At 44.3% G+C, this 144,179-nt stretch overlaps 5 protein-coding genes across 5 annotated transcripts in view; 3 read left to right on the forward strand and 2 right to left on the reverse strand.

Moving 5' to 3' along the window:
* Window positions 1-5,195: 5,195 nt before the first annotated feature.
* TRIM15 (tripartite motif containing 15) lies at window positions 5,196-14,375 on the reverse strand (the record flags this gene model as incomplete). Its single annotated transcript, XM_084228165.1, has 7 exons — window positions 5,196-5,713; window positions 6,502-6,534; window positions 6,893-7,008; window positions 9,006-9,028; window positions 9,908-10,138; window positions 12,108-12,203; window positions 14,007-14,375. 7 exons carry the CDS (start codon window positions 14,373-14,375, stop codon window positions 5,196-5,198), a joined length of 1,386 nt encoding a protein of 461 aa, XP_084084291.1.
* Window positions 14,376-18,199: 3,824 nt separating this feature from the next.
* TRIM10 (tripartite motif containing 10) lies at window positions 18,200-25,701 on the forward strand (the record flags this gene model as incomplete). The annotated part of the gene is made up of 7 exons (XM_084228456.1): window positions 18,200-18,628; window positions 20,047-20,142; window positions 20,726-20,956; window positions 21,982-22,004; window positions 22,329-22,444; window positions 24,102-24,134; window positions 25,184-25,701. The coding sequence occupies 7 exons, from the start codon at window positions 18,200-18,202 to the stop codon at window positions 25,699-25,701; spliced, it is 1,446 nt and encodes a 481-aa protein (XP_084084582.1).
* Window positions 25,702-36,202: 10,501 nt separating this feature from the next.
* TRIM40 (tripartite motif containing 40) lies at window positions 36,203-50,645 on the reverse strand (the record flags this gene model as incomplete). The annotated part of the gene is given in 7 exon segments (XM_084259393.1): window positions 36,203-36,301; window positions 37,181-37,299; window positions 37,302-37,388; window positions 37,589-37,611; window positions 37,891-38,114; window positions 38,739-38,846; window positions 50,301-50,645. Coding segments are annotated over 7 exon segments (1,005 nt in total).
* Window positions 50,646-85,567: 34,922 nt separating this feature from the next.
* On the forward strand, window positions 85,568-98,720 carry LOC311188248 (E3 ubiquitin-protein ligase TRIM31-like; the record flags this gene model as incomplete). The annotated part of the gene is made up of 6 exons (XM_084259394.1): window positions 85,568-85,984; window positions 86,996-87,091; window positions 89,171-89,401; window positions 90,487-90,509; window positions 91,036-91,151; window positions 98,194-98,720. 6 exons carry the CDS (start codon window positions 85,568-85,570, stop codon window positions 98,718-98,720), a joined length of 1,410 nt encoding a protein of 469 aa, XP_084115520.1.
* Window positions 98,721-135,074: 36,354 nt separating this feature from the next.
* The window catches only part of LOC311188249 (E3 ubiquitin-protein ligase TRIM31-like), a gene marked incomplete at both ends in the record, with an annotated part of 11,472 nt that continues 2,367 nt past the window's right edge, over window positions 135,075-144,179 (forward strand). The window contains 5 exons of the mRNA XM_084259395.1: window positions 135,075-135,128; window positions 138,007-138,237; window positions 141,372-141,408; window positions 142,985-143,059; window positions 143,956-144,099. Coding sequence (XP_084115521.1) covers window positions 135,075-135,128; window positions 138,007-138,237; window positions 141,372-141,408; window positions 142,985-143,059; window positions 143,956-144,099 — 541 coding nt within the window. The remainder of the gene's footprint in view (window positions 135,129-138,006; window positions 138,238-141,371; window positions 141,409-142,984; window positions 143,060-143,955; window positions 144,100-144,179) is intronic.

Raw genomic sequence — 144,179 nt, forward strand, 5'->3', positions numbered from 1 at the left:
GACACTTGTACCCCTACGTTTATTACAGCACTATTTACAATAGGTAAGCTATGGAAACAATCCAAATGCCCCAGAATAGATGACTGGATCAAGAAGATGTGGTACAGGGCCTCCCCTGGTGGCGCAGCAGTTGAGCGCTGGGCTGAGAAGTTGCCCGCAGCATCTGCAGTTCTGGTTCGATCCCCGGCCACTGATGAGGGTCCCACATGGTGCGCAGACTTCTCCTGCCACGCCCACTGCTCCCCTCAGCAGTGTATTTCGTCTGTCTGCCTGTTCTGTTTCCCTCTCTGGCTCTGGTGAATTCTCTCACCCTCCCGCGCTTCTGACTGTACCCAGTGCTTGTATAAATAAATAAATAAATCTTAAAAAAAAGAAGATGTGGTACATATACTCAATGGAATATTATTCAGCAATCAAAAAAAGATAAACTCATGCCATTCACAGCTAAATGGATGGAGCTGGAAGGGATCATGCTCAGTGAAATAAGCCAGAAAAAAAAGAAAAATACTGGATGGTTTCACTTAGAGGAGGAATGTAGAGGATCCAAATAAGGGATCAGGAAAAAAAGTTATTATAATAAAGTGAAAATCAAAATCGGAGACATTCTGCAGTGGGGGAGAAAAGAGTAGTATCAAAACAGGTGGGAAGAGCACAAGGGACCATGGTGATGTTGCCCGGGTGAATTGGTGGTGGGAATTTCACGAGGACTATAACTGTGATGAGAAAACATACACTGTAACAAAAAAGAAGAATGATTAAAAAATATATTCAAAATAAATTATTAAAAAAATAAAAAAACTATATTAAAAGTAATTGTGAACAATAAAAGAACAAATAAAAAAAATGTCTGGCTATGATGTTTCAAGCTAATTAATTGCAATTAATTTTTTCCCCAATTAATTGCAAACTGAAACCATCTTTTTTATAAAAGACAACCTTGTCAACTTCGGAGACATCACTAAAATGGCTGTAAAGCATGGCCTGTGTCCTTGTAGTTGGTCTCAAGCCTCAGATCAATGAAGGGTGGGCTTTATTGTCCCACACCAAGGTTCAATTCTTGCCTGTTTAACCTGTGGACAACATTTATATTTCCCATTTGTATAACAGCCTTGCTTGGTCCAACTACACCTAGCACTCTCTGGTGAATTATTTCTCTAGAGGGCAAAGGACTCACTCTTTTTTGTTGAGGTCTGTAAACTATCAGACCAGACCAGAGAGGGGCCCTGGGGGGATTCTGCCTTGCTGCTGGTACTGATGGGATTATCTAGGTGGATTAAATTGTAGCTGGCAAGAAGGATTTACCTAGCATCCTGCTTTAAACAGATGGATTAAATCATAGATATTGTCTAAATGTCTTGTTTCAGCAACTTGCTTGATATATACCATTAGACTAACAAATGGCCACATACTGATGATTCTGCAACTGATGGTCTCCCAATTTCTTGGAGGGGTGGGTGCTGAGGGTCTGCATACAAAAACAGAAAAACAACAACAACACACAAACCTGCCCTAGACGTGACCTAGGTCTTATTGGAATGCTAAAACACACACCCTTAGGTGGAGACTTAAGCTGTTAATTACACACGTAAAGTATGAAGAAACACATACTCCTTCTGAGCATGTGCCCTGTAAACCACCCCAAAACACGCTATGATGCTGCTCCCTTCCACCCCGCCCTTGTGGTGAACAGCCTTAAAAACCTTTTCCCAACTGACCTCAGAGAGGAGCTTGGAAACTTCCTATTTCAGTCCTGTCTCCCTTGTGCACAGCCTAATTAAAACAACAAACAACCTTGTCTGGATCTAGTTTGTCTTGCTTTCTTGTTAAATTCTTTTATAAAGAGCCAGGTCCACTAAAGAGTTTAAAACTCTGATAACTTCTTGCTTTGGTTCATCTACGATGATTTTGCCCTTGAAGTCCCAGGTCCTGATGCTGGCTGATGGGGGTACAGATCCACAGATCAGGGGGCCTGAAGCACGTGGTGTGTTGCCCTCACCATTTAGCATATAAAGCTGCTTGCCTTCACTGAGGCCCCACGCATACCTGGTGTCCTGGCCTTTGCTCTGAGGCACTTTAAGTGTGCAGTTGCTCCTCATGTCATCCAGCAGTCTGACAGTTCTTTTGTGTTTTTTTTCTTTTCTTTTTTTTTTGTGCCTTCTGCCCAGTAGTGGACAGAACTCAGTCCTTTCACATGCCCCAGATTGGCAGTGCTTACAAAGCAGTGAGACCAATGTAGATTGCGAGGAGCATCCTGCAGTGGAGATAAAGAAGGGTTTTACTCACAAACACTGCAGTCCAAATATATTCAAACTCTCCTGCCACCAAGTGGATTATTTTTCTCCAGGTAGCTCCCAGTCTTCATTCTTGGATCTTGACTGCTCCTAAACTTTCCCTTTCATCTACAACTTTTTTTTTCTTCCTTTTGCAGGGCAATTTAATTTTGGTTCAGAGCATCCAAATGTATATATCCACACCCTTAAGTTACGTGGACCACTGTAAAATTAGAAGTATACTGGAGGCTTACAAATACAGTGAAAGTTGTTTGTTTTTCTCTTTCACACTCAACCAAAAAGGGCTTGTCTGTCTAAAACACTAGTCTAGTGCAGAGGTAACAAAGCCCCACTGGCTTCCCTAGTGGCGCAGTGGGTTAAGCGTCAGCACTGTGAAGCAATCTGCAGCAACTGCAGCATGAGTTTGATCCCCGGGCAGGGAGGGGACACACATGGCGCAGCAGACCTCTCCTGACTCACCTGCTGCTCCCCTCAGCAGTGTATTTCAGTCAATCTGCCTGTTCTGTTCCCCACTCTGTCTCTGGTGAATCCTCTCACCCCCCCAACCTCTGACCTACACCCCAGCTCTTATATGTATAAATGAATAAATCTTAAAACAAAAACCCAACCCCCCCAAAAAAAGGTCAAAGCCTCACTGAGATCTGTCTGTCCAGGAAGTCTGAGCAAGGTGGAAAGGCCACCAGACTGAGCCACTGAGACCAGGACAGGTAAATTCTAATTCCAGTAGGTTCCAAACACTGGCTGTGAAACTAGATGGACAAGTTCATTTAGCTGTGTGCCAGTTTCCTCAACTACTGAGTGAGAAAAGCAAAATATGTCCTATGTATTTCACATGTTTGTTATAGGGTTCAAAGGAAAGATATGCATTTTTTGGAAAAACACTGTTTTTACTTCCTTTGTGTTTGACACGTTATAATTTAACATGTGTTACATACAGTTTTTCTTCTAGGGTCTACAAAGAATATTTGTGGTGTAATCTCATTCATGTAAAAAATTAAAACTAAATATACTTGTATACAAAACTGGCAAGTTACACAAATAGTTAATACCAGTGATTATTATGGACTGCTTATTCAGAGAATTTTTTTTAAACCTATGCTCTTGAAAATGTTGTAATCTTTTTTTAACCATGAGTGTATACGACTTTTATAATAAACATTAAGCAATACTACTACTACTACTACTACTACTACTACTACTACTACTACTACTGTTACTGGATTGGCCCACCAAACAACTTGATTTTTTTCCAAATCAAGAAAACCTCAAGTCCCCTGGCTTCTTCTTTTTTTTTTTAAATTTATTTATTTATGCATACAGGAGCTGGGGTGCAGGGTGTGGGGGATGAGAGGATTTACCAGAGACAGAGTAGGGAGCAGAACAGGCAGATGTACTAAAAAACACTGCTGAGGGGAGCAGCAGGTGAGACAGGAGAGGTCTGCTGCGCCATGTGGGTCACCTCCCTGGCCTGGGATCGAACCCGTGCTGCAGTGGCTGTGGACTGCTTCACAGTGCTGTTTCTCAACACCTTGTACAACCAGGGAGCCCCTGCCCTTTTTTTCTTACCAAGGATATTTGTTCTATTAAATTTGGAGTAATTGTCCGTATCATAATGATTGATATTATATCTGATAATGAAATTCACATGGTACAAGCACTTAGAATGTCTAAAACAGCTGATCCCACACTTCAAGGGTTGGGGTCATAGGTTATAGAAGGTTATCTTGTACATTTACTCATACTGAGGATAAAGGTGATTGGATTGGGGATTGAACACCTTCAGGGGGTGCATTGGGAACATAAACAGGAGGGAGTGTTGAGAGAAAGGGAAAAAGCTAGAATCAGAATGAGGTGGTAGTGGTGTGGACACGGTTGTTACAAAGATTCATAGTTTGCTTTGTAAATCCATCTTAATGTGTGGTCTGTTTCTGTGTCCAAGAGTAATAATAATAATGGTGATAATAATAAATATTTGAGAGGTTGCTTAGACCTGAGCACAATGCTGTTTTACTGAACAGCGGGGTCTGGTGTCCACTGCTGTTAGGCAAGTCTCAATGACAGAGGTCACAGAGGTGCCTCTGGCTGTAAGACTGTCTTCCTCCCACCCAGTCAGCACTGATCAGACACACGAAATGCAGAGTCTGGCTGAGTCCCACACTTTATTAGGACATTCTGTACAAGAAAATGACCTGAAGGGTGTCAGAAAGGAAGGGAACCTGGATCCACACAGGGTTGAAGGAATATGCCTTAAGTCCTATATATATAAGGGTGGGAAGCATCCTCATGTGCATGGCCCAAAACACACACACACACACACACACACAAACCATATAAATTAGGGCAGTCCAACAAAGTCCTGTTTTTTCCCATGGTTCTTTTGCATCTTAAAAACAAATTTTAAAGAATAACTATAAGAAAGAAAAAATCAAAATCAACAAACAACTATGAACCAGAGACACACTATGGGGGGGGGCAGGGAACGGAGGGGTTGGGGTCAAAATCAGGGGGTTGCAAATGTGTGGGGAATATAAAAATTAAATTAAATTTAATTTAAAAAATTTTTTTAGTTTTTTTTTTGTTGTTGTTGTTGTTGCTGTTGCTGTTGTTATTTCTTATTTCAAAAACCCCTTGGCACCCCAGCATCGCTGGTGTCCTAGGAGCAGTCCTGCCTGCCCCTGGTCCTTCACCCAGAACAGAGAACTGGAGAGTCAGCAGAGAGACCAAGAAGACAGGGACTTGAGGGACATGCGATAAATAAAAACAATCACAAAGCTGTGTGGACTCAGACATCCCTGTCCCCTCGCCCCACTTGGGCACAATGAGGAGTCCGAGGTCACCCCGCTGGCCAGGGGTCCTGCACCCCAGGGTGCTGCTATCTCCACAGGATACTTGCAACTGTCCGCCTCAGCCTTTCAAAACAAGGCAGGAACCTTTTTTCCAGACTGCAAAGAAAGGGAAGATTTTGCAGGAGAAGGGGGCGTTGAAAGTGAAGATGGAAGCCTCCGTCTCGGCGTTGAGCAGGGTCACCAGCCCCAGCTCGTAGTCCAGGATGACACACACCTGGCGCGGAACCTCACTCAGCGCCAGGTCCTTGATGGGGCAGGTGCTGGCCCAGCACCCCGTCTGCGACAGGAACACGGCCCAGATGCCCTCGTCGGTGCTCAAGACCTGCTCTCCCTTCCTCCTCACGTCTTCCCGGGCCACCCCCAGCATGCAGCCTCCGCCATCTCCCAGCTGCACCTCCACCTGCCAGCGGTGGCGCCCCGTGGTGAAGCCGGGGGAGCCCAGCACGGCAGGGAGGTCCGTGAAGCGCAGGGGACTGTCGGGCGGGTTCTGCTTGCGCCGGGTGTACCTCACCGACCTCCAGTCCTCCGAGAGGACCAGGCTGCGGTTGGCGGTCTGGGGGTCCAGAGTGATGAGCCCTGGGGAGGAGAGAGACTCAACAGAGCTGGCAACCGCTCTGTGCGGGGGAGGCAGCAAGAGCGCACGCAGCCCGCCACTGGCCTGACTTCCTGAACCCCAGTGTCCCCTTCTGTTCCACCAGGACAGGGGATGAAAGCTCTTCTACCCGACCTGCCAGGGGTGCTGTACTGTAAGGCATTGCTCCCAGAGCTCTGGCCACCGTGGGCCAGAGGCAGGTTTTGCCTGGAAGCTTGTGAGAAATGCCATCTAGAGCCCCATCCCCTACCTGCTGAATCAGGACCCGCATGTTAACATGACCCCCATGTGATTTCCTGCACATTGAGTTTGAAAAGCAGACTGAGGTGATGCTTGTGGAAACAGTTTCTAAGTTAAGCACCGATTTAAAAGTAAATGCTATTTTTAAAATCATACAGTATTCATTCAATTCAATTTATCCAAGTCTAGCATATTGCTGGGTAAAAAGCAAAACCTTGATACATTTTTAAATTAAATAATGACTTAATCGTGCCAGTACTACAGGAAACTTTTTGTATGTATTACTCCGTTTACCTCACAGCTACTTACAGAGTAGGTACTATTACATCTTCCATTTTTATACATGAAACTATGGGACAAAGAGGTTTAATAAGTTTCCCAGTGTCTCTTAACAAGCAATAGCTAGAACAGAGAACCCAAGCCATCAGGTCCCAAGTTCATGCATTTAATTGCTCTGCTTGCCTTGGGTTGAATGGGTAAATTCAGGAGTAGATGGATTAAAGAAAGTTTCCCCTAAACCCCAACTGTTTACCTGAATCTGTTTCCAGATGACGCACCAACTTTTCTGAGGAAAGCAAAAATAGAAAGATCTGTGACATCTTGTTTCTTACAGGTAAGCCCCCCAGGGCAGCATGTTCTGGGAACAGTGTGAGGACAAGAACAGGAGAAGTTTCAGCTTCTGCTTTGGGTCTATTGAAAGAGAGGCAGCTGTCACCCTCCTGGACTCTCAGTCCAGTGCTGTCCTTGGGGAACAGAGGAGATGCTCCAGGGAATGGGCCCCCGGGAAGAGTGGAATCACTAAGGGGAAGTTTAATGAAGGAAGATGTCTTGAGCCAGGTTTGGAAGATAGAAAAGATGAAAATGGACAGCAGGCAGAGAGGGCTGCTAATGTGAGGGGGAGGCCACTGCCCATCCCCCTTTACCTGAGAAGGCCTTCATCATCTCTGGGAGGGTAAGTATTTTCCTGTGAAGATCTCGGATCCTCTTGATGAGGTCAAGAGAAACGGCCTCTGGGCACACGAAATTCTTCATCTCACACCTGCAGGTCGTTGGGAACCAGTTAGATTCTAATTCCAAAAACAACATTTGGGGACCTTGCTGGTGGCGCAGGCATTGAGCACAGAGCTGTGAAGCTGTCCACAGCCTCTGAAGTGTGGGCTCTGAAGCGCGAGCTCTATCCCGGTCAGCCACAGAGATACCCGCATGGCGTGGCAGACCTCTCCTGTCTCACTTGCTGCTCCCCTTAGCAGTGTATTTCAGTCAGTCTGCCTGTTCTGTTCCCCACTCTGTCTCTGGTGAATCCTCTCACCCTCCCACACATCTGGCCTGTACCTCAGTTCTTGTGTGCATGAATAAATAAATCTTTAAAACAAAAACAAAAAAGCCCCAAAACAACATTTGGGTCATAGAGACCAAGTGAAGCTAAAATCTTACTAAAGAATTTTGGTGTCTGTGGTGACTAATTAGATCGATAACTTTGATCTCTTAGCTTTGCTGAAAATGTAAATGTAGCTTCTAAAGCCAGAGATATTTCAGTTAGACCTAAGGGAGACTAACAGTAATCACTCCTCAAAACCCAGATGTAGGTTCCTTCAAAGGACAGGTGGAGTTGGAAAGCAGCAGAAGTCATTACCCCTATTTGCCTCTAGAGGGCAGTAAGGTACCACCTGAAGAACACTTTAACTTATTTATTTATTTATTTGTTTATTTATTCATTCATTCATTCATTCATTCATTCAAGCACTGGGTACAGTCAGAATCGAAGGAGGGTGAGAGGATTAACCAGAGCCAGAGTGGGGAACGGAACAGGAAGACTGATGAAACACACTGCTGAGGGGAGCCGCGGGTGGCAGGAGAGGTCTGCTGCACCATGTGGGACCCTCTCCGGTGGCCAGGGATCGAACTGGCGCTGCAGAGGCTGCGGGCAGCTTTGCAACCCAGTGCTCAACCTCTGCGCCACTGGGGAGGCCCCTTAAACTATTTCTGGTTTATGTGCTGTTCATTACAAGATGGAAAGGGATGGGGAAAGAAAACGAGATGAAAGAAAACATATATTGCAGTGAAAAGGCCCCTGATTCTGGTTTCAGCTCAGTCCTTGCTTGTCACTTGCTGTGTGACCTTACGCAAGCACTTCCCCCTCCGAGTCTCAGCTTCTTCCTCAGAGTAGAAGGCATCCAAGGCCCTTCTAGATTTAAATGTCTGGCACTCTTTAAAAAGTATGTTTAGAAACACTTCCTGATTCATGGACACCTACGTTCAATTCTGCCCCATGCTAGGCACATAGTATATAGTAGTGTTGCCCACTTGTGTGTTTCCGCTCCTCCCCCCACCCCCCACCGGGACTGGCAATCCTTAGGGCAAGCTCCTTGTGGCTGCACTTTTATAGTAGCATTTGAAATTCTGAAGGAAATGGGGAAGTTGAATGGGAAATGATTGAAAAAGCAGGCTGGGCTTCCCAGGTTCTGTGCTTATCATATTCTACAAAAAAAAAAAAAAATTCCATCTAGGATAATATATTAAATGGTGTTAAATGCTAACTCTAGTGCTAATAATTTCAAGGATTAAATAGATGTTACTGGATAAGCCCCCAAACATGATTATTTATTTATTTATGCATACAAAAACTGCGGTAGAGGCCAGAGACACGGGGACGAGGTGAGGGGATTCACCAGAGACAGAGCAGGCAGAGCTACTGAAATACACTGCTGCGCCATGTGTGTAGCTCCCTGGCTGGGGATTGAACTCATGGCGATAGCTTGATAGTGCTGAGACTTAACCCCGTGTCACCAGGGAGGCCCCAATGATTATTATTTATAACTTCACTTTAAAGGGGAAAAAAAGTGTTCCCCAAACCAATCAGTCCTACATTTAAAAATGAAACTTTAGTACATAAACTTTTAGGTTTGGACTGTTCACGTGTGAGTGAATGTGTGTGAGTGCTTTTGCTTTTCTGTGCAGCCATGCATGGGGCGAGGGGTCTGTGGGTCCCCCTCCACCCTCAGAGTGTAAGGAAGTGGCACTGGGGAGTGGCCCTACCTGCTGTGGTTGCCTCGGGCATCCTGCAAAAGAAAGAGAACATGCATTTAGTTCCCATACCCGGTTCCCGTCAGAGGGTCTATACATTCTTTCTTTCTTAACATATCAGCTCACAATTCACTTCCTCCAGAGAGCTGTACCTGTTTAATTGCCTCTTCATCACACTGCTATTTTACATCCTGTTTCCTTGCTAACTGGAGGCTCCGTAGCCTGTTCACTTGAGCTGCTTTTTCTGTCCCAGCCTTTCCTGGGGGGTGTATTCTGCCTCCAACAATTAAGAGGTGGGAAGAGCAGGGACCCGGCTTTGCCTTATGATCCAGACCTGATGTGAAATAGGATAATGTAATATATAATGATAATCACAACAGGCATCCTGCATTGAGTTCTTTCCATGAATTAGAAATCAGGCTAAGCATTTCACATGGATTCTTCCTTAATCTTTGCAACATCTCTTCGAGGGAGGAGCTATTATTATCTCCATGTTTAGAGAGATTACAAGACCTGGGCCTTCCTGGTGGCGCAGCTCTGCTCCCCGCTCTGACTTTGGTGAATTCTCTCACCCTCCCGCACTTCTGACTGTACCCAGTGCTTGTATAAATAATTAATTAATAAATCTTTAGAGAGATTACAAGACCTGCCAAGGTCACACAGCTGGAAGGGCTGACACTCAACCCAAGACCCTCCTCTGCCACCAAAGCCTTGGCATGACCCCAGTGGGTCACATGTAGAGCTCATCCAGCCTTTCTGGGTCTGCACATCTGTAATTTCTTTTAGCGAAAATAACTGGATAACCTCTACTTCCCCTTCCTGCCTCCCATGTCCTCCCCAGCATCTTTTAGCCCTGAGTACGGTGTTCCCTTCCTGTGGGGTCCCTCTTCCATGGGGTGGTGGGTGTCTCTCACTTGCAGAAGCTCACTTGCTGGCTGCTGACACTTCTCCTCCAGCTCCTTGACCTGGACGCCAAGCCGGGAGACCTCCTCAGAGACCGTGGAGATGTACTCCTCCCTCTCCTTCCAGACCTGCTGCTCCAGCTCCCTCAGGCTGGCCAACAGGAAACTCTGCTGATCCCCCAGCTCTTGGCGCAACTTCTCAAAAACTGCTTCTACCTGTTTCTTTTTGCTTTCGATCTGATTCTGCAAAGGATTAAAAAAAAAAATGACATGGTTAGGAGCTGGCTTCCAGGAGGATCATCTATACGCTTACTGTTGATTAAGAGAGAGATGGTGTAACTAGGTCCAAGACTTTCTGTCAAATAATAGCATGGTAGAAATAGGTAGGTCTCAGGCTAAACACCCAATGCTGAGGGCTATGCTCTTATCTTATTTAGAGATTTTAATAATGATGCCACTTTATGCCCTCAGAGTCATATTGGACTTTTTGAAAAGTTTGCATCCTTCCACATTTATGATGGCATCCTAACTCTACACATCCTTCCCTAGAATCAGGTGGCGATTGTTATAGTGGTTTCTTAAAGAGCAACTGAAGCAAAAGGAAGCTGTGATTAGAGTCCACCTGAGTTATTAGAAGAGTGAGTGAGGGGCTTCCCTTTTGGCTCAAGGGATTAAGTCCCAGCACTGTGAAGCTGTCCACAGTCACTGTAGCACGAGTTCGAGCCCAGCCGGCCAGGGAGATACACACATGGCACAGCAGACCTCTCTTGTCTCGTCCGCTGCTCCCCTCAGCAGAGTATTTCAGTAGATCCATCTGTTCTACTCCCCGCTCTGTCTCTGGTGAATCCTCTCATCTCCTACCCTGCACCTCTGGCCTATACCCCAGCTCTTATATGCATAAATAAATAAAATAAAAATTTTTTTAATTTAATTTTATTTAATTTATTTATTTATACAAGCACTGGGTACAGTCAGAAGCGCGGGAGGGTGAGAGAACTCACCAGAACCAGAGCGGGGAGCAGAGCAGGCAGAAGGACCAAAGTACACTGCTGAGGGGAGCAGCGGGCGGCAGAAGAGGTCTGCGCGCCATGTGGGACCCTCCCTCCGGTGGCCGGGGAGCACCCGGGGATCGAACCGGCACTGCAGAGGCTGCAGGCAGCTTCACAGCCCAGCACTCAACCACAGCGCCACCAGGGGAGGCCCTAAATAAAATAAATTTAAAGAAAAAAAGAAGAGTGAGTGGCTCGGGTCTTAGCTACCGAGGTCACCATCTACAGATCATATTATTTAAAAAAAGAGATTTATTTATTTATGCATACAAGAACTGGGGTACAGGCCAGATATGCGGGGGGTGAGAGGATTCACCAGAGACAGAGCAGGGAACAGAACAGGTGGATTGACTGAAATACACTGCTGAGGGGAGCAGTGGGCGAGTCAGAAGAGGTCTGCTATTCCATGTGGATAGCTCCCTGGGTGGGGATCAAACTCATGCTGCTCTAGCTGTGGACAGCTTCATAGGCTGTGTCTCAACCCCTTGTGCCACCAGGGAGACCCTACAGATAATAGTTTGATGGGAATTGAGAGATGCTAGAGAGAGCTTCCTATCTTAAAACTCTGTCTCTTTGGTCAGAGTGCCAGAAAGCCCCACACTAGGAGTTACTCCTGGATGACTCTGTAGCATGAAAAAGGTAGGAGTAAGCCAGAGATCGCCACACCATCAGTCTACTGTCCTCAGGTCAGCCTGGGATCAGGGCTAGAATGCAGATGCCTCTGGCCCCGAGCTCCCCATGTGATGACATCGCTTTCACACAGACAGACTGGGATGGAAAGAGGAATGCACTAAGGGGGGTCAAAAAATCTGGCTCTAGGGCCTCCCTGGTGGCGCAGCGGTTGAGCACTGGGTTCATTCCACCGTGAACTTGGGCTTTGCCAGATGGCCTTGGGAACATCACTTTCCTGGATTGTATTTTCTGCTGCAGTAAAAAAAAAAAAATGGCTGATAAAATCTTGTATTAGAAAATGTCAGAACCACTTCTAACTCTGATATTCTGGAATTCCAAAGGCTTGTCTCCAAATGCCCTTGTACAGGGGCAGGGAGGGAGGTAAATGAAAACAGTTTGCCAATTCTTCCCAGCGAGGCAGATACCAACAAACTTCCCCAATCTGTTGAGAAGCCCCTGAAGGAAAAGGCAGTCCTTGGATGTGGCTTTACCAGAAGCTTTTGGAGCTTCTGATCTTCCCGCTTCTTCACATCTTCAATCTCATCTCTCTCCGTAGTCAGAGCTTCCAACCGACTCCTGAGCCGCTCCTGCAGGAGAAGAATGGGCAGAAAGCTGGGGTCTCTTCCTAGTTTAACACACAGATTTTAACTTTTACCTTCCGGTGCACTGCTGAGAGCTGAGGACTCAGAGGTGGAAAAGGTGCCGTCCTTGCCCCTGAGGAGCTGGGCTTGCAGGGCAGGGATGGGTGACAAGTGCTTAAAATGTATGTAGACAACTGCTGTGCTGGAGGAGGGCAGTGCAGAGGAGAGGCAGGCAAGGTTTTAGAAAGAGGGGACCCTTAGCTCTGGGCATGGAAGATAAATTCCCAGTGGGAAAGAGACAGGAGGCGTATACTCAATGCCCAAGTTGTAGACCTAACAATTAAAAGTGTAAAGAAACAAATGATAGAGTGAGGAGAGCATTCCGGGAGGAAGGAACTACCTGCAAATGTATTAGAAACAGGGAAGTAGACTTCCTGCCCACGGCGCCCTCCTTCCCCCGCCTGCCCCAGTCTGCAGGGCTGGTGGCTTCAAACTCCCACCCCACCCCTCCCCAGTGCCAGTGACCCCACCAGAGTTTCAGTGACCTTGTACTTCAGTTTCATTTTTTCACTGTGGGTAGGACAAGGAAAGAAGCCATAAGGCAAATGATTCATGTGGAGCAAAATTTAGAAAATTCTATTAATCAGAAAGACAAACATTAAAGATACCGGATGGTCTCACTCATAGCAGGAATCTAGAAAACTTAAATAAGGGACCAGGAAAATGAATAACTATAAGAAAGTGAAAATCAAAATCAACAAAAAACTATGAACCAGAGACACTCTATGGGGGGTGGGGGGCGGGAGGGGAGGGATTGGGGTCAAAATATGGGGGTTGCAATTGTATGGGGGAATATAAAAATACAATTTATTTAAAAAAATTAAAAAAATGGTAGGACAAAAAAAAAAAAAAAGAATCGCAGTTTGGCCTGCGTGAACTCCTGGTGCCTCGGGTAGGGCTGCTGGGACCCCAGACAGGACAGGGAAGGGAGGGTCTGGCTGTGAAGGGGACGTGCACTCCTTGCTGAAGACACTGAGCTTTTTCTGAGCACTAGGGATCCATGCAAGTGTTGTGAGCAGGAGAGCAAAACCACAAAGCTGGGAGCTTTGTGTTTTAGGAAGATCTAACTCGAAGCACATTAGAGGGTGGCTGGAAAGGTGAGGGTGGAGGCAGGGAACACAGAGGCGATGCAAGGTCTGAGTGTGAGGTGGTGAGAGCGGAGCTGGTCATGGCTGTGGGGCTGAGGCAGAGGTAAAGATTCGGCAGATGCTTCTGAGGAGACCACTTTGTGACCTGGTGACTAGATGACAGAAGAAAGATTTGAGGTGACAGGAATAGACAATGTCCCCAAGATTAGATGGGCTACGCCACCCCTTCCTTCCCCAAAAGGAACAGCAGTGCTTATAGGTCACCCCTGCCCGCCCCACATTTCCCTCTGAGTCCAGAGTTAGGGCGTTGGCAAGTCCATATCCAGGCTGGGCCCTGGGTTTCCCTGCCCATAACCTGCAGGAGGCCCTGCTCTGCGTCCCTTCCATGGTGAGTGCAGTAGTAGACACGGCTCAATTCCTGCTGCTCCATCACCAGGGGGTCCCTCTGGCAGCTGGAGCTGAGGTCCCTGCTAAGGCTGAATGCCCACATATCCAAGTGAAATGTGGCTGGGACAGTCTGGGAGTGTCCCCAGTGTCCCTACAGCCTTGGGGTCCCCTGATATAGAAACCATGGTCCTTCATCCAGATTCCCAGCCCAGTCCCTTCACTATGACAGGACATTGTCCTGCCCAGAGGCCTGAGTAAAAGCCAGGCTCCTTACCCGGTAAGGCTGAATGGCTTCATCCAGGAAGCCCACAGTGTGGGCCTGGTGGGAGGGACCCTCCCGGCAGAGCACACAGAGGAAGTCGGCATCATTCTCACAGAAGTAGTAAATCTTCTCACCGTGCTCCTCGCAGTAAGTCTCTCCCAAAGGGCCCAGGGGCACAGGAACCAGGAGGTTCTCCTTCTCCTCCTTCTGGTTGCAAAGGGGACAGAGCAGGACTCTGCCAGAGGCCTGGGCCCCCATCTGGGAGGGTGGGGGAAGGCACAGCCGGCAGAAGGTGTGTCCACAGGTGGCAGTCACTGCATCCTCCAGGGGTCCCTTGCAGGCAGGACAGGCAGCGCCCCTATTGGAGGGGGTTGAGGGCATCACGGTATCTTCCCCAGCCTGTCTGCTCAGGCCTCTGCCTCAGGCCACACAAATTCCCTTTGCCTGAAATTGAGTCACTTTTATGTGAATCACAGAGGGAAAGTACTTGGAGGCTAGGAGAGAGGAGAGCAGGGAAGTTACCTGGCTCCACCTCTTGTGCTTCCCCAGAGTGCTGGCCAACACCCATCATCTGAATGGGTTCAAACTCCAGGCTTCTCCAATTACCCAGCATTTCCCAGCAGTGGTCTGGTCACCCCATTCTCCACAACAACTGCCTCCTTCCCGCCTTTCAACTGGGGACAAGCATGCCATGAGGTCACAAGGAGATGGAGTTTCCTGGAATCCCTCCCTTGACCACAGTGGGGTGGGGAGACATGGGGAAGAGATGCTGTTTCCTGTCCACCTGAGCAGGTGGGAGCCATAAACTTCTGGCTTTGAGGCGTGACCCTATGGCAAAGTCCAGCAGAGGGGGAGGTGAGTGACATCTGGACACACCAAGGACTCTGCCAGATGCTGTAGGCCCTCTGTGTGATACGTGCTGTCGGGCTCCTCTGCCCTCCTTCCCACACCTCACCCAGTCTGCCTGGGCCAGTCACTTCTAAACTCCCAACTCCCATCCCAGTGACCCCACTAGACTTTGAGTAACCTTGTTCTTCAGTTTCATTTTTTCACTGTGAATGGGACAAGGAAGGAAACCATAAGGCAAATGATTCATATGGTGCAAAATTTAGAAAACTATTAATCAGAAAGATAAATATTAAGCCACATTTATCCAAGGCTTAGTATTTTTATGTTACATCTAGTCTAATAACAACCCTTTGGGGCAGTATGAGTATGTTCATTTTACAGAGAAGGAAATGGGAGACTGAAATGCGTGACCTCCTCGAGGTCAGTAGAGAGCTAGAAAACCACAAGGCTGGGGTCAACCTAAGGCCTGCAGCTCCCAGAGCTGTGCTCTGCCCCTGCTCTGAAGCAAGGTAATGATCCAGACACCCACATTCTTCCTCCGCTCACCTGATGATTCCCACACTGAATGATCAGCCCCTTACCCTGCCTCACTCCCCTTTCACACTATTTTGTACATTCCCACCTTACGACCTCCCTCACCCACTCCTAGAATGCAGCCCCTGGAGCTCTGCTCCCACCCGCAAGCCTGCAGCCACATGTGCCAAGACATGGCCTAATAATCAAAACTGCATGGTATTGGAACAAGAACAGACACACGGACCAATGGATCCGAATAGAAAATCCAGAAATAAACCTACAGATTTATGGTCAACTAATCTTTGACAAAGGAGCAAAGAATATGCAATGGGACAAAGAAAGTTTGTTCAATAAATGGTGCTGGGAAAACTGGGTCGCTACATGCAAAAGAATGAAGCTTGACCACTACCTCACACCATACACAAAAACCATCTCAAAATGGATTAAAGAACTAGACATAAGACCTGAAACCATAAAATATATAGAAAGAAATATAGGCAAAACACTACATGACATGCACCTCAAAGACATCTTTACAGACACATCACCCAAAGCAGTATAGTGAAGGCAAAGATAAACAGCTGGGACTACATCAAATTAAAGAGCTTCTGTACAGCAAAAGAGACAGAAACCAAAACAAAGAGACACTCTACCGATTGGGAGAAAATTTTTGCACACAACACTAACGATAAAGGACTGATCACAAAAATCTACAAACAGCTTATGAGGCTCAACAAAAACAAACTAAATAATCCAGTCAAAAAATGGGCAGAAAAGCTAAAAAGAAACTTCTCCAAGGAGGAAAAGCAAGTGGCCAACAGACTTATGAAAAATTGTTCAACATCACTTGTAATCAGGGAAACACAAATCAAAACTACCATGAGATACCATCTTACACCAGTGAGAAAGGCACATATTAAAAATACTAGCAACAACAAATGTTGGTGAGGATGTGGAGAAAAAGGAACTCTCCTGCCCTGCTGGTGGGAGTGCAAACGGTCCAACCACGATGGAGAGCTGTGTGGCGATTCCTCAACCTGCTAAAGATGGAGCTTCCATATGATCCAGCAATTCCACTCCTGGGTATTTACCCCAAAGACACAGAAACATTAATTCAAAAGGGCACCTGCACCCCTATGTTTATAGCAGCACTGTTTACAATAGCTAAGCTATGGAAACAACCCACATGCCCAAAAATAGATGACTGGATCAAGAAGATGTGGTACATATACACAATGGAATATTACTCAGCAATCAAAAAAGATAAACTCATGCCATTTGCAGCAATGTGGATGGAGCTGGAAGGGATCATGCTCAGAGAAATAAGCCAGAAAGAAAAAGAAAAGTACTGGATCATCTCACTCATAGCAGGAATTTAGGAAACCTAAACAAGGGACCAGGAAAAAGACTAATTGCAATAAAGTAAAAATCAAAATCAACAAGGAATTATAGACCAGAGACACACTATAATAGGGGTCGGGGGAAGGAGAAGAAGGATTAGGGTCAGAAAAAGAGGGTGGGAATTATATGGGGAATATAACCAAAATGAAAATGCAAACATTATGCGAAAATGAAAAATGATGTAAGAATTACATAAAATAAAATAATTTATATGTATATGTGTAAAAGAAAAGTGTCTATATAGAAGGAAAATTGAAATCTCACATGTGATCTGTATTGTATTTCTGTTGGGATGGCACAGCTCTGAAACACCCAGAGCTGAGTGTAGTATACCTTCCTTCTTGTGTGCCGTGTGCAAGCTAAATAACCTGCCAGAAGCCGATAATATCCCAATAGGGTCAATGTTATAGAAAAGACTGGAGGGCTCAATAAGATTATAATTCAAATTGCTTACACCCAAATGAGGTATATATCCATCACAAGTAAATACTGGTGGCGGGCCTCCCTGGTGGCGCAAGGGGTTAAGATGCAACCTCTGCAGCATAAGCTCGATTCCCTGCTGGGGAGCAACCCACATGGCACAGCAGACCTCTCTTGACTCGCCCACTGCTTCCCTCAGCAGTGTACTTTGGTCAATCTGCCTATTTTGTCTCCCACTCTGTCTCTGGTGAATCCTCTTACCCCCCACACCTCTGGCCTGTACCCTAGCTCTTGCATGCAAAAATAAATGAATCTTAAAAATAAATAAATAAATACTGGTGGTTGCTATTTTTCTTTCTCCTCCCAACATGGGTACATTCCAACCTCTTTGGAACCCTAGGGCAGATGGCTGGTGCATCACTGGTGAGGTTGACAGTGCAGTGTTCCCCTTGGGCACCATGAACTTATCTGGGTCCCCACACACTCCTGGACTGGTTGATAACTCCAATCTCCCTGGAGACAGTTGGTCATACTGCAGGGAGACTGGGGTGGCATCACCCTCCTTATCTCAACTCTCTCCTGCCCCCAGAGAACCATCTCTTTCAACTTGTGGACAGTAAAGACACCACCACTGTCCTTCTCCTGTGAGTGTGCTCAGATGGACGGGAAGGAGCAGTGAGCCCAGGTCCTGGGCACCAGTACAGGGAGTAACTGAGTCATCTTGGAGACCGTGAGCCCTTCCTCCTCCTCCGCTGCTACTTCATCTCCGCTGTTGAAGGCTGTGCCTGTTCCTCTGGGAGGAGAACATCAGAGCCTTGGCTGCCAGAGCAGCCAGTGTGTGTCTTGCCCTTGCACACAGTGTTTACATGTGTGACTATGAGGGTGTCGGTGTGTATTTAAGATGTGTGTGAGTGCATGCGTGTGCTATGTGATGCGGTGTGTCTTCTCACTGTTATCCCAGCCCCTTCTCCTCCAAGCAGAGGGGGTGACCCCGAGGAGACGGCAGGTGCAGCGGCTCCATGGCCTCGGCCGCCTCTGTGACCAGCCTGGCAGATGAGGTCAACTGCCCCATCTGCCAAGGGACCCTGCGGGAGCCGGTCACCATCGACTGCGGCCACAACTTCTGCCGGGGCTGCCTCACCCGCTACCTGGAGATCCCCGGCCCGGACCCTGAGGAGCCCTCCACCTGCCCGCTGTGCAAAGAGCCTTTCCGCCCAGGCAGCTTCCGGCCCAACTGGCAGCTGGCCAGCGTCGTGGAGAACATCGAGCGCCTGCGCCTGGTGGCCGCGCCAGGGGCCCAGGAGGAGGACGTGTGCCGGGATCATGGGGAGAAGGTCTACTACTTCTGCGAGGACGACGAGGCGCAGCTGTGCGTGGTGTGCCGCGAGGCCTGGGAGCACCGGGCCCACACCGTGCGCTTCCTGGAGGACGCGGCCGGGCCCTACAGGGTAGGAACCGGGGCTGGCTCTCTGCGTGCGCTGGGGCTGGACTGGGCTAAGAACCACAGCGGAGCTGGCAGTGATCTGGGCCTCTGAAGCCAAACTCTATCTGCCTATTTCTATCATCACGCAGGCAACAGACCCAGGCCTGGAAGATCACGTGTTTGTATTTTAGCGAGTTTTATCTTGTTTTTTTGTGACCAACACATAATAGGAGCTCAGTAACACCTGTTGGATGAATGAACAACTGAAGAGTGTGTGTGTCTGTGTCATGGGTTGATCAGGTCTGTGTGAGGACGTCTGGGTTTGTATTCGAGGGAATGATTGTACAAATGGTGTGAATATGTATTGATGCTTGCATGTTTATTGCATGTGGGGTGTTAATGGGAGGTCTGACTGTCTGAGTATGTAAATGTGTAGCTGAATGCTCATATTGTGGGAAAATAATATTTACGTATGCACGTTGTGTAATATATGTGAGATGTAATTTTCTCATTAAATGAGTATGTGCTGGGTTTTTGTTGTTCATGTATTATGAATTCATGTATTATGTTTTATAACAAGTGGGTATCTGTGTGTTTGTGTCAATCTGTTACTGATCTTTGATGGTAAGAACTTTATATATATTTCTGAATGTACCTCTGAGGACATTTATGCATGTGTACCGGACTTAACGCTATTCTACAGCATGCAATTTTTAAAACAATTCATCGATTATTTTAGCATCCAAATTTCTTCTCCCCATCCAGAATCATATACAGAAAATTATTCCATCCACCAAAAGGCCTGTTTGAATGTTCTTTTTAGGACATGTGAGAAAGTTGAAATAATTTCAGAGGTTATTTCTAGCTCAGGACAGACCCTAGATATAACTTGCCAAAGGCAAAAGAGATTAGTGTGTTTACCTAGGAACAAGGAAGGCTTGGGTGAAAACAGCAAGTCATAGCCTGTGATGGCACAGGATAGAGGGGGAGAGTTCTGATCAAAATCGGTGGAGGACAAAAGCAAGAGGAACAAAACCCAAAGAGAGTAAACTCTCAAGGGCAGTGCAGGCCCAGGCATTGTCCCTTGGGTCACCCCCACACCCTCCAAGCAGAGTTGGGTGACATGGCACCTCTCAACAAATCTGTTTTTTTTTTTTTTAAAGATTTATTTATTATGCATACAAGAACTGGGGTACAGGCCAGGGATTCACCAGAGACAGAGTGGGGAGCAGAACAGGCAGACTGAAATACACTGCTGAGGGGAGCAGTGGGTAAGACAGGAGAGGTCTACTGTGCCATGTGGGTTAGCTCCCTGGCCGGCTGGGGATCAAAATGGTGCTGCAGAGGCTGTGGATATCTTCACAGTACTGTGCTTAACTACTTGCGCCACCAGGTAGCTAATCTTTGTTTCCATCTTAAGTATGTTATGTTCTTTTTCTCCAGGAACAAATTCAGAAGTGTCTTGAGTGTCTAAGAAAAGAGAGAGATGAGATTCAAGGAATCCAGTCAAGAGAAAATCAAAGGATACAAGTCCTCCTGGTAAGTCATCATCCCTTCCCCAAGCCTACCCCTTCCTCGGGGCCAGATGCCTCCCTGGAACACAGGCTTGAGTCATCTGCATGTGAGTCCCGACTCAGCACTAACTCAGACTAGATCACTGACCTCAAGCAACACTCTGTCCTCACTTTACTTATCTGTAAAGTGGAGATTAATAATCATGGCTACTGCACTGACTTGCTGTAAGGATTGAAGGGGCTGTGCCTGTAATGCAGCTTGGTACCATGCAGAGGGTGTGTTTTGTGCCACTTGGAGGGTAGGGTATAACCACCACCTCCCCTACACCTCTTCTGAACCCCACTCTTTTAGAAGTTGCAGTGTGGGTAGTCTAGCTCCCAGAAATGTCATGGGGTGGAAAGGAAACCAACCACAGTTCCCAGTCTGTTTGGGGACCCAGGCAGCAAGGTGGGGGTTCTGATTTTACTACCAAGCTTCAGAGGATGTGCATCTGGGTCATATAAACTAATTAAAAAAGGAAAGAGAGGGGAAAAAAAATTGGAGGAGGTAAGAAAGTGAAGAAGGAAGGGGAATAACTTCTTTCTGGCTACTCCTCCTGCCCACTCAGACTCAGTTGGCCACCAAGCGACAAAAAGTGATTTCTGAGTTTGCACATCTGAGCCAGTTCCTGGAGGAACAGCAGAGCATCCTCTTAGCCCAACTGGAGAAGCTGGATGGGGACATCTTGAAGCAACGGGATGAGTTTGACATGCTGGTCACTGGGGAGATCTGTCGGTTTAGTGCTCTGATTGCAGAACTGGAAGAGAAGAAAGAGAAGCCAGCAAGGGAGCTGCTGACGGTGAGACCTGGCCCCGTCCCGCCCACCTGGGTTTGCGTGTAATTTGCTGCAGCCTCGCCTTATCCGAGCCCGCACTCCTTCCTGCATATGTCTCTGCATCCCAAGTGGAAAATGTGTCACAGGATCAGAAGTCCTGATGCTAGTTCTTGCTTCCCCAGGTCACTTTACTCCCCGGTTTCAGTCTCTCCACCCCACCATCCATTAAATAGGGAAGATTCTTTCCTAATTCACTCCCAGAGGATTTGTGAGGACCCAACAGTAAAATGCAAGTGAAAGTATGACTCTGAAAAGCTTCACGTATTGTGCAAACAAGTGTCAAGTGCTCCATTCAAAACAAACTGTCTCTTGTTCCTTCCACCAACCAGGAAGTTCCTCCTAGTTTGTTTCACTTTCTTGCACCGGAGGGGAGATATTGGTGCCCCAACAAGGCATCAGAAAGGCAGCCTGATTTGGCAAGACACACTCGGAACTGAGAATCTGAGATCTTGGGATGGGACTTGCCTTTGCCTCTGACTAGCAGGGGCCAGTCACTTCACCATGTGGGTCTATAAAATAAAGGGGTTGAGCTTAAGAGCCCTGAAGCTTTGTGAACCCCCAAATGCTGTGACTCTATGGCACTGATGTTTTCTCCCTCTCTACTTAACATTGCTTTACATCATTGTCAAAAGTGTTTTGGAGGTATAAGATTTCCCCCTCAGGTGTAGTCATCATAGTGCTCCCACCACAGTGCTCCCACCATAGTCCTCCACCATAGTCCATTGTGCTCCCCCAACTCTCTTCTCACCCCTCCTCCTCCCCCTTCTCCTCTGGATGTCACAGATTTATGGTTGGTTTTCAAGGGCTGGTTTTACAGTTTGTTTTTTGTCTGATCCTTTGTTTGGTTTCTCTATATTTCACATACAAATCTGGTGTCCTTTTTCTATCCAGAGCTAGGAATATGGTATTTTGTCTTTTTTTTTTTAGTTATAAGAAAAGTGGACAGGGGAGGTTGGAAACTGAATCCCTGCCCTCTCTCTTTCTCCTAGGATATCAGAAGTACTCTAATACGGTAAGCGATGTAATTGTTCTCTTTTCCCACCTACATGCACCTACATGCACAACATCCTAATTACTGCTATACAAATGTACAGCATTCTCATATTTAGGATAAAAGCCACAGGTAAAGTTTCATCTACTCAACTGCACTCCCCACATTCAGCTGTAGATATACACCCCTGCATAGCATTGCCCAAGAGTAGATAATGGGGTCCACTCTAATGGAAGGATGTCCACCTGGGGTCCTTCATGCCCACCTAGAAGAAGACAGCTGGCTGAGTCTGAAGGCATTGCTCAGGAGGATAATTCCCAGGCCCTGCCATTTCTCTGCCTCCAGATGTGAAACCAGAAAGTGCCGGAAACCAGAGGCTGTGTCACGTGAGCTGGGCCAAAGGATTCGGGACTTCCCCCAACAGGCCCTCCCACTGCAGAGGGAGATGAAGATGTTTCTGGGTAAGAACACCCCAGGCCTCCTCAGAGCACAGGCTCCGTGAATGTCCTCCCTCTTGGTGCTCCACTGCCCAGTGCTGTGTGACTTATGGCAGGGCTTGTACACTTTCTGTGCCCTGGTTTCCTTCTTTGCGAATCTTTCTAAGATCTCCTTATCAGGATAATGTAACAGTGAGGAGAGATAATAAAGGTGAAGATTTCTGGGGAAAATTTAGCTGATTTGAAAAATACTTAAGCAAAAAAAAAAAAAATTGAAAATCATACAACAAATCTGATCAATTGGCATTAAGCAATATAAGAAATAATGACTAAGAGGATCTGTCATTCTCAAGAACTTAAAAAATCCACAGGGGCATTTGTAGCATAAGATAATTTTTTCATAGTGAACATTCTTAACTAAGAACAAGCAGCATTTCCTGTGCCCTATGGTAACTGGCTTCTCTCCCTCCTCCTTCTCTCACTTCCTGTCAATCTGGGTCTGAGTTGGACTGCTCCTTTGGGGGCTGTGCTCCCGTTTGTTGAACAGGAAGTTGTGTAAGAAAGGGTGTGGTGGGTTTGAAATGAGACCAGGAATGTGACTCTCTGACAGCACCTCCCCATCCCTCACATGACATCATGAATGATGCCACCTATTTCTAAATGGTTCACCCACAAAAATATCACCCTGCACGAGCTTCTCCCACAGGTCCACTTCCTGCAAGTACTCCCTGGCAGTGAAGGACTTCTGCTTATCAGAGACTGACCTTTGACTATCACTAAAATTATGTCCAAGCAGAATGAGAAATATATTAACCCACTTACCATTCAGTCAGCAGGTGTTTCTTGAGCATTTACTATGCTAAGACAAGGTGAGCATGCACAAACACATGTGCGTGCACACACACACACACTCACTTGTGCCTGTGGAAGGCCTTTGAGAGAGCCATGAAGAGAAGGTACACACATACCACACAGCTGGCAGGAAGCTACCATTCTGATCTACGTTATGAGAGGACAGAGCAGGACAAGGCCTATTAGAAAAGGCTTCCTCGATGTGGGGAACTCTGGGCTCTATACGAGACACTGAGGATACGAAGGTGAGCAGGCAGACATGGTCCCACCAACACAGAGTTAGGGGCCCCAGAGTGGCACTCACAACCAACCAGCAGTATTAACACCGCTGGAAACTTGTTAGAAAAGCAGATTCCCTGCCCCATCCCATCTGAATCAGAAATGTGAGGGTTTTTTTTTTTTTTAAAGATTTATTTATTTATGTATACAAGAACTGGCGTACAGGCCAGCAGTGTGTGGGGTGAGAGGATTCACCAGAGCCAGAGCGGGGAACAGAACAGGCAGAATGATGAAATACACTGCTGAGGGGAGCAACGGGCAAGATAGGAGAGGTCTGCTACACCATGAGGGTAGCTCCCTGGCCAGGGCTTGAACTCTCACTGCAGTGGTTGCAAACAGCTTCGTAGGTTGTGTCTTAACCCCTTGCACCACCAGGGAGGCCCCCAGATATGTGAGTTGTAGCAAATGCTAAATCATAGGTCTAGGGGGTCCCAGCGTCCATTCTTCTCTTCATTCTTCCCTTCTCTGGGTCTTAGTTTTCTCATTACTAAATGTTCTATGATTTTGTGAAATTAATTAAATCTCATCCTGTTTTATTTCCTCTTTACAGAAAAACTTAGCTTTGAGTTGGACTATGAGCCAGGTACGTAGCAGCCTGTGTCAGATGGGAGGGAGTGAGCAATCTAAAATGGAAGAAGACAAGGTGGGCATGCACAAACACATGCATGTGCACACACGCACACACACACTTACTTGTGCCACTGGAAGACCTAGAGAGAGCCATGAAGAGCAGGTACACACATACCACACAGCTGGCAGGTAGCTCCCATTCTGATCTTGCATGATGAGAGGACAAGCAGGACAAGGCCTATCAGAAAAGGCTTCCTGGATGTGGGGAACTCTCATCAGGGCTTAGAATCCATTATTAGGGCCATCCTAGGTGAGACTTAAGAGGGCCAGCCTGTGGGTGGGGAAGGGCTGGCAGAATGGGCCCCATGGTGGGGGTGGTGCCCAGTCTCCTAGGGAGGTCCGAGCTCTGTAGGAAGGAGCTCTGTCATTAGGGCACTGAGTTTATGATTGTTTCTTAGCTTGTGGATAGTAAAAATAACACTATGCAAGGTCTACAGAAGTTTTTGATGTTAAAAAAAAACAGACTATTTAGAATTACCAAGGCAGAATGAATAACCTCGGGAGAGCCAGGAGCCTGCCCTGGGCAAAGACTATTAATGAGTCATTAAGTGCCTGGGGAGGAATCGTGAAGTTTGGACCAAGAGGGAGAACTCTCGCCTGCCTGCCTGCCCTGGGAGATAAGAGATACAGCGGCAGGAGGCGCCCCTAGTGGAAGCCACACTGGCAGCGGACGGGTCTGCAGGGACAGGCGGCTTCCCAGAGACCTGCACAGAACAGACGGGGGAGGGCAGCGCAATCCGGGCTACCGGGGCTCGGAGGCGGGCATTAACACGTGCTCAAATCACCTGCCATCTTAGTCAGATGCGGGTTCTGTCGCAGGTGGTGAGGGTGAAGTCTGGAGTCTATTTCTGGCAAGTTCCCAGGTGATACCTGCGCTGCCTATCCCATGGCCTCTGACGTTGTTGGTGATAACACCAACATGTGGCGTCATGGGGAGTTCTAGGCCTTTCCTGGGGGTGATAACGTGTCTGCTGATGTGTCCCTTTTGGTTTTTCCCCACAGCTCAGCTCTCTCTAGACCCCCAGACTTCCCACCCCAAGCTCCTCTTGTCCGAGGACCTCCAGAGGGCTCGGTTCTCCTATAAATGGCAGAACTCACCAGACAACCCTCAGCGTTTTGACCGGGCCACCTGTGTCCTCACCCACGGTGGCTTCACGGGGGGGAGACACACGTGGGTGGTGAGCGTAGACCTGGCCCACGGGGGCAGCTGCACCTTGGGCATCGTGAGCGAGGATGCGCGGCGGAAGGGGGAGCTGCGCATGCGGCCCGAGGAGGGGGTGTGGGCCGTGAGGCTGGCTTGGGGCTTTGTGTCGGCCCTGGGCTCCTTCCCCACGCGGCTGGCCCTCGAGGAGCAGCCCCGGCAGGTGCGGGTGTCGCTGGACTATGAGGTGGGCTGGGTGACCTTTGTCAACGCTCTCACCCAGGAGCCCATCTACACCTTCACTGCCTCCTTCACCCAGAAGGTCTTTCCCTTCTTTGGACTCTGGGGCCGAGGGTCCAGTTTCTCCCTGACCTCCTGAGAGGGTATAATTCTAGTGGTGTAAGAGAGGGCCATATGGACTTGACCATGGCTGGATCACCTGGACTATTTGGAACAGAAAGTACTGCTTTAGATGATGTGGTGGAGTCAGGACTTCGGCAAGAAGGCATGGTGGGCTGCTGGTCCAGCCCTTCCCTCAGTGCCCAGTGGATGGCAGGATGTCTGGGGAAGGTGCTGACAACCCCACCCCTCACCAGCAGCCCCTCCAGGCACTGAATCAACCGTGAGAGGAAGGAACACCCGATTTGGAGCCAGAAGACCCAATTCTAGACTGAGCCTTGTAACCAACCAACTGTATGATATTAAACAAAGCACCCCCCGCCTCTTCATCTTGTTGCTGCTTCTCAAAAAAAAAAGGGGGGGGGCTTCATTTTACTCATATCCTCAGGAAACACTGTGTGTTAACTATAAACCAATCAGTATGGTAGCTACTAGTGTTATGAAATTAAAAGAAAAAATGTGTCCTGTATATAAAAGAGCCAATGGGACGAGACATGGAGAAGAAATTACACCACAGCCTGGTGGTGCTGCGATAAGGGTCTGACCTGGTGTCAGTGTGGGGGTGTGACCCAGCCTGGGGGTGTGACCCAGCCTGCGGGTGTGGAAGGGAAGTGGGTTGGGATGGATTTCTGAAGTCTTAAAGATGAGTCTAGTGTTTGAGGGAAAGAGGGAAGGAGCATCTTAGGAAGAAGGAGCAGCAGAGAACTGGTGGCTGGTCTGTGACCCATGGGCCACCAGGTCATGTCCATTGCCCCTGATGGGTGCCCCCCAAGCCTGACCCCTCTCAGTGCCTCCTGCCTCCTGGGAGTGTCACACCTAACTGAAATGAAGATTTGGAGTCTTCGTGGGAGAGAGGACAGGGAGACTTGAGCATAAACCACAACACAAGGGCCACACTCAACCCCTCAGGAAGATCTTCCCGATCTGCTAATCACCAGCTGAGGTGGAGGAATGAGATGGTGAAAGGAATGAGTCTCAAATAGCTCAACTGTGGGGGCAGTGACAGCACCATTGGCACCCTTGAGCTGGGTAGAAGAATCCCAGGTGGAGGAAGGGGATGAATGGATGACCTGTGACCTTTGACCCAAAAGGCTGTCAGAAGTCGATATGAAGGATAGGTGGAAGAAGGGAGAGGATTAGGGATTTGAAGATGTGTGGCTCTGGGGTGAAGAGCTCTGGGAGAGACAGGAAGCCAGGTGGGAGGTGTGGCTGTGTGTGTGATGGAGAAGCTGAGTATTGGTGACAAGAAATCCCCTACCCTGGTGCTGATTCTAGGGTAGAGATGAACAATAAACATGGTTGCCTAGAATTTAGAGAATTATTTCAGTCATCTGAAGTTGGACTATTAAATCTTTTTTTTTAAGATTTATTTGTTTGTTTGTTTGTTTGTTTGTTTGTTTGTTTGTTTATACATACAAGCACTGGGTAGTCAGAAGCATGGGAGGGTGAGAGAATTCACCAGAGCCAGAGCAGGGAGCAGAGCAGGCAGGAGGACCAAAGTACACTGCTGAGGGGAGCCGCAGGCGGCAGGAGAGGTCTGCGCGCCATGCGGGACCCTCCTCCGGTGGCTGGGGAGCAGCCGGGGATCTAACCGGAGCTGCATAGGCTGCAGGCAGCTTCGCAACCCAGCGCTCAACCGCTGGGCCACCGGGGAGGCCCTTAAATCTTTTTTTTTAAAGATTTATTTATTTATGCATACAAGAGCTGGGGTGCAGGTCAGAAATGCTGTGGGTGTGAGGATTCACCGGAGACAGAGCAGGGAGCAGAACAGGCGGATCTACTGAAATACACTGCTGAGGGGAGCAGCGGGCAAGACAGGAGAGGTCTGTCACGCCATGTGGATCAGCATCCTGGCCAGGGATCGAACTCATGCTGCAGTGGCTGCAGATAGCTTCATAGTGTTGTGTCTTAACCACCAGGGAGGCCAAGAGACTATTAAATATTAAGCACAATAAATGTATAGTCGTCCCTCAGTATCCAAGAGGGGACTGGTTTCACAACCCACGACAAGCTCACAAATCCAAGGATGCTCAGCCCCTTACATAAGAGGGCATAGTATATGCATATAAGCTATGCATATTCTCCCTATACTTTAAGTAAGCTGTAGAATACTTATAATAACTAATACAATGTAAATACTCTGAAAATAGTTGTTATACCATATATTGTTTAGGGAATAAGGACAAGGAAAAATAGTCTGCACATGCTCAGTGCAGATGCAATCACCACAGGCCAAACAAAGTAGTATATATTTTCCATCCATGATGCTTAAATCCATAGATTATCAACACATTCTATTTTCTAGTTCTTGTTGGTTATGTCTTTTTTTTTTAATGTCTAAACATATCTTTCACTGGCATTCTCTTTAATATTATCTCTGCTTATCCTGCTGAGATATAAATTAAAAAGTCCTATCATCTTCCTACGGAGGCCCCTGGAAAGATTGAACCATGCAGGGTGCAACCTCAAAGGGAGAGGGCTCAGGCTATTGAGGTCCAAGCTTAAAAGTCACCAGAGTTCTACTCTTTATCTTGAGTTCAGCAGGTGGAAAATTTATGAAGATCAGGAGACAGGGATTGTAGAGGAGGTGAATTTTTTTCCCTGGGAGTGCTTAGTATTTCATATGAAATTTTGTATATTAAGATAGACACACACATGTTCCTATTAATGATAAAACATATCCAGAGACCCCAAACCTGAGAGTCCACCAAAAAGTGGATTTTTTTTCTATTTGTTTTTATTGGTTATATCTTGGTCTTTAAAAATGGTTCTTATGGGCCTCCCTGGTGGCCTAGGGATTAAGTTTCAGTGCTGTCACCCCTACAGCCTGAATTCCATCCTCAGCCATGGAGCTGACCCAAATGGCACAGCAGACCTCTCCTGTCTTGCCCGCTGCTCCCCTCAGCAGTGTATTTCGGTAGATCCGCCTGTTCTGCTCCCCATTCTGTCTCTGGTGAATCCTCTCACCAACACCGCTGCCCCTCTGGCCTATGCCCTCATTCTTCTACGGAAATAAATAACTAAATAAATAAAACAAATAAATTTAAAAAAACAAGCAAATAAATAAACAATTCATTTAAAATAAAAATGGTTGTTAGCCTCTAGGGTAAAAGTGTATGAAGCTTCTGCCCAGCTAGAGGGCTTTGCATTTATTAGGGCACTTAATCTTGGTAACTTTACAAGATAATTCCTATTTTTTTAAAGATTTATTTATTTATGCATACAAGAACTGGGGTACAGGCCAGAGGTGTGGGGGGTGAGAGGATTCACCAGAGACAGAGTGGGGAGCAGAACAGGCAGACTGACTGAAAATACTGCTGAGGGGAGCAGCGGGTGAGACAGGAGAGGTCTACCGCACCGTGTGGGCAGATCCCTGGCTGGCTGGGATCGAACCTGCGCTGCAGAGGCTGTGGATTGCTTCACAGAGCTGCACTCAACCCCCTGTGCCACCAGGGAGGCTGATAATTTCTATTATTGACCTGATTTTGAAAAGAAGAAAGATGCAATCAAGTGAATTTTGTTTAGTTGTTGAGCGAAGATCATGTAGCCAGGATTTTAATCTATGTCTGACTTAAGACTCAGTCACTGCCTTGTTTAGAAATAGGTGCTCCACAGGCCACACATCAATATACAAAAGTCTGTTTTATTCCTACATGCAAATAATGAACTGAAAGAGAAAGAAATCAAGAAAACAATCCCATTTAAATTACCATCAAAATGTATCAAGTAGGAATAAACCTAACAAAGAAGGTAGAAGATCTAGTCAATAAAACTTATAAGACATTGCAAAGAGAAATAGAAGATACAAGGCCTATCTTGGTGAACATCAATAAGCCCTCTAGACTCTGGACTCAACAAGTTCTATGGACTCCATCTCTCCTCCAGCGTGACACAGGACCATTGGTGCTGTGTCTACATCCAGTCATGTAGCTGCCAAGAGCGGGCTACCAGACTATGTAATACAAATGGGGGATATGTGGATTTTTATGAGTTGACCACTCATGGGCAACTGTGACCTATTTGCTATCTGCAAATCACAGCAGAGCATTCCTTAACTACCTATGGAGCATAGCCCGTATCAGGAGGCAGGCCAGGGGATGCCTAGGCCACTGTTGACCTGATTACATGGCTATCTCTATGGCGGTCTCGGGATACCTCTGCCTTTGATAACATCATACTTTGCTGGCGCAAGTGTCTTTTGACATATGGCCACAATTTCCCCTTCCCTGTCCCTTGTAAAACTTTGTCCCCCATTCTTATCCCACTCTCTGGACCTTATTCCTCATACCATGTCGCATGATCAGCTTTTACTAGCCTGTGTGCTTTAAATAAATGGCACAAGAACTTCTGCTCAAGAAGCAGGTTTGCCTTGCAAAACTGCTCCACGACTGTTGTGTCCCTCATCGAGTTCTCGCCGCAAATCGGCAACAAAATTCCTGTTGCAACAAGGAAATGGACAGTGTTTCCTACTCATGGATTGGAATAATTAACATTATTAAAAGGTCTTCTCACACAAAGTAATATACAGATTCAATGCAACCTTATTTTTTTAAGATTTATTTATTTATGCATACAAAAACTAGGGTGTAGGCCAGAGATGTGGGGGGTTAGAGAATTTACCAGAAAGAGTGGGGAGCAGAACAGGTAGATCTACTAAAACACACTGTTGAGGGGAGCAGCGGGCGAGACAGGAAAGGTCTGCTGCACCATGTGGGTTAGCTCCCTGGCAGGCTAAGGGAACTTGTTCTGCAGTGTCTGTCAATAGCTTGATAGCGGTGTGTCTTTAAACCCTGTGCCACCAGGGAGGCCCCCATGCAACCTTATTAAAATTTCAGTAGACTTTTTCAAATCAACAAAGCAGACATTACTGAAACTAATATGGAACCACAAAGACCCCAAATAGCCAAAGCAATCTTGACAAAAAAGAAAAGGAATGGAAGTATCATACTCCCAGTATGGTATTGGAATGAAAATAGACACACAGATCAATGGGCCAAGACTGAGAGTCCAGAAATAAACCCTATATGAACAAATCTGTATGAACAGTCAATCAACAACAAGGAAGCTAAGTGTATACAGTGGAGAAAAGAAAGTCTCTTCAACACATGGTGCTAGAAAAACAGGACAGTCACATGCAGAACAATGGAATTAGACAACTCTCTAACATCACGCACAAAGATCAACTCAAGAAGGGTTACAGACTTAGATGTAAGACCTGAACCCATCAAATTCATACGAGAAAACATTAGCAAAACACTTCAATACTGGCTTCTGTGATGTCTTTGGGGACTTGACTCCAATGACAAGGAAAATAAAAGCAAAAATAAATGAGATCATATCAAAGTAAAAATTTCTGCACAGTGAAAGAAACTATCATTGTAATGAAAAAACATCCTACTATGTGGGAAAAAATATTTGCACATCTTACATCTAACAAGGGATTAATACTCAAGATCTAGGGCCTCCCTGGTGGTGCAAGGAGTTAAGACGCAGCCTATAAGGCAGTCTGCAGCCACTGCAGCACTGGTTCGATACCTGGCCAGGGAGATACACACGTGGTGCAGCAGACCTCTCCTGGCTCACCCGCTGCTCCCCTCAGCAGTGTATTTCAGCCTGTCTGTTCTGCTCCCCACTCTGTCTCTGGTGAATCCTCTCACCCCCACACCTTTGGCCTGTACCCCTGTTCTTGTATGCATAAATAATTAAATCTTAAAAAATACTCAAGATCTACAGAGAACTCATGCAACTCAATTAAAAGAAAGCAAAGAATCCAGTCAAAAAATGGGAAGAACTAAATAGACATTTCTCCAATGAAGAACTGTAGGCAGCCAATGGGCACATGAAAAAAATTCATTCTAACTTATCATCAGGGAAATGCAAATCAAAACCACAATGAGATACCACCTCACACCAGTGAGAATGGCCCATACCAAAAACAATAATAACAACAACAAAAAAACCCAGAAACAAATGCTGGTGATGGTGTGGAGAAAAAGAACCCTCTTACATTGCTGCTGGGAATGTACATTGGTCCAGCCCCTATAGAAAACAACATGGCGGTTCCTCAAAATATTAAAAATAGATCTACCATATGACCCAGTAATTCCACTCCTGGGTATTTATCCAAATAATGGAAAACACTAAAGGGCTTCCCTGGTGGCACAAGGGGTTATGACGCTACCTATGAAGCTGTCCGAGGCCACTGTGGCAGGAGTTGGATCCCCTGCCGGGCAGGGAGCAGCCCACATGGTGCAGCAGAACTCTCCTGTCTTGCCTGTTGCTCCCCTCAGCAGTGTATTTCACTCAATCCTCCTGTTCTGTTCCCAACTCTGTCTGGTGAATCCTCTCACCCCCCCACAACTCTGGCCTATACCCCAGTTCTTAAATCCTCTCACCCCCCACAACTCTGGCCTATACCCCAGTTCATAAATAAATAAATCTTAAAAAAAATGGGAGGTGGGGTTCAGTGGCTTAGAGTAAGGGAATATGGGTGCTTCGGTGGTGGGTATAAGAGGGTGATGCACATCTAAGGATGGGTGAATCTACTCCCCCAGGTGATATGCAGTATTGTAAACCAATGCTACCTCAATAATTAAAAATAAAGAAATAGGGGCTCTAGTGGGTTCTGGTGACCACACTCTCCCTGAAGGCTTGGCTTCAGAAAGACAGCTTACATTTCTTACATTGAGAAGTAAAACTGTTAGTCAGTTTTAGTCAGTAAAACAGTAGTCAGTAAAAATACTCCTATTGTCTGATCAGTACTTGCTCCTTGAGGGATTTTGCCTGTTTTCGAGTGTGGATAGATCCTAAAACACAAGGACTTCAAGATATGGTAGCTTGGTGAGACTTCATGCTCTGCCTGTCACAGGGTATGGACATGTGGTCCCCTCTAAATTCTGGGTTCCCCCATTCCCAGTCTTCCTCGCCAAGTCTCCAAAGGAGTAGTGCACACTTGTGACATCCGTAAGTTTACACTCGGTCCTTTCACAGCTTACACTGTAGCAGCTCTTTCTACCGCAAAGACAGAGACTTTTTTTTTTAAGATTTATTTATTTATTTATACAAGCACTGGGTACAGTCAGAAGCACAGGAGAGTGAGAGAATTCACCAGAGCCAGAGCAGGGAGCAGAGCAGGCAGACTGATGAAACACACTGCTGAGGGGAGCAACAGGAGGAAGGAGAGGTCTGTACGCCATGTGGGACCCTTGCCGGTCGGTGGCCGGGGATCAAACTGGTGCTGTAGAGGCTGCGGGCAGCTTCGCAGCCCAGTGCTCAACCCCTGCGCCAGCGGGGAGGCCCAAGACAGAGACTCATTAAAGTTACTTCAAATGAAGGAAAGTTTATTTAACAACACGCTTGCAAACAAGGAAAATTGGATTTTTTCCACCATTAGCTAAGAAGCTATGGCTAGGGTGGCAGGAGTGGTGTGGAGGTGCCCATAGGAGGAACTGGAGACTCAAAAAAATGCTAATAATAATGGCATGCTAATAATAACATGGAGCTTACTGTGGTCAGTCACAGTAGCAAATCTTTTTATGTATTAATTCGTTCAATCCTTACAACAATCTTAGGAGGTAGGTTCTGTTATTGAAATCCCCATTTTTACATGAGAGAACTGAGGTATATGGAGGTGGGGGCGCAGCAATAGCACATACCAGACACTAGACAATGGTGACATGTGGGTGTGGATGCTTTGACCCCCAAGTCCCATTACATAACACACTTCTGTATGTTGTCCTTCCAGGAACTGGGAAGAAGGCAACTTGAGGTGACTGTGTTATCCTGTGTCCCCCCAGGAGCACAGGTCAAGGGCACTTGCTCAGGATATGGCCACTGAGTGGCTCTGATTTGCTCTGCTGTGCTCTTCCCACTGGTTCATGATATGAGCTTGCCATAGATGTATTTTTAATTTCCAAGAGAACCTGATGCTCAGCTAATTGTCCTTGTCCCTCTTTGAAAAGATCACTTTTGGAGGCCACATCACAGACTCGACTGGTCAAGGGTCTGTCAGTCAGATGCCCACCTGGCCCAATCATCTGTAGTCACATTGAGAGGACAGTGGACCTGGCAGTCCCTGAAGGCTTCCTGCCTCTCCAATGCAAAAAGAACTTGGAACTCCTGTCTCCTTCCACTCCTGGCAGGATACTTCTATGCGTATCTATGCGTATACTTCAAATTCTATGCGTGACATTAACACCAACTAGGACACGGGAATTGTTAGCTGTCACCTCTAGGGGTGTGATTTCCTTGGCTAATGTCTTGTTCTTAGATTTTGGGTCTCATGTTTCTCTGAAACCTATAGCTTGCTGCCTTTGTCTTTCTGAACGTGTGCTAGGCTCTGTCTCCTTCCTCTCCCCCAACCCCCACTCAATCCTCAATCTACCTGCCACTGAATCCAGACTGGTTTTCCTTAAATACTACTTACTCCCTTCACTCCTGACTCAAAAACCTTTGGTAGCTGCTTAAGCCTTGGTGTCTCTCTGCTTGCTTTCTGGTCTACCCCCTTCCCAAATATTTCAGACTAACAGGGTCAGTCTCCTTGTTTTCTACAAATGTTCCATGGCTCTTCCCACCCCCAAGCCTCCATTTGTGGAGCTGTCCCAGCCTGGACGTGCTCACCTTTCTCTTCTGCTGTCCAGTCTCACCTCTGCCTCAAAGATGACCCTGCCTGACCCATCTTCACTCTCATCTCTGCTCTGATCTCCACAGCACTTAGCAACTGTGACAGTTTAACCCATCACACACTTTCTTGTTACTCCATATATGTTTGTCCTGGTTCCACAGCTAGATTATCAGTTTCTGGATGGAGAAGTAGAAAAGGATGGAATTAACTCGTTTGAATATTTACAGCATGTTAGGCACTGAAGTAGTGCTTAGCATATACAATCTTATAACAGCCCCAGGCCACAGGTCCATTATCTTGATTTTATTTTAGAGGTGTAGTTTTGAGGTTCAGGGAGATTAAGTAACTAGCTCAGGGTGACAGAGGTGGTAGGTTTTGGGACTGGCCCTGAACTCAAATTGATTTATCAGATTTGTCACAAGGCAGATCTTCATTGTGATACTTTTATGTGTTTGTTATATTCCTCAGTGCCTCCTATTTCAGCAAGGACTCAATAAATACATTAAATTTGGAGTATCAAGTAGAGTCCCTGTACTTTGTATTCATTCATTCATGCGTGCACTTAATAATTTCACTGGACACCAGCTATGAGCCAGACACTGTCTTAGACACTGAAGACACAAAGCACTATCTTTACTCACCCAAAGAAGTGAGATGTGTGCAAATAATTGATACACAAATGTGTTAGTGATCCATAGTTCTGTAAAATTGACCAAAAACTTAGTATTTTAATACACATTTATTTTTTTAAAGGCTTATTTATTTATACATACAAGAACTGGGTACAGGCCAGAGTTGTGGGGGGTGAGAGGATTCACCAGAGACAGAGTGGGGAGCAGAACAGGCAGACTGACTGAAATACACTGCTGAGGGGAGCAGCGGGTGAGACAGGAGAGGTCTGCTGCACCACATGGGTAGCTCCCTGGCTGGGGATCGAATTCATGTGCAGTGGCTGCCCATAGCTTCATAGTGCTGTGACGTAACCCCTTGAGCCACCAGGGAGGATTGGGTTCTGCTTCTTATTGGCTGAAGGCCAGAGGCTGCTCTTAACTTTTAGAGGCTGCCTGCTGGTCTTTGCCATGGGGCCACTTCACTGACGCCCTCTGGAGAGTCTCAGAGTGAGTTTGCTCACAAGGGGAGCCCTATACAGTGTAACAGGTCACTGAAGTGACAACCCATCTGCTTTATCATATAACATAATCCAGTCACAGAAGTGCTATTCCATTCCCTATGCATAGAATATAACCCAATTATGGAAGTGAGTTCCCCCCTTTTGCCATATATCACTACCCAGTTATGGAAGTGACATCTCATCCCCTTTGCCATATTCCATTAATTAGAAAAGTATCACAGTTTTTGATTTGTGTGAGCCCTGCTCACACTCAAGAGGATCACACAGACAAGCATACGAGAGGGGAGGATTATGGGGAAGCTGTCCTAGAGTCTCTCTACCACAAAAGCAATGAATTGTGTGCCAGGTGGGTGGTACAGACAACAGGTGCTGCAGGGCTTGGAGGAATGTTTTTTTTTGTTGTTTTTTATTGTTTTTTTTGTTGTTGTTGTTTTGCTTTTAATAAAACAATGGCAAAGGGAAAATACTTTTTAAATTTTTATATATATTTTTTACATCATTTTTCATTTTTGCACAATATATGCATTTTCATCTTGGTTATAGGCCCCAAACAATTCCCACCACCCTTGTTTTGATCCTACTCCCTTCTTTCCTCCCTCCCCTTCGCACCCCCAGTGTGTCTCCGGTTTATAGTTGCTTGTTGATTTTGATTTTTACTTTATTATAATTAATCTTTTTCCTGGTCCCTTATTTAGCCAGAAAGAAAAAGAAAAATACTGGATGGTCTCACTCGTAGCAGGAATTTGGAGGAATGTTCTTCCCGTCGTCTGGCTCCATGGGCACAGTGGCCTCTCCACTGGTGAGGTGATGCCACCCTGAGCGCTCCTGTTTTAATATGAGACTGGGAGAGATGGGAGTTACCATCAGTTCCCAGACAATATGGAGGTATTGGATCCCGATCTCTGCTGTGCAAGCCACAAACACCAGCCTGGTTCAAAAGGAGGTTGTAACAAACATAGGGGTACAGGTGTTTTTTTTGAATCAATGTTTTTGTGCCCTTTGGTTGGATATCTAGGAGTGGAATTGCTGGGTCGTATGGCAGCTACATTTTCAGTCAACTGAGGAACCTTCAGACAGTTTTCCATAGTAGTTGGACCAGTTTGCACTCCCACCAGCAATGTAGGAGAGTTCCTTTTTCACGACACCCTCACCAACATTTGTTGTTGCTAGTTTTGTTGATATGTGCCATTCTCACTGGTGTAAGGTGGACAATAGGTAAAACCTGGAAACAACACAAATGCCCCAAAATAGATGACTGGATCAAGAAGATGTGGCATATATACACAATGCAATATTATTCAGCAATCAGAAAAGATAAACTCACGCCATTCACAGCAATGTGGATGGAACTAGAAGGAATTATGCTCAGTGAAATAAGCCAGAAGGAAAAAGAAAAATATCGGATGGTTTCTCTTATAGCGGGAATATAGGGGAACCAAATAAGACATCAGGTTAAAAAAACAATAATCGTACAAAACACAACAAAGCAAAAATGGACAATTATAAATGGGAGACAGCCTGCAGGGGAGGAGGAGGGAGAGGGATCAGAGGGAGGGAGGGAGGAGCACAGGGGACTGAGGTGATGGTGCACAGGTGCATTGGGGAAGGAAATTCTATGGGGACTACACCTGAGGAGGTGGGGGGAGCAAATATTGTTTAAAAATGAACAATGATGTAAAAAACAATTAATATCAGAAACCAAACCACGACTTCCAGGTCAAGAAGAGGGGGCCAGGCTCTGGCGCTGGTGGGGCTGCACAGGTTGGAGGAAGGAGACTGAGGAGGCTGAGGTGAGTCTGAGATGAGGTGGCCCAAGGCGCACTGGTCAGAGCTGCTGAGGATGGCTGAGGAAGTGATCCACTGAGTCCTTTCTCTGACTTAGGACAAATTGTCTTGTAATAGCGAAGCACTCCTAGAAACAAAGAAATCCTTAGTGTACATTGTTGAATCTCCCACTGACCATGTAGCAGCAGACACAGGTTAATGGAGCAGTGGCCCTCCGTGACCCTGATACAGACACCTCTGTGTGTGTGTGTGTGTGTGTGTGTGTGTGTGTGTGTGTGTGTAGTGTAGTGTAAGCACATGTGGCAAGGAAAATGAGCTGGATCATACCTGTCCAGCAAATCACTGGCATCCTAGAAGAGAGAGAAGTGTGGGAATCACAATCAGTTCTCAGGTTCCTGCCACCTGCATATTCCCTCCCTGGTATACCCACTATTGGATGCCACTGGGGTGTTGCTTGAGAACTGGAAGGGACAGCACCCCTCCTTGCACGCCACTCTGCAACAGCTGCATTGTACAGCCTTGGACAAGCCCCCACCACACTTCACAGAGAAGCCTCTTCTTCCACCTCCCAGAAAGATACCACAGGTGGCTGCCTACTGTGTTGGAGGATCCCAGTCTTTGGAAGGTACCTCAGGGCATGTACCTTCAGCTTGCTGGCATCCAGATTCTTGACCATCCACTCCAGATCAGTGAGCAGACTGCACAGATGTGCTTTCAGGGAGCTGGATGCCTCTGTTGGTATGTCCTCTGGCTGGTCTGGCCACTGCTGAGAGAAGGCATCTGGCCGTCTCCTGGCTTGGTGTTGGTTGTCTAGCTCAGCCTCCAGCCTGCGGGTGCCACAGTCTACCTGAAACTACAACAAAAGGATGCCCTAAGATTCAATGTCAGATGGCTCCCTCTGGCCCTTCAGTCTCTGAATATTATGATTGAGAATATGGCCTTCTCAGTCTCTTCCCTCGTGGTGCTTCTGCCACCACAGGTCGCAGAGACACCTTCCCTCCCTGCTTCACTTTCTTGTGAATATTCACAAAAGCCATGCCACACGTGGTGGGCACAACCTCCCACACCCACTCAGCTCTATTCTCTCACTATCCCTTCAGTTCTTAGGGTGAGGAGAGACCCCAGATGTAGCTGAGCAAGAGACACAGAAAGCCAGACCGTTAAACACAGAGGTAGAGATGTGCAGACTAAGTAGTAATTTTAAATTGATGTGCTGTTGATCTTTGATCCTCCCAGGAGCCAGGGGGAGCAGGACTGGCTTTCACTGAACATGTGAAGCACAGGAAGACCAGGCTTGACATGCCCCAGGTCACTCAGCCAGCAACCCCCAAAGCCAAACCCAGCACCCAGGTTTCCAGCTTCCAGGACCTCCCACATCCCCCCTTCAGCATTCCCCAGAGAGATGGATTGTCAGAATTTGGCACGAGAGCCCCGAGACCCCCAGAGGTGGTCCTTTCCAGAACCCCACAAATCCCACCTGCACAGCCTGCTGTTTCTCCTCCTCCTGAGCGCTGGACTGTGGATGCTTTTTAGTTAGATCCCCCAAGGCCTTTTTGACCTTCCTGATCTTGCGGGAGAGTCTTTCCTAGAGAAAGAGGAACATGTTTGTCAGATTGGGGGTGAGGGCAGCACTCACTGAAGCCCCTCTCCACAGCGTGGTGGGGGCCCTGGTCCCAGGTGAAGCTAGGGTCAGTCTGCCTACAGTTGGCAGCCCTTGAACTGTCATGCTTCCAGGAACATGAGAGATGCTTAATGGTTAACAATGTAGGAAAAGCAGTGGGTGTTATTAGTTTTACACACACACACACACACACACACACACACAAAAACTTTTCACTTCATTTTTGGATGTTCCCCCTTCTACACCTGTAAGTGTGTGCTGGTCTCTAGCAGTTCTTACTATTTCACATCAACAGGTGAAGCCAGTCTGGAAAGAGTGACTTATAGTGAAGATGCAAAACCTCTCGGCACCCCCCATCCTGGCTGGGATGGACAAGGGCCCCCATACATCGGAAGAAGAGCCACAGCCCACGTAGGCAGGTGAGCTCTCTAAACGTAGATCAGTGTCTACATCGGTCAAGGTGCCTCTGAAGCTAAGGATATCATGGATAATCTCAACTTCTAAAAATTTGGCTTTCAAATAGGGAACCAAAAAAAACCCCACACTGTTATTGATATGAAAACAGACCTTTAATCAAAGTGGAAGAAAGGGGTGGGGTGGAGGGCAGTGTCAACAAATGACTCTGGAAACATTTTTGTCTATTTTTGTTAATTACTTACAAAATGTATTTGATCTTAACCAAATAAAGAGGCATAGAATGCACAGTACTAAAACAGTGTCGTACCGGCACAAAACAAAACAGAAAAGGCAGGAGAAAGCACATGGGGACGGACCCATGTTTACAAAGGATATTAAAAAGTCAAAAGCAGTATTTACATCAGTGAGAGTAGGAGTAGAACCTGGAGAAGATGGTGTTGAGAAAATTGGCTTATTATAATAAGGAAAAATAAAGCTGTGGCTTGTGGGTAGGGAAAGATTTCTTCACACAAAACTCCAAAAGCACAAACCATCAGGAAATTACTTTATTTGGTTACATTTAAGTGAAATATTTCTGTTAAATGACACCACCATGGGCAAAATTAACAGAGTAATGACAGACTAGGTGATGTCTTCGATGTCTAAAACCAGAGGCTTAAAGGTAGACACCTATAATAATTGAAACCTGCAAATAAACAAGAAGAAAGGAACCCAAGAGAAAAATCTGCAGAGTATGAACAGTTACAGGCATATTTCAGAGATATCATGGGTTTGGTTCTAGACCACAACCTCAAAGCAAATATAGCAATAAGTGAGCCACACAAATTTTTTGGTTTCCCAGTGTATATAAAAGTTATATTTATACTATATTGTAGTTCATTAAGTATGCAATAGCATAATTTCTGAAGAAACAACGTACAACCTTCACTAAGTATGACACAGAGATATAAAGTGAACACATGTTGTTGGAAAAAATAGCAACAATAGACTTTCCCCACAGGGGTTGCCACAAAACTTTCATTTAAAATAAAATTCAATGTGAGGGGCCTCCCTGGTGACCCAGCACCATCAAGCTATCACCAGTCACTGCAGCACAAGTTTGATCCCAACCGGCCAGGGAGCTAACCCGCATATGGTACAGCAGACCCCTCTTGCCTCGCCTGCTGCTCCCCTCAGCAGTGAATCAGTAGATCCACCTGTTCGTCTCCTCACTCTGTCTCTGGCGAATCCTCTTGCCCCCCTGCATCTCAGGCTTACACCCCAGTTCTTGTATGCATATGGGGGTTAACTCCCTGGCCAACTGGGATCTAACTCGTGCTTCAGTGGCTGGCGGTAGCTTGATAGCACAGTGTCTTTAACCCCACAGAAATATTTTATTGGGAGGTCCCAATAAAAATAAATCTTTTTAAAAAAATTCAATGTCAGTGAAGTGGTGTGAAGTCTGTGTGGAATGCCTTTAATTCGCGTAAGAGGGAGAATGAACACATAAAGAGACTGTGAGTCAATGCCCAAACTTACCTGTGATTAGAGAAATATAAAGTAACAAACAATAAATGAAATAGTATTTCACACCCATCACATGAATAAGAATTAGACAACTGGCCACGCCTGGGGGCTGGGAGTGTTTGCAGACATAAGGTCTCCTCTGCAGGCCAGTGACAGTCTGGAGTCCAGCCACCTAGTGGACTCTCCTCTGTGACTCAGGGGCCCTGCTTCCTACTAATTACCCTAGAGAGAACCTCATTTAGGTGCCAGAGGAATCTGAAGGGTAGGCAGATCCCACCATGGGATACTATGCAGCTGTCAGAAACAAGGGGCCATGAGACTTGCACATGGACTGATCTTAAAAGCACGGTAGACTCATCTGAGGGCAGAAACCCTCTTTTATAAAAAATAAACAAAGATGTTTAAAAAATGGCAGAGAGGACAAGTGGGAAATAGAATAGAATGAGGCCTATCATATAATTTTGTTAACTCCATATACAAGCACAGAATACATCAATCTGTGTTTTTCCAAACAGTCTACAAATAAATGGACAGCACAGACTTTAAATGGTTGCTCCTGAAGGGAAGGAATAGCGATTAAATGAAGCAAACTAGTAAAACACAAAAGCGAATTTGTAGACTACAGCTAAGGATGTGAATATTCACTAAATCCTTGCTGCCTCAGATCAAAAAGTATAAAGAGATTTTGTATTTTTGGCTATTTATGAGGAATATTTATTTTATTATTTTTTAAACCTCATTTCCTCTCATAAGCTCTTAAAATACAACACTTTGAAAAAAGAAGGGTCCCACATCTCCAGAGACAAACAGGAAGAGGGGGGTTGGAGGAGAGACTTTGAAAGTCCCTAGTTTCTGTGGATGAACTCAAGGTCAAAGGACGGTGGGCGATAGAGGAGTGAAGACATCAGGCAAACAAAAACCTCAGTGAGCAGAGGAGACAGTTATGTCACTAGGGAGTCATTAAGACTTTGTCAGTCACTGGGTGTTACCTGCAGGCATTTCCCAGCAGAGAAGGAGGGAGACACCCAGAGGAGGAGTGGGCGGCAGTAAATGGCACAGTTTCTACTCATGGTCTTGATGGGAAAAAGGAAGGTTGGGTTGGTCTAGGGAATTAATTGTTTGTGTGAGCACGAAAGTTCAGGTCTCACAAACTCACACATGCAAACAAAACACCTTTATTTTGCTGTCTCATCAACCTACTCTTTTTCTCCATCTGCACAACTGAATTTCTCCTGTGAATAGTTAATTCCTGCTGTCTTCAGTTCCCGCACGGTCCCCCTGACTCCTCAGCCACCTGCTTCATTTCTCATTACTCTTGAAACTTCTCAGCCCAGGTCACCAGTGATCTTCAGAATAAAATCAGAAGTGTTTTCTTCTCAGGTCTCCATCTCTCTGAGGCAAATCTACTTTCCACTCCCACCCCATGCTCCCTGCCCCCACCTCATCTCTCTCCTGACCTTCCAGAGGTGTTTTCTTTTTCTATTTCTAAACTATGTCTTTCAGGATGCCTGCACAACTATTTTATTGCAGCACTATTTACAATAGGTAAGATATGAAAACAATCTCAATGCCCCAAAACAGATGACTGGATCAAGAAGATGTGTTATGTATACACAATGGAATACTATTCAGCAATCAAAAAGGATAAACTCATGCCATTTGCAGCAGCATGGATGCAGCTGGAAAGGATTATTCTCAGTGAAATAAGTCAGAAGGAAAAAGAAAAATATTGTATGATTTCACTTGTAGAGGGAATACAGAGGAACCAAATAAAAAAGGATCAGAAAAAAATAAAACAAAACTAACAGGCTACTATAAATCAGAGTCTTTCTGCAGGAGAGGGGCAAGGAGAGGAGGGGGCAAAACAGTGAAGGAAGAGCACAAGGGTCTATGGTGATGGTTCATGGGTGAATTGATGGTGGGAATTTTATGGGGACTACACCTGAGAGGAGAAATCAAACGCTGAACAAAACGAATAATGTAAAATATATATACATAAATAAATATTAAAACAAAAACAAAAAAACGATGTCTTTCGTTTCCATCCTTACGGTTTCATCTTGTCATAATTCCCAAACCAGAATCAGCCTGGAGAAAACAAACTTATCACCCCCTCCCCACCCTCTTCCGCAACACATTACTCTTGATCCCATGTTTCTGCCATTGGACACACCATTCTGCTGCCGGCCAACTCAAAATCTCAGGTTTCCTCTTTCAGAGATGTCTGTCTTACTTTTCTCTTCAAAGTGGCTTCCATGACAAAAGATAAACCCAAACTCCCTAACCCAACATCCAAAGCTCCCTTCACCTGACCCCACCCAGTTTCCCTCTCCAGTGCTGCCTGTCCCCTCTCTGCACCCCCATGCTCTGTGTGCCAGGCAGACAGAACTGCCATTTCCTGACCACACCCATGGCACCACTCTGCTCATGCCTTCTCTTGTGCTTCCCTCGGCTAGCAGTGATGTAGATTTCAGCCTGTCAAAATCAGGTGTTCTTAAGATCCAGTTCAAAAAGCCATAGTCTGGGCCTCCCCAGTGGCACAGCGGTTGAGTGCTGGGTTGTGAAGCTGCTGGCAGCGTCTGCAGCGCCAGTTCTATCCCCAGCAGCGTCAGTTCGATCCCCGGCAGCGTCAGTTCGATCCCCGGCAGTGCCAGTTCGATTCCCGGCAGCGCCAGTTCGATCCCCGGGCGGACGAGGGTCCCCCATGGCGCACAGACCTCTCCTGTTGCCTGCTGCTCCCCTCAGCAGTGTATTTTGTCCACCTGCCTATTCTGTTCCCTGCTCCTGCTCTGGTGAATTCTCTCACCCTCCCGGGCTTCTGACTGTACCCAGTGCTTGTATACATAAATAAATAAATAAATCTTAAAAAAAATAAAAGCCACAGTCCTATCTTCTTGTGTAGTTTAAAATTTAATAAAGAGGTTGATGTCAACTTCAAACTGTACAAATGAAAACAGAAAGCAAAGATCACAGCAATAAAGATAAATGCATGAACTAATCAAAGATAAAGCAGTGCTATCATTTGTAATCTTCACAGTGAATAAAGTCCCTTGTTTGAAATATATATATATTTGTTCATTTGTTTTTGCATTGAAATAATATTTAGTGGGTCTATAATGCTCAGAATTAAAATCTACAAATTTTTACCTTCCTGAAATATTCTTCAGGAAAAAAGGATAAATTAAAATATAAGGGTAGGGCAAGACCCATTTAGTCTTAGTAAATATTTTTTAAGTTTGTGAGTCCTTTAAATCAGATAACATGTGATTTCATACTTTAGAATTTGACCAAAAAGAGATTAAGTAGTAATGAAACCTAGCAACCTTGAGAAACTAGCAACCTTCAAATTTCTTCTCAAATGACTTACTAACAAAATACATAAAAGAAAAAGTAGTTAACAAAGAAAAAATTACCTTTCCCTGATAAAGTCACCCCTCCAAAAAAACTACCAATTTTCAAGAAGTGTACTCCTTAAAGAACCAAAAATGTCCTAAAACATGGATAAAACATTTTACTCATCATATTTCATGAGGAAGAGAGTGTTGATGACTAAACCCTACAATGTACCTTTGACCATGCATTTGGAAAATGTCAGAAAATTAACTGAAAGGACATAGAAGCTTGGCAGACTGTCACTTGAATATACAAGTAGCAATTGCTGAAAATTGAACCTTGTAAAATATATAAGCTACCCTCAATATGAGATTTAAATAAAGACAGCTTAACATCTGATTCAGAAACAGAAAGCACTTAGCAATATATCCTCCCTTTTTTAAGATTTATTTATTTATGCATACAAGAGTTGGCTGTAGGACGGAGGTAGGGGGAGGGTAGTGGTGAGAAGGATTCACCAGAGACAGAGTGGGGAGCAGAACAGGCAGATCTACTTAAATACAATGCTGAGGGGAGCAGCGGGCAAGACAGGAGAGGTCTGCTGCACCATGTGGGTTAGCTCCCCGGCCAGGGGTTGAATCATGAGTGGCTGTGGATAGCTTCAGTGCTGAGACTTAACCCCTTGAGCCACCAGGGAGGCCCCCTCCCATTGGTTTAGAAGTAAATAAGGCTCCCCAAAGTCATAATTTTTAATGTGTCAATAAATTTAATGCAATGCCTTTCCCTTTCTCAGGGAAAGGTCTATGAAACTTAGTAACATTGCCTAGAAAACTTTCTCTAGAAAGGCAGCAAAAGAAACAGGACACAAAAAATTATTATATGGTGAAACTGCTGTTAAGGTTAAAAATAAACTATAAAACAAAAGTATCAAAACTATGGCACAAAAATATAATTAATAGATTAAGTTAAAAAAATTCCACTATTATAAGAATTTATGTCAATGGGCCTCCCCTGGTGGCGCAGGGGTTGAACGCTGGGCTGCGAAGCTGCTCGCAGCCTCTGCAGCGCCGGTTCGATCCCCGGCCACCGGCGAGGGTCCCACATGGCGTGCAGACCTCTCCTGCTGCGCTGGCTGCTCCCCTCAGCAGTGTGTTTCATCAGTCTTCCTGTTCTGTTCCCCGCTCTGGCTCTGGTGAATTCTCTCACCTTCCCACGCTTCTGACTATACCCGGTGCTTGTCTAAATAAATCTTAAAAAAAAAAAAAAAAAGTTTAATAAAAAAAAAAGAATTTATGTCAAAGCTGAAACAACACATAAACATAGAAATGACTCACTGTTAACAGAAATATTTTAGGGACAACTGGATACCAGAACAAAAAAAAAATTAACATGGAGTCATCTTTCACACAACAAGGTCCATTAAATTTCAAATCATCCAGGGAATTAATTAATCTTTTAAAGTGAAGCAGAACAGTATAGTTATATCAGATGAATTTCTGAGTAAGACACAGACAATATATATATTTTAAAGAATAGAACAGGTTTAAGAAGTTCTAAAACTTTTTGTGCTAAAATATAATACAAAAGAAAAGAAATAACAGGAGAAAAATAGATGTCAAACATAACTTATCTAGCTTATCACCCAAAGATAACTACTCTGGTGTAATCACGTAGAATACATGCTTTGATTCCAGGGCAAAATGTAGACAGCAAGTCTTTCTCTGGACAAGCGCCTCACCAGCAGCGAATATGGTCAAGCATAGTGGTAGTCACTATTACACTGAGGGAACCAGCAAAATATAGTAAACTGATTGACACCGATATGGATTAGGCAGTGAGGAAAAAAAAGACTGTAGCATTGTGGAAGTTTTCGTCTTTCTGGTATGTAGTCAGGGATTACATAATTCCTTTTAAAAGGACCCAATTTATAATATTTAACTTACAAAATTTAATTCAAAGAAGCAGAGACACGGTGAGAAATCAAAAGAAAGTTTCAGAACCATCAACTTGCCATCAACATCTGCAAACACACCAGGGTCTACAGAATTGAACCCTGTTTATATTCACCCCTTCAGAAATAGCCTCAACTCCCTCGCCTCTCCTATTCCTTTTCAGGCTACTCCAGATCCTTATCATCTTTAACTTGTCTGTTCTCATGCAGCCTCATGAAACACATTCAATCTTTAGCTTTTCAAAATGCAAATTGGTACTCCAGACTGCCTGCCAATTTCTCTCAAAGGTTCACTTTCCCAAACTACACCACACCTTTTCCTCTCTTTTGAAACATTCTGATTTCCCATCTCCTCCCACACTGCTGGTGTTCCTTCCTCGTATATATCTTTTTTTTTTAACTTTTTAAAAAATATTTATTTATTTTTATACAAGAACTGGGGTGTAGGGCAGAGGCTCGGGAGGGTGAGAGGATTCACCAGAGACAAAGAGGGGAGCAGAACAGGCAGATGACCGAAAACATTGCTGAGGGGAGTAGCGAGCGAGACATGAGAGGTCTGCCACACCATGTGGGTATCTGCCTGGCCGACCAGGAATCAAACTCGTGCTGCAAAGGCTGCGGACAGCTTCACAGTGCTGCGCTCAACCGCCTGTGCCACCAGGGAGGCCCTCCTTGCATGTATCTTCATATATTGAGGAAATAAACCAGAACTCTTAAGCGATGTCCTAAATTACAAGACCACCTACACCTGCAGACACCTGCTTTTGTTCCCTGCAAGAGCACCTCCTTCAGGTGGTGTTCACTTGTCTGCCCCTCCAGCTCACCACTTCTTCACATTCTTCTCTCAGCATCTGGAACCACTCCCTTTGTTTCTCCTCACCTTTGCTGGGTCCTTTTCTACCTATGTCTAAATGATGGCCCTGGAACTTCTTTTCTCTCTAGACTCTCCTGAGGATATTGCATCAATTCCTTTGGGTTTAATTATCATCTTTATTCTGATGGCTCCCCATTCTAGCGCCTGCAAATACTACCCCCAGATTTTCTTTGGAGATCCAGATTTCACATCTGGCTGCATATCTAACATCTGACTTTAGAGTTGTCTCAACTTGGGCTAACTTGTCCTAACTGTAATTTGATGTGTCATTCAAAACTGTTCTCTCCAGTCCTTATCTTTCCCTGTCCATCCAGTTTCTCAAACCAGAAACTAAAACCCATGAAGTCATCTTTGATTCTTTTTTTCCCTCACACCACTTCTAATCCATCAGTATACCCCGTCAATTCAAACTCTAATTATAAATTCTTTCAAATATAAGAAGACTGTTTCAGACTTAGGGTTCTGCATGTGTTGCCTTTCTGCCCAGACTTTACATTGACTGGTTTCTCTTCTAAGTTTTAGTTTTGATGTCACCTTTTCCATGAGGCACTCCCTGATCACCTTTGCCCATCTCAGACCCTGATTTTTCTTCTTAGCTCGTAAAAATCTTGTCTTTTTTCCCCCAGCAGTAGGAACGACACACTGTTGTTCATCCACTACCTTCCATTTATTGTAGTTTCTATCACATAGCAGGAATGTATGTAACTCTTTCTTAAATGAACAAATATTGTTGCTATTTATTTGTTTTGGGTTTCCTATCATTATTTAAATGTAAACCTAAGGACAATAATTATTAATCATCTTTGTACTTCCTACAATGCCTAACATAACATCCTAGACAAAGCACAGACCTGAATAAATCATTGAATGAGTGAGATTTCTCCATCTCATGTCTGGCCGAGCAAGGGGGAGGCCCTCCTTCCTCTCCTGAGGCACCCTGCACCTAGAGGGGAGGAGGTTAGAACTTGGCCTCTTTGGCTGTCTGACATTTCTTTATCTTCCCAGAATCACTCCAAAACTAGACTCCCTACTTTTTCATCCTGTATCATAATGTCTTCTGAAAAGATCAAGTATCTAAAAGAAGACTGGAAATGTATCTTTAATTATTGGCTAGAAAGACACAATTGTAAATATAGGTCAACTTTCCATCCCATGAAATATTAACTAGGTTGGGGAGATGGGGAAATGTTGGTATAATGATACTAAAGTTAATTGACAAAATGAACATAGATGACTAGTGACAAAAATTCTGAAAAAGAGTATTGTAAAGGTTCTAAGACCTCCTTGATGTTAAAACATATTGCAAAGATACAGTATTTAAAATGGTTTGACGCATAGGCAGAAATAGACTGAAGTAGGTAACAGAATAAAGTTAGGAAAATATGTAAGTATGGGGGCCTCCCTGTTGTGCAAGTGATTAAGTCTCAGCACTATGAAGCTATTGGCAGCCACTGCAGCACAAGTTTGATCCCCAGCCAGGGAGCTAACCCATATGGCACAGAAGACCTCTCCTGTCTCACCCACTGCTCCCCTCAGCAGTGCATTTCAGTAGATCCTCGTGTTCTGCTCCCACTCTATCTCTGGTGAATCTTCTCACCCATCTCCTCCCCCACACATCTGGCCTATACCCCAGCTCTTGTATGCATAAATAAATAAAATAATCTTAAAAAAGAAAATATACAAGAATATGTGCAAGCATGGCATATTATGAAGTTGGCATTCAAACTGGTGGGGGAGCCATGGATTGTTCAAAAAATGGTGATAAGAAAATTGATCTATTGTAACTTGGAAGTAAACTTTCAAGTTACACCAAATATATCTTTGATATTCTATCTCCAAAATTTGTGTTAAAGGTTATTCATTGCAACATTCCATGTTGCAAATTTCAAAACTTAACGATGCCCTAAGAATAGCCCACTGTGTGCCAATTTATGGTACATTCAGAGAATTGAGCACCATACAGTTGTTGAAAATAATTCATAAGATTTATACATATTGATGGGAAAATGTCCAAGACATAATTTAATTTTTAAATTTTTTTTAAATTTAATTTTTTTAGATTTATTTATTTATTTATTTATTTATACAAGCACTGGGTACAGTCAGAAGCACGGGAGGGTGAGAGAATCCACCGGAGCCATAGCAAGGAATAGAACAGGCAGAGTGATGAAATACGTTGCTGAGGGGAGCAGCGGGCATGGCAGGAGAGGTGGCTGGGAATTGAACTGGTGCTGGAAAGGCTGCGGGCAGCTTTGCAGCCCAGTGCTCAACCACTGCACCACCGGGGAGGCCCGACATATTTTTAGATGATAAAAATGAGTTACAGGAAAAGTAATAGAGAATCCTGGTATATCCTGGTGTGTGTGTATGTCTATTGAAAAGAGTCTTTACACACACACACACACACACACACACACACACACTTCTAAAAGGATGACACATAAAACTCTAACAATGATCTGGTGGCTGAGTATAGAAGGAGGTAGGAGGAAATATTTTTGTTCTAATTCTATACCTTACAGCGTTGTCTGAACACATTATTAAAAACATGTAACTTTTATAATAAAAAGTAAAATGAAGTAGGATATAGAAAGGAAAGGGGGGCCTCCCCCCACTGGTGGCGCAGCAGTTGAGCGCTGGGCTGCGAAGTTGCCCCCAGCCTCTGCAGCACCAGTTCGATCCCCAGCCACCTCTCCTGCCATGCCCGCTGCTCCCCTCAGCAGTGTACTTCAGTCCTTCTGCCTATTCCGCTCCCCGCTCTGGCTCTGGTCAATTCTCTCACCCTCCCGTGCTTCTGACTGTACCCAGTGCTTGTATAAATAAATAAATAAATCTTTTAAAAAAATAGAAAAGAAAGGGGGAAAAGACAACAAATGGTGGAAGAGAGAGAGAGAGAGAGAGAGAGAGAGAGAGAGAGAGAGAGAGAGAGAGAGAGAGAGAATCATGCACTAATTTCCAGTTTTCAATACGCTTGCATGATAACTACTAGCATATCTAAAGCCTGATTACAGTTCTAGTCAAATTTCTAGTACTACCAGCCAGTTTAGAACTGAAAGAGTTTTGCCTGATCTAGTCCAACTCCTGATCCTACAGATGAGCAAAGTGACAGCAGCTCATATTTCTTGGGCATCTGACATCACAGACAGTGTCCTGCTCAGATGCATTTTAATGCATTGAAACTTTAACAACAGTAGCAAAATATACAAAGAAAAGCAAAGACAAGAATTCACAACAGAATGAAGCAGAAGAAGAGTTAGTGACTGAGCCCCACCTGGAGATAGGGCAGAGCAGTGCAGGAGAGGGGTGGCAGGGGCTCGCTGTGGTGACCCCGCCTTACCTTGTAGTGGCTGATGCCCTTTTCAATGGTCAGCTCGCAGTGAGACTTGTGTTCTGGGGACTTCTCACATTCCTCACACAGAAGAAGTCTGCTCTCCTCACAGAAGCTGCGCACCCTTTTTTGGTGAGTGAGACAGATGTAGCCCATCCCCAGCACCCCCTCGGAACAGGGCTTCCGGCAGATGGGACAGCAGAGGAATCCAGAACGGGAGGCCTTCTCTATGTGCTGTGCCAGGCACGTTTGGCAGAACAGGTGTCTGCAGTCAGTGCTCACAGCCTTCTTCAGGTCCTCCTGGCAGATGGGGCAGATGTCCTCTTGCTTGCCGTCCTCCCGCAAAGAGACCATGGCATCCACCCCACACCACAGGCCTCCTGTCTACAGGGCTTCCTTCTCCCCTGGGGCTTTGGAAGGCCTGCAACACAGACGGTCCAGGTAAGAGGGCCCAGTTGGAAGGAGGCAGCCCTGGAGTGGACAGACCCAGCTCTCCAACTTGGGGCAGTTGCTCCTCTCCATCAATAGAGCCGAGGCTTGGACGGCACAAGCCATGGGTCAGTGTGCATTTTAGAAACATCTCATCAGCTTTGACGTGCATCTTCTCATTTCCTTGCATTTATTAAACTTGGAATCACTCTATTTTTCATAAAGGAAGCAGGTGATTCAAAAACTAATTCTATTTTCCTCTTCGGAGCTTTCTGTGAATATTTTTACAGCTCAAAGGTAAAAGGTCAGGAAACAACCTAAGAAACCACTGAAAGTGGACTAGATTAGGAAGACATGGTCCATCTACACAATAGAGTACTATTCAGCCATGAGGAAAGATGAAAAGTTGCCATGTACAGCAAAGTGGAAGGAATTTAAGGGAATTATATGTAGTAAAGCAAGTCAGTATGATGAAGATAAATACAGGATGTTTACACAGCAGGCATGTCAACAAAGCAAAATACTTAATGAAAGCCAGCAAACTCTGATGAACAAAGTGATCCTCTTGAGGTCAGGAGGGAGGGGGAGACAGAAAAGACTAAAGGGGTTAAGGGCTGGCAGTAGGGAAAAAAATATAACAAAAAATATAAGAGTCTCCAAAATAAGTACACAAAAGATGTACAAAACTCTGAGGAAAAATTGGAAGCCTTTTTGAAATTCAAAGAAAATCTAAATAACAGAGATATACAAAGACATGAAAAGGCCACAGTATCATGACAGAACTCAGAGCACCATAAACTTGAAAGTTGAAAGTCTTCTCTTTGCCCTCAGTTGGAAGAATTTGGCAGGAGTTTGGAGGGTCCTCTCCTGTACTGGGATCCTAGGAGGCTCAGGTTCACACTATGAGAATGTGGCTACTGCCATCAATTGCTGCTACAAACCATCTGCATCAACATCTTTGTCTGCTAGTCATTCTCCCAACCGGCATCCTTTCCAGGGTTACACAGCTTCCACAATGAAATAGAAAGAGGAGAGCAGGACTCAAAGCAGCCCAAAGAACTGAGAAATGTTTGAAGTTGACTTCTCCTTTCCTTTCAAACCATCTTCAAAGATGACCCAGAGAAGGAAGCCCAGTCACCTCTTCTCTCACTCTGCAGCCACTGTCACCCCCTCACCCCCTCACCTCTTTCCTAGTCCTCCTCCCAAGAACTTCTCTAAGTATCCTACCTCAGCTTCTTCTACAACTTCAGGTTGTTTTTCCAAGTTCCAGATTCTGAAGAGATGGCCAGCAGGTGGGTGGTTCTTTTAAAACGGGCCTGATTATATATGTACCTGTGTCAGAAAAGTGAGGGGGAAGGGAAGAAGTCCATCCTCTTCTAGAAACACTGAATTACAAGGAAAAACAAACTCCCCTTGGCTGGGTGACGGACCTAGAGCAACTGGAAAGTGAGATGGACTTTGTGTGGTGCAGGGTGTGGCTTATTAGTGTGTGGGGAAGAGGAAAGTCTTGGCACTTTCTATGTACATATCATACAAACTAAGTCAATTCACTGCATGAAGACTCTCCCCGGGCCCCAGCTTATAGTGCTTCTGGTTCCAGGCATCACAGAATCACTGCATTCCCTCTTGACACTGAAGCGTAATCACACACCCCACTGTTTTCCAAGTTCCTCCAGTTGGGCTGGTCTCTGCACGGATATTGTGAGAGGTCACGGGGGTAATGCTATTAAGAGTTGCCATTGAGACTTTAAAAGATCTGAGTCCCTTGTTCAAACCTCATTAAATAGTCCTCTCCTTAAATTCCATCTTGCTTATCTGCTGTGAGATTGCTACTTAAGACCCTTTCTCCAGAGTCACAGTTCTTTGACTCTCTTCTCAAAAGACACAACTTCCTCAAGTCTTAGGATCATAGATGGGGTGAGCATCTTCCTCAGATAAAAATACCTGCTTGTCCACACTCTTTGTCTCCTTTGCTGCCTTCCGCAGAGTCATCTTCCACAAGGCTCACAGACCTTCCTCTGCCCCTGTCCTGCCGTCATCTTGGGGGATTTCAAAAACTATATAGGTGACCACCCAACACCCAGTCCCTTGACTTGTTCATACTCGGTGATCTTTCCTTTTGCCATCTGCCCTAGTGATCATTCTCTGGACTTTATCAGAATTCACCAGCTGAAATCATAAATCCTGGCACAGACTCATCACACAGCTCTCTCCATAAGCTACACACTAGCAGATCTCTTCCTCACTGTCTGATCTTTGACTCCTTCACATTCAATATTCCACCATAGTTTATGAACTAAAATAGAAGAGAAGATAGATAGAGATGAAGTCAACATGCCCAAGGCCACAGAGAGGTAAACAGAGAGCCAGGCTCAGATCTGAAGATCTATCATCCTAGTTTTCCTGCTTTACCACCACAAATTCATCACCATCAAACGTCATCTCTTAGAGAGATAAATAAATGGGTGGGTGAGTGAACAGATGGATCAATAATAGGATTCTGGATAAACAGATGAAGAAATAGCACTTGTACCACCTTAGAGTACTAGTTATATTATAACTTCTGTTATAGTTATATACTTTTCTTGATTTTCCCACTAGCTTATTGAGCAAGTTAAAGGTATGGATCCATTGTATTTAACATCAGTTTAAGAATGATTCAGGGAAATCATCCTACAAAGAAAGACACATTTTTAAAAAATCTGTATGGTGAAAAAACCAAATTACAAAATCAAAGTCAAGGGACAAATGACCAAATGTAAACATAAAAAAACATATTAGGCCTCCCTGGTGGGGCAAGGGGTTAAGTCTCAGCACCACACAGCTATCAGCAGCCATTGCAGCACAAGTTCAATCCCCATCCAGGGAACTAGCCCACATGGCACAGCAGACCTTTTCTGACTTGCCCACTGCTCCCCTTAGCAGTGTGTTTCAGTAGATCTGCCTGTTCTGCTCCCCACTCTGTCTCTGGTGAATCCTCTCAACCCTCATACCTCTGGCCTGTACCCCAGCTCTTGTATGCATAAATAAATAAATCTTTTTTTTAAAGAAAAACATTTACAATTACCATCAAAATCAAGGAGCTAATTTATCAACTTACTTAGTATATGGAGATTCTTACAAACAAACAAAAAATGTTAATTACTAAGTAAACACTGGGCTGAGGAAATGAGTAGACACTTCCTAGGGGGGAAAAAAAAACATATAGTCTCTAAACCATATAGTCTTATTGTCACTCACTGGATGAAATGAAAATTAAAGTTATGAAACTAGCAAGCTGTCTGAAGAACAGGAGAAGTGAAACTTACCCTTATGTTCTTGTTGTACAAGTAATTAAGCAATTACTTAAATATAAAAACATTTAAGAAGAAGAAGAAAGGGTTAAAGTAAAAGGAATTCTAGGCCAGTCAAAAGGTCTTGGTTATGATCTTTTTAAAAAAAAAAATTATTTATTCATTTATACAAGCACTGGGTATAGTCAGAAGCATGGGAGGGTGAGAGAATTCACAAGAGCCGGAGCGGGGAACAGAACAGGCAGACTGACGAAATACACTGCTGGGGGGAGCAGCGGGCGAGACAGGAGAGGTCTGCTGCACCATGTGGGACCCTCGCTGGTGACCGGGGATCGAACTGGTGCTATGGAGGCTGTGGGCAGCTTCGCAGCCCAGCGTTCAACTGCTGCACTGCCAGGGCAGGTCCTTGGCTATGATCTTAATGGTAGAGATTTGGAGCTTCATGTTCTGGGCAGCCACAACCTCCTGCTCAGGAAAGTGGACCAAATGTCAAAGATGAGGAAGGATGTTCCTTTTAAAAGTACAAACCAATGTGCAAGTGTTAGGGGATTGTTATACCTTCCAACAGCCTTTTCAGCATAGCTCCTTGCACATAGCAAGGGCTCAGTAATTTTTTACATGAACTCACCTACTTACAAGATGAGCATCAAGAGTCAAGTTGTTTGCACTTTCCCCTCTCCATCACTTCTCTCCTGCCTCTGGTCTCCCAGCTCCCAGCAGAGAAGGCCTTCTACCCCTTTGTTGCAGTTGCTCTAAGTATATTTCCCACATAGTTTAAGCCCAGCTCAGTTTAAGTCACAGTTTCCTGTATGAAACTTCCCTTTCCACTCAGTTTTCATCCTTCCAGGGCCTCCACTTACAGTGGGCAGGGGTGGCCTGCTCAACCATAGCCTGCTTGTCAAGCTATGGGCCCTGGCACAGAACAGAGCTGGCTCTGAGGAAGGGCAGGGGCACATTCTAATTTCCTCAAAGGTGTCAGAGGGGCTGATAGGTCTGTATGCATCTCTCCCTTTCCTGAACCACTGTCTAATTTATTACCATTAAATTTTTGCCAAGCCCCTGACTTTGGTTCATGCTTGGGTTCCATAAAGGAGGGGACTATGTCTTATCATCTTTGCACAACTGCTGGTGTATCAGTGCAGAGCAATTAAGTCATTCTTTTGAATGTCTCCAACTAATTCTAAACTCAAATCCTGATGTTTTCTCTATCCATATCCTGATGAGTCTGAAATATTAGATTATTGACAGTTTCTTCCCTGAGATTCTCTTCTCCACTGGCTCCTGGGTTCCCTTCACCTCTCTGACCATCCACAAGAGGAGATCCTAGTGCAGCAAGGTGACACCATGGTAGCTTCGAAGGCAGACAAGCCTGATTCCGATCTCTACTCTGCTATTACTCCATAGTCCCTAACCTCACACAAGTCCTGTAAACTCCCTGAGCCCTGATGCTGTCCACTTCCTTATCCCTGGTCCTGATCTTCTTCCAGACTTTAAATTTCTGTGCATGCATGCCTGTCTCTTAACCACCTCCAATTCAATGTATCTTCCAAATTATTTTTACCTGGATTATCTGCCACCCTGCCCAGAATAGCAAAGAAAGTCCCTCAGTTTGTTATTGTTTTATTTTGTTGTGTTTTATATTGTCATTTTTTCCCAATGTCTTATTTGGGTCCCCTATACTCCTCCTATAAGTGACACCATCTGATATTTTTCTTTTTCCTTCTGACTTATTTCACTGAGCATAATTCCTTCTAGCTCCATCCACTTTGCTCATGTTGCTGTGAATGGCATTACAGAGGGAGGGAGGGAGGAGCACAGGGGACTGTGGTGATGGTGCACGGGTGCCTTGGAGAAGGAAACTCTATGGGGACTACACATGAGGGGGTGGGGAAGCAAATATTGTTTAAAAATGAACAATGATGTAAAAAAATGTAAATAAATGAGAAATTTTAAAAAAAAAGTCCCTCAACTGTGTTCTTGACAGCTGTCTCTATGGGCAGTAGAGGGCGCTGTCTTCCACCACAGGACAGGCTCTTTTCACCTCTCTGGAAGGGGAATGCTACCATGACCCAGTGGACTGGACCTTCATTTAAAAACTGATAGTTTAATCAAAAAAGATAAACAAATGCAATTTGCAGCAACATGGATGGAGCTGGAAGGGATCATGCTTAGCGAAATAAGCCAGAAAGAAAAAGAAAAATACTGGATGGTCTCACTCATAGCAGGAATCTAGAAAACCTAAATAAGGGACCAGGAAAAAGAATAACTATAAGAAAGAAAATATCAAAATCAACAAACAACTATGAACCAGAGACACTCTATGGGGGTTGGGGGGTGGGAAAAGGAGGGATTGGGGTCAAAATAAGGGTGTTGCAATTGTATGGGGAATATAAAAATGAAATTAAAAAGAATAAAATAAAAACTGATAGCTTAAAATCTGGCACTGTAATTCCTCAAGGCAAGAAATAGCTTCCCGTGGGAAGTTATCCCTGAAATGCATGGATTTTGGAGGGGACGGGGAAATGGAAAAGAGGAAAGGGGAATAAATTGTGTAAGAGGAAGACTGAGCAAGGCCTTCAGGGCAGCAGGAGGCAGGGGAACCAAAGAAGGTTTGCCAGTGAAAATGTCCTGTGCAGAAATAGCCAAGAAATGTAAAGAAAGGAATGTCTAATGTTGAGCCTTCAGTTACCTGCTCTGAGATTGTGTACTCTGTCCAGGCACTCTGCACCATCTCATCCCAAATCTGCTGGAAATAGTCAGTCTTTTATGTTCAACTACTTGTGTGAATGATGCTACAGAAATCACAGAGATGCTACACTCTGGTGATGTGGTTGTCAAAAAACTGATGTTGGGGGGCCTCCCTGGTGGCACAAGGAGTTGAGCACCACACTATGAAGCAATCCGCAGCCTCTGCAGCACGAGTTTGATCCCCCGCCGGCAAGGGGAAAACCCACATGGCCCAGCCGACCTCTCCTGTCTCGCCTGCTGCTCCCCTCAGCAGAGTATTTCAGTCAATCTGCCTGTTCTGTTCCCCACTCTGTCTCTCGTGAATCCTCTCACCCCCCACACCTCTGGCTGTACCCCAGCTCTTGTGTGCATAAATAAATAAATCTTTAAAAAAAAAAAAAAAAAAGAACAGCTGCTACTGAGAAGCACAGCCAGATGGGCCTGTGTGGACTTTGATTGTAGAGGTTGTAGAAAGGGTTGAATCCATTTCCAATGGAATGTGTATAACTGCTTGACTTACTGCTAGTTCTTGGCTGGACACGCCTGTTTCAACCAAAGTACAGACTACCCAAGTAGTTGTTACTTCCTTGTACTAGAGGAATTTATGAACTCTCAATTCAAATTCACTGAGGCATAGAGAAGAATCAAACGGAGCCAGCAAGTGCAGAGAGTGGCTTTAGGAGAGACAGAGTAAGGGTCAGCAGGAATAGGGACCCCAGCAGGGATAGTTGAGAGACAATTGCTGCAATAGCTGGGTATACAGAGGAGACTTGAATATGAAGCTTTCACTTCCAATGTCCTGGGATGGACCCTCACAGTGTGTTCACAAGGTCATACCCATTTATAAAATTTGCAAAAATAGGGCCTCTCTGGTGGCTCAAGGGGTTAAGCACCGCACTATGAGACAATCTGCAGCCTCTGCAGCATGAATTTGATCCCCAACCAGCCAGGGAGCAACCCACATGGCGCAGCAGACCTCTCCTGACTTGCCCGCTCCTCCCTTCAACAGTGTACTTTGGTCAGTCTGCCTGTTCTGTTTCCCACTCTGTCTCTGGTGAATCTTCTCACCCCCCCGCATCTCTGACCTGTACCCCAGCTCTTGTATGCATAAATAATAAATAAATCTTAAAAAATTTTTTGCAAAAGTAGTATCTTTCAATCACAGTTAAGATTGCTATCTCGTTCCACCCCAGCCTCCTTCTGTCACATTTTCCCACCTTATTTTCCCATGGGATTTTGGAGAAAGATGTAGCTAAGAAGAAACTAAACTGGGCTTACAGTGTTTCCACTTACTGAGATACAAGGCTTATCAATTATTGCTAGGTAGCTGGGTGTAGAAGTGGCTTCCAGGAATGCCTCTGCTCCACTGAGACAATTCACTTGATACTAGAGACTAAACTGCAGGGCCAGTTCTTATCATGATAAGAATATGGTCAGGAACATGAGGCACCAGACGTTACTGTGGAGCCAGTAAGTCCTTCCAACGCTCAGACGTAGAAAATTGTGAGTGCAGGGTTTTAGTCTCATCAATGTCTAGTCAAAATGGAAGTTCTCTTCTTCAGGAATATATTTAACAATGCAATATATACACATATCTACATCATAAATTAAAATTATGTTTTATATATTCTACATGAAATCAATAAAAGTTATTCTGACATCAAAAAGTGAATTGAACAAGAGAGATGTGGGACCAAGATGGCAGATGAGTGAGTCCCTGAGCTAACTTTTTCCTGGGATCACAACGAATCTGCAACTAAGTATGAAACAATCTAAGAATTAGACCTGAATTCTGGATGAAGAGAGCTTCCACAACAAAGGATAAAAGTGTGAAAGGGATACAATGGATGATAGTGGAGGACTCTGGGTGCCTGGAAAGTGGGTGTGGGTAGGTGACATACATCTGAAGGGGTGTGATTCTATACCTCTGAATCATATGCAGAGTTATAAACCAGTATTACCTCAATTTTAAAAACCATCATAAAAAAAAGAGAGAGAGAAGGCAACACCCAAATAGGAGAAAAAGCAGTTGTCACCAGAGTGTTTTGGTGGAGCGAGAAAAAACAGCCAAACATGACAGCTTCTGAACAATGAATTACCAAACTCTTCCCCAACAAGACTAATCAAGACTCAATATAGTAAACAAACACACAAACACTTTATTAAACATACTAGAGGAAATACCAAATTATTTGTTCTCACCAGAAAACATGTGTTACAAAATTGTCAATTGAAGAGGGAAACAGAGTATAAAGGTAAAAATATAGAAAGCAGAGTGATCAGGCAGCTAATTAAAAATATTTTTCTGCATTTTCTGATGCAGCTTTTAAAATTTTGGAATTTGTCATCGTTGCTGTTCTGATACTTGGTTAATGTTTACTCTGGTTCCTAGTTTTATATTTTTAAGTTGATATCCTTTTACTTGAAGAGGACCCAACAGTGAGTTAGCCCTGGACCCCACAAACCAGAGCCTTTCCCCTTGAACCCCCACCCCAAGAGTTTTTGGGGCAGCATGAGGATGAAGCAGGGAGGCGCCTCAGAAGGGGCTGTTTTCCATCAGGAGGCCCCAAAAGACAGTTGAACAGGAAAAGAAATTTGGAGCACGGGCTGGCGAGGCCTGCGCAAGGACAGAGTGACCGGTGAGAAGCAGGAGTTTGGCCAGGCAGTTTGCTCCCACCCCAGGGTCCCTGCCCTCCGGTCCCCAACAGTCCCCAGGGGCTGCGCGTGCTGTGTTAGGGACCTGTCTTTGCAGTGTCTCCAGAACTCCCGAGGCAAAACTCGCACCTGCTGTTTGGTAAATCCTCACCAACACCCACGCGGGTCCTCAGAGCTTTCCAGCACCAACTCCCCAGCCTTTTAGTGACCACCAAGATCGAATATGTGCTTTAACGTTTTTAAAAAGAAATCCACCTCAATTGAAGGTGGGGCAATATAATCAGGATTACCCCCAAATCAGTGTTGCTTTTTTTTTTTTTTTAATAAACATCCGTCAACACCCCTCCACCCCACCTCGCCAGTGGGGGCGCACGCTCAGGACTGTCCTGAGCGAGCTCCTGAGCGCGCTCACCCAGCGGTCCTCGCCCCAACCACCCTAACGTCCCCAACTGCCATCGAGTCTTCCCACTAAGGCACTCCCCGCCCAGCCCCTGCCAGGGCAGGCGGCCTCTCCTGCCTCTGCGCTCCGAGCTCCGAGCGGAGCGTCGAGCGTCGCCTGCAGCAGCTGAGGCCACAGCCTCCAACAGCCTTCCCGCATCTTCTGGACTCTCTGATCCTGCGGACTTCTGGGCACCCGCCCACCTTGCGCAGCACCTCATCCTGGCAGCCTCCGACCTCTAGACCTCGCAGAGAAACCGCTGGCTCCAGTCTCCAGATGGAGAAACTGAAGCCCAGAGCGCCGAAAGACAGGCCCTCCAGGCCGCTGAGAGTGGGCACCAGAAGTAAATTCTGTGAGTGACTCTGGGGAGACCAGCACTTTTTCCTACAACAGAGGCAGCCTTAGATAACCTGCCTCCGACTTTGTCCCTGCTGAACCCTCAGCCCCACGGGTCACCCCTACACCAGCCCATTTAGCAAAAGCTCTAGCAACAGTTCACCCCAAACCAATGGAATGAAACACTTTGCTTAAAAGTGTGGTCTGCGGGAACTTTGAGTGCCTTACAGGTTTTTAATGCATCATTAGCACCTCTGAGTGCTTTCTGTTTGGCTCCTCTTTCTGCCTCTAGAGCTGGCTGCAGCTCCAATCTCCTTGTCACATCCTGGTCTGCAAACTGAGACCTATCAGGGGCCCTTGTGCCACAGGTCAACTCTCCCTGCTGGTGTCGGGCTGAAGCCAGAATTCACCAGCTGCCAGGGGCCTGCACTTCCCAGGCCCTGCCCAGTCTTGTTTCTGAGCCTGGTAAAGAGGACAGCTCTGACTCCAGCTCTTCAGGAATATGAGTTGTGTAGGATGCAAGATTCTTTTTTATCCCTAACTGGGAGTTGGGGAAGGGAATATTTTCTGGAGAAAAAGGTCCAGAAAAGAGGAAATCACTGAAGAAGCTGAGAACTGGCCATAAGGCTTTCCACTTCCATTAGAGGGCCGAGTAATTCAGATTTCCTGCAAGTGAAGACAGCTTAAAAAATGGGATAAAATAATTTCAAAGTAGCTGAAACATTCAAAGGGCCAGAAGGTTGCCGGACCAAAACTTGGGAAAGGAAAGCCTGGAACTTGGGGTTGCTTCTGAGTGGGGACATTTGCTGATCCTTCAGGTTGCTGAGATTCCAAGCTGCATTTTGGGCAGCCTTTAAAGGAACTAGAAATGGGAGTCCCAGACCCCAAAAATCTCAAGTGTTTGGACTTATTTTAGATGACCCCAGACTGCCAGTGTCAAAAACAAAAATTCTTTTAGGAAGAAGCTATCACCAGGCCTTGAATTATTTCTGCAATGCTTTTTCAAATATATTTAGCACACCAGGCACCAGAGACAAGAGACCACCAAAAAAGAAAAGCAAAAACAACCATCAACAAAATCAGATGCACAGGGACTTGTGACATTGGGGCTGCTGGACCCAGACTGTATAACAACTAGGTATATGCTATTTAAGGAAATAAACGCCACATGAACCACTGACTGAGAACTGAAAGATGAACAAATGGCACAGCAGACATGGGGAGGGAGGGAGGGCACTAAAGTTACAAAGTCACAAACTCGTGGTCACCTTGCTGGTCCATCTTCGAGCCCAGGAAGAAAGAAAGAACACAGATTTGGAGAGAACAGCTTCCAAATTCCAGTTCAGCTTTTTGTCATGACAAATGACATAACCCTTAAAATAAATATATAATTTAATTTTATGTGGTTATATATTTACTTGGTTTAAAAAATAATGTAGAAAAAGATGTACAGCAAGATTTGCAACCACCCTGCCCCTATTCACCTCGTTGCCACTACCCCCATCCCTGCCCCAAAGGTAAAGGTTATTAGTTTCCTATCTATGATCTCAAGGTTTATGTAAGTAGAAGTCAATACTAATTATATGTGTGTATATGTATATATAAATATATGTATGTTTACCCCCCTTTAAGCAAAATGTTACATGCTAAACACTTCTATTTTCGTTGCTAGACTTTTGTCCCATTAGTACATGGAGCCTCTATAAAATGGCTCTAATGGCAACAAGAACTAGCTGTGCTGCACCAGAGGCTGCTGTAAGTGCCAAGGACCTCAAAGTGGAAAACCTAGCTACCTGTAAGAACCCTTAGTGTTTTCTTTTTTTTTTTTTTAAAGATTATTTATTTATACAAGCACTGGGTACAGTCAGAAGCGCGGGAGGCTGAGAGAATTCACCAGAGCCAGATCGGGGAACAGAACAGGCAGACTGACGAAACATACTGCTAAGGGGAGCAGCAGGCGAGACAGGAGAGGTCTGTCGTGCCATGGGGGACCCTCACAGGTGGCCGGGGATCGAACTGGCACTGCAGAGGTTGCAGGCAGCTTTGCAGCCCATTGCTCAATTGCTGCACCACCAGGGGAGGCCCAGTCTTTTTTTTTTTTTAAATTTTACTTTTACATAGGAGAGCTGGGGTACAGGCCAGAAGTGTGGGAGGTAAAAGGATTCACCAGAGACAGATGGGGAGCAGAACAGGCAGATCCACTGAAATACACTGCTGAGGGGAGCAGAAGGCGAAACAGGAGAGGTCTGCTGCACCATGTGGGCTAGCACCCTGGCTGGGATTGAACTTGTGCTGCAGTGGCTGCTGATAGCTTCATAATGCTGAGACTTAACCCCTTATGCCACCAGGGAGGGAGGCCCCAAGAAGCCTTAGTCTTAAGGGGAAAATTTTCCTAGAATTTGGCTTGGGACCTGGAGAGGAGTAAGTGGGGGCGGGGTGCAAGGAGGCAAGTTTCATCACACTGCTGCCTTGGGCCCTGCATCCCTCTGCTGCCCCTCCATGGGTCTGTAAGGTGGACTCACTGGTACAGCTGGCCACTGTCAGGTGGCCCAGAGCACTGGAGATGCCTGATGCTTGCCCAGGAGTTTCTGGAAGCCCTGGCACAGCAGTTGTCCTGTGCCAATTGGCCTGAGCACTTTGCTGTCTTGTAAGAGAGGGGATGAGCAGCCTCCTCCCCCCTCCCCCCCCCCCCCCGCCCCCTGCAGAATCTCTGAGCTGACCAAGAGTCAGAGATCAGCTTTAGGCTGCTCTCAGTTCCTGTGGCCTAGCAGGATGGGGCAGTGTGAAGCAAAGGTTGGTCACACAATGGACATGTGTCCTTGTTTGGAACAGAGCTGTTCATTTTTAAAGTGTCAGATTATTCAACATCTTTAAAAAAAGCTTTAAAACATTTGAACGCTCAAGTTTTTAAAAAATGACTAAGGAAATTTTACCTGAATTAAAAGACTGGAAGACTTGGAAAAAATGTCCTATAAAAGTTTCTTTTCTGGGGAGAACTTCAGAGTCTATGGATAGTCACCCACTTACCTCACTCCAGAGTCAGGGTTCTTGATGAAAGATGCATTCTGTATCAAGAGGAAAGTCACAAGCCAAGGTCAAGAGAAAGCCCCCACCCCCATCCCAGCTAGATCTTATACAGGAGCTGACAGACATGCTTCCAGGCCCACCCAGGCCCTCCTCACCTCCCCAGCCTCTGGCTTAACTGAACGATGTATGAATATGGTAATGAGAGATTGTTCCAGCAGTTGGAGGAGGAAGATCACCTGTAGTGTCTCCCAATAAAATATAGGATGCTCAGATTTGAATTTCAGATCATTTTTTAGTATGACTATATCCCAGATACTGAGTTGAGTTGATTGAAATTCAGAATTAACTGAGTGTCCTGTGATTTTATTTGCTAAACCTGGCAACTCAACTAAGTGAATTTGGGTCACAGAGTATCAGTCTGACTGGAAAAGACAGTTTGTCTTGAGGAATTAAAGATAAGTTTACCTGGAAGGGAGGAGGTCCTTAAATATCATCAGCTGTTTAGACTTCCGCTACATATTACCAACAAAAAGATCCAAAGAGGTTGAGCAGGCTCGTATTCCACCTAGAGTAATGAGTGGAGTGGAGAAAGACAACCATGCGAGGTACAGGGGCAAGCAGACCCTTTGTGAGGAGCTGAGATGTCAGCAGGCCTCTGCAGCAACATGGGGGTTAATCTGTGTATTCCTGTGTGTGTTTGCTAGGCCCGCTTTAATTACCAAGGACCAGGTGGCTTAAGCAACAGAAATTCATTTTTTCACAGTTCTGGAAGCTGGAAGTCTGAGATGGGGGCGATTTCTTTTGAAGTCTCTCTGACTTGCCGTTGGTCAGTTTCTTGCTGTGCTCTCACTTAGTGTTCTGTCTGTCCAGAAGCACCTCCGAAGTCTGTGTGTCCTCACTCCTGAAGGGCACCAGTCGGGTTAGAACAGGGCCACCCTAATGGCTTTATTTTAACATAGTGGCCACTTTAAAGGCCCTATCTCCAAATACAGTCACCTTCGGAGGCATTGGGGTTTCAACATATGAGTTTGGGGGGTGGAGGACACAATTCACTCCATAGCAATTGGCACAGACGTGTAAGACCACCAGAGGGGCAGGTAAACCTCTCTCTGTCCTGAGTCTCCTGTGGCCAACACCTGATGGGCATCCACACCTCCTGCAGAGGAGTTTCAAAGTCACTTGCCATCCTAGGGTCCTGATAGGTAATGAAGTGCAGATTCCTGGGCGTAATGAAGTGCAGCTTCCAGAGTGAGGAATTACAAATACTCTGTGGCAGGCTGTGGGCAGAGTGCTTGTGTGGTACAAAAGATTACACAGTCTGATGTCGTCTGAAGGGTTGTTTAGATCTTCAGCTGCAACTATATTTGCATTCTTGCCAATTTTCTTTGATACCATTTGGGGTCAAGCAGAATAATTATTGAGGGTGTGGGTTGAGAGTAGATTAACTATATTAGGATACTATAGAGAAACAGAACCAATGGGATGTGGGTGTATATCCATATGTACATAGATGAGTTTTGAGAAATTGGCTCCTGAAATTGTGGGAGCTGGCAAAGTCAGAGAAAGAGCTGCCATTGCTGCTGGAGGCAGTCTGGGGGCACAGCTCTCTCTTGCTAAGGGAACCTTTTCCCTTATGGCCTTCAGCTGATGGGTGAGGCCCAGTTACATCATGGAGGATAGTCTGCTTGACTCAGTCTACCCATTTAAATGTTAATCTCATCTAAAAAATGCCTTCACGGCAACATATAGTCTGGTGTCAACTAAATAACTGGGAACCATAACCTCCTTAAATTGACAAGTATGATTAGCTGATAATTTAAACAATAGGCCAATAAGTTAAACAATCTTCTTTGGGTAACTGAGTCAAGTGAAGACCAAATTTTTTTAGCTTCCTCCCTTGCCCTTTGCATATACCTAAGTGCAAACTGGAATGTTCGGGAAACCTGGCATAGGAAGACAAGTGAGCCTAACATGGGATTTTTTTTTTTTTCAGTTTTATTGAAAAATAATTGACACACATCACTGTATTAAGTTCAAGGTGGACAGCATGAGGGTTTGATTGACATGTACTGGGGAATGAGTCCCCAGCAGGTTCCGCCTTATCCTTCTTCTCATATAGATCAAACAAAAAGAACAAAGGGGAAAAAACCCTCTGTGATAAAAACTCTGAGGGATTTTTCACCTACGTTGGCACAGCAGCCCTTAAAATAGCTGTAGAATTATGCTTATGTGTTTTAATGGGTCTCTCTAAGGAAGAAAAGGAACATTACATTTTGTTGGATTTTGTAATCCATGACCAATCCTTTTATTGAGCAATACTCAATATTATATTGAATGTTACCAGTATTACTTAAAAACCAGAGGCATTTGTTTTAATAATTTTTTTCACATATATGATTTCTATAGAGGACTTTAACTCTTTACTGCTTTTAAATGAGCTCAGAGGATAACTTATCTAATCTATCAACTCTGTAAATATTTTAATCACAAAAGCATTTTAAACAGAACTGTATTTATTTATTTTTAAAGATTTATTTATTTATACAAGAACTGGTATACAGGCCAGAGGGTCAGGAGGGTGAGAAGATTCACCAGAGACAGAGTGGGGAGCAGAACAGGCAGACGGACTGAGAACACTGCTGAGGGGAGCAACGGACGAGACAGGAGAGGTCTGCCGCGCCATGTGGGTATCTCCCTGGCAGGCAAGGAATTGAACCCACACTGCAGAGACTGTGGAGAGCTTCATAGCACTGCACTCAACCTGCTGTGCCACCAGGGAGGTCAGAACTGTTTTTATTATTTTCAATTTCTACTTCTTTTAAACCTGGCTTTTTAAAAAAAAATTTTTTTATATATTTTTTACATTGATCTTCATTTTTGTACAATGCATGCTTTCTCATCTGGGTTATAGTCCCTGTGAAATTTCCACCACCAATTCACCCATGATGTACCATCACCATAGTCCCTTGTGCTCTTCCCACCCCTATTTTGATCCTACCCCCTTCTCCACCCCCCGCAGAATGTCTCTGGTTTATAGTTGCTTGTTGATTTTGATTTTCACTTTATTATAATAACTCCCCCCCTCCCCACCTGATACCTTATTTGGATCCTCTGCATTCTCAGCAATCAAAAAAGATAAACTCATGCCATTCGCAGCAAAATGGATGGAGCTGGATGGGATCACGCTCAGTGAAATAAGCCAGGAAGAGAAAGAAAAATACCGAATAATTTCACTTATAGGAGGAAAGTAGAGAATCGATTTCTGTTTTTAACCAAACAAAATCTCTCCCTCCCACAGTCCATATGAAGGTCTGAGACCCTTTTAGAAACCCTGTATACATTTTACCTTTCTTTCTAGCCACCAGTTAATTGCTTTTTATATCATTTGCCTTGAAGCTTTCCAAGAAGAGAATGACCGTTTCCATTCCCACCAACACTATGTGAATGGTCCCCTTTATCCACATACTTATTCAATTTGGACATTTAAAAAAATTGCCAATTTATGTACACAAAGTTTTAGTTCATTATTGTATTATTTTTAGTTTATTTAGTTCATTTCATTATATGAATTTTCCTAAGTAGTTGGAAGCTTGAACTTTTTTCAATTTTAGAATTTAAGGTTACTTTGAAAATGCTTATCTCCATTGTATATTTTTTGTTTTGCTTGTAACCATAACCTAGAATTAACAAATGTAAACATTTTGTCATATTTGCTTCAGAGTTTTTAAAATAAAATGAAATGTTATAGGTAAATTTGAGGTTCCTTCTGTTCAGTTCTCTTAATTTCATCCCTCTTTCTCTCTCTAGAAGCAAATACAATCATAAATTTGGTGGGTAGCCTTCCAGGTCACGTGTTTATACTTCGTTACATTTATGTGGAAACAAATATATTCGATAGCATTAGTTTTTTTTTTTAAGATTTATTTATTTGTGCATACAAGAACTGGGGTACAGGCCAGAGGTATGTTGGTTGAGGGTGAGAGGATTCACCAGAGACAGAGTGGGGAACAGAACAGGCAGACTGACTGAAATACACTGCTGAGGGGAGAAATGGGCAAGACAAGAGAGGTCTGCTGTGCCATGTGGGTAGCTCCCTGGCTGGCAGGGGATGGAATTCGTGCTGCAGATAGCTTCACAGTGCTGTGCTTAACCCCTTGAGCCACCAGGAGGCCCAGCATTAGTTTTTGTTATTAGTACTACTTCCATTATTACCATCATTACTATATAACCTTGAAATAAAGTTATGCAATTTTAACTCAACTAAACTAACAAATTGCTGTAATCACAAACTTACCTTCAGAGCATAAGCATCCTCATTTCCCCATGTCTTTTGCCACAACTGATATTCCAGACTTTTAAATTTGTGGTATAAAGTGGTATCTTACTCTAATTTGCATTTTTATGATTACTGTTTTCATATGTTTATTGGTCACTTTATTTTATTGCTCTGTAACTATCCAGTTCAATCACTGTCCATTTTTTGCTTAGTTTTGAAAATACAATGTATTTACAAAGTTAAAAAGTAAAAAAAAATGTAAAAATGTATACAATGAAAGGTCTCTACCACCCCAATTCCCCAATCAACCAGGTAGTGCCAGGATAGCCACTGAACAAGTTTTCTGTAATTCGAGCAGACCAGATGGATAAAGGAGGAGTCCCAGAGCCCTTGGTGGCTTTCTCAGGCTTTTATTGGGCATTAACATGTAGTGCAGCAACCAGGCACCAGGCAGGAAGGGGTGGGGGTGGGGAGCGGGGCCAGGAGGCTGGTAGGCCTCCTACGTCCTCAGCAAGTCTTCCCTCTGGGCTTCTGTTCTTTTCTCTCAATACTGTGGTCATGGCCCACAGAGCTAAATAACACAACTTATGACAATGTAACAAAATACAGGTGCCCCATCAGGCAGGGCATCCTAATGGCAGGAGGGCAGAAAAAAAACGAAAACCATTTACCTTACTACTTCCTTAGAAGCAACCAATGATAATAGATCCTTATCCTTTCAGAGAGTTAATTTGCATGTTCAAGGAAATCAGTTAATTTGCATGTTCAAGGAATAATTACTCTGGCCTGTAGTTAAAAAAGATAAGCTTTGCTCTTTGGACTCAAATTATCAGTTAGGGGAATGTATTTGTCCCCACAGCCACATACCTGCTGTGCTTGAAATGTATCCCAGTTTAAGGTATAGGGAATGAATTTGATTTCTTTTTTTCTAAGTGTCTGTCTAGTCCCAATATAATTTAGGCAGACATCAGTTGCAGAGGACACCTTCATCAAACACTCCATTTCCAGGTGCATTCAGTTCTTCACTCTCTACTCTGTTCTGTGACCTGTCTATCATACGTTTATGCCACACTGTTGAAGTTTTATGTGCTAATAACATAATGAGGTTGCTTCTCCTCACATCCCTTATCAGGATTCTTCTTACCTGACTAGTCTTATCAATGTTTATTTTCCTTATGATCTTTCAAGTCTGTCTTTGCCTGTCTTAAAAACACTTTGTAGGTATTTGTACTTGGATCACTTCAAATGTGTTTATTAATAGCTTGCTTGATTTATCCATTTATAGGAGTTAATTTATAAATACTGGGTTTTAATCCTTTCTTTGATGGCTAGATAAATAGCTATCTATCTACCTAGTCTAATTTTTTAATCCTTGTGAAACTTAAGTCTTTAAATCATCTGGAATTATTTGTGTGTGTGAGGTGAGATGTGGCTCCATACTGCCCCTCTCCTGTACAGGGAAAGCTGTTAGCACAGGCATCCAAGACCTAGTTCATCCTTTTGCCCCTCTAACTGTGATGCTCCCTCACAGACCAAGTTACCATGTGAGAAATGACCTGCTCTGGACTCTCTATTTAGTTCCTTTGAACTGTTTTGTCTATGTTTGTGACAATACTACAGTGTCTTGGGCCTCCCTGGTAGTGCAAGGGGTTACGTCTCAGTGATATCAAGCTATCACCAACCACTGCAGCAAGAGTTCGATTCCCGGCCAGGGAGGTGACCCACATGGCACAGCAGACCTCTCCTGTCTTATCCACTGCTCCCCTCAGCAGTGTATTTCAGTCAATCTGACTGTTCTGCTCCCCACTCTGACTCTGGTGAGTCCTCTCACCACCACCTCTGGCCTACACCCAGCTCTTGTATGCATAAATAAATAAAATGAATCTTAAAAAAAATACTACTCTGTCTTAATTGTTAGAACTTTATAATAAGTTCTGCTAACTGATAGGACAATTTCACCTTCTGTGGTTCCTTTTCTATGTTTGTCTTAGCTATTTTGAGGTCTTAGCCCCTTTATATGGATTTTAGAATCTGTCAGGTTTTATATATACATTCAAAAATATCTTAACTGGATTCTAATTGGAATGATGGGTTTTTACCTTATATATTGGAATTTATATACCCATAAATGGAAAATTCTACCTTAGTTACTACATTTAATTTTTCTGACAATTAACAAGTATTTTAAATTCAGGTATTCTTGATTACATTTTTTCCTCATCTTTTGACAGGTTCCTTAGGGTTTCTCTCTCTTTTTTGACAATTTAAAAGAGATGTTCCCATTGCATTTTCTAATTGGCTATTTCTATGTAAAAATTCTATTGATTTCTAGTATAGATTTTCATCAGCAACCCTCTAATTAGTTATAATAACTGAGCTATCTGTAAGAAAATCTATGAAACCTACAAATAGTAACAAATGGATCATTTACATTACAATCCTTAAACTCTTACTTCATTTTCTCCTTTTGTTAGCAAGGACATTTGACACAAAGTTAAATAATTATTGTCTTGTTCTTGAATTTAAGTTCTCCGCTTTTTCCAGTATGTGTGATTTTCTGGTAGATTTTCACTAGAAAGCCTTTAGCAGATTGGGATTGTTCCCACAAGTTTTGCTGAGTTTTCATCATACAGGATAAAAGTTGAATTTTATTTTTACCAGCATGTATATTGTGATGGATTTTGTCCATAGATTTTTCTGCCAAATATTTTTGCATGCCTTGAATAAACCCCATTTGTGACACATAGACACACAATTTCAGATGAAAAAAGATTTAAAAAATTGGGCCTACCTGGTGGCACAAGGGGTTAAGCATAGCATTGTGAGGCTATCCGCAACCTCTGCAATAGGAGTTCGATCCCCAGCAGCCAGGGAGCTACCCATATGGTGCAGCAGACCTCTCCTGACTCGCCCGCTACTCCCCTCAGCAGTGTATTTCAGTCAGTCTGCCGGTTCTGTTCCCAATTCTGTCTCTGGTAAATCTTCTCACCTACCGCACCTCTGGCCTGTAATCCAGCTCTTGTATGCGTGAATAAATAAATCTTTAAAAATAAGGCAGGGGGAGGGAAACAAAAGTGGAGGGATGTGATACCTGAAACAAAGGAAAAATAATTCAATACTATATGTAAATATAGCAAATCACTAATTATAAGACATTGTAAACTAAAGTTTGGTCTTTTTTAAAAGTAGAATTAAAATTTTGGACATATTTAATATGGATAATTAGAACACACTTTGTGAATATCTTATTTGAGATTTGAACACCTATGTTAATGAACAACACGGGTCTATAATTTTCTTGGCTTGCATTGTCCTTGATGGGTTTTGGCATTATACTTGTGCTAGCTTTGATTGGAGAATTTGGTAGCTGTCCTTTTTTTGGTATTCTAGGGAGCTTACTTAGTTTATATAAGATGGAGATAATGTGAGTTAGGTGTAATATAAGACAGGTGTCGCCTTTCCATTGAATCCACTGGAATTTGTTGCCTAATATAAAAAAAAGTTTTGTGTGTAACTTATGTAAATGGAACTGACGATTTTAGATCTTTTTTCTTTAGATTATTTTTCTCGAGTCAGTTTTTATCATTTATATCTTTCTTCACACATTTTTCTTTTTATATTTTCAGATTAACTTGTGTAAAGTTATACATTGTGTTTTGTTATGACCTTTTCTATCTACTATAATTATTTCCCATTTTTAATCCTAAAATTTTTCATTTCTTCACTTTTCTGGATTAATCTTATCAATGTACACAGAGATGAGTAACTAGTATTACTATTTTCAACAAGGTTTTAGTTTGATCATGATTATGTTTTTTAAAACTTTGCTATTTCCTGCTATTATTTTTATTTCCTTCCTTTTGTTATAGGACAGGGAGAGGGGCAGCCCAAACCCCGCAAACCTGCCTATTCTAAATGGGTTCTGCCATCCGCCGCATCAACACAAAACACATGAGACTAATGGGAAGGATCTTTAATAAAACTAGGAAACAATACAGGTAAGGCAAAGAATCTACTTTCTAAATGAAGCACCCAAAGTTACCCGTCCCCTCGTGGGTAAAAGTCCATCCATATGGGATCGGCCCAGAACAAGGCCCCAAAGCCTGCTACAAGTCTAAAGCATCTTCCAGTGGGGACCCACAGAAAAGGGTCACAAACAACCGGACAAGCCCGGAAGGAAAAGAGCAGAATCAACATCAAGATAAAAGCTGCCATTGTCACCTCCCCACGGGTCTCACCCACATCTGTGTCACCCAGTCCACGACCAAAAGACAAGCGCAGTTTCTTCACGTGTCTCTAGGCTCCATGTGCCTCCTCCAGGTCTCCTTCTGGCTCCATCCTGCTTCCTTCCTTCCCCAGTCTCTTCTGCAGCTTCTCCTCTTCCTGCTCAGCTCCACCCTTCCTTGGGTGGGGCAGGGAACATGGAACCTCCCCCTTTCCTGGGGACCACCCTGTTACACTTTTAAATTTTATTTTTTTTTTTATTTTTTTTTTTTATTTTTTTTTAATAGAGGCATGCTTTATTTATTTATTTGTTTGTTTGTTTTGTTTATACATGCACTGGGTACAGTCAGAAGCGCGGGAGGGCGAGAGAATTCACCAGAGCCAGAGCGGGGAGCAGAGCAGGCAGAAGGACCGAAGTACACTGCTGAGGGGAGCAGCGGGCGGCAGGAGAGGTCTGCGCACCATGTGGGACCCTCCTCTGGTGGCCGGGGAGCAGCCGGGGATCGAACCGGCGCCGCAGAGGCTGCGGGCAGCCTCGCAACCCAGCGCTCAACCGCTGCGCCACCGGGGAGGCCCCCTGTTACACTTTTAATTACTTAGCATTTCCTTTTTCCTTTCCCACTGCTTCTTATTTTGAACTCACAACTCATTTGTATTAATACTTTTAAATAATTGCATATTAAACTATAAACTTGTTTTCCACCACCACTTTAATGAATTTCATAAATTTTGATCTGGAGTATTTGCCATCAATTCACTAATGATGAAAGTATCTCCAGTGATGGAGATTAAAAAAAGGAATTAGGCCACTTCTGTGTGGTCTTTCATAATGACAAATATTTTGAATCCTTTCTCTTCATGCTGTGTGTGTTTTCTAGAGCATCTATATTGGCTGTTGGTTTCTTCAGTGGCAAAACCTGATGGGATTGTCTGCAGAGCATATCAATGAGTACCACAGCTGATCCTGCTGCACGGCTGATTCTAATAATCTCTGCTTCTCTTCCTTTTTTCTTGCCTTCTCTTTATATTTCAACTTTGTTGGTCTCTGGATGGGGTAAAACCAAGCAGATCCTCATTTGATGCCTCAAAAGGAGGGGATATTTTTCACAGTAGCCAAGACTTAGAAATAACCTAAGTGTTCATTGGCAGATGCAAAATAAAGAAAATGTGAGATTTATGTGCATGTGTGTGTGTGAGAGAGAGATATTATTATTCAGTCATAAAAAGGAAGAAAATGCCACCATTTTCAAGGACATGGACGGGCCTTGATAGCACTGTGATAAGTGAAATGTCAGAGAAAGACAAATGTATAATCTCATTTATATGTGGAATCTAAAAATACCACACTCATGGAAAGACAGCAGAATGCTGGTTTCCAAGGGCTGAGAAGTGGGGGAAATGTGGAGATGTTGGTCAAAGGGTATACACTGCCAGTAATAAAATGACTAAGTTCTGGTGACCTCATGTACAGCATAGTCACTATAGTTAAAAATACTGTCTTGTATTCTTGAAAGTTGTTATAAGAGAAGGTCTTTAGTGTTCTCAATATAACCACTACTGCCACAACAACATGTGGTGAGGCAAAAGATGTGTTAACTAACCTTATTATGGTAACCATATATATATATATATATATATATATATATACACACACACACATATATATATTTTTGTCAAATCATCACAGTGTACACCTTAAACTTATACAGTGTTGCGTGTTAATTATCTCAATAAAACTGAATGGAGAGGAGGTTAAATGCCTTCAGGGGCTGGGCAGGCAAGAAGTGATAGGGTGTGGTTAGAAAAATAGTAACCCTCTCTAAAAGCATTCAAATTATCACTACTTTAAAAATCACTGTGCCAGTCAAACAACCATCTAGAAGTTAAATTCTGCCTCCAGGGGTTGAGATGACTATAAAATATTATACAAAGTTAAATATGCTTTAACTCAGCATCAGTGTAAACAAGAGAAAGATTTCCATAACATTTCTTAATGGACATATAACTTTTCTGAAAGTCTTTGGTTTCCAGCAGTTGCTAAAATATAATAATTAGGTGCATAGTTGCTGAGGTCCTACTGCTCACTTTCCAGTGGGGGTGTAAGTGCTCGAGACTGCCCCACACCAACAAGCAGTTCTCAGACTCCAAGTATTCAACTCATTTCTGACACTAACTACTAGAGACAGTGTCAGTCACCCAAGACCACCCTCTATTTCAAACACCTGCAGCAGATCAGATGTCCCCACGACTCCCTCCTCAAGTTTGATTAATTTGCTAGAACAGCACACAGACGCAGGAAATCTGTGAGAGAATTCACCAGAGCCAGAGCGGGGAGCAGAGCAGGCAGAAGGACGGAAGCACACTGCTGAAGGGAGCAGCGGGCGGCAGGAGAGGTCTGAGCGCCCTGTGGGACACTCCTCTGGTGGCCGGGGAGAGGCCGGGCATCGAACCGGTGCTGCAGAGGCTGTGGGCAGCTTTGCAACCCCGCGCTCAACCGCTGCACCACCGGGGAGGCCCTAGATCACCAATTTATTACAAAGGATATTGTAACGGATAGCTGAGGAAAAAGGACAGGACATGAGTCTTGAGAAGATTGGGAGGGCGGCTGGGGAGAGAGATTCAAGATCTGCTCTGCTCTCTTCAGCACACCACAGCTTTTATTACAGGAACAACAAAGCACAGTTTTATTATTAAGTAGGATACAGGGTAAGCAGAAGTACAGAACAATGATTCATTTTCTAATTTCTGGGTATTCAGCATATTTCTCACACACATTCATTGCCAAGGTTCTGCATAATCAAATTGTTCTCTCACGCTCAGTTTTGCTGATCCATGGGAGGACATCATGGTCTGTACATGGGCCAGCTTTCCAGCCCATGCTGACCAGAGTTCCGGTCATGACCTCAATGGCCCTCCTGTCTCAGCATTGCAGCTTCTGTGGTTCTCCAACATCTCCCTCTTTTTTGATTTTTAATGCACTCTTGACAGTGAATATGGCAGCAAAGGGCTTTTAACATGACAAGAAAAAACTAACAAAAATAATAAACCTATTCCAAACAAAATGCAAATTTTAACATTGAGGCCTGAGAACCAGTTCTGTTGGATTTAGCCAATATGCAAAGTTGTTTAAACATGCCAATGTGGCATTTTGTGGTTTTTTTGTTGTAGTTGTGCCAATTGTTGTTATAGTTTGTCTCTAAAGTCCATGAAATAGGAGTTACATTAAATGGTATCACAACAAAACACAATAGAGCTGGTAGTGTCCATAGTGCTTGTTGATGTTCACCAGGTCTGCAAACAGCAGCCTCAGGGGCATCAAGTCTTGACCTGCTGTTCCAGAGGCCAGCACAGTCCATGGGAAGGGATCTTCTTTTATCTTTTTGACTCATACAGATGGTATCCTAGGTGGTAGCTGTATTGTGAATGGTTGGAACTCTAAAGTGGAATCGGTCCTTCTTTGATGCCAGCTCTTGATAGGGGTGTATTGCTTTTGCTGGAACCCTGAGTGGCCCTGTAGGTGATAAGACAGAAACATACCCTCTCCCACATGTTGAAGGTTATAAGGTCCCAGCCAAGTTGGTCTGTGTAATGGGTGGTGATTCAAGACCAAGGGCCTAGGCTTGGTCTGCTGGGATAAAATGTTGTTCTACTGCCATGAGCCCAGAAGAATTAAGAATGATATGTTGCTAAACAGCTGTTAGGCCAGAGCAGTTGCAATTTAAGAAGTTAAAAGTAAATCAAGCTTTGTATATTTGTTCCTATGGGGCAAATTATTCTCTAGGTCTCCCTTTTTTGTTTTTTAAACGTTGTGATTTAAGGCTTTATTGTTTTTGAGTAATTTCCTCAGTTTTTTTATAATTGACTGACTTAACGGTTGCCTGTTTTATGTCCTGAAGAAGGCAGATAATCATATGGTCCCTGCTTTTATGACAAGAGTCTTGGTTGTCCTTTTAAGACAAAAACTGTAATATTTTAGAGGTTTTTATATTAGGGAAGTTGTCGTAGGATTAACAAACTTACAAATTTCTATAAAATACTGAATGACTTAGAGTCAAGGATGTTAAGGTTAGAGCTTATTTTATATATATATATGTATTTTTTTTTTTTTTTGACAAGGCTCAGCAATGCTGTTAGGATAAGATTTTTTTTTTTTTTTGGTAACCTGAGGCTAAAAGAGCAGCAAGATTTTAGTTTATTTAAACAGTCATTAATTTGTCACAGGAAACTAGTGAAAACAGTTTTAGAAAATCTCAATTTTTTTTTTTTTTCTTCCCTGGTGACACTCTTCCTGTCTTTCACCCCTCTCTCCTTTCTTCCTAAGAAGTAATCACTAACCTGAGTTTTTAAAAATTCACTTATCGGGCCTCCCCGGTGGCGCAGCGGTTGAACGCTGGGTTGCGAAGCTGCCCGCAGCCTCTGCAGCATCGGTTTGATCCCCGGCTGCTCCCCGGCCACCAGAGGAGGGTCCCACTTGGCGCACAGACCTCTCCTGCCGCCCGCTGCTCTCCTCAGCAGTGTACTTCAGTCCTTCTGCCTGCTCTGCTCCCCGCTCTGGCTCTGGTGAATTCTCTCGCCCTCCCGCGCTTCTGACTGTATCCAGTGCTTGTATAAATAAATAAATCTTTTAAAAAAAAACACTTATCACTCCTACACATATTTAATATTTCTCCTCAGCAGTGTACTTCAGTCCTTCTGCCTGCTCTGCTCCCCGCTCTGGCTCTGGTGAATTCTCTCGCCCTCCCGCGCTTCTGACTGTATCCAGTGCTTGTATAAATAAATAAATAAATCTTTTAAAAAAAAACACTTATCACTCCTACACATATTTAATATTTCTGTCTGTCTGTATATATATATATATATATATATATTCATAACGTCTTACAAGTTCTAACCTTTCTCTAAATTGCTGTCACATTGTACCTATATATCTGCACCTTACTTGTTTCACTTTACATTTTATTTTTTTTTTTACTTTTTAAAATTTAGATTTTATTTTTATATTCCCCATACAATTACAACCCCCTTATTTTGACCCCTTTCCCCACCCCCCAGAAAGTGTCTCTAGTTCATAGTTGTTTGTTGATTTTGATATTTTCTTTCTTTTTTTTTTTTTTTTAATTTTATTGTTATATTCCCCATACAATTGCAGCCCCCCCATTCTGACCCCAATCCCTCCCCTCCCGCCCCCGCCCCCCTAAAATCTCAATTTTTTTATGTAAAAAAGGACTAAAGTTTGGCGTCACACAGGTACACTGCTAGTATTTAAGTTAACTAAAATATTTTTTTAGCAAGTCATTTGAACACATGAAATTTTTTGGATGAATTGGAAACATGTTTAATATAAAATGTTGATATTTTCAAAGCATTATTTCTACATGAATTTAAAACAACCTTTAAAACATGACAAAGAACAGTGGTATTTTTGAAAAACATATAAATAAAAAAGTTAAGCAATCACAAGAACATGTATTATATAACTGCTTTTCAAAATTAGATGTACAAAATAATAGTCATCTTTAAAAGTCCCTCCCAAACATGCAAATCGGGACTGAAATATTTAATTATGACCAACTTTACAGCAAATCCACAAAAGACAAATGTCTCCTAATAATACAAAGATGATAAGATTAACAAAAGCTTAAGGACACTGAGACTTAACTGACAATCTCAATTTACATGATTTTGAAATAAAATGGTTTTAAATTTTATTTCTTTATTAAATTGTTTTTGCTTTACTGCTCTATATACAGCTACAATGTAAATCTAGATGTTTAAAACACAAGATTAAAATGTCTTAAACAGTTTTTTATGTGAGAAATACAGTAAAATCACTCCATAAAATATTTTTGATAACATTAGAAATGCTGTGAAAAGTTAGATTATATATAATCCACCAGCACCACATGAATTCAGAACTGTTACCTGAATATTTAATCAAATATTAAGTTTTATGTCATTCAAAGGTCTCTAAAAACTGCAATATAAAAATACAAAAGCAATGACAGCAATCTGGCTTTGCAATGAATACTGGGTAAACAGCTATAAAATTATATATTTAGTTTTAACAATTAATAAATAAAATTTTGAGGGTATTTTTTTCAAAGTTACGGGGACATCAATTTTATCTTTTAAACTTACAACATCTGTGTACATATATTTTGAGATAATGCAGGAGTCAACATTTATATAGCTATACCCCAAACAAACTAAGTTGAGCTACATATATCACTTCAGTTGAGAAAAAAAAAGTTGCACTTTGAAAGAGTGAAGTTTTACCATATTTTAAACATTATGTCTTGTTACACTATACGGAAGGGATGCAGTAAATGGCATTTTTTGAAGCCTTGATACTGAAATCTTTTTATAAAAATACACAGTATTTATACCGTATGCTTGAGTTGTAAAGAATAGAATTGTAATATAATGTGACTTGTCAACAAATTTGACAAGCACTGGGGCTGGCACCAGGGAAGAACTAACTCCCCTTCCCCCTCATTAAGTGGAAGTACAGTTTGTCAAGTTTTATTATCTATAAAAACATTTCCACATTACACGTTCTATTGTATAATTTAAGCATATTTATCATAAAAATATCAATATTTATGGAATCTTCATTTTTATCTGATAAGTTTATCTATATCACTCCCATTTTCACTTCATCTATGAGAGCCCAACAATTTTAGTAATACATCTGATATATTTTAAATAACACTCCATGACTTATAAAACTACTACAAGTTATTTTCTGTTTTGCTGGCTAACACAAATGCTGGCAAGCAGCTTTTCAGTAATCCTACAGGACATCTGTGTCAAGTCTGCGCAGATTAAAATGTCTTAAACAGTTTTTTATGTGAGAAATACAGTAAAATCACTCCATAAAATATTTGGCCTTTTGTTGCTGTAGATGAAGTTTCAAAATGAGCTCTCGGATATCTTTCTGTTTGGTCTTTATTTCATGAAAAGGAAACCATTTCTCCAATTGAATTGGAAGCTCAAAGTTAACAACAGGGACTTTTAACACTTGCTTTTTCACTTTTAACACTTTTTATTTGCTTTGTAAAATTTTTTCTCTCAGACCTACTTGCTTTTGCCTTTAGACCTACTTTTGTTTTGTCTTTAAACCTTTAAGGTTTTTTTTTTTTCAATAAATTTTATTTTTATATTCCCCATACAATTTCAACCCCCCCATTCTGATCCCAATCCCTCCCCTCCCGCCCCTCACCCCCCAAAAAGTGTCTCTGGTTCATAGTTTTTTGTTGATTTTGATTTTCACTTTCTTATAGTTATTCATTTTCCTGGTCCCTTATTTAAGTTTTCTAGATTCCTGCTATGAGTGAGACCATCTGTAAACCTTTAAGGTGTTTTTTTGCTTTTTAAAAAAATTTTTTTCTTCCTTCTTTCATACCTTTAATACTTGCTTTAACATCTTTTTTACTTTACTGTTAGGACCTTAAAAATAACCATTTTTAATACTTTTTTTAAACAAACACCTTACTTCACTTTTATTTAGGATTATTACATTTTTTGGTTTTAGTAAGACATTGTAATAGCTGTTATACTATCATCTCTTTGTACTAATATGACATTAAAAAGTTAGGTTTTTTACAATAAGGAACAAAAGTAAACCTGAAAGTTTTAGGTGTAGCTTTAGGTTTTTTTAGGACTGGGGGAAGTTCAAATTGCAGGGTTGTTAATGGAAAAATTTTTACAAAGCAAGTTATTTTTTAAGGCAAGCACTAGACAGATTGATAAAAAAACAAGAAAAATTAGAGTTAATATCATATACATTTCCTATGTACTTGTGATAGACTAAGTATGGCTGAGTAGCTAGCTCATCCATGTGGTTTTAGATGTCATCTTGAATAGGTTTGCTAGAGGAGGAAAGAAGTTAGGGTTCTTAGGGGGAAAAGTTAAGTGGATTAGTTTTTTTTAGAAAGGGACTTTGTCAAGAGAAGTTTTAATATAAATATTAAAGGAAAAATTTATCTTTGTTAACATAGACCAGATTAATTACTATTTTTGAATACCATGAACTTCCTTTGAAGTAAACACATTTAAACAGAGTAAAGTGTTCATATACCCAGTATTGTAACTTTAAGGCATGCATGTTTTAAATTAAACCATTAAATGTTGAACCAGTTTTTGTTTATCAAAATTTTGGATCACGATCTCAAAATTTGGGGCTTTTTACTATTAGAATTTATACAGGCGCCATTTACAATTAGTTCTCTGAAGGTAAAAAACAAAGAGAGACAAAGTGATCTTTTGATTTTCATTTAAAATTTTGGCCATGTGTAGTAATTTTAAGACATAGTTATGTTACCAATATTTGTGAAGACACTGGGAAACATTAATTGAGCAAATTTTAGGGTTTTTTTTTGTAATTCTTTGATAAAACATGTCTTAAATTTGTACCTTTAAGAGTGACTCTTTGGCTTTAAATTAGGTTTTAGTTTAAGTTTGACACATCCATTTAGTCAAGTTTTTAATACCCTATTATATCAAAGTGGTATTTAATGAGATAGAAACTAAAATCTTTACACAGAATAAATATCCAATCTTAACCATTACCCAGTCTTGTATGCATAAATAAATGAATTAAAAAAAAATTACTAAAGACCTAGGGTTTAAGACCACAACAATTTTAAAGTCAAGCAATTTTCACTAACTTTTTTAGATAAGAAAACATTTCTGAGTTTGCATTTTTTAGACTAAATCCCTTGGCTTAACACTGTATTTGTTTTATCTCACTGAGACTGAGTATATTTTTAAGACCAAAAAAATCACTTTTTTTCTGATGACAGGTGAAGAGGTAGATTAAGATCTTACAGCTTGTTTGTTTTTAGACTTTTATTAAAATCTGAGGTTTGGAATTTAGCTCAGAAAGTTGTATTTTTACTTTATATTTTTTACCATGTTAATTAGCTTTAACAAGAAACTTTACTTTTTATAGGCCCAATAAACAATTTAGAAGTTTTTACTTAACCAATAAGCGTTTTGTAGGAAACACAGGGAAATGGAATTTTTTACCTATAGAACAGCCCAAAATAGTATCTCAAGGTGGACAAAAGGAGAGTCCAGTTTCTCACAGCTGGAAGGCAGAAGAGACATGTCAATGATTCTAATGCTGGAGCCAAGGTCCAGGTAGCTGCTTGTTGAGACCAGGGGCAGTCCCCTACCAGCCTGCCCCAGTGGTTTGGTACTGTTGTGAGAAGATTCTTTGAGTCTCGTGTAGTCCTATTATACCCACATCTGATAACCTTAACAAAATTTTTGTAAATGAACCTTGATTATCATTTTTAGAAATACTTTAAATTTCTTAAAAACAGCAAATGGCAAAACCCTAGTGTTGGGGACCCTGGCCTCCTCCTCAGATAACCGGAAAAGCTTGAAGCATTTCTCCCTCTGATTGTTTTTCATGAAATATTGTTTTATGAGTGGCTCAAAATCTGTTGGAGATGGTTATCTCGCTTTTGGGTCTCAGCTGCACCCCTGCTGTAGTGGTGGCACAGGATGGGGAGGAAGACAAGCAACTGGCTGGGTCATGGCCTGGCTCTTTTGGATTAAAAACTTTTTCATCTAGTGACTGAATAGCTGAATTACTTAAATTCCATGGTTTAAAATGAGAGACAGTGTTGCCTCTAAGTCTCTTTGTAAGTGTCTTCTTGAATTTTCCCAAATTTTTAAATTTAAGATTTTTTTTTCTTGAGGAATTCTGTACAAGAGGTTTTAATTATCTTTAAAAAGAGACAAATTGTCTTTATAAAGAGAGAGTTCTTTATCAGACACATCATATACCTAGGTTAGTGGAAGAGCTCTAAGTTGTTCTTTATAATTGTTCTGAAGGGAGGTGATATTATTACCCTTGTTTCTAAGAGAGAAACGAAAGTCACAACTAAAAACAGCTTTTTAGTGTTTTGTTGCAGACACTGGGTCTGTGGGGCCTATAACCAGGCTGATTTGGAAGAAAAAGAAGATAGGAAATACTGAATTGAAAATGTCGCAGACTTTGGGTCTGTGGGCCTTTTACCAGGCTGTTTAAACGTTTTCACTTCTCATTTCTGCCCTGTTTGTTTCTCAACCTTAGAATTCCCTTCGCAGCCAGTCTCAACCTAAAATCGGCCCCAGGATTGCCCAACTACTTACCGAGACCCAAATCCAATCTGCAGGTCCAGGGTTCAAGTTCCTGTTTGGGCGCCACTTGTCACAGATAGCCCAGGCAAAAGGACAGGGCATGGGTCTTGAGAAGTTTGGGAGGGCGGCTGGGAGAGATTCAAGATCTGCTCTGCTCTCCTCAGCACACCACAGACTTGTTAGCAGGTACAAGAAAGCACAGTGTGATTACAAAGTAGGATACAGGATAAACAGAACTACAGAACCATGATTCATTTTCTTGTTTCTGGGTATTCGGTATTGTTCTGACACACATTCATTGCCAAGGTTCTGCATAATCAAATTGTTCTTCTCTCATGCTCAGTTTTGCTGATCCAAGAAAGGACATCATAATCTGTACACAGGCCAGCTTTCCAGCCCATGCTGACCTGCGTTCCAGTCACCACCTCAATGACCCTTCTGTCTCAGAACTGCAGGTTTGAAGGGGGCGGTGTCTCCAACAGGATATTAAAGGTACAAATCAGGGGCCTCCCTGGTGGCTCAAGGGGTTAAGATGCAACCTATGAAGCTATCTGCAGCCTCTGCAGCACAAGTTCGATCCCCGGCCAGGGAGCTACCCACATGCTGCAGCAGACCTCTCTTGACTTGCCCGCTGCTCCCCTCAGCAGTGTATTTCAGTCAGTCTGCCTGTTCTGTTCCCCACTCTGTCTCTGGTGAATCCGTTCATCCCCATACCTCTGGCCTATACCCCAGCTCTTGTATGCATAAATAAATAAATCTTTAAAAAAAAAAAAAAGGTACAAATCAATGACCCATTGGAAGAGGTGCACAGGACAAGGGGTGGGAGAAAGGCACTGAGCTTCCATGCCCCCCGCCAGGTGCGCCGTTCTCCGCCAAATCTTCACAACTTCACCAACTGGGAAGCTCTCTGAAGACCGCCTCTTAGACTTATATGAGGCTTCATTACATAGGCAAGGCTGAGTTACTCATTGGCTATCAGCAACCAAACTCAATCTCTGGGTCCTCTCTTCCCCCTGAAGGCCAGGGTGGTGGGACAGGAAGTTCCAATTTCTATTCAGGTTGGTTTCTCTAGTAACCGTCTTGTATACTCAGGTATTTTCCAAAAGTTACCTTCACTAATGTAACAGGAGACACCTTTAACACTCTCCACACTTAAGAAATTCCAAAGGGAGCCATGAGCCAGAATTGTGGATAAAGACCAGATATATTTGAGAAATATATTTCAGTCTACAAATCACAATATCAAGTACAATACCCATATAATTTGTTATCCAAACTGGACACTTTTGAGATGAAAGGATATGCTATTACACACCAGGACAAAGGTGAAACAGGGACTGTCCCAGGAAAACCAGCATGTGTGATTACTCTGACTATAATCATACAATTACCTAGAATCCCTGTTTGGCCTAAGATTAAGTTCAGATAAAATTAATGGTCTGCTTGTTGGTGTCAGATGTCAGGTACTAGAGCTAGGGGAGGTAAGGGTGGAAGTGAGATCCAGATGAAATGGGAAGACAGGAAATGTAACAGGTGGTCCCCAGGAAAAGGGGAGGTTCCAGGTTCCCTGCCCCACCCAAGGGATGGTGGAGCTGAGCAGGAAGGAGAAGAAGCTGGAGAGGAGACTGAGAAGGAAGGAAGCGAGATGGGGAGCCAGAAGGAGCCCTGGAGGAGGCACATGGGGCAGAGAGACATGTGAAGAAGCTGCATTTGCATGTAAGTCCTGCACTGGTTGAAACAGATGTGGGTGAGAGACCCATGGGGAGGTTAACAATGGCAGCTTTGTTTTTTTTAAAGATTCATTTATTCATGCATACAAGAACTGGGGTGTAAGCCAGAGGTGCAGGGTGGGAGGGGATTCACCAGAGAAAGTGGGGAGCAGAACAGGCAGATCTACTGAAATACACAGCTGAGTGGAGCAGCGGATGAGGCAGGAGAGGTCTACTGTGCCATGTGTGTTGCTCCCCGGCCAGGCAGGATCGAACCCGTGCTGCAGTGACTGGATTGAACTACTGCTGCAGTGGCTGGCGATAGCTTGATAGCACTGCCTTTAACTCCTGCACCATCAGGGAGTCCCAACAATGGCAGCTTTTATCTTGATTTTGATTATGCTCTTTTCCTCCCAGACTTGTTTCTTTCTGACCCTTTTCTATGGGTCCCCAATGGGAGGTGCTTTAGACTTGTGTCAGGCTTTCGGGCCTTGCTTTGAGCCAATCCCGTTTGGATGGACTTTTACCCATGGGAGGATGGGTAACTTTGGGTGCTTGATTTGGAAACTATATTCTTTGTCTTTTCTGTATCACACACTCATTGTATTAATGTTCTTTTCCATTAAAGGTTCATATGTATTGTCTTGATATGGTGGATGGCAGAACTTATTTAGAGCCAGCAGGTTTGGGGGTTCTGGGGTGCCCCTCTCCCTGCCCTATAACAGAAGGACACTTCTCTTTTAACACAAGCAGGGAAGAGGAAGGTAGATGTGTTGAGCTACAGAAAGGACCATAGGTAATGCTGCTTGATATTTTCCTAGTCAGGACAAAAGTCAAGGGGAAGTCAAGTCCGGGGTCAGAGAACTAGGAAGAAACACCAGCTGACAGAGAATGAGCATGTAGACACCAGGGTACTGATTTCATAAAGGGGGAAAATCCAAGAGGACAGACTGTCAGCAGTGCTTCAGGCAAGTGTAAGATGCAGCAGTGTCAAGAAAAATGGACAAAATGAGATATTGTCCTTTCAGAGAGGAAACTCCTGTCTCCCACTGTCCTAGCAATCCCCAGTAAGCGTGCAATGGCTACTTCTCAGTATAACTGGCAACTCCCTGAGGTGGTGATTATATCATCCACAATTTTTAAACCACTTTTCCTCCGAGCAGTCTTTATTTTGTATTTTTAGCTTTGAAGAACTAGGGTGTAGGCTAGAGGTATAGGGGGATGAGAGGATCCACCAGAGACAGAGTGAGCAGCAGAACAGGCAGATCTACTGAAATACACTGCTGAGGGGAGCAGAGGGTGAGACAGGAGAGGTCTGGTGCGCCATGTGGGTCAGCTCCCTGACTGGGGATCGAACTCAGAACTCAGGCCATAGTGGTGATAATGTTGAGGCTTCACCCCTAGTCCACCAGGGAGGCCCCATAAATTCCACATTTTCACAAAACTCTTCAAAGCATGGCGCCAAAGTATCTGTGGTAGAGAATCGTCTCCTTCCCCTCCCAAGATTTGGGCTCTGCCTACAAGACATGCCCAAAGCACTTCTAGCTATGAGCTTTCAGGAAGTATCCCCAGCCCCTACCCAACCCCCCAGCTGAACCTCTGAGCGGACTTTGGTGCCCTGGCCCTTCTGATCTCACTTAAATCCCTTATAAACATATCCTTAATTAGTTCAAGGTTCAGGACAACTTACCCTACTTCATAAGCAGCATATATCCATTCACAATATCCATTTGTTCTCCAGGAGTGAGGTAGGATTGCCTATCTGCGTCCTCTCTTTATAGTATTTCTTACATTCAAATCACTGTTCTATTCTCTCTCTCTCTCTCTCTCTCTCTCTCTCTCTCTCTCTCTCTCTCTCTCTCTCTCTCTCTCGCTCCCTCTCTGTCTCTCTCTCTCTCACCCCCATTTCCTCCCTCCCTGCTTCTCTAACTGGTAGAATATTTGACTTTCATATCCTCCTCCCTAGAACCAGTGTCCAGAGGAGACTTCCAGAATTTCAACAGACTTGAAGCAGCCCTCTGCCTGCCATGGCGAGTCAACACTTTACCAAAGAACTGAAGGAGGCACTGCTCTGCCCCATCTGTATTGATATTCTGCAGGACCCTGTCACTCTGGACTGTGGGCACAATTTCTGCCTCAGATGCATCTCTCAGGTTGCAGAAGAAGCATCAAGCAAATTTTGCAAATGTCCCCTCTGTGGCAAATCTGTGAGGAAGAACTACGAGCCCAACTGGCTGTTGGTAAATCTGGTGGAGAAAGTCCAAGCTATGGATCCCTCTGAGATGCCAACAGAAAAGGAAAAAGACAGATGCGAGAAACACGAGGAGAAACTCCATTACTTCTGTGATCTTGATGGGAAGCTCCTTTGTATGCTGTGTCGAGAATCCAAGGAACACAAATCCCACAATGTACTTTTAATAGAAGAGGCTGCTCCAAGATATCAGGTAGGCATTTAGGGTCTGTTCTCTGTCTCCCCAGGAGACCAGGAAACTGTCACTTTCTCCCTCTGCATCACCTCATCTTTGCACTGAGTAGGCGGTTTGCAGTCAGGTACTGTGGGCTCAGAGCTCTCAGTCTGAGTTGAGGCATCCTGGAGAGTGGAAAGGACACTGCGTTCTGAGCCAGAGGTTTGGGACTGTGGGGCCTCAAGCTTGCTGGATTCTCACAAGCAGCAGACGAGAAAGCAGGTCACGAAGCCCACGTGTGGGGAGCAGGAGTCTTTACCATGAGGCAGCAGGAGATACACAGGCGGCAACAGCAGCAGCCCGCCTGGGCTCTGGTCACAGCAGTGGCCCCAGCCCTCAGTGTGTGGCCAGTGAGAGCCTCCTCCCCCTACCAGCACCAGGGGTGCTATTAGCTTTTATATGATTTAGGAACAAAGCTGGCACAGGATCAAGCTCAAGCCTACTTTACAGAAATATGTGTTCCTGCATGCAAGCTGTGCATAGGTTCTATGTTATTTACTGCTCCCCTCACATGCGAGCTACATCCCAAAGCTAATGTTATCTACTGGGGCGCCTGTCATGGTGGAAAACAGTCTGAGAAACTCTGCGAAGATTCTGTGTTTTCTCACAGACACTACAATGACCTTCAAGAAATCAGTTTACTCTTCTGAGCCTTAGGTGCCTCACCTTCCAAATGGGCAAAATGTGTATTTTAAAAGTTGTTGGCAAATGAGGGAAAGTTTGTGGGAGTTTTTTGATAATTCCAAAACACCTTAGAAATATTAGTCATAACGTATTAGCTAAAATTTATGACAATATTCCTCTCTTATAGGTCACTTTAGTTCAGATTTCACCTTCCCCAAGTACACCCCATCTCCCAGCTTGAATAGCAAAAAGAGATCTATTAATCATTGCCCTGGTAGCATCACCAGCATCCTGAGGGAGCAGGATGGTGTTGTGGGGCTAAGGGGGGTCCAGGCCCAGTTTGCCAAAACAACTCTCTCCCCACAGGAGAAGCTGCAATCGCAAGTCGAGGTCTTGAAGCAAAAGGAGATGGTGATAAAACAAGCAAAACGACAAGGTGAACAGAAGATCAACGACTTCATGGTGAGGAAAATTCAGGCAGTGGTGTCTCTGTCCTATGATCTTACAAGGAGAAACAGCTCTACAAATACTAGACTCTCTTTTTTTTTCTTAAGATTTATTTATTTGTTTGTTTGTTTGTTTGTTTATTTATTTATTTATTTATTTATTTATTTATACAAGCACTGGGCACAGTCAGAAGCACGGGAGGGTGAGAGAATTCACCAGAGCCAGAGTGGGGAACAGAATAGACAGGCTGACGAAATACACTGCTGAGGGTGATTGGGGATCGAGCCGGTGCTGCACAGGCTGCGGGCAGCTTCGCAGCCCAGTGCTCAACTGCTGCACCACCGGGGAGGCCCTAGAATCTCTTCTTACTCTGACCCAGCAACAAAGAAACAGCTCCAGAATGGGATGGAGTGTCCAGGAGAGTCCCTGGGAGTGACAGAAAGAATCTGGCATCGTGGGTCAGGGTGTTTTTGCTTCCCTTCCACACTGCACCTCCCAGGGGGAACCTGGTTCTTGGAATAGGTTGACTGCTTCCATGTCCTCCACATGGAGACACAGGGAGCTTAAGGAAAACTAGGGCAGCTCTTAGAATCCAAAATATCAGTTTTAAGACACCGTCCCTTATTAACTGGCGATTCATTCCCTGTTTAGGAAATGAAGACAGAAACTCACCTGATGGCATTCCTATCTTGAGGTTCAGTGAGTGGGTTCCCTCTGAGAGATTTTGGCAGTTTCTGATTCAGCAGCACACAGCAAGTTTACTAAGGAAAATATACTTGCGTAAATACAAAAAGGCAAAGGCTGTATTTTATTTATTTATTTTAAAATGATTTTTTTTTATGCATATAAGAACTGCAGTACAGGCCAGAGGTGCAGGGCATGAGAGGATCCACAGGAGACAGAGTGGGGAACACAACAGGCAGACTGACGGAAATACACTGCTGAGGGGACCAGCGGGCAAGACAGGAGAGGTCTGCTGTGCCGTGTGGGTTTCTCCCCAGCCAGCTAGGATCCAAATGGTGCTGCAGTGGCTGCGGACAGCTTCATAGGTTGTGTCTTAACCCCTTGCGCCACCAGGGAGGACAAAGGCTGTATTTTAAAAGGACAGCCTTATTCAGAAAAAGAGAAAGAAAAAGAAAAAAAGTCCCTCGCATAGACACAGGAAGGCAGAGAGCTGCGTTTTACCAGAGCAAGGGGCTTCTTTATATGGCGTTCTTTGGAGAGATTCATTCCTTTGTGCAATTTTGCCTATTGTGAAAGCTATTGCTTTTAAGATCTGGTTGGGTTAATCTCTAAGGACAGGAGTTTCTTTGTAATGACTGATATCTCCATCCCCACCGCTGATCTGTGCTGATAAGTTTTCCATAGCACAAGGACTTGTTAACCATCCCTCTCTCCACAGAGGGCTAGTCCAAGAGGCAGGCAGTGTAGGTGTTTGTCTTTCCCAGCTGGGTAATCCCTTCAGCAACCAGATCTCTCTGATGCCACTACCAACCCAAGGGGGACAGAGAATTTCATCATGGAATGCAATTGCAGCCAGTTAATGGTAAATCCTAAAGAGGGAATACAGTTCAGTGGTCAGAGGTTAGTTCTGCCTAGTCCTAGATTTCCTGCTCTTAATTTCCATCACCAGTATCTTTGCCTGTTAGTGTGTTTGTGTGTGTGTGTGTGTGTGTGTGTGTGTGTGTGTGAGAGAGAGAGAGAGAGAGAGAGAGAGAGAGAGAGAGAGAGAAAGCTAGAGAGAGAGAGAGAGAGAGAGAGGAAAAATCCATGTGAACCAGATCATAAACTAAAAGCGTTCTCAGAAATGTGGTGTGTACTAGATACTTAGGTAGTCAGTTTTTTTTAGATACTGAGGAGCTTGAAGGTAAAAATTATAAAACAGAAATAACCTAAAACTAAACCTGAGCTCATATGAAGTGCTTTAACAAGTTCATGTTCCTCACTGTCCCTTTCATCCAGATTGTCCACAGAATACATGTTCCACATTAGTGCTCAGTACAAACTTAATGCAATTGAAAAATGAAATAAAATGGGCTAGAAGGACCTTGGAGGTCAACCGCTCATCTTCTGGGTATTTTTTCCTGCCCCCAGGCCAAGGTGGAACTTGAGAAGCAAAAGATCACCAGAGAATTCCAGCAGCTGTATCAGGCCCTACAGGAAGAGGAGAATTTCCTCCTGTCAAGGATAAACTGGCTGGCTCAGGAGGGAGCAAGCGGGAAGAAAGTCTATGTCACTGCCTCTGAGACTCAGCTGAACTCTCTCAAGTTGCAGATTGATTCCCTGACGGAGAGGCAGCACTTCACACACAAAGAGATGCTCAAGGTAAGTCCTTCAGGACCAAGCTGAAAAAAGCAGCCCAGCCCTGGTGGTGAGTCAGAGCAGGGACTGCCCGGCAGATCACCTGGCCTTGCCCATCCTAGCCCTGGCCCAGTTCTGTCCAATAGAAATATAATCAGTACTCCAGGAGAGCAATAAACATAATTGAGAAATATGAGCGCCACATAGGTAATTTAGAATTATATTGCAAGCCACATATGTCATTTAAACTTTTTTCTGGAAGTCACATTAAAAAATATAAAAAGAAACAGGTGAAAAATTTCATCTGTTTGTAAAATATACAAAATATTTTATGTAACCCAAATATACAATATATTTACAAAATATACAAAATATTTTATATAAAACATTATCGTTTCAACCTGTTATCCAATATCTCTTACATATTAGTGAAATGTTTTAGTCTTATTTTTCAGTACTGACTGTGAAATCCATGTGTATTTTATGCATCAGCAGATCTCAGTTCAAAGATGCTAAATTTTCAATGGTTGGAGTAAAACGTAGTCCTACCAAATCAATATAGTCTATTTAAAGGAAAAACTGTTTTGCCCTACTTCTGGTTTTAAATTTTAATTAGTGAGAATGCAATAAAATTAAAAATTTCGTTCCTTCTCATACTCATCGTATTTCGCAGGTGGCTGGTGGCTACCATATTGGACAGCATGGGTCTAGCCAATGCCCCCAATAAGCTGAGGTCCCTCCTGAATTCATTTCCCACTCTTGCTAGTTCAGAAATCCATTTGAACTCTCAGAAATCCAAGATCATGGAAAGTCATTCCAGCCCCTCTGCTTTCCTACCTCTCCCGTTTCTAGTTTAGGCCCAAAGACAAAATTCATCTCCAAAATCTCACTCCTCTTCCCGTGCTCATCACTCAGTTCCTCTTGAGGTCTAGCCATTTTCCTGCCTCCTGGTATATTGGACACTTTTTGGAGGAGCCCATTGTGGCAGGTGGGAAGAAAGAATGATTTCAAGGTGTTCTCACTGCACCTGCCCTGCTCCACCTGCATTTCCTCCTTGGCTCCAGTGCGTCAACCATGCACTAAAGCTTTGGTTTCTCTTTCTCTTCCAGAACATCAAAGTTATCCTGTGCAGGTATGATGGACCATCCCAAATGCCTTTTACCTACTGATTCATTACCCTACAAAGTTCAACATGTATGCAAATACACTCAACATTCCTCCCTCACAAAGGCCCACACATTCTACCTTTGCAGTCAGGTGCTGAAGCTTCAGGTAGGAAAGGTCAATGCTGAGCAAATTAGCAAGTAGGTTGGTTGTTAAAGAGAAGAGCTATTTTCTAGAGGTTCCTATTTCTTCAGTGCAGATTCTCTTGTTTCCTTGAAACTTTGGGGCTCGTGGGCCCACCACTGCTGGCCCCTTCCTCTGCCCCCTTTCTCTCCTCTCCTCCTGTCTGTCTTATCTCCTGTCTTCATTTGCATATCTCCCTGTGCCTACCTCACTCCATCCTAGAACCCTAGTTCTGGTCTCCAGATTCCCAGCTCGCTGTCCCCTGACTGCCTCCCCACCCCAGGACTCATCACCTTTTCCCCAGCTCTTGTCATGGCTCTTTCTCCCCACCATCCCCTCTTCCCATCATCCACTCAGTCATATCTTCCCAGGAGTGAAGGATTTCCCTTTCTCAGTCCAACCCCTGTTCCTTCTCACCTGGAGCGAAAACTCAGTGATGCACAATCAAGACATAAACTCCTGGCAAGTTACCTGAAGAGATTCAAAGGTAAGAAAGAACTTGCCTCTCTGGGGTTCTTCCCCCATCCAGCATGGAATATGACCTGTAATTTCTGCACATGATCATAATCACAGGACCCTTCAGTTGCCAGGCTCTCTGCGGAGCACCTTCCCGAGCATCTCTGGGCTTCCAGGCAGGTATTTCCTGCTGTCTTCACCACAGGTTATCTCCCCAGAGATGGTGAGGGAGCCTGAACTTTTGCCCCAGCGGGTCCCTTTGTGTCGCCCAGTGGCTGCCTGCAAGTTGGTGCTCCACTGGTGGATCAGAGAGGTCAGGCCTATCTTCCCTGAGCCCCCAGGCAGGGTTTGTGTGATCTCCCAAAAGTGGTTTGTACTTCTCACATGCAAGCTTAGAGCTCTAACATTGAAAATAGATTCAATGTCAATGATGTCTGGGGGAAATGTCTCTTCCAGTTTTGCAGGGAAACAGAAGTCAGCCCCAACAGAAGTGGATGGTTCCCAAGTCACTTTAGGATGTTCAGTCTGATATTTTTCAAAAACTTGCCTGGGCTTGCAACAGGAATAAGGGTTGTATTTATAAGGACACCCCTCCCCCCCAACTGTGAAGTCTGTGCTTATCTAAGCCAGGAGAAAAGACAGCTGAAAGGAGTTTCCTTCCTAGGAATATCAAAGAATCCTCCTTGTGTACACACACACACACACACACACACACACACACACACACACACCCCACCAGTGCCCACCTTACTCTATTACAGTCTGTGGCAAGGAGGGAGGAGGGCTTGCTGGGGAGAGCACTCATACCATTGCCCCAATCTCCATAGTTCCCTAGTCTGAAGGGTGGGTTGTTTGGGGGTCCAGAAACCAGGGGTGGACTCTGGGGTGGCTGGATCCTGAAGCGCCTTGTGGCACAGTGTCCCGGGCAATGTTTCTCTGCATCTCTGCTCTGGCTGTAAGCATGTGGATCCCTCAGAAGAGGGTTGCTGTGTGCTACCCAGGATTGGGAAGCTAGAGTTTAAGGGGGTGGGGGGGTGGCATAGAGCTTTGGGCATCCTCCACAGGGCTAATCTGTTCTCTCCTGGAGTTGCAGGGCACTGTAAGGGTGTGCAGGGATCCGAAAGGTAGCCCCCCACCTAGAAACCCCACACATACCTTCCCCCAGTCCAGCACTTCCTCAGGAAATCCAAGCCTTTGTCCCAGGTTGTGGGACTCATCCTTCAACTCCACAAATTTGCTAGTCCCCTGCCCTGTTTCCAGCAGGGGGCAGCAAGTGACAGTCCTCCTTGTCTGTGCCTGGAGATGTGGGACTATGCTCCTATTTCAGGAGCTCCACCTCTTTCCCCTCTCAATCCCTATTTAAGTGGAGGGAGGGTACACTTGTGATCCAGGCCTTAGGAGAGTGAGACCTTCTCTCTCACTTACCATACCTGGCTGCGGGGTGCTGGGCACCACAGCAGACTTTCTTTTTCTTTTTTTTTTTAACTTTTTTTTTTTTTAAAAGATCTATTTATACAACCACTGGGTACAGTCAGAAGCGCGGGAGGGTGAGAGAATTCACCAGAGCCAGAGCGGGGAACAGAACAAGTAGACTGACTGACCAAATACACTGCTGAGGGGAGCAGCGGGTGGTAGGAGAGGTCTGCGTGCTATGTGGTACCCTCGCCATCTGGCCAAGGAGCAAACCGGCACTGTAGAGGCTGCGGGCAGCTTTGCAGCCCAGGCTCAACCCGCTGGGCCACCAGGGGAGGCCCCACAGCAGACTTTCTTATGAAGCCAAAGAGTGAGGACCCAAAGCACATTTTGTCCTCAGTGCCTTCTCCTCTGTTGTCGCTAGGGAGAAACTAGATCATAGCACCTGACTTTGTGGCCGCTAGCACATGTGCTGCTGGGCACTTGGAACATGGCTCGTTCAAATCCAAGCGTGCTGTCAATGAAGAACATGTATTGAATTTCTAAGAGTTACATGAAAATGGAATGTAAAACATAAGAATGTCTTACATGTTGAAATGCTATGTTTTTATTTAGGTAAGATTGGTTTACAGCACTATATGTTTTAGGAGTACACCGTCACCCCCTTCAATGTATGATACCACGCCATTCCCAACACCAAAGTTCTACTTACCATCCATTCTATCTTGTTGACCCCTGGCTACTCATTCCTCCCACAAACATTTTTAAAATAATGAATGAGGGACTCCCCGGTGGTGCAGCGGGTTGAGCGTGACTCTGTGAAGCTGTCCGCAGCCTCTGCTGTGCAGGTTCGAGTCCTTGCCGGCCAGGGAGATACCCACATGGCACAGCAGACCTCTCCTGTCTCGCAGGCTGCTTCCCTCAGCAGTGTAATTCAGTAGATCCACCTTTTCTGCTCCCAGCTCTGTCTGGTGGAGTCTCTCACCCTCCCATACCTCTGGCCTGTACCCCAGCTCTTGTATAAATACATAAATCTTCAAAAAAAAAATAATGAGTGAAGGGCCTCCCGGGTGGCTCAGGGGGTTGAGAACAGCACTGTGAAGTGGTCCGCAGCCTCTGCAGTATGGGCTCAATTCCCAGCCAGCCAGGGAGATACCCACATGGTGAGGCAGACCTCTCCTGTCTTGTCCACTGCTCCCCACAGCAGTGTATTTCAGTAGATCCACCTGTTCTGCTCCTGGCTCTGTCTCTGGTGAATCTTCTCACCCTCCCGCACCTCTGGCCTGTACCCCGGCTCTTGTATAAATAAATAAATCTTTAAAAAGAAAAGCTCCAAATTGCTATTTAAAAAAGATGAGTGAAATGCAATCTATAATTAATATTAAATTCACTAGTTCTTAAGGTGACTACTAGAAATTTCTATTTCATTTTTTAAGCATTCTAGTTTACTTTTTCACTATATAGGATTTCTCCTCTCAGGAGTGATCACCACAGTTTTCCTGCCACCAAAGTGCCCACAGTCTTCCACCGCAATCCATGGTGTTCTTCTCCCCTCCATCTCTAACCTCTCCCCTCCTGTCTCAGATCTGCGCTCTGCTTTCAAGAGCCAGTTTTACACCGTGACTTTTTCTGATCCTTTGTTTAGTTCCTCTAGATTCCACACATATGTGAAACCATCTGGTATTTATCTTTCTCCTCCTGGATCACTTCATGTAGAACAATCCCTTCTGGGTCCATCCACGATGCCACAAATGGCATGGTATCCTTTAGACTGCTAAGTAGTATTCCGCCGTGTATATGTAAAACATCTTCTTCACCCATTTATGTCCTGGGCATGTAGGTTGTTTCCATATCTTGGCTATTGTAAACAATGCTGCTGTAAACATAGGAGTTCAGGTTTCCTTTTGAATTAGTGTTTTTGAACCCTTTGGAGCGGTACCTACTACTAAAAAATTTTATGGTATTCGTGGCTGAGATTATATTTTGCCTGGGCAATGCTGGCTAGATAACCAGTTTAGGGAAGCAGAAGGAGGATCTCTCAGTGTGGTTTTTTTTTTTTTTTTTTAGATTTATTTATTTATTTATTTATTTATTTACTTACTTATTTATTTATTTGTATAAGCACTGGGCACAGTCAGAAGCACGGGAGGGTGAGAGAATTCACCAGAGCCAGAGCAGGGAACAGAACAGACAGACTGACGAAATACACTGCTGAGGGGAGCAGCGGGCGGCAGGAGAGGTCAGCGCGCCATGTGGTATCCTCACCAGCGGCCTGGGATCTAACTGGCGTTGCAGAGGCTGCAGGCAGCTTCACAGCCCAGTGCTCAACTGCTGTGCCACCGGGGAGGCCCTCTCAGTGTTTTATACATTCTTGTCCACTAAGAATATGAGACAAATCCAGTTCCCATTTCTCTGTAACTGCAAATCAGTGCCTTGCTATGAAATTCTGGATTTCTTGCTCAACCACTCCAGATTTTCTCCATTCATCCCTTTCTTTCCCCACAGACCATCTCAAGAATGAAGGGGAGAAAGATAGAAGCAAATTTTTGAAAGGCATGAGTGACAAGGACATAACGAAATGTAAGTGGGGACTGGGGCTTGCTCCTGCCATTTGGGAAAAGTGAGAAAAGCAAAGGGAGACAATCTGTAATTATATGAAAGTTCGATGTGGGTGAATGCCTAGTCTTCATTCAATTGAGAAGAACAGGGGTAAGGGTATTTTTTTTGTATTTGAAGTCAGTTAACTCATAGTTACAGTGACTTTTGACAAAATTTTGAAGTATTCAAAAGTCATAGAAAAGTATAAATGTATTTCTTTATTCCTCAGAGTAAGGGAGAAAGGGGTAGGATGGGAGGAGGCAGAGTTTGCTCAGTCTCTGCAGTATTAGCTGCCATGTGGGCAAACCCCTGTGATGTGAGGTCAGGACCACTGGGTATAGAGACCCATTAACAGCAGCCTAAGCCAAAGTTATCAGGCCAGGCTCTGCCACCTGAGAGGTTACACTGGAAATACCATTTCTTAAAGACCCACTATTTGCTAAATATCTCACACCTGATATTTGCAGCCCCCAAAGTTATCCTTCAAGGAAGGTGTTTATACAGAGATACACATACACGTCCCTGTATCTCCAGGGAGGTGAGGTAAATCGACCCAGATCCTGTGACTATTAAGAGAAGAAACAGCATGAGAACTCACCAACCAAAGTCAGAAAGGACATAATGCATCCCAAAGCCAGAGAGTGCGGTTTAGGATTGAGCATTTCTCTGGGAGAGGAGCTATTGATGTCTGCAAAGAAGTCTCCACTGTTCTCCCTGCCTTGTTCCCTGTTGAATGTTTCGCTTCCCGAGTCCCAGAAAGGCCAGAACTTTCCCCAACCCTCTCCAACAATCACTGAAACAATCCTAAAGGTGTCCACTCTTCCCCATGGGGGGAAGGGGTGCTCCCTAGCACCTTGTCTGTTGTTCTTAGTGTCAGTGTTTTGGCTTTGTTTTTAATTTGCAGCTTCTGGTTATCAGTACCAAAATTGGTTTTCTCTCTCTAAGACATAGATGGCCAGTCAGAGACTAATACTCCTAAAACAAACCAAGCCTCAGAGCCTGAGTCACCCTCTCCAGTTCAGGGTCCTGATACTCAGTCTTTGGGGGTTCCTGTGTCATGTTCCAGCGAGGGGACCTCAGATTCTCCAGGTAAGCAAAATGTTCTCTCCACCCAAAGCACAGACAGGAACACTGGAGCTGAGGCCGCCAGGGAAGGGAGGAGGCTTCACTTCCTAACACATATCATCTCCCTGAGCAGAGCTAGGCAGGACTGAATGACTTCCCTCAGTTCCAGCCTGAGATAAAGAGGAACAGGGATGGAGCAGAAAGAGGAATGTAGGAAGCTGAATCCAGAGGAAGAGGACTAGGCATTTGGGAGAAGCAGCTGAAAGACTGTGGACTTCCCAGAGGCGTGGGCAAGCAGAAGGGTGGGCCCAGGGACATGCCATCCAATTCCTTTACTCCTTCCCAAGTTATACCTCCGCCCCAGTAACACCACTAACTGGTTCAGGGGTGCTTTCTGCAGCCTAACCTTCATCCCTCCTGCTGTGTCCCAGCTCAGCAGCACTTTGAGGCAATGGAGGATGATCGCCCCCTCGCGCCCACTGACCTCTTTTCTTTTCCTTCTCCCTCAAAGGCAGCGAAACACCTAGGCCACCTGTACCAGCCCGCCACCGCTCAACTCCACACAGCCCCAGATTGCAGCCACGGGCGCCGCCAGTCCCTCCCCGGAGCAGAGCCTCCCTGGCTGAGCCTCCGCCACCCCCAACAGCAGTGGCGATGCCGACCGCGTGGAGCCCTGCGGAGCTCAAGGAGGCGCTCTGTGAGTGCAGCCCGGGGAGCGGGCGCTGGTGAAGCTGGAGAGGGGATGCGGGTATCAGAGCAAAATGAGGAGAAGGTGGCTCGGGACGCCCCGCGCTCCGCCTGTGCCCGGCAACTCCTCCTCCTTGGGCTGCGGTGCCCCCTGGTGGATAAAGGAAGTTCCTATCGCTGCCTCCCCTGGACAACTCCCCATCCCCCCAGCATTGACTCAGGCCGCTCAGGCTTGGCCTGCAGACAGAGCTGGGCCCAGAGGAGGGTAAATCCTAGCGTGAATCACAATTCACCTAACCCGCTCCAATGACCCTGACCGCCCTCTCCTTTCCCCCTCGTTCCTGTATCCTCCCTGGCCATCCTTTCCAAGCCCGCCTATCCAGCAAGAGAAAATTAACATTGCAGTAAGAGAGTTTAGGGCCTCCCTGGTGGTGCAAGGGGTTGAGACACAGCACTGTGAGGCTGTCCTCAGCCACTGCAGCACGAGTTCGATACCCGGCCAGGGAGGTTTGACCCACATGGCGCAGCAGACCTCTCCTGACTCGCCCACTGCTCCCCTCAGCAGTGTATTTCAGTCAGTCTGCCTGTTCTGTTCCCCACTCTGTCTCTGGTGAATCCTCTCACACCCCCCCTCCTCCTCACCTCTGGCCTACACCCCTGTTCTTGTAGACATAAATAAACAAATCTTTAAAAAAGAGAGTATGATTAAATAACAAATCAGAAGATAAAATTAGGTTCCCTTTCCTGAGTCTTTAGGGGAACCTGGAACTAGGGCTGCTAAAGCCCATGGGAGAGGGTGGACAAGGGCCCTCAGTCTAGTCTTGAAAAAACTCGGCATCCAAATACAAATGAAAAAAGAGGTGGGGAGGTATTCCAAATCGACTATTCCGCCTTCAGTATTCCAACCTTCCACTCTTCCCTGTCTTTCAGGGATCCACATTGAAAATGACCAGAGCTCAGGAAGTCTGAGTCTCAACATCCCTTCTGCTAGCTCCAAGTCTTGTTTTAGATGGGAGAAACAGGAACCACAGGAACGGAAGGGGAAAGAGATAATTTCAGCTTTGGGTATTGAAATGATGCCCCCTGTCTGCCCCTCCACCCCCAGAGGACACTCCACTCTCCTCCCATAGAGCAGCACTAGGTGAAATATACCGAATAACTTCAAGCAGTGGGGGCTGGCAGTACTCTGGGGAAGGAGAGGGTAGTTGACCAGGAGGAGAAAGCTCTCCTCCAACTGCACCCAGAGGAGCTAGCTGGAGGGGACTGGGCAACTAGGCCCAAGTAGCCTCTTTCTCCTCATATTCCCGCAGTTCCCATGACCTTTGATGAAGTCACAGCCCACCCAGAACTCATCATTTCTCCGGATCTGAAGACAGTGACGCTGGATTTCATCCAACAGGAGAGCTCAGATGAGCCCACAGACCCTGAATGCTTCTACCCATTCCGCTGCGTGCTGGGCTTCCCAGGGCTCTCCAGAGGCCGCCACACCTGGGAGACACAGCTGGATGGGCCCGGGGGCGGGGCCTGCATGGTGGGCGTGGCCTTGGGACAAGCCGCCAGGAGGGGTTTTCTGGTGATAGACCCCTTGACCGGCTTTTGGGTGCTTAGAATAACAGGCTCCGAGTGCCAGGCTCTCCTGGAGGCTGGCGCCCGGGAGGACCTCCCCGCCTGTCCGAGGAAAGTGGGCATCTGCGTGGATTTTGAGTGCGGGGAGGTCGTCTTCTACGACGCCGTCATGAACACGCACATCTACACCTTCCACACCTCCTTCCCGGGACAGGTCTTCCCCTTTTACCGGCTTCTGTTTCCAGGCACACGGATCACTCTGAAGCCCTGAAGCTGTTCCTTTGCCTTGCCCTCCTTTTCCTCCGCGTTAACTCCTGGCTTTGGGATGAGCTGCCAGCAGGTGGAGGGGTGCAGCTGGGCTTCCAGGATCATGTGGGAAGGCCACACCTGTGCTTTCTGGCCCACCTCTGGCCTGGCTTTAAAATTTCCTCCTTCTCTCAGTCCTCCCCTCAATATGCCTAAGTCGAAAAGAGAGCCTGGAGAACACGAGAAGATTCTACACAAGGCTAGTCACTGCAGCACTGTATGTTGGTTTTTGATTTTTTTTAAGAATCATTGTGTTTTATTTTATTTTCTTACATCGTCTGTATTGATTTCTCCCCTTCGGTGTAGTTCTCATAATTCTCCCACCAACAGGGCACCCGTGACCATCACCATAGTCCCTTGGGCTCTTCTCTCCCCTTTTTGAGCCCTCACCACACTCCCCTGCTGTAAGCCTCAGATCTAGGGTCAACTGGCAAGGTTTTTCTTTTTTCCTTATTTTTGTTATGTTTCCCTATATTTCCCCTACAAGTGAGAACATCAGATATTTTCTTTTTCCTCTGGCTTATCTTGCTTAGCATAATCTCTATCACGCAGCACTGCTTGTAACAGGACAAGACTGGGAAGATCTCAATTGTAATTTAACCTGCAATAGTGGAAAACCATGCTATGAGAAAGCATCCCGCTGCATCCTAGTTGAGATGCAGATACAGGGACTGGACAACAATCCCAGAAAGCCCCTTCTCCTCCATCTCATTTTCTGAAGCCCCCGTGACCCTGAAGGCCACCGTGGCTCATTTGTACCTCTACCTTCCTGGGGACTTGAAAAATATGACCCTGGATATCATTTCTACAGAAGACTCAGCTAAAGCTGCCTCTGCACCTTCTTTTCATTTTGCAAATAAGTAAAATCATGTATTATAAGATGACCTCTGGAATATATTAAATGAAAAAATCAAGATGGGGGATTGTGCACATAGTATGAGCCATTTTACCTAAGGGGAATGTAAATATATACATTTGTTTGTTTATATTTTTAAAGAGAAGGATGAATCAAAACTTATCAGCACAGTCATCCGCTGGAGATGGGAAGCAACTGAGTGAAAGGGATGGAAATTAGTCTTTTCTGAATATACCTTGATTTGAACATTTGGAACCACGTAAATGTTTCATATCATTCTAAAACAAAATTAAAACAAGGGGGTGAGGGAGGAGCACAGGGGACTGAGGTGATGGTGCATGGGTGCATTGGGGAAGGAAATTATATGGGTACTACACCTGAGGGGGTGGGGGGAAGGAAATATTGTTTAAAAATGAACAATGATGTTAAAAATAAAAACAAAACAAAACAAAATTAAAACAAGACAAAATGAATCTGTGTGTGGTTGGTAGCTTAAATACCCAGAATCACTTTCAAAACTACAGTATTTTGACTTTTTTTTTTAAGAACAAACTTGTTCAATGGTACAGGTAAATTTTTTTTTTTTAAAGATTTTTATTTATTTATTTATACAAGCACTGGGTACAGTTCAGAAGCGCAGGAGGGTGAGAGAATTCACCAGAGCCAGAGCAGGGAACAGAACAGGCAGACTGACGAAATACACTGCTGAGGGGAGCAGCGGGTGTGGCAGGAGAGGTCTGCGCTCCATGTGGGACCCTCACTGGTGGCCAGGGATTGAACCGGAGCTGCAGAGGCTGCGGGCAGCTTTGTAGCCCAGCGCTCAACCGCTGCGCCACCAGGGTAGGCCCAGTATTTTGACTTTCTAATAACAAAAGAGAATTGCAAATAAAAGTGAAAATTTTCAATTATAATCTTAATAATATTGTTTTCATTCTGCATATACTATGTTATGTGTATGCATATATACAGCCACACATCGTAGGATAAAGCAAACATATGTGATTACATTAATTTTACTAGGAACAGATTTTCAACCTAAAGAAAAGATTAGGTTTTCTCTTGTGGAGATGACATAAAAAGAAGAGAAATAAAAACATAGTGTTCCTTATTAGTAACCAAATCCAAAATATGAATTGGAAAATCAGTATAAATTCAGATGCATTTCCTCCTAAAAATAGCGAAATGTAATTTTTAGCTCTGTTCACAAAGAAGACCTAACAGTAATGGTCGAACTGGGTAAACTAAGCGAGTGTTGCTTACACTCTAAATAATATTTCCCACTGAAAATAAAATGGCTCCTTGGAGAACTACTGGCTAATTCTAGATCTGGGAAAAAATATATTCTGGAACATCTTGTGACACTAGAGTGTAAGAAAATTTACTGGGATTATGTAAAAAATTACTCAGGAGCCAACTTGAAGGATCAAATGTGGAACACTTAGTGTCAATAAGGATAATAACTGCAGTAGAATGAAACACATCAAATGTATTTTTAAAAATTCCATCAGTTCATTATGATAACTAAAAAGTTAACTATTAGTCACTTCTGGAGGATGCTAGGAACCCACCCAAATTTCTGAACCCTAGTAAATAAAAAGAAAGACTCAGTATTTATGCTACCATTCTTATACAAATACATCTTGGATAACCAAATGGTTAAAGGTTGGATTCCCTATTACAAACTCCAGCTAATAAATAAAGGATGAAAAACCATCACTTTTATAACACCTAATGAAATAATGAATCTAAGCAATACTCATCAACAGCAGCTAGAAACATTATGTAAAAAGCTGTCAGGGAATTGCATAATAATGAATCAGGCTGACAACACCTGACCCACTGATGAATCCTAACAAAAAGAGACAATCCAACATTACCTGCCTTCCAGTGTAATACACTGGAAGGTAACCACCTGATGTAAACTTACCAAAAATAATGAACCTGAAACTCATCAGGGTTCTGGATCTATGAGAATCACCTTAACAATGCCACAGAAATGCCATCAGCAAATCCAAGTTTGGGGAAATCCTCAGGACAAAGGACACATTTCCTTCATCAACTAAATTGCCAGGGGAAAAAGGAAGAAAGGGAATCCACAGATTAAAGGAAACTTAAAGGATAAGCCAACTAAATGCAATAGTGGATTTGTTTGCATTCTGATTTGAACAAAATAATTGTGTTTCAATATTAAAGTATGAGACATTTGAACACTATTTAAGGAATTGTGCATTTGTAAGATGTGATCAGTGGATGTACTTTTAAAAGTGGAGGTTTTTGCACCCTGAAGTTTGTACCAATGAAATATGATGTCTGGAAATTCCTTTAGGAAGAAAAAACATGAAATAGTGGGACAAGGGAGTAGGGGTGGTGGTGATGGGAGTTTAATTGATGAAACAAACTTGATCACTATTAAAGGGACTGATAGGTACACAAGATTGTCATATTATTTTCTCTACTTTATGCATATTTGAAAATGCCCATAGTAAAGAAAGTCGACTCTTCAAAAGCACTAGGAAGACATCTAAGCGTGATCTTCCACAGTCAATATCTGGGAATTAATCTGACTCAGAATCCAGACAGTGTTTCAAAAATGCTGAAAAGACCTCGATTCTCACCAAAGATTGGTTTAGCCTGGAGTGGGAGGGGATGTAGTTTCCTTTCAAAGGAAAATCTGTTTGCCTTTTCTACTTTCTTATACTCAGAAACCAAAATTAATCTCCCGACCAGATGCATCCTCCCCTCGCACCCTCACCACACCACCTGCAACCAAAATCTGCATCACTTTTCATGTTGCCCTCTGAGAAACACCGTCCCTGTTTCCAGGGTGACCCCGAAAATGTAAAGGGGTGATGGATTTGAACATCCAGCGTCAACGGGAAGTGAAGATACCCCCGGAGGCCAGACCCCGGGTTTGCTCCAGGACTGTGACCGGTCCTCCCTCTGGGTCTCCCAGCAGGCCGCAGGGCTGGGGCGGGCAGACGCGGTGGGCTCCCCGCAGCGCTGCTTGATGGCCGCGGGGCGCCAGCGCGGGGATGGCGGGGCTCCAGGAGGCTTGGGGAGTCACCCCGCGCCCGCGCGGGCTCCGCAGCGGGAGGGCGGGCCCCGGTGTCCCGCGAGGCTGAGCCAACGCCCGAGCGCGGATTCCAGGAGCTCGCAGTCAGCCCCGGCCCGGCTCCCACTTCCAGTTTCCCCGGTCGCCCGCGAGGCGCCGCCGATTACATAAGCAGCCCTCACCTGCCTGCTGGGGAACCGGGGACACGCGGGCCTGAACCCGTGATAACCCCCTCCGGACCTTCCTTCAGAACCACACTCCCCCTCGGTCCAAATTCCCCATGTCCCGTGCTCAAAGCCTGGGCTCCGATGTCACACTCTGTCTAGTTTCCTCTCACTACACGAAGATTGAGCTTCCTTTCCAGAAAGGGACATCTCCCCAGACTGAATTATATTATTTTGAATTGAATTATTTTGAATCATATTATTTTCTCTTTCTCTCCCCTAACCTCTTACCTGAAATGGGGATAACTGACTAATAAGTATTTGCTAAATTGGAACCTTGTAATTCCTCTTTTCCACAAAAGACTGATGTGTTAGAAACTGCACTCAATTCTGGGGACCAGTTTCACTTCAGGCCCCCCAGGATGCTTCCCAGCAGGGCCCAGAGGAGGAGAGCACCCTCCAGAACAGGCAGGCCCTGTGACCTCCTGGAGGCCCAGCTCCAGCCCTGTGAACTCCTGGAGGCGCCCAACCTCTCCCTCATCCTGGTTTCGCCCTCCGCTCCCTTGCACAGGTATTAGTGAATGGAGGGATACTTTGTGGCAAGGGAGGTCACCCCACTGGATCTTTAAACTTGAGCTATGACAACTCCCTCTTCATTCCCTGGGGGAAGGAGGAGCACTGTTTGATTTTCAAGAAATTGATATACCTGCAGAGCATCCTGGCCATTCGCATGGTGTTACAGCTGGAAAGTCAAGTAGTCACTGAGACCAAGGGTCTAGATGTCCTCTTCTAGTGGAAGATGCTTTCTCTCTTCCATGGCAATAAAATTACCAACAACAATGTGTTCATAGAGCTCAGCATTTTCCCAAATGATTTCACAAACATTATTCCCTGAATTTTACTCCTCACAACCTCTTCTGAAAAAAAAAAAAAAGATTTATTAATTTATGCATACAAGAACTAGGGTACAAGCCAGAGGCTTGTGGGGTGAGAGGATTCACCAGAGACAGAGTAGGGAACAGAACAGGCAGAATGATGTAACACATTGCTGAGAGGAGCAGCGGAGGAGTCAGGAGAATTCTTCTGCACCATGTGGGTTGCTCCCTGGCCGGGATCGAACCAGTGCTGCAGTGGCTGTGGATAGCCTCATAGGGTGTGTCTAACCCTTTGCATCACCAGGGAGGCCCCCTCCTCACAACCTCTTGAATTAGGTATCATTACATCCTCACATTCCTAATGTGAAACTGATGCTCATACTCGTCTTTTTTTTTTTTTTTTAAGATTTATTTATTTATTTATACAAGAACCAGGGTACAGGCCAGATGCTCATCAGGGTGAGAGGATTCACCAGAGACAGAGTGGGGAACAGAACAGGCAGACTCATGAAATACACTGCTGAGGGGAGCAGTGGGCTAGACAGGAGAGGTCTGCCGTGCCATGTGGGACTCTGGCCAGCCGGGAGCTAACCTGCGCTGCAGAGCTGCGGGCAGCTTCACAGTGTAGCACTCAACAGCCTGCACCACCAGGGGAGGCCCTCAGACTCAAGTATTTTAATTCAAAGCATATATAAAAGTCATCTTGGAAAGGAAAACCTCAATAAAGTATATGATAGTATGGTTATAACAAATAATGATCTTTCCTGGTATTGCCACCTACCTTGACTCTCTTATCTCCTGTATCAGTTTCCTAGGGTCACAAAACGCCAGCTTAAAACAAGAAACACTTATTATCTCACAGTTCTAGAAGGTCTGAAATCTATGTTGACAGGGCTATGCTCTCTCAGGAAGGCCTAAGGAAGAAGACTTCCTTGCCCCTTCCAGCTTCTATTTGCTGGCAATTGTTGGTGTTCCTTGGCTTGTAGACGACCAATCCGGTCTCTGACTTCATCTTCACTTGGCCTTCCCTGGGTCTCTGTGTGTAAATTTTCCTCTAAAAGGATACCAGTCACATTGGCCTAGGTATTCTGTCCACCTTGATCCAGTATGACCTTGATTACATTTGGAAAAAAAAACCCTATTTCCAAATAATGTCACATTCATAGTTCCCAAAGGTTAGGAATTCAGTGTATTTTGGGGCAGACACAATTCCACCCATGACTCCACCATCACCCACTGGAATGCCTGGCTATATAAAAGAAAGAGCTAACAGATGTATTCTCTAGCAAGAGTCGGTCTTGGGTGTGTAGGCTGGGGGACTTGAGGAAGGAGATGGAGGGTCTTGAAAAAGCAGAAGGGGAACCAAGTAGCAATAGTGAAGGAGGCACCAAGGGGGCAGAAGTGTCGTTCCATAAGGAGGGAGAATGAACAAGACACACCCCCACCCTTCATGAGGTCAATGAAAACTGGAATGTCAAGAGAAGAAGACCCAAGTGCTGAGCCTCAATTTCCTTACCAATGAGGACCTTTGAGGAGCCAGGGGTCTGTGAGTCCCAAACAATGCTCCCCCCAACACTTCAAGATCATCAAGTCATGTGTTCCCATCCCCAGTGGGCCCCACTGCCCTGTTTTCCTCAGTTGTTGTCCCGGTAACTCATCTCCCTCCAAGGTGCTTCTTTCATCTCCCTCTACTTCCTTTCTCCAATGACCTTCAGGGCCAGCCCATGGAGTCCCTTAGGACTCCATGCACTTCCCTCAATCCTCTGTCTAGGTCAGCCTTCAGCCCTAATCTCCCTGCCTCTAGGCTATCTTGCCAAATCCACCTTCCAGGACTGAGGAGGTCAAGGTAATTTGCCCCCCAAATTTTATTATGAGAATTTTCAGACAGAAAAATTGTAAGAATTTTATAGTGTCCACACAAGTACCACGTAGCTTCTATCATTGGCGTTTTAGTGTAATTACTTACCAAGTATTTTACCCAATACTTCCATCTATCCTTCCCCATCAGTTCATATTATAATTTTATGCATTTTAAAGTAAGTTGTAGGGCCTCCCTGGTGGCGCAATAAGTTAAGATGCAACCTATGAAGCTATCCCCAGCCATTGCAGCATGAGTTCCATTTTTGGCCAGGGAGCTACCCACAAGGCGCAGCAGACCTCTCCTGACTCGCCCGCTGTTCCCCTCAGCAGTGTATTCCAGTCAGTCTGCCTGTTCTGTTCCCCACTCTGTCTCTGGTGAATCCTCTCACCCACTGTACCTCTGGCCTGTAAACCAGCTCTCGTATGCATAAATAAATAAATCCTTAGAAAAAATGCAGGGGGAGGGAAACAAAAGTGGAGGGATATGATACCTGAAACAAAGGAAAAATAATTCAATACTACATGTAAATATAGCAAACCACTAATTATAAGACATTGTCTTTTTGAAAAGTAGAATTAAAATTTTAGACAACTATAATATGGATCATTGGAACACACTTTGTGAATATCTTATTTGAGATTTGAACACCTACATTAATGAACAACATGGGTCTATAATTTTCTTGGCTTGCATTTTCCTTGATGGGTTTTGGTATCATACTTGTGCTAGCTTTGATTAGAGAATTTGGTAGCTGTCCTTTTTTTATATTCTAGGGAGCTTACATAGTTTATATAAGATGGAGATAATGTGAGATAGGGGTAATATAAGACAGGTTCATCTTTCCATTGAATCCACCGGAATTTGTTGCCTAATATAAAAAACTTTTATGTGTAACTTATGTAAATGAAACTGACACTTTTAGATCTTTTTTCTTTAGATTTTTTTTTCTTGAGTTTTTATCATTTATATCTTTCTTAAAACATTTTTCTTTTTATATTGTCAGATTAACTTGTGTAAGTTATACATTATGTTTTGTTATGGCCTTTTCTATCTACTATAATTATTTCCCATTTTTAATCCTAAAATTATTCATTTCATTTTTCTTGATTAATCTTATCAACGTACACAGAGATGAGTAACTAATATTAGTATTTTCAACAACAAGGTTTTAGTTTGATCATGTATTGTGTTTTTAACAACTTTGTTATTTCCTGCTATTATTTTATTTCCTTCCATTTAATTACTTACATTTCCTTTTTCCTTTCCCACTGCTTCTTATTTTGAACTCACAACTCATTTGTATTAATACTTTTAAATAATTACATATTAAACTATAAACTTGTTTTCCACCACCACTTTAATGAATTCACAAATTTTGATATGGAGTATTTGCCATCAATTCACTAATGATGGAAGCATCTCCAATGATGAAGATGAAAAAAGGAACTAGGCCACTTCTGTGTGGTCTTTCATAATGGCAAGTACTTTGAATCCCTTCTCTTCATGCTGTGTGTATTTTCTAGAGCATCTGTATTGGCTATTGGTTTCTTCAGTGGCAAAACCTGATGGGATTGTCTGCAGAGCAGATCAATGAGTACCACAGTTGATCCTGCTGCATGGCTGATACTAATAATCTCTGCTTCTCTTCCTTTTTTCTTGCCTTCTCTTTATATTTCAACTTTGTTGGTCTCTGGATGGGGTAAAACCAAGCAGATCCTCATTTGATATTTCAGAAAGGGGATATTTTTCACAGTAGCCAAGACTTAGAAATAACCTAAATGTTCACAGACAGATGCAGAATAAAGAAAATATGAGATTTATGTGAGTGTGAGAGAGAGAGAGATTATTATTCAGTCATAAAAAGGAAGAAAATCCCACCATTTTTGACAACATGGACTGGCCTTGACAGCACTGTGATAAGTGAAATATTAGAGAAACACAAATGCTGTATAATCTTACTTACATGTGGAATCTAACACACTCATAGAAAAACAGCAGAATGCTGGTTTCCAAGGGCTGAGAAGTGGGGGAAATGTGGAGATGTTGGTCAAAGGGTACACACTGCCAGTTATAAAATGACTAAGTTCTGGTGACCAAATGTACAGCATAGTCACTGTTGTTAATAATACTGTCTTGTATTTTTTTTTAAAGATTTATTTATATATTTATACAAGCACTGGGTACAGTTAGAAGCGTGGGAGGGTGAAACAATTCACCAGAGCCAGAGTGGGGAACAGAACAAGCAGATGTACTGAAATACACTGCTGAGGGGAGCAGCGGGCGGCAGGGGAGGTCTGTCGCGCCATGTGGGACCTTTGCCAGTGGTGGGGGATCAAACCGGCGCTGAGGAGGCTGCGGGCAGCTTCGCAGCCCAGTGCTCAACCGCTGCGCCACCAAGGGGAGGCCCCTGTCTTGTATTCTTGAAAGTTGTTATGAAGAAGGTCTTTAGTGTTCTCAATATAACCACCACTGCCACAACATGTGGTGAGCCAAAAGTTGTGTTAACTAACCTTATTATGGTAACCATTTATATATAGATACACACACACACACATACACACACATATATTTGTGTCAAATTACCACAGTGCATACCTTAAATTTATACAGTGTTGTATGTCAATTATCTCAATAAAACTGAGTGGAGAGTAGGTCAAATGCCTTCAGGGGCTGGGCAGACAAGAGGTGATAGGGTGTGGTTAGATAAATAGTAACCCTCTCTAAAAGCATTCAAATTAGCATTACTTTAAAAATCACAGTGCCAGCTGGGCTGCAAAGCTGCCCGCAGCCTCTGCAGTGCCAGTTTGTTCCCCAGCGAGGGTCTCACATGGCGCACAGACCTCTCCTGCTGCACCCGCTGCTCCCCTCAGCAGTGTATTCTGTCAGTCTGCCTGTTCTGTTCCCCGCTCTGGTGAATTCTCTCATCCTCCCGTGCTTCTGACTGTACCCAGTGCTTGTATAAATAAATAAGTAAATCTTAAAAAAAAAAAAATCACTGTGCCAGTCAAACAAACATGTCTAGAAGTTAAATTCTGCCTCCAGGGGTTGAGATGACTATAAAATATTTGCAAAGGTTAAGATTCTTTAATTCAGCATCAATGTAAACGAAAAGAAAGATTTCCATAACATTTCTTAATTGGCATATAACTTTCTGAAAGTCTTTGGTTTCTAGCAGTTGCTAAAATATAATAATTAGGTACCTAGTTGCTGAGGTCCTACTGCTCACTGTCCAGTGGGGGTGTAAGTGCTTGAGACTGCCCCACATCACCAAACAGTTCTCAGACTCCAAGTATTCAACTCAGTTCTGACACTAACTACTAGAGACAGTGTCAGTCACCCAAGACCACCCTCCAGTTCAAACACATACAGCAGATCAGATGTCCTCACGACTCCCTCCTCAAGTTTGATTAATTTGCTAGAACAGCACACAGATGCAGGAAATCTGTTTACTCACTAGATCACCAATTTATTACAAAGGATATTGTCATGGATAGCTGAGGAAAAAGGACAGGACATAAGTCTTGAGAAGTTTGGGATGGCAGCTGGGGAGAGAGATTCAAGATCTGCTCTGCTCTCCTTAGCACACCACAGACTTTATTAGCAGGAACAACAAAGCACAGTTTGATTAAAAAGTAGGATACAGGATAAGCAGAGGTACAGAACAATGTTTCAATTTCTTATTTCTGGGTATTCAGCATATTTCTCGCACACATTCATTGCCAAGGTTCTGCATAATCAAATTGCTCTTCTCTCATGCTCGGTTTTGATGATCCATGGGAGGACATCATGGTCTGTACACAGACCAGCTTTCCAGCCCATGCTGACCAGCGTTCTGGTCCTGACATCAGAGGCCCTCCTGTTTCAGCACTGTAGCTTCTGGGGTCTCCAATATCTCCCCCCTTTTGTTTTTTAATGCACCCTTGACAGTGAATGTGGCAGCACACCACTTTTAACACGACAAGAAAAACCTAACAAAAATAATAAACCTATACCAAACAAAATCCAAAATTTAACATTGAGACCTGAGAACAAGTTCTGTTGGATTTAGCCAATAGGCTATATTGTTTAAATGTGCCAATGTGGTTTTGTTGTAATTATGCTAATTGTTGTCATAGTTTGTCTCTAAAGTCCATGACATTGAAATAGGAGTTACATAGAACGGTATCACAACAAAACACAATAGCGTTGGTGGTGTCCATAGGGCTTGTTGATGTTCACCAGGTCAGCATACAGCAGCCTCAAGGGCATCAAGCCTTGGTCTGCTGTTCTGGAGGCCAGCACAGTCCATGGGAAGGGATCTTCTTTTTTCTTTTTAACTCTTATAGGTGGTATCCCAGGTGGTGGCTGGATTACGAATGGCTGGCACTCTGTAATAGGACTGGTCCTTCTTTGATGCCAGCTCATGATAAGGATGTACTGCATTTGCTGGAACCCTGAGTGGCCCTCTAGGTGATAAGACAGAAATATACCCTCTCCCCTATTGTAGGTAAGTAGTGAGGGAAAACTTCAGACTTTTCTGCCTTCCCACTGTGCATACGCACTTGGCCAAATGGCGTGGCACCGTGTGGTGTGGTATGTGTGGCGTAGGGCAGTGCAGTGCAGTGTGGTGTGGTGCCCAGGATGGAGGAGTATAGTGGAATGGACAGAGAGTGAGGTGGAATGTAGCAGAGTGTGACGGAGTATGGCAATGAACAAAGGAGAGCATGAAGACACCAACAGGGGCTGCTAGAACCGGTAATGAACCGACCCAGTATGGGTTGGTTGTGCTACATTTGACATGGGCAGCAGGATGGTTCAAAGCGGGATGACTCAATGCAGACGGGTATGGAACCCTTTGAAACCTGGGGAGGGATTGCAGGGTGGCCGGCCATGAGCAGATGATGCTCGGTGGCCAGACTCCTCTCCCAGTGGGCACCTCCCCAGGAATGGCCAGAGGTGCGTGGATCCCCAGTGCAGTTGGAACAGGCCCTATATGAAATAGAAGAGACCCTGGATAGATACAGTGCCCGCGAGGCTGCAGGGGTTTTGGGATGGGTGTTTCTCACAGCTCTGAGAGAGTCTAGGCAGAGAGAGTGATCCAGAACCCAGCAAGTACGGGATGAGATGCGGGAAGAGATGTGGATACTGCAACAACATTTGAGGATTCTGGAGGAAGAAGTTTGGGGAAACCAACCCACCATTCCAGAGGTGCCAGGCTCCTTCTCAGGAGAGGAGGAGAGGGAGGCTGGCCATTTGCCCGAGTCTCAGCTGGTGATGGCAAACCAGCCTGCGACTCCGGAGAGGCTGGACTCCTCTGGAGAGGAGGAAGAGGGTGGTCCCAGGCTCCAGACCCCCCCAGTGGTGACTCAAAAAATGAAGCGACAGTGGCCCACGACCCCAAGGGGTAAGGCTGCTGGACAACCACAAAGGACAGAATTTACTACGGCGGAACTGGGGGACTTGGGCAAATAATTCCACCAGAAACCAGGGAGCCCTTGGCAGCCTGGCTGTTACATTTGTGGGACCTGGGGGTGGATGGGATTATTTGCACAGCACAAGAGATGGAGAGACTGGCCTCCGTGACTTTACAACCACCCTTGAGACAGAGACTGCACAACAGCCGGTGGTATGGCCAGGGTGACCACACCCTGCTGGAATGGATAATGGCTGCCATACGGACAGTATGGGCTGATGCAGGAGACGTGCTGGGGACAGTGAGCAGATGGCAGATGTACACCGAGCTGGTACAGGTACTTCGAGAATTGGGGATGCGGCAGGCCATGTTCAATGTGAATACCCATGGTCCTGACAACGAGTGTTTCACAGCAGGGATGAGAGACTTGATATTAAAGAGTGCCCCCTCATCCTCATTTGGATCCCTCCTGGCAGTTCTAGCACCCTATGTGCGACATCAGATGCACGACGTCACAACAATGATAGCCAGCTTGAGTGAAGTTGAGAGCCAGTGTTCTTAAACTCAGAAAGGAATACAGGTAGTTGTTGAACAATCAAAAGGAATGCTGAGGAGAGCGAGGAAGCCTCTTGGCATCACAGAACCTGTTAAAGTTACCCGTAACTGAATGTGGACAGATTTAGTAGGAGCAGGTGTAGATCGCACAAAAATACATGCAAAGCCCAATGCGTATTTGTAGGAATTATGGCAGCAGCTGCAAGAAGCCCAGAGGTTCATGCATGGGAGAAGGACTGCGGCTCAGGGGAAGCCTGGAAGCTGCAGGCCTCAGGCGTGTGCCCTGTACCTGGAAGACCACTTGCTGCCAACCCAGCCTGGGGTGATGGCCTGATCACTTTTGAATAGTGTGAGGGCCAAGGACCCTGTCCACAGGGGACGGGCAGGGACCGGAGGCCACATGTGGAGCTTGCCATCCACTGGTTCCCGACTAATGTGCAAAGAGTTTTGGCTTTGGTAGGCACAGGAGCAGAATGTACTCTGCTCTTTGGAAATCCAGGAAGATTTCAAGGGTCTGCTTGTTACATTGATGGCTATGGAGGCCAGAGTGTCAAGATGACAGCAGTGAGACTATCCCTGGGGGTTGGGCAATGACCCCCGAAGGAGTATAAAGTATATGTATCGCCCATCCCGGAATACGTCCTGAGGGTGGATGTACCTCGGGGCTTGTGGCTAGAGGCCACAGCCAGAGAGTTTCACCTTAGAGTGCATGTGGTAAAGGCAGTGGTGAGAGGACACGCTAAGCATCCGCCCCTACAACTGCCAGTCCCTAGGCGAGTGACTCATACCAAGCAATATCGGTTGCCCAGAGGCCACAAGGAAATTACGGGCACAATATCAGAATTGGAGAAAGCGGGCATTGTGGGTACTGCCCACAGCTTCTACAATTCTCCGGTGTGGCCAGTGAAGAAGCCTGATGGCTCTTGGCGCATGACAGTAGATTATCATGAGTTGAGTAAGGTAGTTCCCCCCTTGCATGCTGCAGTGCCTTCAGTGGCAGACTTGATGGATGGACTGAGCCACGACCTAGGCAATGTATCATTTTGTAGCTGATCTGGCAAATGTTTTTTTTTTTTTTTTTCCATAGATACAGCTCCAGAGAGTCAGGACCAATTTGCTTTCACCTGGGAAGGCGGGCAATGGACTTTTACTGTTCTGCCACAGGGATACCTGCACAGCCCTACTCTGTGCCACGGGCTGGTGGCAGCAGATCTGGCCCGGTGGGAAAGTCCATCTTCAGGGCATTTGTATCATTACATTGATGACATTTTATTGACTAGTGACTCTCTTGCAGATTTGGAAAAGGCAGTACCTCTCCTATTGACACACCTGAAAACATGTGGCTGGGCAATCAATGAAAGCAAAACTGCAGGGGCCTGGACTGTCAGTTAAGTTCTTGGGGGTTGCTTGGTCGAGAAAAACAAAGGTTATCCCTGATGCTGTCATAGATAAAGTACAGGCTTATCCCGCTGCAAACATAGTGAAGCAGCTGCAAGCCTTTCTGGGCCTACTGAGTTACTGGAGGGCGTTTATACTTCACATGGCCCAGCTCCTACGACCTTTGTATGTGTTGATACGTAAGGGGGCCAGGTGGGATTTGTCAGCTGAGGCAGACACAGCATTGGCCATGGCCAAATGGACTATAAAGACTGCTCAGGCTTTGCAGGGTTTTGACCCAGTCCCATCATGTGAGCTAGATGTGCATGTTACTCAGGAAGGGTTCGGGAGGGGTCTCTGGCAGAAATCAGAGAGGCTATGACAGCCAATTGGGTTCTGGTCCCAACCCTGGAACGGGGCTGAGATTAGGTATTCCTCAACTGAAAAACAGCTAGCTGCAGTATATGCAGCCTTACTAACTATTGGCAGATTGACATCATTGGACCACTACCTCGCTACGATGGACAACAGTACTCGGTCACCTGCGGGGACACTGCTACCGGGTTATTGGCAGCTTACCCTGCTCCACATGAGGACCAAAAGGCTGTTTTGGCGGCACTGGCACACCTCTGTGCTGCATATGGACGTCTGCTGGTAGTGGAGAGTGACCAAGGGACTCATTTTATAAGAGCCCGGGTGCAGCAATGGGCCAAGGACATGGGTGTTGAATGAACATTTCATACTCCCTATAGTCCCAAAGCTGCAGGGATCACAGAGTGTTATAACAGCCTGCTAAAGCAAGGGCTGAGAGCTACTGCCCCCCACTCTGACGTTGGCCTGGTGGAGCCAATGTCTGTGGGATGCGCTATGAACACTAAATGAGAGGAGCAGGAAAGGCGGCCTGGCTCCAGTGGAGGTGTTGCTGCACAGTGCCGCTACTCCCATTCAATTGCAGATACAAACTTTGGATATTTTGTTAAAGCCTGGATTTAGACAGCAAGGCAACCTTTTATTGCCAGCCCCAACTGGAGTGGACCCAGGGCAGACTGTGGACTAGGAATGGCCCTGGACTGTGAAGGCTTCCCACGTATGCTGGGTGGCTCTGATAGTCCCTTGGGGTCGTGGCCTGGAGGCCAATTTACAAATAACACCATGGGTGACTGCACAGTGGCTGCCATGGGTACGTGTTACCCACCCTGGGGTGGCAGACCACAAGGCATTTCTAAAGGGGATATTTCTGATGATTCTGTGGACTGTTATGAGCTTGCCACTCTTGCTGCATGTAGAACCCTCTGATGCCTCTTCGCTGGCAAAGTGAGCGTGGTACTCACGACCTGGAAGGCCACTGATGCCCGCTACTTATCTTTGGACACAAAATTGGTGTGTATATTGCCAGATGGGAGGGATCTACCATTGCTGGTACCAATAACTTCTTTATCTTTCCGCTCCTAGGAGAATTGAACTTAGTTATATTGTGATGTATACTGTTTGCTTTTGTGGGCCATGGCTGCAGTATTTATGTTTGTTAAAGAAAACTTGTATAATATTGTATATAGACTGTGTGGCAGAAAACCCTGAGGGGGTTGATTATGGGGTAAGTAGGGGTGAAAATCTTCAGGCTTTTCTGCTGTCCCACTGCGCATGCGCCCTCGGCCAAACTGTGAGGGTTGGTTGTGCTACACCCATGTTAAAGGTTGTAAGGTCCCAGCCAAGTTGGTCTGTGTAATGAGTGGTGATACAAGTCCAAGGGCCTAGGCTTGGTTCTGCTGGGATAAAATGTTGTTCTACTGCCATGAGCCCAGAAGAATTAAGAATGACATGTTGCTCAACAGCTGTTAGGCCAGAACAATTGCAATTTAAGAAGGTAAAAGTAAATCAAGCTTTGTATATTTGTTCCTATGGGGGCAAGTTATTCTCTAGATTCTCCCTTTTTGTTTTTTTAAAAGTTGTGATTTAAGACTTTATTGTTTTTGAGTAACTTTCCTCAGTTTTTTAATAATTGACTGGCTTAACGATTGCCTGTTTTATGTCCCGAAGGAGGCAGATAACCATACAATCCCTGCTTTTATGACGAGAGTTTTAGTTGCTCTTTAAAGAAAAAAACTGTAATATTTTAGATTTTTTATATTAGGGAAGTTGTCATACGATTAACAAACTTACAAATTTCTATAAAATACTTAATGACTTAGAGTCAAGGATATTAAGGATAGAGCTATAAATATTTTTTTCTTTGACAATGCTCAGCAATGCTGATAGGATAAGATTTTTTTTTTTTTTTTTTGGTAACCTGAGGGTAAAGAGCACCACGATTTTAGATTATTTAAACAGTATTTAATTTGTCACAGGAAACTAATGAAAACAGTTTTAGAATATCTGAATTTTTATATGTAAAAAGGACTAAAGTTTGGTGTCACACAGGTACACTGCTAATATTTAAGTTAACTAAAATATTTTTATAGCAAGTCATTTGAGCCTACAGATTTTTTGGATGAGTTGGAAACATGTTTAATATAAATATTGATATTTTCAAAGCATTTTTTCTACATGAATTTAGGAAAATGAATTTCAAACAATGTTTAAAACATGACAAACAACAGAGGTATTTTTGAAAAACATAAACAAAAAAATTAAGAAGTCACAAGAACATGTATTATATAATTACTTTCAAAATTAGATGTACAAAATAATAGTCATCTTTATTTTTATTTTTTTAAATAAATTTTATTTTTATATTCCCCATACAATTGCAACCCCCTTATTTTGACCCCAATCCCTCCCCTCCCCGCCCTTCACCCCCATAGAGTGTCTCTGGTTCATAGTTTTTTGTTGATTTTGATTTTCACTTTCTTATAGTTATTAATTTTCCTGGTCCCTTATTTAAGTTTTCTAGATTCCTGCTATGAGTGAGACCATCCGGTATTTTTCTTTTTCTTTCTGGCTTATTTTGCTGAGCATGATCCCTTCCAGCGCCATCCATGTTGCTGCAATTTGCATGTGTTTATCTTTTTTGAAAGCTGAGTAATATTCCATGGTGTATATGTACCACATCTTCTTGATCCAGTCATCTATTTTTGGGCATTCGGGTTGTTTCCAAAGCTTAGCTATTGTAAACAGTGCTGCTATAAACATAGGGGTGCAGGTGTTCTTTGGAATTGATGTTTCTGTGTCCTTTGGATAAATACCTAGGAGTGGAATTGCTGGATCATATGGAAGCTCTATGTTTAGTAGGTCCAGAAATCTCCGCACAGCTCTCCATAGTGGTTGGACCAGTTTGCACTCCCACCAACGGTGCAGGAGAGTTCCTTTTTCTCCACAACCTCACCAATATTTGTTGTTGCTAGTTTTTTTAATATGTGCCCTTCTCACTGGTGTAAGATGGTATCTCATGGTAGTTTTGATTTGCATTTCCGTGATTACAAGTGATGTTGAACATTTTTTCATATCCCTTTTGGCCATTTGCATTTCCTCTTCAGAGAAGTGTCTTTTTAGCTCTTCTGCCCATTTTTTGACTGGATTATTTTCTTTGTTGTTGTTGAGTCTCATCAGCTCTTTGCAGATTTTTGTGATCAGTCCTTTATCATTAGTGTTGGGTGCAAAAATGTTCTCCCAGTCGGTGGGGTTTCTCTTTGTTTTGGTTATTGTCTCTTTTGCTGTGCAGAAGCTCTTTAATTTGATGTAGTCCCAGCTGTTGATCTTTGCCTTCACTATCACTGCTTTGGGTGATGTGTCTGTAAAGATGTCTTTGATGTGCATATCATGTAGTGTTTCGCCTGTATTTCCTTCTATGTATTTTATGGTTTCAGGTCTTATGTCTAGTTCTTTAATCCATTTTGAGTTGATTTTTTGTGTATGGTGTGATGTAGTGGTCAAGCTTCATTCTTTTGCATGTAGCGACCCAGTTTTCCCAGCACCATTTATTGAACAAACTTTCTTTGCTCCAATGCATAGTCTTTGCTCCTTTGTCAAAGATTAGTTGACCATAAATCTGTGGGTTTATTTCTGGATTTTCTATTCAATTCCATTGGTCTGTGTGTCTGTTCTTGTTCCAATACCATGCAGTTTTCATGATTATGGCTTTGTAGTATAGTTAGAAGTCTGGGAATATGATGCCTCCATTCCCTTCTTTTTTTTTTTTTCAGGAGAGCTTTGGCTATTCAGGGTTTTTGGTGATTCTATTTCATCAATAATTGTTCTATATCTTTGAAGAATGACATTGAAATTTTTATTGGAATAGCATTGAATCTGTATATTGCTTTTGGTATAATGGCCATTTTAATAATGTTTATTCTTCCAATCCATGAGTAGGGGATGTCTTTCCATTTCTTTGTGTCTTCTTCTATTTCTTTTAACAGTGTTTTATAGTTTTCTTTGTATAGGTCCTTTACCTCTTTTGTTAGATTTATTCCCAAATATTTGATTTTTTTTGTTTTGATAATAAAAGGGACTTTTTTTTATTTCTTCTTCTTCAGATTTATTGTTTGTGTATAGGAAGGCTACTGAATAGTCATCTTTAAAAGTCCCCTCCCACACACACAAATTGGGAATGAAATATTTAATTATAACCAACTTTGCAGCAAATCCACAAAAGACAAATGTCTCCTAACAAAAAAAGATGATGACAAGATTAACAAAAACTTAAGGACACTGAGGCTTAACTGACAATCTCAATTTACATGATTTTGAAATTAAATGATTTTAAATTTTATTTCTTTATTAAATTGTCTTTGCTTTATTGCTTTACATATAGCTACAATGTAAATCTAGATGTTTAAAACACAAGATTAATATGTCTTAAACAGTTTTTATTTATTTTTCTTAAACAGTTTTTATATGTGAGAAATACAGTCAAATCATTCCACAAAATATTTTTAGAAATGTTGTGGAAAGTTAAATTATATCTAAACCACCAGCACCACATGAATTCAGAACTGTTACCTGAACATTTAATCAAATATTAAGTTTTATGGCATTCAAAGTTCTCTAAAAACTACAATTTAAAAATAGAAAAGTAATGACAGCAATCTGGCTTTGCAATGAATAGTGAGTAAACAGCTATAAAATTGTGTATTTGGTTTTAACAATTAATAAATGAAATTTTGAGGGTACTTTTTTTTTCAAAGTTATGGGGACATCAGTTTTATCTTTTATACTTACAACATCTGTGTACACATATTTTGGGATTATGCAGGAGTCAACATTTATATAGCCATACCCCAAATAAACTAAGTTGAGCTACATATATAACTTCAGTTAAAGAAAAAAAAATAAGTTGCCCTTTGAGAGAGTGAAGTTTTACCATTTTTTTTACCATTATATCTTGTTCCACTATACAGAAGGGATGCCATAAATGGCATTTTTTTGAAGCCTTGATGCTGAACTCTTTTTATAAAAATACACAGTATTTATACCTTGTGCTTGAGTTGTAAAGAATAAAACTGTAATATAACATGACTTGTCAACAAATTTGACAAGCCCTGGGGCTGGCATCAGGGAGGAACTAAATCCCCTTCCCCCCCATTAAGTGGAAGTACAGTTTGCAAAGTTTTATTATCTATGAAAACATTTCCACATTAAATGTGCTATTGCATAATTTAAGCATATTTATCATAAAATATCAATATTAACAAAATCTTAATTTTTATCTGATAAGTTTTACATCACTCCCATTTTTACTCCATCTGTGAGAGCCCAACAATTTTAGTAATATATCTGATATATTTTAAATAACACTCCATGACTACTACAAGTTATTATTTTCTTTTCTGTGAACTAGCTAAAACAAATGCTGGCAAGCAACTTTTTAGTAATCCGATAGGACATCTGCGTCAAGTCTGTTCAGATTAGCTACTGTTCCTTTTTAAAAAAAAAAAAAAGTTTATTTATTTATTTGTTTGTTTATTTGTTTATTTATATACACAAGAACCTGGGAACAGGCCAGATGTGTGGGAGGGTGAGAGGATTCACCTGAGACAGAGCGGGGAACACAACATGCAGACTGACTGAAATACTCTGCTGAGGGGAGCAGCCGGCGAGACAGGAGAGGTCTACCCGCCATTTGGGACCCTTGCTGGCTGGCCAGGATCAAACCCGCACAGCAGAGGCTGCGGACAGCTTCACAGCGCTGCGCTCAACCCCCTGCACCACCAGGGGAGGCCCTACTGTTGGCCTTGTGTTGCTGTAAATGAAGTTTCAAAATGACCTCTCTGATACCTTTCTGTTTGGTCTTTATTTCATGAAGAGGAAACCATTTCTCCGATTGAATTGGAAGCTCAAAGTTAACAATAGGGACATTTAACACTTGCTTTTTCACTTTTGACACTATTTTTTTGCTTTCTAAAAATTTTTCTCTCAGACCTACTTGCTTTTGCCTTTAGACCTACTTTCGTTTTGTCTTTAAAACTTTAAGGCTTTTTTTTGCCTTTTAAAATTTTTACTTCCCACTCTCAGACTTTAACACTCGCTTTAACACCTTTTTTACTTTACTGTTAGGACCTTAAAAATAACCATTTTTAGTACATTTTTTTAAACAAACACGTTACTTCACTTTTATTTAGGATTATTACATTTTTTGGTTTTAGTAAGACATTGTAATAACTGTTATACTATCATCTCTTTGTACTAATATGACATTAAAAAGCTAGTTTTTTTATAATAAGGAGCAAAAAAGTAAACCTGAAAGTCTTAGTTGTAGCTTTAGTTTCTTTTTAGGACTGGGGAAATTTCAAATTGCAGGGTTGTTAAAGGAACAATTTTACAAACCAAGTTACTTTTTAAGGCAAGTACTAGATAGATGGATAAAAAACAAGAAAAAATAGAGCTAATATCATACACATTTCCTGTGTACTTGTGAGAGAGTCAGTATGGCTGAGTAACTCATCCATGTGGTTTTAGATGTCATCTTGAATACCTTTTCTAGAGGAGGAAAGAAGTTAGAGTTCTTAAGGGGAAAAGATAAGTGGACTAGTTTTTTTAGAAAGGAATTTTGTCAAGAGAAGTTTTAATATAAATATTAAAAGGCAAATTTATCTTTGTTAACATAGACCAGATTAATTACTATTTTTGAATACCATGAACTTCCTTTGAAGTAAACACATTTAAACAGAGTAAAGTATTAATATACCCAATATTGCAACTTTAAGGTATGCATGTTTTAAATTAAACCATTAAATGTTGAACCAGTTTTTATTTATCAAAATTTTGGATCATGATCTCAAAAATGGGGGTTTTAATTATTAGAATTTTTACAAGTGCCATTTATAGTGGAGTCCTCTGAAGGTAAAAAACAAACAAAGAGATCTCTTGAATTTCATTTAAAATTTTGGCCATGTGTACTAATTTTAAGAGATGGTTATGAGCCAATATTTGTGAAGACAGTGGGAAACTTTAATTGATAAAATTTTAGGGTTTTTTTGTAATTCTTAGGTAAAACATGTCTTAAATTCGTACCTTTAAGAGTGACTCTTTGGGGCCTCCCTGGTGGCGCAGCGGTTGAGCACTGGCCTGCGAAGCTGCCCACAGCCTCTGCAGCGCCAGTTCGATCCCCGGCCGATGGGCAAGGGTCCCACATGGCGTGACAGACCTCTCCTGCCACCCGCTGCTCCCCTCAGCAGTGTACTTCGTCGGTCTGCCTCTTCTGTTCCCCGCATTGGCTCTGGTGAATTCTCTCACCCTCCTGCACTTCTGACTGCACCCAGTGCTTGTATAAATAAATAAATCTTAAAAAGCAAAAACAAAAAATAAGAGTGATTCTTTGGCTTTAACTTAGGTTTTAGTTTAAGTTTGACACATCCATTTAGCCAAGTTTTTAATATCCTTTTATATCAAATTGGTTTTTAATGAGATAGAAGCTAAAATCTTTACATAGTGAAAGGTTTGGTGCAGTAAAGAGAAGGAGAGCCAGGCCAGTTTCTAACAGGCAGAAACTTTATTGCACCCCCGGGTGAGATTCGCCGACCCCCATGGGGGTCAGAGAAGTCCCACCCATTGTAAGGGGAGATGTCCTTTTATAGGGTGAAGAGAGGTTAGGAGGGAAAACTGGGTTAGCAGGGCGGGAAACAGGTGTAGGGAGAACAAAGTGGTTTTTCATGGAGCCGAGTTGTTTTTCTCTTGTTTATGGCTTCAGTTTCAGTTTGATGGTATCAGTGGTACTGGTGTCAGGGCCATCTTGTTTTTGTTTTATGTGGGCTTCCTCATTCCCCTGCATTGACCTTTCATGCCAGCCTTTTGTTGCCAGGAAAAGGGACGAGGGTTCTTTCCTGGCTACTTCCTTCTGGAAGGGGGCGAAGACCAAGGTGGGGGCTCAGGCTTGGTTATGAGGGTCTTCTGCAGGGATGCATGAATATGGGTGGAGAAGTTGTTGGTTAAAGATGGTACAGGAAATTTCCTGAATGGGGCCTGTATGATCTTTAGGAGGCAAGGAGCAAAAAGAAAAAATAAGGTGATCATTAGTATTAGGATTTTGAAACCATGTCAGCGGCGAGTTGGAGTCCCTTCTTTCCCTTTCCACGTCTTTGCGTAGTTTCATTAAGGCTTCCACATTTTGTTCTATAATCCCTGACTCACTGATACAGTAACAACATTCTTCCCTGAGGAACAGGCAGGTTCCCCCCTTATTAGATGTTAACAGGTCCAGAGCCCGCCGGTTTCGGAGAGTGACCTGTGCCAGGGAGGTGAGCTGTCTTTGTAATCATGCTAAGACACAGAGGTTTTTTCTAAGGTATCTACTCGTTCATAAAAATCCTGGGCAGAATAAGGTGGTGTCCCAGGGCCCCACCTGCCACACCTGTGGCCACAATCGATAACACCAGACTTGTTCCAACCAGACAAGGCCACCCGCTTAGTCTGGTGTGGTGAGAATAACCACCCTAGTTCAGACTGTCCATACAGAGTTAACTGTGGGACCACCAGGACTTAGATAACATGGGCCTGGAGTGGAAGAATTAATACACTGAGAGAAAGAGAGCCATTGCACCAGAAAAAGGTTCCCCTTGTTTGACGCACAGAAGTAACTGAAATGTTAGAAGTACAGGAGTGAAAGTGGACAAGGGTGTCAGTTTGATAGCAGGGGTAGCTGTGATTGGAGTCCCATAGGGGGACTGAGAATTGGGAAGTCTGGCACGCCAGTCCATTATCTTGGTCATAGTAGTATTGAGAGTAATTGGAACCGCTGCCAGTAGAAGCCTCTGAAGGGAAGCGTAGAGGAGGTATTAGTCCCAAAAGAGTCATTTAGGAAGGTTATAGCATTTTGGATTATATGGATCCAGGTTAAGGTGTTTTGGTCTTTTCTGGTGATGTCAGCTGGTTTTGTAGGACTTGTTCTGAGTGAAGGATATCTTGGGAGACCTGGACAGTAGCATTTTGTGCCGGGACATACTCCCTGGAAATGGACAAGGTTGCCACCAGGTAGGAGTGAAAGCCTGTATAGACTGCTGCCTGGCTTCCCTGCACCCAACGTTGGTCCCAGGGATCTGAGATGGTGTAATTAATTTGGTCTGAATAGAAACCACTGCCATGGTAAACAGAGAGAACGTCTCATAAGGGCCTGAGTAATGCATTTTGCATGAACGTTAGGGGCACCCTCCATAATCATTGTATGTATTTCTGAAGTAGTCTAGGGTTTGGTCATAGAAGAAGCAGAATAGCGACTCAAGCAGGTTTGAGACTGAGGTAAATCTTAAGATAAGAGAAAGGAGTTTTGAACAACCTGTCTGCGGGCAGTCAGTTGTGTCCACCAAGTGGGTGGTCTCAGTAGACCCTGAGACATAGGTCTCCCTAACTTTGCATTTCCATACATAGGACACTGGGCTAGGGGAGATTTTGAAAGAAATGAGCATCCTAGTAGGACCCACGTTATGACACACATACTCTGTCTTCAGGACATGTTTGACCCATGATAGATGGTGTCAGGAGGGGTCTCTCAAAAGTTTTACCACTGTAGGTGTGGTGAGAATGACCATGTGCAGACCGGTCCGCTGAGGCTGTAGTGGCTTTTGTTGAAGTGATTTGAGCCAGACTTGGTCTGCAGGATGTAGTGGTGGGGAAGGTTGGTCAAGTTTCGAGGCAGGACTGGGTAAGTAGTGGTCTGCATGTTCCCAGAGCAGCTGCCTGAGTAGGGAGAGGTACTGAAGATAACCAGCAAGTGGAGAGGGTTGGATGGGTAGGTCATGGTTAAGGGGAAAGGGGCGGCTATACATCAGATCAAAGGGGCTCAGGAACAAGGCTGGGGGGTGGCTTGGATGTGCATTAAAGCCAGTGGGAGCAGCTCCACCCAGGATTTGTGCAGCTCGGTGGAGAGTTTGGTTAGGTGGTCTCTGGTCAGACCATTTACCCGTTCTTACCAGAGGATTGTGGTCGGGAGGGAATGTGTAGTTCCCAGGTGATGCCCAGGGAGGAGACCTGTTGAGTAATCTTTGAGATAAAGGCAGGTCCATTGTCCGACTGGTGATGGTGTCCACCATAGTAAGAAGAGGGTGTTATCTGCCTTAGGGAGTGGAACATCCATGAGGCCTAGCAGGATTGAGAGTCGAGGATTGGGAGAGGGAGATGAGAGGGTTTTTGACAAAGAGAGTGTAGAAATCTAACACACAAGAGGGCGTTAGAAGGGAGAGAGCCTGGTAAGTGAGTTGGTCCTGGAGCCAATGTGGAGAACTAACGTTTACAGGTTGGCCCAGTGTGGGTTTTAAGGCCTGTCTAGCGAGACGAGCAGCTGCCGCAAGTGCACTCAGGCAGGGCGGCCATCCTCTAACAGTGGGATCCATTTGTTTAGAGAAATAAGCAACTGGTTGCTGGACTGGCCCTGTGGGTTGGACCAGAACCCCTAGGGCAACGCTCTGTCACTCATCTGTAAATAAGAGGAATGATGGGTATGGGGTAGCTGAGGCTCATCTCAGAGATCTTTGCCTGAATAAAGCAGAGAAACCAGGGTGCAGAAACAAAGAAAAGCATCATCATTATCACTGGGCCTACTAGGGGCAGGAGCCATGACAGTAAGGGAGAGCTGGTCCAAGTTTGGATGTTCTGGCCCCAGCTCTGGCCGACAAAGTTTTTAGTTTAGTTTTAGTTTAGTTTTAGTCGAAGTGGGTTTTGCTGGTCAGATGAGCAAGCCCATGAATGTGTTGGAGGAGGGGGAGACACCTGTGTACCCACGATTTCTCACCAAAATCTCTCTCTCAGACCTTCAACACTTTCTTTTGCTTTCTTTCTTTCTAATGCCATTTCATTTTACCCATCCTGCTTTACATAATCTTAAGGCCCTTCAGAATATCAATCTTCCAGACATTTCTTTTTTCAAACACACATACGTCACCTCACTTGCATGTACTAAACTTAGCAAAACCTTAGTTTTATAAGGGAATTTTACACCATCTAAACAATGATGAAAAAACACAAATTTAAGGTAGATAGCCCCTGTAGCTTTCCGTTCCTGTACCCAGTGATTTAATTGGCAGAGAATGGTGCCCAAAGCCTGCATTTGTTGGGCGATATTAATGTTTCCAATTTGGCTAAGGTCACCCTGTAGGGTTTGAATCTGGGAAGAAGGAGGGGTGGGTGGCCATCTGCAGAGGATTTTAAAAGGGGGAATTCCAGCTGGACTGACACTGTGTAAGAATCCCAAGCTGCAAAACTCTCCAGGTGACACTGGACACCTAGGCGTGCTCGCTGCAGGACTAAGATTGATCATAGCCTAGGGCTTATTGGAGTAGGAAGGTGTGCGAATTTTCCAGCTGAGCAGGTCCGTGGTGGAGTACGGCTGGTCTGTGAATAACGTCTGTCCACCTTGGAGAGTCCTGTTTGGATTGTAATATAGTGGTCCCCAAGTCTCTCTTAAGGGGAGCTAGAGAGCCTCCTTATCTGCTCCTTGCAATCTACATGTTTTACCACCTGGGGTGTAAGGACTGATGGCTCTGGAGTGTCAGGACTAGCAGGAGACAGCTGAGACTCAGATCCAGATGGAGGAAGCAGATGGGATTCTGCTTCTGGAATCTCACTCGAGTGGGATTCCTGGGAGACCAGTAGAGGAGGATACAAGGGGGGTAGAGAAGCGTCCTGGGTTTGGGGTTCACGGTCAGGTAGTAAGGGAAGGATAAAAACATCTGCCGTGTCAGGAGACCATGAAATCATGGCTACTAATTTGGCCAGCAGATCCCGTCCTAATAAAGGGGTGGGGCACATGGGCATGGCTAGGAAAGAGTGGACCAGTGGTTTGTTATTAAGCTGACATTGAAGGGGCCCAGTGGCCCTGGGCTGAGAAGGAAGGTCGGCAACACCCATAACTGAGACCTGAGAAGGGTAAGTTTGACTGGAATAGGAGGGGAGGACAGAGAAGGTAGCCCCCGTGTCAACCAGAAAGGAGGTCGATTCACCTGCTACTTACGCATCACCCCAGGCTCCTTGAAGGTTATTGGAGTCGACGAGTCCGGGCCTCTTCAATTCTCAGCTGCCAAACCCAAGACCACAGGTGGCAGAGTTGCAGAGGCTGGAAGGACTGGCCCACCATGGCCAGGCATGGAGGGACAGTCACTTTTCCAGTGACCCTGGACGCAACAGATGGGGCACAGTCCCAGTGAAGGGCGGGGTTTGGGGCAATATTTGGACCAGTGCCCCTCCAGGCCACACTTGAAGCAAGCTCCCAGCGATGGTCGATTGGGGTCCATGGGACCCATTCTCATCCTCTGTCTGGCAGCAGGCACTGCGGTCATTGGATTAGCAGGGCATGACGGCCCCAAGGCAGCTACTAGGGCCTGAGCTTGAAGCTCAGCCTTCTGGAAACTATGGAGTTCCCCCTCTGCCCTGTCCTGTTCCTCTCGGTTGTTAAATATTTTTTTTTAATTAAAGATTTATTTATTTATTTATACAAGCACTGGGTGCAGTCAGAATCATGGGAGGGTGAGAGAATTCACCAGAGCCAGAGCGGGGAACAGAACAGGCAGACTGACGAAATACACTGCTGAGGGGAGCAGTGGGCAAGGCAGGAGAGATCTGCATGCCATGTGGGACCCTCGCCGGCGGCCGGGAATCAAACTGGCACTGCAGAGGCTGTGGGCAGGTTCGCGGCCCAGCGCTCAACCGCTGCGCCACGGGGAGGCCCTGTTAAATTCTTTAAAGGCCATATTCAGCAGATTCTGGATAGGGGTTTTAAGACCATCCTCAGCCTTTTTTTTCTAATGACAGGGGCTGACTGAGATATGAAATGGGTAGCCAGGACTGTGACACCTCCAGGCGAGTCAGGATCTAACCTTGTGTATTGCTGGAATTCGTCAGTGAGGTGGCTAAGGAAAGCGGCCAGAATTTTTGAGGGGAACTGGGTGCTCTCTCGCAGCTTGTCAAAATTAACTGCCTTAATGAGCTGTTGCTTGGAGACCAGCTAAGAGAAAGGTGATGAAGCGTCTCAGCAAGCCCTGCCCCTGTGACCCACATCAGTGTCAGTCTGGTATTCCCAGCCAGGCTCCTGGCCAGAACTGCTTCAGGGCTTCAGGGCCTGGGGGCACGGTTGTGTCAGTTCATTGGACCTGATCTGTGTGGTCTTGAGCAGACCGAAAAACATGTTCCCTTTTATTTGAGGTCAGGGTGGAAGAGAGGATAACATGTAAATCATGACACCTAAGGTTACAGGCTTGGGTAAGACAACGAAACTCTTTGGTGTAGGTAGTGTGATCATTGGTGAAAGAGCTGAGACATTTTTCAATCCGGGAGAGATCAGACAGAGGGAAAGTAACATGGACTCTAACTCCACCTTCGGTCCCTTTCACCTCCCCAAGGGAACAGAGAAGAGGACGACTGTGAGAGTGGGTGTAGAGGCTAGGAGGTGAAAGGGAGAGGATTGGGTAGTTGAAGGAGGTGAAGACAGAGAATCTAGAGGATCAGAGAATGCTGAAGAAGGGTCCAGAGAGGGCAAAGAGTGAGAGAAATCTCGAGACTTGGAAAGTGTGGCAGGTTTTCAGGAGGGAGGGATGGGAGCACAAGAGAAAGAAAGCCTGAACATAAGGGATCTCTGACCATTTTCCATTGCGATGACAGAAATTGTTTAGGTCTATAAGGACCGTGAAATCGAAAGTGTCGTGTTCTGGCCAGTGAGAGCCATTATGCAATTGGTATTGAGGCCATGCAGTGTTGCAATAACAAATAAGGCACTTAGGGCATATATCTGGCCTTAGTCCCAATGGACCGAGGTTTGAGAGCAGGCATCCCAGCGGATTTGCTGGATCAGGCTTAGAATTGGCAGACCCCGTGGCTAAGTCGGCTCCTTTTCCCAGCTGATAGGGGGCACAGTGTCAGGAACACAGCATCCCATGAGCCTGACCTGGCCTACAGGGGGCACAGACCCTGGATCACGGCATCCCACGATTTGGTTCTGGCCAACAGGCAGGGGGCACACAAGGGAGGGGGACGTCTCCACAGCTTGATTGTTGCCTAAACAGGGCACCTAGTCTGGACAGGCGTCCCCAAATCCAGGTCTAGGTGTAACAGGGAGTCGGCTGACGTGGGCCCACGGTTTACAGGACAGCTGACCAAAACAGGGAGTTAGGAAAGGAGCCGGATAACCAGAGGCGAGTGCCTCCCAGGAAGGAGAGTCAGATTGATGACTTACCCCAGGAATTAAGGCCGCTGGTGGATGTGAGGCATCTGCAATGGAGAGGAGAGGTTCCAGGGACTGGAAGGCGGCCCGGCGCCAGGGGTCACAGCCTTCCTGGGTTTCGGCACCAATATGAAAGGTTTGGCATGGTAAAGAGGAGAGCCAGGCCAGTTTCTAACAGGCAGAAACTTTATTGGGCCCTGGTGAGATTTGCCAACCCCTATGGGGGTTGGAGAAGTCGCACCAGTTGTAGGGGGAGATTTCCTTTTATAGGGTGAGGCGAGGTTAGGAGAGAAAACTGGGTTGGCAGGACGGGAAACAGGTTTAGGAGGAACAAAGTTATTTTTCGTGGAGCCAGGTTGTTTTTCTCCTGTTTATGGCTTCAGTTTCGGTTTGATGGAATCAATGGTACTGGTGTCAGGACCATCTTGTTTTTTTCTATGCAGGCTTCCTCATTCCTGGTCCCTGCATTGACCGTTCACATAGAATAAATATCCAATCTTAATCATTACCCCAGTTCTTCAAAGGCCATATTCAGCAGATCCCGGATAGGGGTATGAGGAATAAATTAATCTTTAAAAAAAAGTCATTACTAAAGACCTAGGGTTTATGACCTCAACAATTTTAAAGTCAAGCAGTTTTTACTAACTTTTTAGATAGGAAAACATTTCTGAGTTTGTATTTTAAGAATAAATCCTTTGGCTTTACACCGTTTTTGTTTTATCTCACTGAGAATGAGTACATTTTTAAGACAAAAAAAAAACAAAAACAAAAGAAAACACTTTTTTTTCTGATGACAGGAGAAGGGGTAGATTAAGATCTCACAGTTTTTAGACTTTTATTAATATCTGAAGTTGGGAATTTAGTCCAAAGAGTTGTATTTTCACTTTATATTTTTTACCATGTTAATTAGCTTTAACAAGAAACTTAAATTTTTACAGACCCAATAAGCAATTTAGAAATTTTTACTGAACCAATAAGCATTTTGTAGGAAACACAGGGAAATAGAATTTTTTACCTATAGAACAACCCCGAATAGAATCTCAAGGTTGACAAAAGGAGAGTCCAGTTTATCACAGCTGGAAGGCAGAAGAGACATGTCAATGATTCTAATGCTGGAGCCAAGGTCCAGGTAGCTGCTTGTTGAGACCAGGGGCAGTCCCCTACCAGCCTGCCCCAGTGGGTTGGTACTGTTGTGAGAAGATTCTTTGGGTTGCATGTAGTCCTATTATACCCATATCTGATAACCTTAACAAAATTTTTGTAAATGATCTTTGATTATTATTTTTAGAAATACTTTAAATTTCTTAAAAACAGCAAATGGCAAAACCCTGGTGTCGGGGACTTTGGCCTCCTCCTCAGATAACTGGAAAAGCTTGAAGCATTTCTCCCTCTGATTGTTTTTCATGAAACGTTTTTTTATGAGGGGCTTGAAATATGTTGGAGCCAGTTGTCTCACTTTTGGGTCTCGGCTGCATCTCAGGGAGGGGAAGGGTGAGTGGGAAGAGAGGGGGAAGCACTGGCTGAGTCATGGCCTGGTTCTTTTGGATTAAAAACTTTTTCATCTAGTGATGAATAGCCGAATTACTTAAATTCCACAATTTAAAATGAGAGACAGGCGTTGCCTCTAAGCCTCTTTGTGTCTACATGAATTTTCTCAATTTTTTAAATTTAAGATTTTTTTCTTGAGGAATTTTTTACAAGAGGTCTTAACTGTCTTTAAAAAGAGACAAAATTGTCTTTATAAAGAGAGAGCTCTTTATCAGACACATCATATCCCTGGGTTAGTGGAAGAGCTCTAATTTGTTCTTTATAATTGTTTGAAGGCGGGTGAAATAATTACCCTTATTTCTAAGAGAGAAAGGAAAGTCACAACTGAAAACAGCTTTTTATTGCTTTGTTGAAGACACTGTGTCTGCAACACTGGGTCTGTAGGGCCTGTAATCAGGCTGATTTGGAAGAAGAAGTTAGGAAAGATTGAATTAAAAACGTCGCAGACTTTGGGTCTGGGGCCTTTTACCAGGCTATTTAAATGTTTTCAATTCTCATTTCTACCCTGTTTGTTTCCCAACCTTAGAATTCCCTTGGCAGCCAGTCGCCACCTAAAAATGGCCCAAGGATTGCCCAACTACTTACTGAGACACTGAATCCAATCTGAGGGTCCAGGGTTCAAGTCCCTGTTCGGGCACCACTTGTCATGGATAGCCCAGGCAAAAGGATGATGGCATGAGTCTTGAGAAGATTGGAAGGGCAGCTAGGGAGAGAGATTAAAGATGTGCTTTGCTCTCCTCAGCACACAGAAGACTTTATTAGCAGGAACACCAAAGCACAGTTTGATTACGAAGTAGGATACAGGATAAGCAGAGATACAGCATATTTCTAGCACACACTCATTGCCAAGGTTCTGCATAATCAAATTGTTCTTTTCTCATGCTCAGTTTTGCTGATCCATGGAAGGACATCGTGATCTGCACATGGGCCAGCTTTCTAGCCCATGCTGACCAGTGTTCTGGTCACGACCTCAATGACCCTCTTGTCTCAGCACTGCAGGTTCCGGGGGTCTCCAACAGGATATCAAAGGTACAAATCAATGACCCATTGGAAGAGGTGCACAGGACAAGGTGTGGGAGAAAAGCACTGAGCTTCTGTGCCCCCCTCCAGTTGTGCCATTCTCCCCCAAATCTTCACAACTTCACCAACTGGGAAGCTCTCTGAAGACCGCCTCTTGGACTTATATGAGGCTTCATTACATAGGCAAGGCTGAGTTTACTCATTGGCTATCAGCAATCAAACTCAATCTCTGGGTCCCCTCTTCTCCCTGGAGGCCAGGGTAGTGGGGGCAGGAAGTGCCCATCTCTATTCAGGTTTGTTTCCCTAGTAGCCATCATGTATCCTCAGTTATTTTCCAAAAGTTACCTTCACTAACATAACAAGAGACACCTTTAACACTCTCCACACTAAAGAAATTCCAAAGGGAGCCATGAGCCAGAACTATGGATTTATATGAGAAATATATTTCAGTCACCTGAATGATGAAACAGACATATTTCTACAAATCACAATATCATAGTACAATACCCATATAATTTGTTATCCAAACTGGACACTTTTGAGATGAAAGGATATGCTATTAATTACACCAGGACAAAGGTGAAACAGGGACTGTCCCAGGAAAACCAGCATGTGTGATTACTCTGACTATAATCATACAATTATCTAGAATCCCCGTTTGGCCTAAGATTAAGTTCAGATAAAATTAATGGTCTGCTTGTCAGTGTCAGATATCAGGTACTAGAGCTAGGGGACATAAGGGTGGAAGTGGGATCCAGATGAAATGGGAAGACAGGAAGTGTAACAGGTGGTCCCCAGGAAAAGGGGAGGTTCCAGGTTCCCTGACCAACCCAAAGGAGGGTGGAGCTGAGCTGGGAAGAGAAGAAGCTGGAGAGGAGCTGGAGAAGGAAGGAAGCAGGATAGAGAGCAAGAAGGAGACCAGCAGGAGGCACATGGAGCAGAGAGATATGTGAAGAAACTGCACTTGCTTCTCAGTCTTGGACTGGTTGAAACAGATGTGGGTGAGAGACCTATGGGGGAGGTTAATAATGACAGCTTTGTTTTTTTCAAAGATTCATTTATTTAGACATACAAGAACTGGGATGTAAGCCAGAGGTGCAGGGGGTGAGAGGATTCACCAGAGAAAGTAGGGAGCCAAACAGGCAGATCTACTGAAGGGAGTGGTGGGTGAACCAGGGGAGATCTGCTGTTCCATGTGTGCTGTTCCCTGGCCAGACAGGATCGAACCCGTGCTGCAGTGACTGGATTGAACTAGTGTTATAGTGGCTGGTGATAGCTTGATAGCACTGTCTTTAATCCCAGCACAAGGAAGGCCCAACAATGGCAGCTTTTATCGTGGTTTTGATTTTGCACTTTTCCTCCCAGACTTGTCTGACTCTTTCTGACCCTTTTCTATGGATCCCCGCTGGGAGGTGATTTAGGCTTGTGTCAGGCTTTTGGGTCTTGCTCAATCCCGTTTGGATGGACTTTTATTCATGGGAGGATAGGTAACTTTGGATGCTTGATTTGGAAACTATATTCTTTGTCTTTTCTGTATCGCACACTAATTGTATTAATGTTCTTTTCCATTGAAGATTTATATATATTGTCCTGATGTGGTGGATGGCAGAACCTATTTAGAGCCATCAGGTTTGGGGGTTCTGGGGTGCCCTACTCCCTGTCCTGTAACAGAAGGACAATTCTCCTTTAATACAAGGGGGAGGAGGAAGGTAGATGTGTTGAGCTACAGAAAGAACCATAGGTGATGCTGGTTAATATTTTCCTAGTCAGGACAAAAGTCAAGGGAAGTCAAGTCCGGGGTCAGAGAATTTGGAAGAGACACAAGCCAAACAAAGAAAGAGCATGTAGACACCAGGGTACTGATTTCATACAGGGGGAAAATCCAAGAGGACAGACTGTCAGCAGTGCTTCGGGCAAGTGTAAGATGCAACAGTGTCAAGAAAAATGGACAAAATGAGATATTGTCCTTTCAGAGAGGAAGCTCCTTGTGTCTCCCACTGTCCTAGCAATCCCCAGTAAGCATGCAATGGCTGCTTCTCAGTATAGCTGGCAACTCCCCGAGGTGGTGATTATATCGTCCACAATCTTTAAACAACTTTTCCTCCGAACAGTCTTTATTTTGTATTTTTAGCTTTGAAGAACTAGGGTGTAGGCCAGAGGTACAGGAGGATGAGAGGATCCACCAGAGATAGAGTGAGGAGCAGAACAGGCGCATCTACTGAAATACACTGCTGAGGGGAGCAGAGCGTGAGACAAGAGAGGTCTGCTGCGCCATGTGGGTCACCTCCCTGACTGGGGATCGAACTCAGGACTCAGGCCATAGTGGTGATAATGTTGCGGCTTCACCCCTAGTCCATTAGGAAGGGCCCATATCTTCTATGTTTTCACAAAACTCTTCAAAGCATGGTGCCAAAGTACCTGTGGTAGAGAATCATCTCCTCCTTTCTCTCCCAAGATTTGGGCTCTGCCTACAAGACATGCCCAAAGCACTTCAAGCTGTGAGCTTTCAGGAAGTATCTCCAGCCCCCACTACGCCCCCCAGCCCAACTTCTGAGCAGACTTTGGTGCCCTGGCCCTTCTGATCTCAGTTAAATCTCTTATAAACATATTCTTAATTAGTTCAAGGTTCAGGACAACTTACCCTACTTCATAAGCAGCATATATCCATTCACAATATCCATTTGTTCTCCAGGAGTGAGGTAGGATTGCCTATCTGTGTCCTCTCTTTATAGTATTTCTTACATTCTAATCACTGTTCTATTCTCTCTCTCTCTCTCTCTCTCTCTCTCTCTCTCTCCCCTCCCCCCATTTGCTCCCTCCCTGCTTCTCTAACTGGTAGAATATTTGACTTTCATATCCTCCTCCCTAGAACCAGTGTCCAGAGGAGACTTCTAGAATTTCAACAACTTGAAGCAGCCCTCTGCCTGCCATGGCGAGTCAACACTTTACCGACAGACTAAAGGAGGAACTGCTCTGCCCCATCTGTATTGATATTCTGCAGAACCCCGTCACTCTGGACTGTGGGCACAATTTCTGCCTCAGATGCATCTCTCGGGTTGCAGAAGAAACTTCAAGGAAATTTTGCAAATGTCCCCTCTGTGGCAAATCTGTGAGGAAGAACTTCGAGTCCAATTTGCTGTTGGTAAATCTGGTGGAGAGAATTCAAGCTATAGATCCCTCTGAGATGCTGACAGAAAAGGAAGAAGACAGATGCATGAAACACGAGGAGAAACTCCATTATTTCTGTGATCTTGATGGGAAGCTCCTTTGTATGGTGTGTCGGGAATCCAAGGAGCACAAATCCCACAATGTACTTTTAATAGAAGAGGCTGTCCCAAGATATCAGGTAGGCATTTAGGGTCTGTTCTCTGTCTCCCCGGGAGACCAGGAAACTGTCACTTTCTCCCTCTGCATCACCTCATCTTTGCACTGAGTAGGCAGTTTGCAGTCAGGTACTGTGGGCTCAGAGCTCTGAGTCTGAGTTGAGGCATACTGGAGAGTGGAAAGGACACTGTGTTCTGAGCCAGAGGTTTGGGACTGTGGGGCCTCAAGCTTGCTGGATTCTCACAGGCAGCAGACGAGAAAGCAGGTCACGAAGCCCACGTGTGGGGAGCAGGAGTCTTTACCATGAGGCAGCAGGAGATACACAGGCGGCAACAGCAGCAGCCCCCCTGGGCTCTGGTCACAGCAGTGGCCCTCAGCCCTCAGTGTGTGGCCAGTGAGAGCCCCCCTCCTCACCAGCACCAGGGGTCCTATTAGCCTTTATATGATTTAGGAACAAAGCCGGCACAGGATCAAGCTCAAGCCTACTTTACAGAAATATGTGTTCCCGCATGCAAGCTGTACATAAGTTCTATGTTATTTACTGCTCCCCTCACATGCGAGCTACATCCCAAAGCTAATGTTATCTACTGGGGCGCCTGTCATGGTGGAAAACAGTCTGAGAAACTCTGCGAAGATATTGTGTTTTCTCACAGACACTACAATGACCTTCAAAAAATCAGTTTACTCTTCTGAGCCTCAGGTGCCTCACCTTCCAAATGGGCAAAATGTGTATTTGATAAGTTGTTGGCAAATAAGGGAAAGTTTGTGGGAGTTATTTGATAATTCCAAAACATCCTTGAAATATTAGTCATAATGTATTAGTTATAATTATGACAAAATTCCTCCTATAGGTCACTTATTTTGTAAAGATTTATTTATTTATTTATTTGTTATTCCTAGCAAGTATTACTCCTTTTCTCTCACATATTGACAAAAATTTACCTGCCATATACTGGATTTATTTATTTATGCATACAAGAGCTGGGGTATAGGCCAGTGATGTGGGAGGTGAGAGGCTTCACCAGAGACAGAGTGGGGAACAAAACAGGCAAACTGAAATACACTGCTGAGGGGAGCAGTGGGTGAGTCAGGAGAGGTCTGCCTCACCATGTGGGTTGCTCCCTGGCTGGCCGGGGATTAAACTCGTGCTACAAAACCCGTGGATTGCTCCATAGTGTGGTGCTTAACCCCTTGTGCCACCAGGGAGGCCCATTATAGGTCACACTTTAGTTCCAGATTTCACCCTCCCTCAGTACACCCCATCTCCCAGCTTGGGCAGCAAAACAGGCTCTATTAATAATTGCCCTGCTTGGGCCTCCCTGGTGGCACAAAGAGTTAAGCACCACACTATGAAGCAATCTGCAGCCTCTAAAGCACAATTTCGATCCACAGCTGACCAGGGAGCAACCCATGTGGTGCTCTCCTGTCTCACCCGCTGCTCGCTCCCCTCAGCAGTGTATTTCCGTCAGTCTGCCTGTTCTGCTCCCCACTCTGTCTCTGGTGAATCCTCTCACCCCCCGCACATCTGGCCTGTGCCCCAGCTCTTGTATGCATGAATAAACAAATCTTTTTAAAAAATTGCCCTGGTAGCCTCACCAGCATCCTGAGGGAGCAGGATGGTGTTGTGGGGCTGAGGGGGGTCCAGGCCCAGTTTGCCAAAACAACTCTCTCCCTACAGGAGAAGCTGCAATCGCAGGTCGAGGTCTTGAAGCAAAAGGGGATGGTGATAAAACAAGCAAAAGAACAAGGTGAACAGAAGATCAACAAATTCATGGTGAGGAAAAATTCAGGCAGCGGTGTCTTTGTCCTATGATCTTACAAGGAGAAACAGCTCTACAAATACTAGACTCTCTTCTTACACTGACCCGGCAACAAAGAAACAGGCCCAGAATGGGATGGAGTGTCCAGGAGGGTTCCTAGGAACGACAGAAAGAATCTGGCATCATGGGTCAGGGCGTTTTTGCTTCCCTTCCACACCGCACCTCCCAGAGGGAGCCCAGTTCTTGGAATAGGTTGACTGCTTCCATGTCCTCCACATGGAGACACAGGGAGCTTAAGGAAAATCAGGGTGATTCTCAGAATCCAAAATACCAGGGTTTTTAAAAAATATTTTTAAATTTTATAATTTTATTTTTTTATATTTAATATATTTTATTTTATATAACTCTTACATCATTTTTCATTTTTGCATAATGTATGCACTTTCATTTTGGTTATATCCCCCATACAATTGCATCCCCTTATTTTGACCCTAATCCCTCCTTTCCAACCCCGTCCCCCCAGTAGTGTGTCTCTGTTTTATAGTTGCTTGTTGATTTTGATTTTTTCTTTATTATAATTAGTCTTTTTCCTGGTCCCTTATTTAGGTTTTCTAAATTCCTGCTATGAGTGAGACCATCCGGTATTTTTCTTTTTCTTTCCAGTTTATTTCGCTGAGCATGATCCCTTCTAGCTCAAATGCTGCAAATGGCATGAGTTTATCTTTTTTTTTTTTTAAATAGAGGCATGTTTTATTTATTTATTTGTTTTTTTGTTTGTTTATACATGCACTGGGTACAGTCAGAAGCGCGGGTGGGTGAGAGAATTCACCAGAGCCAGAGCAGGATGCAGAGCAGGCAGAAGGACCGAAGTACACTGCTGAGGGGAGCAGCGGGCGGCAGGAGAGGTCTGCGCGCCACGTGGGACCCTCCTCCGGAGGCCGGGGAGCAGCCGGGGATGGAACCGGCGCTGCAGAGGCTGCGGGCAGCTTCGCAACCCAGCGCTCAACCGCTGCGCCACCGGGGAGGCCTGAGTTTATCTTTTTTGATTGCTGAGTAATATTCAATGGTGTATATGTACCACATCTTCTTGATCCTGTCATCTATTTTTGGGCATTTGGGTTGTCTCCATAGCTTAGCTATTGTAAATAGTGCTGCTATAAACATAGGGGTGCAGGTGCCCTTTGGAATTAATGTTTCTGTGTCCTTTGGGTAAATACCTAGGAGTGGAATTGCTGGATCATATGGAAGCTCTATCTTTAGTAGGTTGAGGAATCTCCATATAGCTTTCCATAGTGTTTGGACCAGTTTGAACTCTCACCAGCAGTGCAGGAGAGTTCCTTTTTCTCCACATCCTCGCCAACATTTGTTGTTGCTACACACCATCCCTTACTAACTGGAGATTCATTCCCTGGTTAGGAAATGAAGACAGAAACCCCCCTGAGGGCATTCATATGTTGAGGTTCAGCGAGTGGGTTCCCTCTGAAAGATTTTGGCAGTTTCTGATTCAGCAGCTCATAGCAAGTTTACTAAGAAAAAAGATACTTGTGTAAATACAAACAGGCAAAGGCTATATTTTAAAAGGACAGGCTTATTCTGAAAAAGAGGGGGAAAATAAAAGAGGCCTTTGCATAGACACAGGAAGGCAGAGAGCTGCGTTTTACCAGAGCAAGGGGCTACTTTATATCGTGTTCTTTGGAGAGATTCATTCCTTTGGGGAATTTTGCCTATTGTGAAACCTATCACTTTTAAAATCTGGTTGGGTTAATCTCTAAGGACAGGGGTTTCTTTGTAATGACTGATGTCTCCATCCCCACCGCTGGTCTGTGCTGATAAGTTTTCCATAGCAGAAGGACTTGTTAACCATCCCGCTCTCCACAGAGGGCTAGTCCAAGAGGCAGGCAGTGCAGGTGTTTGTCTTTCCCAGCTGGGTGACCCCTTCAGCAACCAGATCTCTCCGATGCCACTACCAACCCAAGGGGGACAAAGAATTTCATCATGGATGAAACACAATTTCAAGTTTCCAGGAATGCAATTGCAGCCAGTTAATGGTAAATCCTAAAGAGGGAATACAGTTCAGTGGTCAGAGGTTAGTTCGGCCTAGTCCTAGATTTCCTGCTCTTAGTTTCCATCACCAGTATCTTTACCTGTTAGTGTGTTTGTGTGTGTGTGTGTGTGTGTGTGTGTGTGTGAGAGAGAGAGAGAGAGAGAGAAGAGAGAGAGAGAGAGAGAGAGAGAGAGAGAGAGAGAGAGAGAGAGAGAGGAAAAATCCATGTGAACCAGATCATAAACTAAAAGCGTTCTCAGAAATGTGGTGTGTACTAGATACTTAGGTAGTCAGTTTTTAGATACTGAGGAGCTTGAAGATAAAAATTATAAAACAGAAATAACCTAAAACTAAACCTGAGCTCATATGAAGTGCTTTAACAAGTTCATGTTCCTCACTGTCCCTTTCCTCCAGATTGTCCACAGAATACACTGTTCTGCATTAGTGCTCAGTACAAACTTAATGAAATTGAAAAATGAAATAAAATGAGCTAGGGCCTTCCTTGGTGGCGCAGCGGTTGAGCGCTGGGCTGCAAAGCTGCCACAGCCTCTGCAGCACCAGTTCAATCCCCGGCTGCCGGTGAGGGTACCACATGGCGCCACAGACTTCTCCTGCCGCGCCCACTGCTCCCCTCAGCAGTGTATTTCGTCAGTCTCTGCCTGTTCTGTTCCCCGCTCTGGCTCTGGTGAATCTTTTACCCTCCCGCGATTCTGACTGTACCCAGTGCTTGTATAAATAAATAAATAAATCTTTAAAAAAAAAAATAGGGAAAAAAAAAAGGAAATAAAAAGGGCTGAAGGACCTTGGAGGTCAACCGCTCATCTTCTGGGTGTTTTTCCTGCCCCCAGGCCGAGGTGGAACTTGAGAAGCAAAAGATCACCAAAGAATTCCAGCAGCTGTATCAGGCCCTAAAGGAAGAGGAGAATTTCCTCCTGTCAAGGATGAACTGGCTGGCTCAGGAGGGAGCAAGCGGGAAGAAAGTCTATGTCACTGCCTCTGAGACTCAGCTGAACTCTCTCAGGGAGTTTATTAATTCCCTGATGGCCAGGCAGCTCTTCCCACCCAAACAGATGCTCCAGGTGAGTCCCTCAGGACCAAGCTGCAAAAGCAGCCAGCCCTGGTGATGAGTCAGAGCAGGGACTTCCCAGCAGAATACCTAGGATTGCCCATCCAAGCCCCCGCCCAGTGCTGTTCAATAGAAATGTAATTAGTACTCTAGGAGAGTAATAAACATAATTGAGAAATATGAGCGCCACATAGGTAATTTAGAATTATATTGCAAGCCACATATGTCATTTAAAATTTTTTCTGGAAGTCACATTAAAAAATACAAAAAGAAACAGGTGAAAACTTTAACAAAATATTTTACTTAACCCAATGTAAATAAAATATTATTTCAAACAGTTATTCAATATCTCCTAAATATTAGTAAAATATTTTAGTCTCATTTTTCAGTACTGACTGTGAAATCCATGTGTATTTTATGCAACAGCAGACCTCAGTTCAGAGATGCTAAATTTTCAATGGTTGGAGTAAAACGTAGTCCTACCAAATCAATATAGTCTATTTAAAGGAAAAAGTGTTTTGCCCTGCTTCTGGTTTTAAATTTTAATTAGTGAGAATTCAATAAAATTAAAATTTTGGGGGCCTCCCCTGGTGGCACAGCGGTTGAGTGCTGGGCTGTGAAGCTGTCCACAGCCTCTGCAGCGCTGGTTCGATCCCCGGCCACCGGCGAGGGTCCCACACGGCACGCAGACCTCTGCTGCCGCTCCCACTGCTCCCCTCAGCAGTGTACTTCGGTCCTTCTGCCTGCTCTGCTCCCTGCTCTGGCTCTGGTGAATTCTCTCACCCACCCGCGCTTCTGACTGTACCCAGTGCTTGTATAAATAAATAAATAAATTTTTTTAAAAAAGAAGAACATACAGAATCTTTAAAAAAAAATTAAAAATTTTATTCCTTCTCACATTTGTCATATTTCACAGGTAGCTGGTGGCTTGTTAGGAGCATGGGTTGGACATGGGTTGGACAGTTGGACAGTTGGACAGCATGGGTCTAGCCAATACCCCCAATAAGCTGAGGTCCCTCCTGAATTTATTTCCCACTCTTGCTAGTTCAGAAATCCATTTGAACTCTCAGAAATCCAAGATCATGGAAAGTCATTTCAGCCCTTCTGCTTTCCTACCTCTCCTGTCTCTGGTTTAGGCCCAAAGACAAAATTCATCTCCAAAATCTCACTCCTCTTGCCCTCCTCGTCACTCAGTTCCTCTTGAGGTCTAGCCATTTTCCTGCCTCCTGGTATATGGGACACTTTTTGGAGGAGCCTGTTGTGGCAGGTGGGAAGAAAGAATGATTTCAAGGTGTTCTCACTGCACCTGCCCTGCTCCACCTGCATTTCCTCCTTGGCTCCAGTGCATCAACCATGCACTAAAGCTTTGGTTTCTCTTTCTCTTCCAGAACATCAGAGTTATCCTGTGCAGGTATGATGGACCATCCCAAATGCCTTTTACCTACTGATTCATTATCCTACAAAGTTCGACAGGTATTCAAATACACTCAACATTCCTCCCTTACAAAGGCCCACACATTCTACCTTTGCAGTCAGGTGCTGAAGCTTCAGGTGGGAAAGGCCAACGTTGAGCAAATTAGAAAGTAGGTTGGTTGTTAAAGAGATGAGCTATTTTCTAGAGGTTCCTATTTCTTCAGTACAGATTCTCTTGTTTCCTTGAAACTTTGGGGCTCCTGGGCCCACCACTGCTGGCCCCTTCCTCTGCCCCCTTTCTCTCCTCTCCTCCTGTCTGTCTTATCTCCTGTCTTCATTTGCATATCTCCCTGTGCCTACCTCACTCCATCCTAGAACCCTAGTTCTGGCCTCCAGATTCCCAGCTCGCTGTCCCCTGACTGCCTCCCCACCCCAGGACTCATCACCTTCTCCCCAGCTCTTGTCATGGCTCTTCCCCCACTCCCACCATCCCCTCTTCCCATCATCCACTCAGTCATATCTTCCCAGGAGTGAAGGATTTCCCTTTCTCAGTCCAACCCCTGTTCCTTCTCACCTGGAGAGAAAACTCAGTGATGCACAATCAAGACATAAACTCCTGGCAAGTTACCTGAAGAGATTCAAAGGTAAGAAAGAACTTGCCTCTCTGGGGGTCTTCCCCCATCCAGCATGGAATATGACCTGTAATTTCTGCACATGATCATAATCACAGGACCCTTCAGATGCCAGGCTCTCTGCGGAGCACCTTCCAGAGCATCTCTGGGCTTCCAGGCAGGCATTTCCCGCTCTGTCTTCATCACAAGTTATCTCCTGGGAGATGATGAGGGAGCCTGAACTTTTACCCCAGCGGGTCCCTTTGAGTAGCCCAGTGGCTGCCTGCAAGTTGGTGCTCCACTGTCTGGTGGATCAGAGAGGTCAGGCCTATCTTCCCTGAGCCCCCAGGCAGGGTTTGTGCGATCTCCCAAAAGTGGTTTGTACTTCTCACATGCAAGCTTAGAGCTCTGACATTGAAAATAGATTCAATGTCAATGATGTCTGGGGGAAATCTCTCTTCCAGTTTTGTAGGGAAACAGAAATTGGTCCCAACAGAAGTGGATGGTTCCCAAGTCACTTTAGGATGTTCAGTCTGATATTTTTCAAAAACTTGTCTGGGCTTGCAACAGGAATAAGGGTTGTATTTATAAGGATACTCCCTCCCCCCAGCTGTGAAGGCTGTGCTTATCTAAGCCAGGAGAAAAGACAGCTGAAAGGAGTTTCCTTCCTAGGAATATCACAAGAATCCTCCCTGTGTACACATGTCCGTGTATGTGTGTTTGCAGACAGACAGACACACACACACACACACACACACACACACACACGCGCGCGCGCCTCCAGTGCCCACCTTACTCGATTACAGTTTGTGGCAAGGAGGGAGGAGGGCTTGCTGGGGAGAGCACTCACACCATTGCCCCAATCTCCATAGTCTGAAGGGTGGGTTGTTTGGGGTCCAGAAACCAGGGGTGGACTTGGGGGTGGCTGGATCCTGAAGGGCCTTGTGGCACAGTGTCCCAGGAAATGTTTCTCTGCCTCTCCGCTCTGGCTGTAAGCATGTGGATCCCGCAGAAGAGAGTTGCTGCAGGCTTTCCAGGGTGGGAGGCTGGTGGTTAAGGGGGGAGAGGAGGTGGCATGGAGCTTCGGGCTTCCTCCACAGGGCTAATCTGTTCTCTCCTGCAGTTGCATGGCACTGTAAGGGTGTGCAGGGACCGGAAAGGTAGCCCCCCACCTAGAAACCCCACCCTAAATATCTTCCCCCAGTCCAGCACTTCCTCAGGAAATCCAAGCCATTGTCCCAGGTTGTGGGACTCATCCTCCAACCACACAAATTTGCTAGTCCCCACCCTGTTCCCAGCAGGGGGCAGCAAGTGACAGTCCTCCTTGTCTGCGCCTGGAGATGGGGGACTAAGCTCCCTACTTCAGGAGCTCCACCTCTTTTCCCATCTCAAGCCCTATTAAGGGGAAGGAGGGGGCACTTACCACATCTGGCTTTGGGGTGCTGGGTGCCACAGCAGACTTTCTTATGAAGCAAAAGGTGAGACCCCAAAGCACATTTTGTCCTCAGCACTTTCTCCTCTGCTGTCAGCTAGGGAGAAACTAGATCCTAGCACCTGATTATGTGGCTGCTATGCAAGTGCTGCTGGGCACTTGGAACACGGCTCCTTCAAATCCAAGCTTACTGTCAGTGAAGAACATGTACTGCATTTTGTAAGAGTTACGTGAAAACAGAATGTAAAATGTAAGAATGTCTTACATGTTGAAATGCTATGTTTTTATTTAGGTAAGATTGGTTTACAGCACTATATGTTTTGGGAGTACACCTTCACCCCTCTTCAATGCATGATGCTACACCATTCCCAACACCAAAGTTCTACTGACCATCCATTCTATCTAGTCAACCCCTGGCTACTCATTCCTCCCACAAACATTTTTCAAATGATGAGTGAAATATAATCTATAACTAATATTAACTTCAAAATTTGCTTTTTACTTTTTCTTAAGGTGACTACTAGAAATTTTTATTTCATTTTTTAAGCATTCTAGTTTATTTTTTCACAATGTAGGATTTCTCCTCTCAGGGGTGATCATCATAGTTTTCCTGCCACCAAAGTGCCCACACTCCTCTACCACAATCCATGGTGTTCTTCTCCCCTCCATCTCTAATGTCTCCCATCCTGTCTCAGATCTACTCTCTGATTTCAAGGGTCAGTTTTACACTGTGATTTTTCCTGATCCTTTGTTTAGTTCCTCTAGATCCCACATGTATGTGAAACCATCTGGTATTTATCTTTCTCTTCCTGGATCACTTCATGTAGAACAATCCCTTCTGGGTCCATCCATGTTGCCACAAATAGCATGGTATCTTTTCCACTGCTAAGTAGTATTCCACCATGAATATAGAAAACATTTTGATCCATGTATCTGTCCTGGGACATTTAGGTTGTTTCCATATCTTGGCTATTGTAAAGAATGCTGCTGTAAACATAAGAGTTCAGGTTTCCTTTTTGAATTAGTGCTTTTGAACTTTTTGGAGAGGTACCTACTACTAGAAAATTTTAAATGGTATTTGTGGCTGAGGTTATATTTCGACTAGGCAATGCTGGCTAGATAACCAGTTTAGGGAAGCAGAAAGGGCATCTCTCACTGCTTTATACATTCTTGGTCCACTAAGAATATGAGACAAATCCAATTTCCATGTCTGTTATTGCAAATCAGTGCCTTGCTATGAAATTCTGGATTTCTTGCTCAACCACTGCACACTTTCTCTGTCTCATCCCTTTTTCTCCCCACAGACCATCTCAAGTTTGAAGGGGAGAGAGATAGAGGCAAATTTTTCAAAGGCATGAGTGACAAGGACATAACGAAATGTAAGTGGGGACTGGGGCTTGCTCCTGCCATTTGGGAAAAGTGAGAAAAGCAAAGGGGGACTATCTGTAATTATATGAAAGTTTGATGTGGGTGAATGCCTAGTCTTCATTCAATTGAGAAGAACAGGGGTAAGTGTATTTTTTAGTATTTGAACTCGGGTAACTCATAGTTACAGTGACTTCTGGAAAAATTTTGAAGTATTCAAAAGTCATAGAAAAGTATAAATGTATTTCTTTATTCCTCAGAATAAGGGAAGAAGGGGTAGCACAAGAGGAGGCGGAGGCCGCTAGGTCTCCATAGTATTAGCTGCCATCTGCCTCACCCCTGGGGTATGAGGTCAGTACTACTGGGGACAGAGACCCACTAACAACAGCCTAAGCCAAAGTTATCAGGCCAGGCTCTGCCACTTGAGAGGTAACACTAGAAATACCATTTCTTAAAGGTCCATTATTTGCTAAATACCTCACACCTGATATTTCCAACCCCCAAATTTATACTCCAAGGAAGGTGTTTTTACAGAGATACACATCCTTGTATCTCCAGGGAGGTGAGGTAAATTGACCCAGGTCACCTGACTATTAAGTAGAAGAAACAGCATTAGAACTCACCCACTAAAGTCAGAAAGGACATAATGCATTCCAAAGCCAGTGAGTGGGTTTTAGGATTGAGCATTACTCCAGGAGAGGAGCTATTGGTATCTGCAGAGGATAAGTCTCCACTGTTCTCTCTGCCTTGTTCCCTGCTGAATGTTTCGCTTCCTGAGTCCCAGAAAGGCCAGAACTTTCCCCAGCCTTCTCCAACAATCACTGAAACAAACCCAAAGGCAGTGTTTTGGTTTTGTTTTTAATTTGCAGCTTCTGGTTATCAGTGCCAAAATCGGTTTTCTCTCTCTAAGACCTAGATGGCCAGTCAGAGATTGATAATCCTAAAACAAACAAAACCTCAGAGCCTGAGTCACCCTCTCCAGTTCAGGGTCCTGATACTCAGCCCTTGGGGTTTCCTGTGTCGTGTTCCAGCGAGGGGATCTCGGATTTTCCAGGTAAGCAAAATGCTCTCTCCACCCAAAGCACAGACAGGAACACTGGAGCTGAGGCCGCCAGGGAAGGGAGGAGGCTTCAC

This window comes from Talpa europaea, assembly GCF_964194135.1.
Source record: "Talpa europaea genome assembly, chromosome: 2".
NCBI classification, from domain to species: Eukaryota; Metazoa; Chordata; class Mammalia; order Eulipotyphla; family Talpidae; genus Talpa; species Talpa europaea.